Genomic DNA, 144,179 nt, shown 5'->3' on the forward strand with positions numbered 1-144,179 from the left:
GAAATTGAAAGACTGAAGGCACGATTAAGTGCAGAGTTTGAGTTAAAGGATTTGGGAGATGCGAAGAAATTTTTGGAATGAAGATTTACCGAGATAGAAAATCAGGCACGCTGTTTCTTTTAGAAAAATAAGTACATTGAAATGATACTTGAACGTTTTGACATGTAAGATGCGAAGCATGTGGAAACTCCATTAGCAGCTAACTCTCAGCAGCATTGTCACCCAACATAAAGGAAGATGTGGAGCAAATATCTCGTGTCCCTTATGCAAATGCAGTTGGGAGCCTCATGTATGACATGGTATGTACTCGACTAGATACTTCTCAAGCTATCGATGTTGTAAGCAGAACATTGCAAACCCTGCAAAAGTACAGTGGTAGGCAGTCAAATGTATTCTGTGATACATAAGAGGAACTGTTGATGTCGGATTGATTTGTGGAAATTCTAAGAATAATGATGGAAGCATTGTTGGATTTGTCGACTCAAATTTTGTTGGAGATGTTGATAGAAGAAGATTGTTAACTGGGTATGTATTCATACTCGACGGATGCACTATAAGTTGCAAAGCAACCTTGCAGACTATTGTTACTTTGTCAACCACAAGGCAGAGTACATCAAAGCAACAAAATATGTGAAAGAGACTATATGGCTTTAAGGACTAGTAGGTGAGCTTTGTACACCATTAGTTAAGACAATACTCTATTGTGACATTCGGAGTGCAATTCATTTGACGAAATACCGTGTGTATCATGAAATGACAAAACATATCGATATCAGAATTCATTTCATAAAATATTTGGTTTCTTAAGGAACAATCACAATCACATGAGATAATTCAGCAGACATGATAACAAAGTCACTTCTAGCCACCAACACATCTTGGACTTGGTTGAAGTTTGCAAAAGATGAAAAACATGAATGAGAGCATCAAATCAAACACTATGGATATTATTAATCTATGCCAAGGTAGAGATATTTTGACTAAGTTGGCATTAATTAATAATGGTGATTGGGTTAGGTGAAATGAAATTCATGAATTTGAGTTGGTGAAACCAAATGCAATTGAAATTCATTTGTTTGGTGAAATGAAATGCAAATGTGGTACTTGAGGAGGCTAATAATAGAGTCATTTGCTCCATTGAAGATCATCCCAAAGTGAGAAACTTAAGAAGCAATTGAGAAAGCTTCTTGTGAGAAATTGAGAGTTTCATTGTATAGAATTGGAATATGAAAATTTTGAGCAAGTGAAAAGTTCTCTTGTAATATTTTCTCAATCATATAAATATTGTTGTTATATTTTCCTTGGACGTAGGAAAATTATCGAATAACATAGATTTCTTTTGTCTCATTTCTTTTATTATTTGCTCACATATATAATTTTTTACAAGATGCATCACACAAAATTTAACAATCTCTTTATGAAAGTTGCCTAAGGTAAAGGGACTGAGTTCCCAAAGATGGATTCTAATAGCATCTCCTGCAAACACTCAAACAAAGAACTCTTGAATGAGATGTTTGAAGAGTTTTTCGGTGTTACTCCGACGCTCAAGTCACCATTGTGTTCACGAAGAGAGAAAACTCACAATATATAAATACACACAATGCGATATGAAATGAATGCCTGAATGAATGAATGAGTGAACCTGAGTATCTATAGAGAAGAAGTAATGATGACCTAGGTCGAAGAACCTTGAATTCTCGTATGACCCGACATCCGCCTGTGCTTGCATTAAATACTACGTTACATGTTCCGTTAAATGTTTCTTTAAATGCTGCATTAAAGACCGATATTTTGTACTACGACCTAGGTAGGCCTTGTCACTAGTCTTGCCACGTCAAACTCATGCTACTCGTGCGCCGCCTAAAACTCTCATTATTTCTAAGTATGTCGACTCCTACTCTGCGGTGTCAACTAATCCCCTGATAGCTTGGGTAAGGTCGTTGCCCTCGAGATAACGACCTTTTCCTAGAGTTAGTTCCCGCCTCTTGGGCTTTAGCTCCAACGCAATCTTCCATTTTATGACCTCGACCTCGACCATTCCACTAAATACTTATTTTCCAACTCCCCATCCCGGGATATCCTACCTGCCCTTCAGTATCATATTTGTCAAGCCCATCTTATCCACCTGGGCTATGGGTTACCTTGGCCAATAGTTCTCGGCCCTTCATCATTTTGGTCAACAATACCCAAGTCTAGGTCATGGTGAGGCCCGGTAAATACCCGGGGCATCAGGATCTAAAAGTGAAAAGAGGAAAAAAAATCTCAAATTGAATGACGTGATTCTCATCGAAGACGTCTACCTCCTCTGTCAAATTCACATAAACCACCCAAGCGTGGACTTGCACAGACCTATGGGTTATGAAGCTCTCACAAATCTTGTCCACGGACCATGCAAGGGCTGATTAAAGCCTCCTTTGATTTCGACTGCTCTTTTGCATCTCTTTCGACACACTTTTCTTCCGGTTTTCTCTTTTGTGTCATCAATCTTATCGACGACACTCATCAAGTTATTTCACTCATTTTTCAAGGTTTTGATCAACAATACAAAAGAATAAAGCACAATTATTAACCATAAAAATCATTTGGATATTAAACGGGAGAATAACATTTTAGCTACATAACTTGCATGTTTTTTTCATTTTCGATAATGTTATCAGTATATTTACGATTTTAGTCCACTAAAAACATTTATTTTTTCAGTTTCAGTCTTTTTTTCATCAGAGTGTTAACGTGACATCAGACACGTGAACAATATACTACGCCACACCAACAATATCTAGTGTCACATCAATATTATCCAGTGTCATATCAGCTTTCCGTCAAAAAAATACTTAAATTGTGAAAAAAAACACAAGTGAGTATATTAAGAATATAATTTAACCATTAACATAATCAAAAATAAAAAAAATGTGAGACAAAAATTTTATTGTCCTTATACTAAACACATAATTTAAAATTAATCTTTATACTATAATAAAATTTTAGATTATTTTATTCTAATCGGTCACCTATCTCATCCATATTAATTAAATAGTGTATGTATATGCGTGTATAATATATGTCAATCCGAGGAATGAATTACAAAGTAAATGTTTCCACCAAACATTTTCTCGCGCTCCTACTATCCGTCTATTCTACCAAACTTTTGCTGTATTTGTGCAAGTTCTCAACTACTTGTAAAGATATATGTACTGTTGTATATCTTTGGAAACTTCCATTAATTATATTGTTTCAGTTTATTAGCTGCCCACGCGCATACAAGTAAATTATTTTAAAACTAGACCATTTAACCGATTTTTCTAAAGACAAAAACTGAATTTGTGAATTAATTGGTCGGTTATTCTGGTTTAATCGAAATTTTGCTTATTTAGGAATTTCGACAACCAAATTGTAACCTCTGATCGACCAATACATGTGCCACTTACTAACTTAGGTAGGTTAGTGGTATTAAAATAACCATTACACTATATAAATATATATTTTTGTTAGACTACTCACCAACAGTATCAACCGTTGTGTCATCAATGAGATGACACTATACATATTTCATCGCATTCAATAAATGAGTGACACTCATTGGGGGACAAAATCTCACAAATATACATATATAAACATATTTAGAAAGTATTTGGGAAGTATATATATATATAGTAGGTCTATTGTGAGACGGTCTCAGGAATCTTTATTTCTAAGACGGGTCAACCATATTCATATTTATAATAAAAAAATAATATTTTTGACATTAAAAATAATGTTTTTTTTATTTGTGACTCAAATAAAATATATGTCTCACAAAATTGACACGTGAGACCGTGTTAAAAGAGTTTTTGTGATATATATAAGAGTAGGTCTCTTGTGAGACGGTCTCACGAATATTTATATGTGGGACGAGTCAACTCTACCGATATTCACAATAAAAAGTAATAATCTTAGCATAAAAAATAATATTTTTTCATGGATGACCCAAATAAGAGATCCGTCTCACAAAATACGACCCGTGAGACCGTCTCGCACAAGTTTTTGTCTATATATAAACATCTTTAGAAAAGTATTGGGTCTAGAAAGTAGTTGGGTACCACGCTGGTACACTCTATGTAACATGCTCGTTCAAGAAAACGATGATAAAAGAATCGAAATTTTGATCATTGGTTAAGTGCACACGTAGTCTACTAACTCGGACTCCATTAGAGACACTAAATTATTTTTCTGATCTATAGACCACAAAACAAATCCATTTAGGAATGTTAGGAAATGTATTTAAATCAATTACTAAAAAATAACAAATTGTTTATGTAAGAGGCCGTGGAAATTGGAATTGTCCACATTAATGTTTACTTAATAAATACAGTTGCATCAACTCGCACACCAGCTATTCTAACTCAAAGGTCCGAAACAGGATTCAACTCTTAAAAAAAAAACAATAATAATTCTACTACGATCAATGTTAAATTATAAACTGAAAAGACGTATCATTTAGGAATTTCAACAACCAAATTGTAACCTCCAATCAACCCGTCCATAAAGTGACAAATTATTGGATATATAGTCTCATCTTATCTAATAAGAATATGACACTTTATTAATGTTTATTTATGTGAACATTTAAAAAAAATGTATAACATAACCAGGGGGCCCCCCGAAATTTAAAAAAAAAATTATTACTATATAATATATATTATATTATTTAGTATATATATTATTTGATCATAAAAAAATAAAGTATCTATAAACGGGCCCCCTCGAAATTTTTAAAAAAATTATTACTATATAATATATATTTTATTATTTAGTATATGTATTATTTGACCATAAAAAATTAAAATATCTATAATTAGTTTAATGGTTATAGACTTTCAAGGTTTACACATGTGGTCCGCGTTCCATTCTCTGCAATTTTTTTCGAAAAACTATATAACGGGCCTTAACAAAGGGTCAAATGCCCAACTTAAAACTTTCATAGTTGGTGGTGAGCCGGCCCCCCAAACTTAAAATCTTGGATCCGCACCTGACCATAACAAAATTATATATATATATATATATGTATATATATATATATTGTCAAGTGGTGTACAACATATTTATTTATTAATAGATTTTGGTGGAAGAATATAATATTAATTTATTTAAAATTATTCATTTTGATAAGTGTTTTCATTTTTATGAGGACAGACCTGCTGTCGCTGCGATGCGATCATGCGACCCTTTTATTATTGATTCACGAGTATTTTTTGGGTTAATCTATCTTATATCGGGATTATTTTTATCATTATTTCTATATCGTTATATTATTTGAGTTTTTTTAATATTTTTATAAAAATTGACATTTATGCTTCAATACTATATTATTAAGTCTGAGACTTTTAGAATAACTAACTTTTGATGTCATTGTCTGTTTTAATAATCATATATATTAATAAAATGGTAAACTTTAATATAAGTGAGGTGTAGTTTATTGGATAGAACTTTGATTTCCTAAATTACAAGTTGTATGTTCAATTTTTACTTTTATCTTTTTTTTTTATTTATTTTTTAATTCATATATCAAAATTATAGTATATTTTTAATTATTTTTTATTATTATATTTTGTTTCTCGTTGAAATATATGGACGAAAAATACTGTGTACTGCAGAATAATCTGTTTTCCTCGATCCCAGTTTAATAAAAAAAATTATGATATGATTTTTAGAACATGGTGTGTCGGATAGATATGCTTACTTTATCAATAAATAAATAAATAAAAATTATTATTAAAAACATCAATTATTTGAGTACGCGAGACTCTGCATTGGACGCTACCATTATATATATATATATATATATTAGTCTCACTCAGCGAAAGATAAGTAAGTTGGTTCTGAATTTGGTAAGTCTTATCAAATAATGGCGGGAACCATTGTCCTTTATGCTACGCCGGAGCACCTGAATTCCATGCTAACACTTGCAAAATTCATCGTCAAACACCACCAAGAAGTTGACGTCACCATCCTCAGCACTGCCTCCACCTCCGCCGCCGCCTCATTCGCAGCCATGCCCTCGATAAGCTACCACCGCCTCTCCGGAGCCGCTACTCCCCTTCCAAATCATGTCACCAATCCCGTGGAACTCTACTTCGAAATCCCACGTCTCCACAACCCTATACTACTCGAAGCCCTCGAAGAAATATCCAAGAAATCAAGAATCAGAGCTTTTGTCATTGATTTCTTTTGTAATTCAGCGTCTGAAGTTTCTAAAAGCTTGAATATACCCACTTACTTCTATGTCAGCAGCGGCGGATATGGCCTTTGCGTGTTTCTTTACTTTCCTACTATTCACGAAACCATTTGTGGAGACATAGGAGTATTCAACGATTTTCTTGAGATTCCTGGGTGTCCACGAATTCTCTCATCAGATTTTCCCTGTGGAATGCATTTTCGAGAGAGCAACGTCTACAAACATTTTCTGAACACTGCAATTAACATGGGAAGATCGGATGGGATCCTCGTGAACTCGTTTGATGCGCTCGAGCTTGAAGCTAAAGTCGCACTGGTTAAGGATTTGTGTACACCAAAATCTAAAACTCCTCCAGTTTACTTTCTTGGCCCGTTAATTCCTGAAATTAACAGCAACAACGGTGCTACTGAGCACGAATGCTTGAAATGGCTGGATTTACAGCCAGCAAGAAGCGTGATATTTCTTTGTTTTGGCAGAAGGGGTATGTTTTCGGCGGATCAGTTGAAGGAAATGGCTGTTGGTTTAGAAAACAGTGGGCATAGGTTTCTCTGGGCTGTGCGCAGTCCGCCGGGAATCCCTAGATCACCGTCGCAGGAGGAGCCAGACTTGGACGCGATTCTTCCGAAGGGGTTCTTGGAGAGAACTAAAGATAGAGGATTTGTTTTGAAGTCATGGGCTCCCCAGAAGGAGGTTCTGAGCCACGAATCCGTCGCGGGATTCGTTACACATTGCGGGCGGAGCTCGACTTTGGAATCGCTGTCGTTCGGCGTGCCGATGATCTGTTGGCCTCTGTACGCTGAGCAGAAGATGCAACGGGAATTCCTGGTGGAGGGAATGAAGGTGGCACTGCGGCTGGAGATGACGTACGATGGGTTTGTTACGGCCGCAGAGATTGAGAAGCAGGTGAGGGAGTTGGTGGAGTCGGAGAAGGGGAATCAGATCCGGCTACGTGTGGCGGAGATGAAAAATTTCGCTAAAGCAGCGGCGGAGAATGGCGGGTCTTCGGTGGTGGATTTGGAGAAGTTTGTTAGATGTCTTAATTAAGAAAAGAAAAAATATATAATAATAATATTATTATTATTAAATAAGTAGCTAAGTGAAAAATAATTATAATGTAATAATCACTCGTTACATCATTGTATTTCAATTATGGTTTTATCAATTTATCTATTACTATATAATACATGGAGTAAGCATTTACTAATTCTTAAGTTTATTTTTAAGAAAAAACTTGTGTGAGACGATTTTACGGGTCGTATTTTGTGAGACAGATCTGTTATTTGGGTCATCCATGAAAAAATAATATTTTTTATGCTAAAAATATTAATTTTTATTGTGAATATCGATATGATTGACATGTCTAACAGATAAAGATTCGTGACACCGTCTCACAGAAAATCATTTTCATAGTAACGTGATTTCAAACTAAATACCTAGTTTGAGCAGGGTAAAATTATCATGTCTCTATTATCTCGGAAGAATACCTACGAAAACGAAATTTCAAAGGTCAAAGAAAATTTATTAGCTAAGATTTGAAAATGTCAAAGGTATGTTATTCCTATTTATTGATTCAAATACAGAAAAAATAAAATAAAATTAACGAGTGGACTGTTGTTTTTAAAAACATCTGTATCTAGAAAAATAATTTAACACAAAAATAGAGTTACATCTGCTTTAACTATTATGATTTGAAGCTTCAAAGCTTCTCTTACCATTTAAAGAAGTTTAATGGGTTGTAATTGGATTTATAAATTTATATTAATATAAAATTTGCAACTTTAGTTATTAAATATTTAACTTACTACTAGTGGTTCAGTTTTGATGTCCTGCACTCACAAATGAATAAAAAATTGATATTCATAATTATTTGGGTCCAGATGAGATTAATCCTTTTAAAACCTAAACTTAGATCAACTTCGCTGACTTTGCATAACCTCTGTTTTCCTTGGGCATTGGAACAATCACAAATGTAGGAAGGAACTGGTTGCTTAAACTTTCCTTGGTTGAAGGTCATTTTCCATTAGTTGTGTTCCAAATAGGTTTTGAATGAGTATATGTGTCATATGTTTTGTGTGCAGTGGATATCACATGTTATTATTTTTTCCAACTTCATTGATCAGCATATATTGTTTTTGAACAAATTTGCAATTAAAATAATTTTTTGTTTCACTTTCATTGAGTTATGCTTGGATGAACTAGTTTGAAAAGATTTCCTTTTAGATTTAGCATATGATCTCACAGGGAAGTAATCAATACCCAATTTTTTTTATTTTTGTTCATGTACCGAATATTTTTTTCGATTTGATGAATAAGTTCTTGAGGTTCATACACCATTTTGGATCTTATAAAGTGAATACATTTCTCTTTGCAAACGTTCAATTTTTGTTGAGCACTGGTTCAACAAGTTTCAGAGATGCTTTCCTTGTTGATGAAACTGAGACCAATTTTGTCTCCAACATGTTTTTGCAACTATTGCATTTCAGTTAACGTAACTGAGGACTTGTTCCAAGATGAAACTAATTCGGTTAGCTTAAAATTTTCAATTTTGAAACTCTGGTTCTCATCATGTAACTTTGCATTCTCAATTTCCAGTTTAGAAATCTCTTTTCTTAGACTCAACATTTCACTACAATGTTCCCAGTCAGTTTCAATTATGTCTTCGGGTGGATCATTTTGCTTAACTTTAATTTCCTCGAATGATTGAGAAAGTCTTTGGTACTAATTGATCATGTCATAAAGTGTATTGACAATGTCCTTTCGTCAAAAATCAGTTGAGTTAAAATCAAATACATGTTCATTGGTATATTCGAACTCAGCATCTTTTGCCATTAAACACTTTGCCTTCTCATTATCATTGGAGCTGCTTGAGTCTTCTGATTCAGATGATTTAAAATCTGAATAAGTCCATTTTGATTTGTTTTCTTTGGCCATCATTGCATTTTGATAATGTAATTTCTTAGGAAACTTTTTTGCATCCTTGGATCTCTTTTTATCAAAAGTTCTCTTGCCCTTTTCAGATGGTCTTCTATCATCTTTTTTTGGTTTAGGGCAGTCTGCTATGAAGTGACCAGTTTTGCCCCATATGAGACAGGCAGTGGAGTCATCAGTTGACTTCCTCTTTTGATAAGATCTTCGATTGGAGTTTCGAAAGTTACCTTGATTTTTTATTAGAAATTTTCGTAACTTCTTTACGAATAGTGACATAACATCACTACTTAATTGTTCGACTGACTTTTCATTTGAAACAGATGGTTCTAGTTTCACCGCAGTTAAAGCTTTAGTCAGCTGAGTAGCAGGTTGATCATATTCCCTTATTTGCAATTCAAATTCATAGGCTTTTTAAGTCTGCAAATAAGTCATGTAGGTCCATATTTTTTCGATCTTTTGATTCATGCATAGCTACTGTCTTGATGTCCCATTTTTTTGGTAGCCCTCTCATTACTTTAAGAATCACTTCTCGGTTGTTGTAAACCTTTCCAAGTGCACTGAGTTCTATTGTAATCTTGCTGACTCTTTCATCAATATCAGAAATAGATTCTCCAGGCTTCATCTTGATGTTGTCAAATTTTTATATGGCAACAGAGAGCTTATTTTCTTTGGTTTGCTCATTTCCTTCACATAGATGGATCAATTTTTATAGATTCTTTGGGCGTCTTGCACATTTGATCTTACTGGATGTGTTTTTGTCGAGTGTTTTACATTAAATGTCTTGGCCATGTTGTCGAGATTTAATTTATTCTTATAATTGTTTTTCCATTCATTTCTTGGTTTATCACTTTTTCTAGTATTTGAGGAGCACCCTCACTGATGCCTACAACTGTATCTGCCTTTATTATCTTCATTGTTCCATCTGTGACGACGAACCACATATCATCGTCATGTGCAGCTAAGTGAGCATGCATTCTGTTCTTCCAATAATCAAAATCTTCTTTGAAAAACATTGGAATCTTACTGAATGATGTCATGATGAATTTTTTTTGGTTCAGGGACAAGAATGACCTACTCAATTACTACTTGTCAAGATCGATATATGAAATTTAGAGGAAAAAAATTTTTCCAATCATTTCGATTGTGTTAACAATGATGAAACTTTCTTCTTGTTAATATAGTTTTCAACAAACCTATCAGTATCAATTGTGCGGAATAAGACTTAATGAAACTGATTTGAAAAAAGTCATATTCATTTGGGTAATTAATATAAGCTAAACTGAATGATAAATTTACGCAAAAATGTTTACGAATGTTCGGAGAATTCAACACTCCTATGTCACCCCTTTTTCTTCGAGGAATGTTTGTACTAAAAAACTTTGGTAGTTAAATCTAATTTGGAATTACCTACTTCAGTTAGGACTTGACACTGTCTAACTGAAACTCTTAGTGAAACTGAAACTGAAAAATTAGAGTACTAGAAGTTTTTGCTCACAATTTATCTGGTTTACACATAAGAATGTTTGCACCAATATGATCCTTGAGATGACCAGAAAGAGAATCAATAAGTTGTGTGCTTCTTTTTTTTATCTGATTGTGATATATCTGATAAAGATTTTTTAGCTTCTTTCGTTTTACGTTGGCCAAAACTGCTTGTTGTTGTTCAACTGATCCCATATATAGTCTCAATATACAACGGCAACTTGTACGAAGAAATATCTATTCATGACTACAGATGTACTTGTTGGCGATTCATCGTCTTTTCTGGTGTTAGTTGGTTTCTGAAAGAGCATGTCACTCTGATCGTTAACATTATTTGGTACAATCAAAAGATGTATGAATACAGGTTCGATCCTTAAACACCGATTGAAAAATGTCTCTGAATCTATCTTGTAACAAGTGATACCCTGTTGATTTGATTTAACTGATAGATCTCTTAATCAGTTTGGGCTAGCGACCACTTAGGCTACCTGATTTCAATTTCGGCTTGGCTAATAATCAGTTAGGTTATCATTTATCTATAAAACACCATAATTATATGTTCCAACAAATAGTAAGATATTTTTGGTGATGAATTAAAAGTAAATATGAAAACTTACTGTGAAGTTGACCACTGATGTAAATGTCGTGAGTATAAATTCACTTGCGTGTAATTTAGGAGATATGGTTTGATAATATATATAGAGTTAGTCAATTACTTATTCATAGTAAGGTGGCCGAATTTTATGTAGGCATGTACAAAAATAATTATCAGAGTACGCAGCGAAAACATATTAGAGCCATCTCCATTGGCTGCAAAGTCAGTAAATTTTGTGTCGAAACAATTGAGTTTATCCAGATTTATTCAGTAAGTCAAATTTCGAGGACTAGACCACATGATAACTGTTTTATTATTTAAAATAATTTACTTATTGAATAAATTTTAGAGTAAAGATTTTAATGTTTTATTTGTGATAGAGTTTTGATGATATCCAGGAGATGACTTCGAGGCGAATTATGTAAGAGGATACTTCAGAACGGTAAAAGTTTGATTTACAAATTTTATGAAGAAATTTTAAGGAAAGATCGGTCCTTTGATTTTAAATAAATGAATATATTAAAGTTGTTTATTGGTAAGTTAGAATTTTCAAACACTCTATTTATTATTTAAACTCACATTTATTAACTTTTTATCATCTAGTTATTATTTATAATACACTTTTAATAAGTTGTAGCACTTTTAATTGTGGTTAGCACTTTTAATTTCTTAATATATATATATATTTTTTGAAGAAAAAATTACACGATGTTGTTTGTTTATTTTTTAAAAAAATATTTTTTTGAATAGAGGTAAGTGGACTGGACGGACAAAAATAATTTGGATATAAAATTTGAGGTGTATGTGTTAGGATATAGTTAGAGTTTAGAGGAGATGAATAAATTCTTATAAAATATCCTCCAAAAGATTAAATAATGTGATCGGTCTTGATAATGTTACCTATACAAGACCTGATTTTCTCAATACTTAAGAAACAGTCGAACCACAGATTGTGTGAAAAATGGTTTGATGGTTCTTATGAAGATTATGTACTCAAATATAGCATGCAAACAATATATGTAATGTTGTAAAGGAAATGACACAATAATTTTATGGATGTTCAGAGACTAAAGTTCATGTGTTACCCTTCTTCCACTTAGAAAGAATTTCACAAGAAGACTTTGGTTTTATAATATTTTGTAACAACCCGCTTCAATTTTAATTGTTCAATGTCTAAGTCGAAACTCCTTGTTAAACTCAAATGGTTGAGACGCGCAATCTAACAATCAATAGAACAACAATGAAGTAAAGTAATGAATCCTCATAACTGTCAAAAAAAATCTTCAAACGATCTTGATAAGAAACGGTCGAGTTGTAAAATCCAAGATTTCGGTTGTATCTTGATAGTATTTGTAATTTTGGAAGGGATAATCCTATCGTGTGCAATATTTTGAACTCAAGAGTTAAGATAATATCGTGTGTTATTTTCGAACTCATGAGCAGATAAAAGACATAAGATTCGAGATAATATTGAGATAACGGGATAAAGGTCAAGCAGGATAATAAAATCCCAAAAATTCGAATATCCATAGTGTATATATTATACAAATTTCGAAATTACTTGGATGAAAGATTTGGAATTCGGTTATCACCCAAAATCATGGATAGATCACGATTCGAGATAAAAGATTTGATTCAGAATTCAAACGCGATATCACTCAATCACGATAGCAGTCAACCCCTATAAATAGGAGGGCCCTATAGCTCGAAAATTACACCTCCCAACTCACCAAATTTTCGAGTTCTCCCTCTCTAGTTGCCGTAGGATTTTCGAGAGCAGCGAAGCGCTGCCGCAGTCCAGCCGCCCAAGAAGGAAATTCGAAATTCCAGTGCAAGAAAACCCCTTCCTTTCACGTTTTTCCAGCAAGATCTATGGTAAGTGGGCTGTTTTAAATGTTTAAATTTCGGTTTCATGCATATGAATTTCCGGTTTTTTTTTTTTTTTGCATGTTCCGTTTTTAAAAAATTCGGTCGAGCTCCGTCTCCCGTCTATACGTTTTTACGAAAGTTGTTACGTGTATGTGTTGACACTGTGAGTATTCCCTGAAAATGGGTCGAATTCCAACATATGGCCCTTAATGGTGGGATAGAACCGTTTTATGACCTCGCTCCCTTAAAAGATTAAAACTTAGGAATTGACGTCACTAAACCGTTAAATTTTCTTTAAAAAAAATTCATTATGGAGCAATGTGTCTTACATGTGCTTGCACGTGCCAGAAAACGACGTGAAGGAGGGGACACGATGTTGGCCCACCCTACATGCCTATCTTTTATTTTCTTTTTGAATTTTTGTTTTTTATTTTAATTTTTTGATGATTTATATTTAAAAGTTAATAATATTTTATTAAAAAACAATTTGATCAGTTGAAATTTTTTTTTTAAAAAAATAAACGTTATATTTATGGCTAGTTAACGACTATTTTAATAAAAATAAACGTTGACGAAAATAATCGATACCGAGGAAAAATATTTTAAAATTTATACAAGTGTGATTTTTTTACATGTTGTATTCCTTTATTTCAAATTCATAATAATAATTTAATTTTAAATAAACGACTCTCGTAAAATAACATAAAATAATTTTAAATAATAAATATATTTAAAAATAATAATATTATTAATAATCATTTATATTGTGTAAATAAAATTATAAATATATGGAAAAAACTTATGTAAAACGGTCTCACGGGTCGTATTTTGTGAGACGAATATCTTATTTGAGTCATCCATGAAAAAATATTACTTTTTATGCTAAGAGTATTATTTTTTATTGTGAATATCGATAGGGTTGACCCGTCTCACAGATAAAGACTCGTGAAACCGTCTCACAAAATACCTACTCAAAATAAATTTATTTAACGTAAAATAAAAATAAAGATGAATGAGTGGACAATAAAACTCACAAATAACAAGGTTATAAATTTGGAAAATATAAGTGTTATTATAATATATATATATATATATATATATAGTATGTGGACCTCACGTTTTTTTATTGAAACGATACGATGTCATAACTATATTCAATGTGAATAATCTAAGGCTACGTTTGGTTGGAAGATAAAATTATGAAATGATTAAGAGAGAAATGATAAAAAGAATGATTGAAGTAGAAATATAATATATAATGATATAATAATATTATGTTTGGTATGATTGTTAAGAATGAGATAATTATGAATCTTTTGATGAATTGACAAAATTGCCCATCCACTTCGGCGGCGGCGGCGGTGTGGTTGCCGGCGGCCGGCGGTAAGTCGGTCGACCGGCGACGACGGCGCCGTTTGTCAGCCGGCAGTCGGCGGCAGCGACTGTGGTCGGTCTGCAACGGTGGCAGTCAACTGGTGTTCGGCTGTCGGACGACGGCGGCGGCCTGCAGTTGGCGGTTGTCGACCGGCAGCAGCGGCGATGGTGGTCGGTCGGCGACGGCGTTGGTTGGTGGCGGGAAGTGGTGGTGAGTTTGGATATAGGAGAAGGGTAAAATTGAAAAAATAGGATGAATTAAGAGTTGGATAAATAATCTATGGGGTGATGAGTGATTATTTTATCCCAGTTAATATAACCTAATCATTTAGGTATAGTTTGGTACACATGATAGGATAAACATGTGATACACAATATAAAGATAAGTTAAGGATAAATAAGATGTAGGATATTATATTTAATGCTTGGTATGATTTTAATAAGAGTGATTAAATTTATATATTATATTATAATGACAAAATTAACCTTATCATAATAAATTTTATAATTTCAAAGTTGTTGCTTGAGTTCATATTTCTTATCTGTTTATGAGTCGACAGTGCTTGCATGATTTATTTATTTTTACCTAATTTGTTAGGGATCGATATAGAGTTTAGAGGGGGGTTGAATAAACTCGTTCTTTTCACGGTCGTTTTTGCAAAGGGTGCTAGAATCCTGGTAGAGATTATAGCTAATCTTGTTCAAGAGTAAGTCCAGCAGATCACAATAAAAAGTGCGGAAACGATCCGATGGAGTACGGTGAAACACAATAAAACAGTAGACAGTAGACAATGGTTGTTTATGGAAGTTCGAAGATAAAATCTTCTACGTCTCCCCTTCTTCTGTTTCCAGAAGGTATCACTAAAAGACTTTGATTTTTACAGTACAACACTTGTATCACACCCACTTCAGCAGGACTTATCCTTTACTTACTGAAACTCTTAGTTTCTTAACACAATAAGACGAATACAACAAATATCTGGAAAAGACTATTTTTCAGATTACAAACTTTTCTCTAAGATATAGTAATGTGAATATGATTGTAGAGAGAGTAAGAAACAGTCAGCACAATATGATCTCAAAAAGATCATATAACTAATGTGAAGCGTGCGCTACTTTTCTGTATATTGAGCTTTGAAGATGATAAGTAAGTCTGAGTGCTCAAATCGACGTTTGTATATAAGAGAATGTAAACGTTGTTTCGGTAACCTATAAACGTCGTTGATCTTGTGTATTTATAGAAGTCTTGTATCCAACGTCTATAAACAAAACGGCTTCTTTGACTTCTGATACAACAGCTTTATTACCTAAAAAAGTTCCTGCAAAAAAGTTTCAGAACAATCAGTCTTGTTTCATACCATATTTGGTAAAACGTATTAAATGACTTTGTTCACCATTAATGATGCATTTAATACTCGTACTTGGTAGAGTAACGATAACATTTAATATAAGATCGATAGGTTCTGATTCAGTAAAAGTCAAGTTCTGCTTCTGTTTATCTAAGCTGATAAATACTCAAAGAGTACTACTTTGTTAAGGCGATACGAGAACTTCTGCTTTTATACTATCTTCTGGTTTTACTAACGCGATCTACTGGTTTTGACTATCATCACCACAATTAAATTAAGTCTATCATAATTTTATATATTATATAATATGATAATTGAGCCCTTGATTTTGTGAGTCAAGTCAAATATTAATTTTTAAGGTTAATCGAGTGATACTTATAATTTTATTGAGATTTATAAAAATCATTTACATAATTAATACGAGTTTATTTATATAATTATCATATTATATAATATATAAAAATAAATAAAAATATTTATTTGATTTTAATTTCTACCTATTAATAGAGATTTATAAAAATCATTTATATAATTATCATCTTGTGATACTAATTTAGAACTTGATCATATACAGGGTTTATGATTTTTATATATTGAGGGCAATTAATCATTTGTGGTGTTTTTTATCATTAAATTAAAATTATCACATATCATAAAAGGGATATTTTATTCTTGTATAAAATTATTTATCAATATCATGGGCTTTCTAAAAGAGTACCAAATGTGGGATAATGAGAATTATTTATCAATCACTCTCTTATCCAATGTACCAAACTATACCTTATAGGAGAGATTGACTTGGTTAAAATAAAAATCCTACCAAACATGGGATTAGGTGGGCTAAAAAACTATAAACTCACATAATTCCTCGCAGCAAACGTAGCCTAATAATTAGTTCAAATTTATATCTGATAATGATTTTACAATCATGTTAATAACATCATCAGATAAAAATAAAATCATAATTGACATCCACATAAATGCAGCACAAGCCCCAAAAAAATATGGATTAAATTTCTACTATACATAAAGTTTCCATGTTATTATTAAAATAAAAATTTTGAGTGGATAAATTTCGATATTTTTATATCTTTGAATTTAATTTCAATATCAACTTTTTGTCAGTTTAAAATCTGAATGAAACCAATAAATATATGACTTGTATTAATATGCTTCTAAATTATACCAAAATGCCATCTCCAAGAGTTCCATTTTATTCAATTTTATTTGATTTTTGAATTTAGAAATATAAAATATTTGAACCATTTTATAACGGTTTAATTTGATGTGTCAAAACAGTTTGATCTATCGGTAATTTGGAGAAAAATACAACTGTCAATGATTTATTTAAGATTCAGTACCCATCAGTTTTTTTTTTTTGTATTTTAATACCTGACAAAAGATCAACTTAGTTTTTACTACATGTTTCATGTATTTTTACCCTTTTACCCTTTTTAATTAATAAAAAATTATATAAATCTCTAATTTTTGTTGGTCATCTTCTGTTTTCACTCATCATTCTTGATGCATTTGGATGACATGTACATTGAATTAAAATATTTTTTTATTTTAAAAAAAAAAATTCCCAACTAAGCATCGAACTTTTTGAAATATTTAATTTTACTTGCGAAATACCTAATTTAAGTTTTAAAATACTTGATTTGGTAAATGAGATACTGAGAATGAGTATTAAAATACTGGATATTCGAATATGCAACGCAAGTTCACCAAATGCTCGTATTTCCATCCAAGATCTATTTGGATGACTTGTTCATTTCATTTAATTATTTTTTTATTTTAAAAAAAACAAATTCGCAACTAAGCATTGAACTTTTTCAAGTACTTAGTTTTACTTGCGAAATACCTAATTTCAGTTTTAAAATACTTGATTTGGTAAATGAGATACTCAGAATGAGTATTAAAATACTAGATATTCGAATATGCAACGCAAGTTCACCAAGTGCTCGTATTTTCATCCAAGATCCATTTGGATGAATTGTTCATTTCATTTAATTACTTTTTTATTTTTAAAAAAACAAATTCGCAGTTAAGCATTAAATTTTTTCAAATACTTAGTTTTACTTGCGAAATACCTAATTTAGTTTTAAAATACTTGATTTGGTAATTGAGATACTCATAAAAGTTAATAAAATACTGGATATTCTAGTAGGCAATGTAAGTTCACAAGTGCTCGCATTTCCATCCAAGATGCATTTGGATGACATGTACATTTCATTTAAATATTTTTTATTTTTAAAAGAAAAACAAATTCACAAGTAAGCATTGAACTTTTTGAAGTACTTAGTTTTACTTGCGAAATACCTAATTTCAATTTTAAAATACTTGATTTGGTAAATTAAATACTCAGAATGAGTATTAAAATACTGCATATTAGAATATGCAACGTAAGTTCACCAAATGTTCGCATTTCTATCCAAGATGCATTTGGATGACATGTTCATTTCATTTAATTATTTTTTTTATTGTTAAAAAAAACAAATTCGTAACTAAGCATTGAACATTTTCAAGTACTTAGTTTTACTTGCGAAACACCTAATTTCAATTTTAAAATACTTGATTTGGTAATGAGATACTCAGAATGGGTATTAAAATACTGGATATTCGAATATGCAACGTAAGTTCACCAAGTGTTGGTCTTTCCTTGGAAGATGCATTTGGACGACATATTTTTCTCATATGATATCTATTTCGTAAAAAAATCAAATTTCCAGCTAAGCATGAAACTTTTAAAGTACTTAGTTTATTTGATAAGTACCTAAGTTCACTTTCAAAATACTTGATTTCATAAATGAGATATTCAGAATAGGTAATAAAATACTGAATATTTCTAATATGAATTATGATGCAATTTCAATGCAATTGAAATTTTAACAAATACATTGTTCATCACTCCTCATGAAATAAAAATAACAATTTATTTCGGTATACAAAGAAAGAACTTACTTTTACTTCGGAACAAGTATGATACTATATTTTTGTTAAAAGTAAAACCTTATTTTGATCTACAAAGAACTTACTCTTACTCCACGATCAGTAATGAACTGTGTTCATTTCTTTAAATGACATGAATAAGTATTCTAATGAATCTTAGTTAGAAAAACCAACCATGACTGAATTTACGTTGCATATTCGAATATCCAGTATTCTATCACATATTGTGAGTATCTCATTTACCAAATCAAGTATTTTAAATTAAAATTAGGTATTTCGCAAGTAAAAGTAAGTACTTCAAAATGTTCCATGCTTAGTGATCGAGCAAAACTTTCATTGTAAAATTCTTAGTAAAAATTAATAATATTCAAGTTCAAAATAATCGCAAGTGCACGATGTCAAGGAATAATACAGTGTACAAGAGTACGAGTATCGTTCCTCTAAGGACTGGACTGTATTTCTCAATTATTATTCTCAGTTATTTAATTTTTAGCAACGATACTTCATATGATTGTTTATTACTACGATTATTAAATAAAAACTCAATGAAATGGTTCAAGAATTAAATGATGAAATAAATAAGCTAGAATGATTGATTAAAGTTCAATGAGAAATGAATTTGTTGAGAATCTCGGTTCACCTACTGTAAGGCCCGAGATTATATCATTTTAATCCGAGATTATTTAATTTACGAATTTTTGAATTATAAATTAGATTCCACAGTTTTTGTAATTAATTAGGATTGAAATTGAATTAAAAAGAGTTGTGGGACCAAATTGCAAATAGTGAAGATTTCAGGGGCTAAAGTGCAATTAGCACTTGAGTGGACACTTGTCACACCATGCATGAGATATATATATAAATTGGTAAATTTCATTCAGCATCCCAGCAAAGAAAACGAGACAAGGTTCAGGGGAAAGCTTTAAATTTCATTTGATATTAGCTTCGTGAATTTGTGCGATTCGGCGATCCGATTTTAAATCCGGACATAGTGCAGTGACCCTCTCATCGACAGCTACAACTGGACGTAAGTTTTATTAGGTTCTGTTATTATTTGAAATTATGATGTTGGAAGAATTATTATTTGATCATTATTATGTGTTCTGGAAATATTAGACATCGTAGAATCGAAGTCAGATCAAATAACAGATTGATTATGGAATTGTTATAATTTTCTGATTATATTGATTGGAAATTGGACAGATTTGGATTGTTAACTGATTTCAGATGGTATTGGACATGAGTTATGATTTGTAATTAATATCTGTTGAGATTGTATTGACGGGGATATTCAGATTTATCCGTTATGCCGTTGATTTTGAATTAAATTCAGATTGATCAGATTCAGTGTTGAATTGGGAATAGAATGTGATATTATTATTCTCGATATGTCATTTCAGATTGATAGAGACAGTCTTGAATTCAGAACTCCCAATTCGTCAGACCGAGACTACAAAAGAAAGGTATAAGTCAATGTGGTACCGGGAGAACGACTCGAGTATGATATACTTGAGTTTCCCTAAATCACATACTTATTGTTATTATATGCATTGATTTGATTTGATATGCTTGTTCTATTGATTTATAGAAAGCACGTATTAGATGAGTATTAGACGAGTGATCTTGTGACAGAAGTGCCTGATAGTGGTGGAATCGTCACTGGCACATTGCACGATATCACAGGATAGTGAATTGGCGATAGTGCCAAAGTCTGCGACGGATAGGTCAAGATACTGGATGTTTGGTTATATCGACGTGGATAGAATTGGAGTTTCTTCTATTACTGTTGGTCGATATAAGAATGCCAACATCTGGAAACCAGGATCCATATACTACGATTGAGTCTAGTCTGAGTCGTGGAGTCACGAGTATGATTGACAGTTTTATATCGATTATGTTTCAGATTTTGATACATGTTGTTGTTATCTGTCCATGCTTTTATATTTATCATATGATTGCATGTGTAAGGACCGTGTATCGTGTTATCGTAAATCCTATGTGATTATCGATAATTCATGAAATTGATATGTGATTATGTATTTGATGTATATTATGACAAGGAAATTGAGAAAATGAATATTGAATATGAATTGACGTTGTAAGAGCTCGATTGGAGAGGCCGGACGCCAATTTAGTACAAACATAAATAATTGCACAGAACGAGTGGCGCCCGGACGGTAGAAAATGACCGCCCGAGTGCCAAGGTAGAAATTTTGAGTGTTCGGGCAGAACACTTCGCGCCCGAGCGGTAGTTTGTGACCGCCCGAGCGCAGAGCAAGTGGCATTTGGACAGAACATGCCGCGCCCGAGCGGTAATTTTTGACCGCCCGAGCGCGGTGCATTTGAAACTCGGGGGCAGAACCTCTCGCGCTCGGGCGCGAGAATTCTACTGCCTGAGCGCCGAAGCGGTGAGTTGATAAGAACAATTCTTTCATTCATTTTCTTCATTTCATTTAAGAGACTTCGAGAGAATACGAGGGAATTTAAATTTCTTTCGTCCAAATCGACTTCAAAACGCTGTCGAAACGCAAAACAAATTATATATTTGTGATCGTCGCGTCGAGGGCTTCTGACTGAGGTAATTTTCTACTAGTTCCAGCAGCTCGAAATATCAAAGTGCTGGAATAGCATGTATTTGAAGTTGAATTTCTGATATGTAGTAGAATAACCGACAAGAAACTTGTATTCAAAGTCGGAATTGAATTATGATTATAAATTTGATTTGATATGAATTTTTTAAGTTTCAAATGATATTTGAAACTCATATTAATGATTTTGGAGTATGTTATTGATTGGAATGAGTATGTTATTGATGTAGATAAAGTGTAATATCAATATCTTCAGGCTACATCAACTGGAAATGAAGAATTGAGGTATGTTGCGACCGGGTAACATAAGACATGTATCTGTATTATATGATATATGTCGGATTGATTGGAATGAGATTATGTGTCTATATGCCTTATTTGTTGATTTATGTGGCATACATGACATTGAGATTGAGATATCGATGTATAAAATAAATGTTTTGTTAACACACATCATTTTATGCATACATCGATACATGACATGCACGTTGAGCTATGATCCTTGGATACCCTGATATGATTTGATTGGCTTCCGGGGTTTGTGAACACAATCGCTATGCCGGTATTATATGACCCGTAAAGCATAGACAATTGTGGCCCCATATGATTGGATATGAGATTTGGGACTTGATGGCGCTTTGCCGACTGCTATCATACGAGTATCCCATATTGGCCGGTGTGCCAGCTCGAGCATTGATTTGATAGCGATTCGATTGATTCTGACATGTGCTCAGTGGATGGGCATTTGACCCGATACCTCCACGACATACATGCATTGCATACCATATATCATTGCTTAGATATATGTGGTATATATGATTGGTTGTTCCATACGGAGCTTTGCTCACCCCCAAGGGGGGCTGTTGTTGTCTTTGTGTGTGGACAATGGCAGGTACTCCAGGATATCAAGAGACCGGAGAGGGTACTTCTGGAGGGAGCCACAGCTTGGGCTGAGGTTTTATGTTTTGTCTTGTTCCCAGTATATATGTATATGTATCTATATACCGGGACATATCCCGAGAATGTGAGTTGTTTGTGTATGATAGATTTTGATTTCGTGTGGGCATGTTTATGACGTGAGATTAAATACTATTTTTAGTATTCAAATAAAATGATTGGGCTCATTATAAAGAAAATTTAAACTCGTTTTCCGCTGTAATTAATTAACCCTAATCAGATTGCATTGTAATAACGATTAGGAGCTAAGAGCCCCACACAGAGTGGTATCAGAGCATAGCTGGGAATGCTCGATTGAGTTTTGTGTACACTTGAATAAGCACAAATGAATTGTGCGCTTGTGTTCGAATTATTTGTATTACTTGCTCCTACTTGATTTGATTCGAGTAAGTATTTTATGAGATTGATGATATGAGATGATGAGATTATGAAATTGTGATATTCATCTTTTGATTTGTAGATGGATCCCACAAATGAAACTGCGAGTAACAGTACTGAGAGGATTGTTGGGCAATTTGAAGGATTGTCCATGGATGTAGTGATGGCTCGATTCCAGGATCTGAAACCACCGAGGTTCTTTGGCACTGAGAGTGCTGAAAGAGCTGAGGCCTGGCTAAAGGATATCGAGCACCTGTTTATTATTGTTGAGTATTCTAAGGCTCGGAGACTGAAACTTGCTTTGTATCAGCTGAAAGACCGAGCTAAATCTTGGTGTGAAGCCGCTGAGATTGGACTGAAGGAAGCTGGGATTGAAGTCACATGGGATGTCTTCAAGGCCCAGTTTTTGGAGCAGTATTCTCCTCCATCTTATTATACTGCACAGGAGAATGAATTTAATAATCTGCAGCAGGGAACGATGTCTGTTGCAGAGTATGCTTCGAAGTTTTCTACTTTACTGAAGTATGCACCTCACGTAGCTGGGAATGCGAGGGCAAAATATAACAGGTTTGTAAATGGATTACATCCTGCTTTATATACTTATGTTGTTTCTAGATTGCCTACCAGCTACGCAGAGGCAGTTGAACGAGCCAAGGCAGCCGAGGCTGGACTTAGGAGAGGAGGTCCACAGTATACTCCTCCACCTCCGGTGTCAGCTCAGCAGCCTGCCCTGCGTCCCAGAAGCAGGAAAGATTATTTTGTCTGAGCAAGTTGTGCATAATTGTGTATTGATATATGAGGATAATGTGGTATTTCTGAATTTGATTGTCCTCCCAATGCACGACTTTGATTGTACTGTTGGTATGGATATCTTGATGACGAATCGAGCTACTGTTGATTGTTGTCATGGAGTGGTTCGATTTCGACCGATTGATGGACCCAAGTGGAATTTTTATGGCAAGGGTTCCCAAGCCAAAATTCCATTGGTATCTTCCTTGGAAATGTCCCGATTGTTGACTAGCGGAGATGAAGGTTATCTTATCTACGCTATTGATATTTCGAAGAAGGAGTCTTCTTTATTTGAGATTCATGTCGCGAAAGAATTCCCAGATGTATTTCCCGATGAGATTCCTGATTTTCCTCCTCATCGAGAAGTTGAGTTTAGTATTGATCTTGTGCCGGGGATTGCGCCTATTTCGAAAGCTCCTTATCGCATGGCACCATTGGAATTGAAAGAATTGAAAGAACAATTACAGGATCTTCTCGATAAGGGATATATTCGACCGAGTGTATCACCTTGGGGAGCTCCAGTTTTATTTGTTCGAAAGAAAGATGGTACGATGCGAATGTGTATTGATTATAGGCAATTGAATCGGGCTACTGTGAAAAACAAGTACCCACTTCCTCGTATTGATGATTTGTTTGATCAGCTTCAAGGTACTTCTGTATACTCGAAGATTGATCTTCGTTCTGGGTATCATCAAGTATGAGTTCGAGACGAAGATGTGCCCAAAACTGCTTTTCGTACGAGGTATGGCCACTATGAATTTCTGGTTATGCCTTTCGGTCTTACAAATGCTCCTGCTATTTTTATGGACTTAATGAATCGTGTCTTCCGAGATTATCTGGACCGATTCGTTATTGTATTTATCGATGATATTCTTGTATATTCGAAATCGAAAAAGGAGCATGCTGAACATTTGAGACTGGTACTTCAAACTCTTCGTACTAGTCATTTATATGCCAAATTGTCAAAATGTGAATTTTGGATGGACAAAGTGGTATTTTTGGGCCACGTCATTTCAAGACATGGCATATCTGTTGATCCTGCTAAGGTCGAAGCTGTATTGAATTGGCCGAGACCTACGAATGTTCCTGAGATCCGTAGCTTCATGGGTTTGGCTGGATATTATCGTCGTTTTATTGAAGGATTTTCGAAAATAGCTAAACCTATTACTCAACTGACACAGAAGAATCAGCGATTCATTTGGTCAGATGAATGTGAAGCTAGTTTTCTTGAATTGAAGACGAGATTGACCACATCACCTGTGCTTACTATTCCCTCAGGTACCGGAGGATTTGTGGTATGTACAAATGCGTCTGGTAAAGGTTTGGGCTGTGTTTTGACGCAACATGGAAAAGTGGTTGCTTATGCATCTCGTCAATTGAAATCTCATGAAACACGTTATCCTGTTCATGATCTCGAATTGACCGCCATTGTGTTTGCTCTGAAAATTTGGCGCCATTATTTGTACGGAGAAAAGTTTGTTATATATTCGGACCATAAGAGTCTGAAATATCTCTTTTCTCAATCTGATTTGAATATGAGGCAACGCAGGTGGATGGATCTCTTGAAGGACTTAGATTGTGAGATTCAATATCACCCTGGATCGGTGAATGTTACTGCGGATGCCCTTAGTCGGAAAGTTTATGATTCTGTTTTAACTTCTGTTTGTGTCGCCAAGGTACATGAGGATATTTGTACTTCTGGCTGGACTTTTCACTCGAATTGAAATTCTGTTACTGTCTCAGCATTGCAAATTGAGCCGAATTTGATATCGAAGATACGAAAGGCCCAACGAAGCGATGCTCAGATCCAAAAGTCGAAAGAACTGGTATCGGCAGGACATCAATCTGGATTCCAGATTTCTTCTGATGGTTCTTTACGACTTAATGGTCGGCTGGTAGTCCCTAATGATTCTGATTTGAAATCTGCTCTTCTTCGTGAAGCACATTGTAGCAAATACAGTATTCACCCTGGAGGTCGGAAGATGTATTTGACATTGAGACCTCAATTCTGGTGGAAACGTATGAAGAAGGACATTGCTGAGTTTATTTCGAAATGTCTTGTCTGCCAGCAAGTAAAAGCCGAGAGAATGAAACCGGGAGGATTGCTCCATAGTCTTGAAATCCCGAAATGGAATTGGGAACATATCGCTATGGATTTTGTGACTTATTTACCTCGTTCGCCCAAGGGCTGTGATGCTATTTGGGTGATTATTGATCGGCTTTCGAAATCTGCGCATTTTATTCCGTATGAACGGACTTATCCTTATAAGAGAATGGCCCGTTTATACATTGAGAATGTTGTGAGACTGCACGGTGTGCCAGTCTCGATTGTATCTGATCGTGATCCCAGATTTGCTTCTAAATTCTGGGGTAGTTTTCAGGAAGCGATGGGTACGCGTTTGGCTATGAGTACTGCTTATCATCCTCAAACTGATGGCCAGACCGAGCGTACGATTCAGACTCTAGAGGATATGTTGCGTGCGATTGTGATGGACTTCAGAATGGGATGGCAAGATGCCTTACCATTGGTTGAATTTTCTTATAATAATAGCTTTCAGACGAGTATCGGTATGGCACCGTTTGAAGCTCTATATGGGAGACGATGTAGATCACCATTATTCTGGGATGAGATTGGTGAGAGACAATTCACTGGACCTGAAATGATACAGGAAATGAACGATAAGGTTCAGTTGATTCGGCAGCGGATGAAAGCTGCTCAAGATCGTCAAACGAGTTATGCGAATAAACGAAGACGACCCTTGGAATTTCAGAAAGATGACAGAGTATTTTTGAAAATATCTCCCTTTAGAGGCACTGTTCGATTTGGCATGCGAGGGAAATTATCTCCTCGTTATGTTGGTCCATACGAGATTCTGGATCGAGTTGGTGATCTTGCGTATCGATTGGCATTGCCACCAGCTCTATCTACTATTCATGATGTGTTTCATGTTTCTATGCTGAGGAAATATGAACCCGATCCATCACATGTACTTGCACCTGACGAGGTTGAACTGGATCCTTCTCTTTCCTATGTCGAACAACCTGTTCGTATTATGGATTGAAAGGAAAAGATATTGAGAAATAAATCGATTCCCCTAGTACGAGTGCAATGGACACGACATGGTGTTGAAGAGTCGACGTGGGAATTGGAGAGCAAAATGTGAGATTCATATCCGCATTTATTTGATGCTAATCCATCTGTTCCATTGTATTCAATGTATTCTGATCTTTTTACTGATTTTAGCTTTGATATGTACTATAACTGGTGACATATGTATGGCTGCCAATGTTATGTATATAGAGATGTTTGAGATTTCGAGGACGAAATCTTTTAAGAGGGGGAGAAATGTAAGGACCGTGTATCGTGTTATCGTAAATCCTGTGTGATTATCGATAATTCATGAAATTGATATGTGATTATGTATTTGATGTATATTATGACAAGGAAATTGAGAAAATGAATATTGAATATGAATTGACGTTGTAAGAGCTCGATTGGAGAGGCCGGACGCCAATTTAGTACAAACATAAATAATTGCACAGAACGAGTGGCGCCCGGGCGGTAGAAAATGACCGCCCGAGCACCAAGGTAGAAATTTTGAGTGTTCGGGCAGAACACTTCGCGCCCGAGCGGTAGTTTGTGACCGCCCGAGCGCAGAGCAAGTGGGATTTGGACAGAACATGCCGCGCCCGAGCGGTAATTTTTGACCGCCCGAGCGCGGTGCATTTGAAACTCGGGGGCAGAACCTCTCGCGCTCGAGCGCGAGAATTCTACCGCCCGAGCGCCGAAGCGGTGAGTTGATAAGAACAATTCTTTCATTCATTTTCTTCATTTCATTTCAGAGACTTCGAGAGAATACGAGGGAATTTAAATTTCTTTCGTCAAAATCGACTTCAAAACGCTGTCTAAACACGAAACAAATTATATATTTGTGATCGTCGCGTCGAGAGCTTCTGACTGAGGTAATTTTCTACTAGTTCCAGCAGCTCGAAATATCAAAGTGCTGGAATAGCATGTATTTGAAGTTGAATTTCTGATATGTAGTAGAATAACCGACAAGAAACTTGTATTCAAAGTCGGAATTGAATTATGATATAAATTTGATTTGATATGAATTTTTTAAGTTTCAAACGATATTTGAAACTCATATTAATGATTTTGGAGTATGTTATTGATTGGAATGAGTATGTTATTGATGTAGATAAAGTGTAATATCAATATCTTCAGGCTACATCAACTGGAAACGAAGAATTGAGGTATGTTGCGACCGGGTAACATACGACATGTATCTGTATTATATGATATATGTCGGATTGATTGGAATGAGATTATGTGTCTATATGCCTTATTTGTTGATTTATGTGGCATACATGACATTGAGATTGAGATATCGATGTATAAAATAAATGTTTTGTTAACACACATCATTTTATGCATACATCGATACATGACATGCACGTTGAGCTATGATCCTTGGATACCCTGATATGATTTGATTGGCTTCCGGGGTTTGTGAACTCAATCGCTATGCCGGTATTATATGACCCGTAAAGCATAGACAATTGTGGCCCCATATGATTGGATATGAGATTTGGGACTTGATGGCGCTTTGCCGACGCTATCATACGAGTATCCCATATTGGCCGGTGTGCCAGCTCGAGCATTGATTTGATAGCGATTCGATTGATTTTGACATGTGCTCAGTGGATGGGCATTTGACCCGATACCTCCACGACATACATGCATTGCATACCATATATCATTGCTTAGATATATGTGGTATATATGATTGGTTGTTCCATACGGAGCTTTGCTCACCCCCAAGGGGGGCTGTTGTTGTCTTTGTGTGTGGACAATGGCAGGTACTCCAGGATATCAGGAGACCGGAGAGGGTACTTCTGGAGGGAGCCACAGCTTGGGCTGAGGTTTTATGTTTTGTCTTGTTCCCAGTATATATGTATATGTATCTATATACCAGGGCATATCCCGAGAATGTGAGTTGTTTGTATATGATAGATTTTGATTTCGTGTGGGCATGTTTATGACGTGAGATTAAATACTGTTTTTAGTATTCAAATAAAATGATTTGGGCTCATTGTAAAGAAATTTTAAATTCGTTTTCCGCTGTAATTAATTAACCCTAATCAGATTGCATTGTAATAACGATTATGAGCTAAGGGCCCCACAGCATGTTTCGTTGATTTATACTGGGATGTATTTCTCACCGGAGTTATCCGGCTGTTAGTCGTGTTTGTATGTGTACATGGCAACAGGTGGGACAGGTTCAGGGTCGAGGAGATGAAGAGAGATCGTGATTAGAGTGGAGACTATGGACCTTGATTTGAGATAGGGTTTGGACACTTGATATGTAGCTGTTAAACTTTAGTGAATGAATGTATGCTGTACAGGACTTGTACTTTATTTTATACTGATATGTATAATAGATGAATTCCATTACGTTCCGCAATTCTTTTAAAAAAAAAATTTAGACCCTGTTTATTATAATTGATTAAATAGTCTCAATGATAATTAAGAACATGATTAGCATCCGGGTCCCCACAACAGGTGGTATCAGAGCTGATAGATCCTTTAGACTGAGATAGAAGCTAGTGAGCGGGGTAGAATGAATTTTCTTTCCTTGCATGTGATTACTAGCATGATTTATTGCTTGTTGATACATGTTACTTGATTTATCTGATTTGATATAGTAATATGCATTATTGAGGTTGAATCAGAATTGATTTTTGATCAGCGGTAAGATGATCAGAGGAAGACTGAAACTTGAAACAAGTTGTGGTATCTGGTTACTAACCCTTGTGATAATTAGATTAGCTCCTCGAAGAATCCCAGCACAGGGAAGTATATTGATTGATCAGATGGATGTATCAGAAACTCCGATGCAAGTACAGTTGAGGAGGTTTCAGTCATTCCAACCGCTGATTTTGAAGGGCACTGAGACGACTGTTGATTGTGAGAATTGGCTGGATGATATAGAGATACTGTTTGATTCACTTGAGTACCCAGATGAACGTAGACTCAAACTGATTGGACATCACTTACAGGAAGTCGCAAGAAGTTGGTGGATTGCAACCAAAGAAGCCTTGGAACAGAGTGGTACAGTGATTACTTGGAAAATCTTCAAAGTTGAGTTCTATAAAAGGTTTTTCTCAAGTTCGTACCAAGAAGATAAGAGGGCAGAATTTGAAAATCTGAGACAGGGTCAGCTAAGCATTGAAGAATATGTTGCTCAATTTTCTACTTTGCTACGTTTTGCACCTCACGTGGCCGGGAATGATGTAGCTTGTGACTGATCAGTTTGTTAAGGGATTGAATCCTGAAATACTGACCTTGGTGAACACAGGCCGACCCTATACTTTTGTTGATGTTCTGGGTAGAGCCAAGAGAGCCGAAGCCTAGTCTGATGAGACAGAAAGGAGCTTCGTTTGCGCCTCTAGCATCGAGACTCGGACTTGAGACTGGTAGTAGCAGTGGTGGGAAGAAAGACGATTTGAAAGCTCGAAAGAAGCAGTTTAAGAAGTTAGGCAGCAGTCTTTCTAGCTCCAGTAGTTCGAGTCAGAGTTATACTGGGGGTTATTGCAGAATCTGCGGAGGAAGACATCCCACTGAGCAATGCCAAGGAGTATTTGGTAGTTGCCATATCTGCAAACGATCCGGACATTTTGCGAGAGTATATCCACAGAGAGGTTCCCAAAGATTTCAGGGAGCAGAAGCATCTGGTGGTAGTGACAGAGGAACAGATCCTTGATGCACTTGACGATATAGTAGCAGGTACTTGTTCTTTTATGATTATTACGCGTGTATTGAGAGACATTCATATATCCTACCCCTGATTTCTGAAAGAATTGCATTGATGTATGCTTTATCTGTTGAGTCATTGTCTGCAGTCGTTGTTATCTCTTACCTTTTAGGAAGAGTTTTGATATCAGTGAATTCTGTGAAATATTGTATGCTGCAGTAAGATAAGAATGAGATTGAGTTAGGCTGTGTTGTACTTGTGTTGTCTGATTCTGACCGCATCATTGATATGATATGTTGACCAAGTACAGAGCTACTACAGACCGATCCTAGAAGATGGTAAGATTCGGACCTGACATGGCCGAAGAGTGAACATTGTACGGTAAGGAATCTAGATTTAGAATTCTTTTGACATCCGTATTATTTCTGACTCGATGATTGTCGAAAGGAGCGGAGGGACTCCTTATGTACTCAGTTGATTTACTGAAATCGAGTCTATTCTTGGCTGATTTACCAATGGCATGAGTGTTGCTATTGTTTCCAGATGATATTCCGGGTTTGCCTTCAGTCAGGGAGATTGATGTCCGCCTTGACTTGATACCAGGTACAGTTTTTTTTCTTTAGAACTTTGTACAGAATGGCACCGATAGAACTGAAAGAATTGAAAAATCAGGTTTGAATATTACTGGCCAAGAGTTACCTCTGTTTGAGTGTTTATCATTGGGATGTATCAGCTATGTTTATGAGTTGATTAACTCTGTATTCAGAAATATTTTGATGATTCTATGCTTGTGTTAGCTGTGATATTCTGATATATTGGAAGAATATGATTGATTTTGTTGAATATTCTGAGAACTGAGATGTGATATACAGAAACTGCTGAGATGTGAATCTGGAATGAGACAGATTGTATTCAGAGTATGTGACATCGGAAGACGATATATCTGTTGATTTGAGTACAGTGAGGCCGTGATCAGTTGGCCGAGATTAACGACAGTGTCAGATATTTGCAGTTGCATGAGTTTGCAGGCTATTGTATATGACTGTTGTGTTGAATATGATTGAGAATTGTTATTTTTCTGAATCGGTATTTGAGACAGATTGTAAACAGTTGAGACTCGATATTGTGCAAGCCGAATCAGAACTGATTTTGAGAATTAAAGCCGTTCAGGAAGTTGATCAGAATGTACAGAACTCGATACCGATAGTCAGAGCAAGGCATCGATCAGAATATCAGGTATGTGATACTGAATTGTATATGAACAACTGATTTATTGTGCCATATGTTTCGGATTTGAAACAACAGGTAGTGTCAGATATGTACAGTAATTGATTTAGCATTTATCCTGATGGTAGGAAAATGTATGATAAATTGAAAAGATCAATTTTGGTAGAAACAGATGAGCTCAGATATGACAGAGTTTGTATTGAAATGTCTGAATTGCCAACAGGTGAAGGCTGAAAGAAAGAAACCAGGAGGATTGTTGCAGAGTTTATCGATTCCTGAATAGAAATTGGATCACATTTCCATGGACTTCGTGACGCAATTACCATGTTCCTTCAGAGGTTGTGATGCAATTTGAGTCGTGATTGACTGATTGACCAAATCAGCATACTTCATTCCGTATCAGATGACGTACAGATATGACCAAATGGCAGAAATCTATGTCAGAGGAGTTGTCAGATTTGGCAAGAAAGGGAAACTGTCTCCACGATACGTTGGTCCTTATGAGATTCTCGAGAAGATAGGAGATCGTGCCTATCGACTCGCATTACCGACTTCTCTATCTGGAATACATGATGTCTTTCATGTATCTATGTTGCGAAAGTATCTCCCCGATGATTCTCATGTTATTCAGCTAGACGAGGCCGAGCTTGATGAGACACTTAGCTATGTTGAGAAACCAGTTCAGATTATTGATCGTAAAGAAAAACAGCTCAGAACGAAAACTATTCCTCTTGTGAAAGTGCAGTGGACTCGTCATGGCATTGAAGAAGCTACCTAGGAGACTGAATCAGATATGAGACAGAAATTCCCAGAGTTATTTAACTGATGTGAGTCTTTTATTTTAGCTTCTGTTATATCTTCTTATCTTACGTGATTTGATTGCCTGCGATTTCGAGTACGAAATCATGTCTCAGAGGGGGAGAATTGCAAGGCCCGAGATTATATCATTTTAATCCGAGATTATTTAATTTACGAATTTTTGAATGATAAATTAGATTCCACGGTTTTTGTAATTAATTAGGATTGAAATGGAATTAAAAAGAGTTGTGGGGATCAAATTACAAATAGTGAAGATTTCAGGGGCTAAAGTGCAATTAGCACTTGAGTGGACACTTGTCACACCATGCATGAGATATATATATAAATTGGTAAATTTCATTCAGCATCCCAGCAAAGAAAACGAGACAAGGTTCAGGGGAAAGCTTTAAATTTCATTTGATATTAGCTTCGTGAATTTGTGCGATTCGGCGATCCGATTTTAAATCCGGACGTAGTGCTGTGACCCTCTCATCGACAGCTACAACTGGACGTAAGTTTTATTAGGTTCTGTTATCATTTGAAATTATGATGTTGGAAGAATTATTATTTGATCATTATTATGTGTTCTGGAAATATTAGACATCGTAGAATCGAAGTCAGATCAAATAACAGATTGATTATGGAAATGTTATAATTTTCTGATTATATTGATTGGAAATTGGACAGATTTGGATTGTTAACTGATTTCAGATGGTATTGGACATGAGTTATGATTTGTAATTAATATCTGTTGAGATTGTATTGACGGGGATATTCAGATTGTTCCGTTATGCCGTTGATTTTGAATTAAATTCAGATTGATCAGATTCAGTGTTGAATTAGGAATAGAATGTGATATTATTATTCTCGATATGTCATTTCAGATTGATAGAGACAGTCTTGAATTCAGAACTCCCAATTCGTCAGACCGAGACTACGAAAGAAAGGTATAAGTCAATGTGGTACCGGGAGAACGACTCGAGTATGATATACTTGAGTTTCCCTAAATCACATACTTATTGTTATTATATGCATTGATTTGATTTGATATGCTTGTTCTATTGATTTATAGAAAGCACGTATTAGATGAGTATTAGACGAGTGATCTTGTGACAGAAGTGCCTGATAGTGGTGGAATCGTCACTGGCACATTGCACGATGTCACAGGATAGTGAATTGGCGATAGTGCCAAAGTCTGTGACGGATAGGTCAAGACACTGGATGTTTGGTTATATCGACGTGGATAGAATTGGAGTTTCTTCTATTACTGTTGGTCGATATAGGAATGCCAACATCTGGAAACCAGGATCCATATACTACGACTGAGTCTAGTCTGAGTCGTGGAGTCACGAGTATGATTGACAGTTTTATATTGATTATGTTTCAGATTTTGATACATGTTGCTGTTATCTGTCCATGCTTTTATATTTATCATATGATTGCATGTTTCGTTGATTTATACTGGGATGTATTTCTCACCGGAGTTATCCGGCTGTTGTCGTGTTTGTATGTGTGCATGGCAACAGGTGGGACAGGTTCAGGGTCGAGGAGATGAAGAGAGATCGTGATTAGAGTGGAGACTATGGACCTTGATTTGAGATAGGGTTTGGACACTTGATATGTAGCTGTTAAACCTTAGTTGAATGAATGTATGTTGTACATGGCTTTGTACTTTATTTTATACTGATATGTATAATAGATGAATTCCATTACGTTCCGCAATTTTTTTTAAAAATATTTAGACCCTGTTTATTATAATTGATTAAATAGTCTCAATGATGATTAAGAACATGATTAGCGTCCGGGTCCCCACACCTACCCCTCGCTAATCTACTTAATTCGTTCGACAATGATCTATACTTTCGACGAGATTTCATATCCAATTGAATATGTCCTCTCAAGCTATATCAAACTAATTCAACTCAGTGAAGTAATTAAATCTCTTTAATTATTTATCAAGGGTGAATTGCATGTAGTTTTATTAAATCCCATAGCTTTCGACCTACTGACTATCGACATGTATCGACTTCATATTTCTATGTAAATTGTAAATCCACGGATTATGCTACTCGTTCCTATCACGGGCTATTCACTCGAAGAACATTGTCAGGAAATCTCAAATCTTCGCTCCAAGCATTTTTTCTCTTTCAAAGCTTTGTGGCTGCTAAAAAGTCATTGAACATGTCATCCAAATGCATCTTGGATGGAAACGCGAGCACTTGGTGAACTTACGTTGCATATTCGAATATCCAGTATTTTAATACTCATTAAGAGTATCTCATTTACCAAATCAAGTATTTTAAAACAGAAATTATGTATTTCGCAAGTAAAATTAAGTACTTGAAAAAGTTACATGCTTAGTTACGAATTTATTTTTTTTAACAATAAAAAAGCAATTAAGTGAAATGAACATGTCATCCAAATGTATCTTGGATAGAAATACGAGCACTTGGTGAACTTACGTTGCATATTCGAATATCCAATATTTTAATACCCATTCTGAGTATCTCATTTATCAAATCAAGTATTTTAAAATTGAAATTAGGTATTTCGCAAATAAAAGTAAGTAATTCAAAATTTTCTATGCTTAGTTGCGAATTTGTTTTTTTTTTTAATTAAAGAAAATAATTAAATGAAATAAACATGTCATCCAAATGCATCTTGGATGGAAATGCGAGCACTTGGTGAACTTACATTGTATATTCGAATATCCAATATTTTAATACTCATTCTGAGTATTTCATTTACCAAATCAAGTATTTTAAAATTGAAATTAGGTATTTCGCAAATAAAATTAAGTACTTGAAAAAGTTCAATGCTTAGTAACGAATTTTTTTTTTTAACAATAAAAAAATAATCAAATGAAATGAACATGTCATCCAAATGCATCTTGGATCGAAATGCGAGCATTTGGTGAACTTACATTGCATATTCTAATATCCAGTATTTTAATTCTCATTCTGAGTATCTCATTTACCAAATCAAGTATTTTAAAACTGAAATTAGGTATTTCGCAAAGTACTTGAAAAAGTTCAATGCTTAGTTGCGAATTTGTTTTTTTAAAAATAAAAAAATAATTAAATGAACTGAACAAGTCATCCAAATGGATCTTGGATGGAAATACGAGCACTTGGTGAATTTGCGTTGCATATTCGATAATCAGTAATTTAATACTCATTCTGAGTATTTCATTTATCAAATCAAGTATTTTAAAATTGAAATTAGGTATTTCGCAAGTAAACTTAAGTATTTCAAAAAGTCCAATGCTTAGTTGTGAATTTGTTTTTTTTTAAATAAAAAATATTTTAATTCAATGTACATGTCATCTAAATGCATCCGGAATGATTAGTGGAAAGAGAAGATGACAAACAAAAATAGGGATTTATATAATTTTTTATTAATTAAAAAAGGTAAAAAGGTAAAAATGCATAAAACATGTAGTGAAAATTAAGTTGATCTTTGGTCAGGTATTAAAATACAAAAAAAATAATTTGATGGGTACTGAATCTTAAAAAAATTATTGACAGATGTATTTTTCTTCACATTACCCTTGATCTATTCGGTTTGGAAAATTATTTAAAATAATAGTTAACATATATTTATGAAATCATTTTATTTAATTTTTTCTATAAAAAATTTTAAATCTAAAATCTAAAAAATTTTAAACAAATAATAATCAATTAAAAATTAGCAAAAATATACGTAATTCATTAAAATTGTTTTTTAATATATAATGTAATAAAAAATAAAATATTAATTTAATTTAACTTTAATTTTTTCTGTCGTAATATTTTCATATATCATTCAAAACCAATCATATAAACTTCGATTTAACATTTGCATTCAAAATAGAAAATTGTATTCAAAATAGGAAAAAAAAATCAATTTTGATTTCCATTTTAGTTACCTATTTTTCGGGTTAAAACAAAATTTTAAAACACTTGTCCGAGAGATGTATGCTAAAAGGAAAAAGGATTTTTTATTTTGAGCTGGGGATTTTTCGTAAAATTTCATAGAATATGAATCAAATTGATTCTTGATTTTGGGATATTTCAAGATTTCTGGTTTATAATGCTAACTTTTCCAATATGTTTACTTTGATTCCACAACTCGACGTGCCAAACTTCTTCACTTTTCCTCCAATTTCTTGCTAAATCAATGGCGGACAAGAATCAACGGTGGTTTCCAGTATCCTTCAACAATGGCGGCACCCAAATCGACGAAGAACAACGCAAGCGGAGGCGCAAGAAATGCCTACTCTACGCGTTCCTATTGGGAGTCCTCAAAGCTGGAATCACGCTATTATTCCTCCTAACCATCCTCAGATTCCGAACCCCCAAATTCCGCATTCGGTCCGCCGCCTTCGAGACTTTCGATTTCTCCGCCGCTGCCGGCACTCCATCGTTCAACGCCCGGATGCGGGCCGAACTCACGCTTAAGAACTCGAATTTCATCAAGTACAAGTTCCCGAGCTCGGACATCGCGTTCTATTACAACGGCGAGCGCGTGGGTTCGACGATCGTCCCCGATTCGCGGGTCAGGGCGCGATCTACGAAGGAGTGGGATGTGGTGGTAGAGCTGTCGGCGGTCGAATTGATCGGACGCGAGCAGCTAGGGAGTGATCTGAGATCGGGGGTTCTGATGCTGAATGGACGGTCGAGATTGAGTGGGAAGGTGGAGCTACTGAAGCTGCTGAAGAAGAAGAAATCCACGGAGATGGATTGCATCCTAACCGTCAATTTGAGTAAGAGAATGGTCAGAGATTTGAGATGTGAATAAATTTTTATTTCTGCTGAAATTGTAGGAAAAAGTAAAGTAAATTTCTTAATAGTAATGGTGTCATTGCTGTGTAATAAATTTTTGTTTTGGGTACTGTTAGAAAAGTGATGTGTAATGAAAATGATCTCACGAATCTTTATTTGTGAGATGAGTCAGATATAGTTTTTTTTATTAACTCCAAGTTTGAACTAAGAGTTTGGATCCTTAAGAGTTTGGATCCTAAGGAGTTTTTGGAATGAGAAAGAAGTTTAGGGGTGTATCTATCAACGTAGCAAAAAGTTTAGGGACGAATATATCGAAACAACAAAATTTTCGGGAGAGAACCCGTGATATTAGAGATTTTTCGGGGTGCTGATGCAAATTACCCGATAATTTATTTTATGACAATATGACAAATAGGGATGTAATCGAGTCGAGCCGAGCCGAGCCGAACTCTTGAATGTTTGAGCTTGGTTTGTTTATAATCGAGCCGAGCTCGAGCTTTATTTAACGAATATATGCATGGCTCACGAGCTTATTCAAGTCTTTATCGAGCCTAAACAAGCTTAATAAATATGAATTATAAATTTAAATTTTCATTAAATTAATTAAAAAGTAAATTATATATTTAAAGAAAAATATATTATTCTTATAAAATTTGTAAATTTGTTATAATAAATAAACTTACTAGATTTTTCTATATATTTTATAAATAATATGCAAAATCAATAATCAAATATCAAAACTATTATTTTTCATCTAAAAGATTACTCATGAACTTACCAACGAACATGTTCACGAGCTAACGAACCGAATACTGTAAAGCTTGAGTTTGGTTTGTTTATCTTAACGAGCCTCATCAAACGAGCTCAAATGAGCTTTTATCGAATCGAGCTTCGAATAGCTCACAAACGATTTGGTTCGTTTACATCCCTAATGAGAAATGCTTGCAACCATCGTTAGGCTTTATGATTCCATTAACCTTGTGCCCATCTACAAGTTAGAATATATGCACCCAGAACAATTCCAAAGCTCAGTTGAAACTCCACCTAAAAAAGGAACACAAGCCCCCACTTGTCAAAATATGATTGGGCCTAACCAAGACTTCTCGGAATTGTGATATTTCACCAATTTATGAATTTAAATAAAATAGAAGCTTCTTCCAAGAAATCGAAGACCGTTGCTCTTTTGATTGGGTCACGAGTGGACCCGATCAAGTTCGAAGATCATTTGAAGTCCTTGCAAATCATTGATTCAATATCTAGCAAAATTTTTACACCAAAAAAAGAATTACATAGAATAGTAATATAAAAATATTTATAAATTAAATCAACTAAAAAATATTTATGCTTACTCCTCATAAGAATAATCTAGTCGATTCTCTGATAAAATAAATTAATATTTAAAATGATAATGAGATAGTAATATTAAGGGTGTACTTGCACACAAAAAAATTTATGATTTTGTAAAAGCGATTATATTTGTAGATCATGAAAATTAGGAAAAACAAAAGTGGACGATGTTTAAATTTTTTTATGATAGAGTATTTGATAAATAAACGATTCGCATATTAGTTTTTTTAGTTATTTTTATTATCGTTAACATCTCTCTTCATTTATTTGAATGTGAGTGCTAATTTTGTATTAGATTTTATTTATTTATCAAAAAAATATCATAATCACTTTTGAAGAATCGGAATCAAAATCAAATTGAAACTAGCTTTAAGATTTTAATTAAATTGATCAGACACATAAACAAAATCCGAAGTTAAGAAACATCAAACTAATTTTTTTTAAGTTTGAAGATTCGGAATCAGAATCAGGCTTTAAGATTTTAATTAAATTGATCAGACGCAGAAACAAAATCTGAAGTTAAGAAATATCAAACTGATTATTTTAAATGGAAAGTGTAAAAATATATTTTTTTTATTGATTTCAAGCAATCCCTAAATTAATTTGATATTCAATATTTTAAAATTTATTTAGAAAATAAAAATTAATCAAGTGAAACTTTGTTGTATGAAACCTAGTATGATATGTTTGAATAAATGCCGAGTGGGAAAAAGTGTGCCATCCATAGAAGCAAAAGTCTACAAATTGAGTGGACATTCGTAGAAAAGGAAAGCCACCGGAAAGAATGCAAGAAACGTGTGACAACATACTAATGTAAGACTACATAATTAGGCTAAATTAAATTTTTTTTATTGAGATAAAAGTAATATTTATTTACTTCATAACAACTCTACAATTTTAGTTTTGTATGTATATTTTAGTTGAGTAACAGTTTCCAACCCGAAACTTTATCATAAATTTAAGACCTTGATGTAAGACGAATATAAGTTGGGTAATTATTTATGTTTGGACATCTATTATCCAACCAATGATGTATTAAAATATATTATTTATTTAACTCACAAGTTGTATAGTAAGAACAAACAATTTTTTAGTTATTTTTTTTTATAAGTTATGTCAAAGAGAAGTCAATTTGTTCCCCTATATATAAGGAGTAGCCAGCCCACACAATCTTTCCATGTTTAAACACCATCTCTTACTCTTTCAAAGCAGCAAATTCTAATGGCTTCAAAGGAACAAGAGCTTCCAAACATCCCTCCCGTTACCGCCAACGGCAACGAACGCGGAGACGGCCTCCGCAGCTTCCCATGATGCTAGGCAGAAACGAAGAAAGAAACACCAAAAATGCCTACTCTACGTAGTGTTGTTCATCATCTTCCAATTCGCGGTCATCGCGGTATTCTCGCTGACCATAATGAAAATCAGAACACCGAAGTTAAGCGTGCGCTCCGCAACGTTCAACAACTTCAACATCGACAACTCGACAGCAAAACGTCGAGCTGCGGCTCAAGAACTCTAACTTCGGTCGTTATAAGTACACAAACACAACCATTTACTTCTCTTATCGGGACACGTCCATTGGGGGGGCATTGGTTAGCAATTCCTACGCTAAATGGAAATCGACGAAGAGATTTGTTGTGGCTGCGGATTTAGACTTCGCGGGTGCCCAATCAGATCCACGGCTCGCTAGTGACCTAAATGCCGGAGTCGTACCCATTTCGAGCCAAGCTGAGCTAAGGGGAAAGGTGGAGCTTTTGTTTGTGATGAAGAAGAAAAAATCCACTGATATGAAATGTTCTATGGAAATTTTGACTGGCTCGCAACAGTTGGGGAATATCGTTTGCAGTTGATGACTTCTTTACTTGTAGTGTGATTTCGGGGTGTGGGTGTAATATATAATTTTGAAAATATTGTTGTATTTATTATAGACAAATTTTGGCTTTATAAATTATTTTTCCCTCTTTTAATTTTCAGTTTTTTTTGTAATAATACTTCTTGGTTTGTAATATATTTATCTTATATTAATTCTGTCATTAATTAAATTGTATATGATAATTTATATAAAAATTATAATATCCCTAAATTTGAATTCTTGTTCTAGTCATAATAATCCATTTAGGTTGCTTATAACAAAAATTATTAAAGCCTTTCGTTTACAAAGAACGTTTTGGACACGTTTATGCATTAAAATTAACAATAAATTCTTTAAATTATAAAGTCTTTTTGAAATAAACAAAGGTCAACATACAACGTTGGGTGTCGAAAATTAACGTAGGAAGTCAAACATGCCAAACTTATAAAAGCTTGTAAGTCCCTTGTGGCAAACAGTTCCAAGTTCGAGTGGAAATTATTGACTTAGATTTTTTCTTTCTTTAAATTCATATATATATATATATATAGTCGTTGGATTCAGGTTATCTATATATATGGATCAAACCCATTTAGAAAACAACGCTGATCATTTTATCAATAAACATATTATCTATCCAACGTTACTTTGAGCAACCGCGAACGGATCGTTATCTTCCAAGCTCAATTTGCAAAAAAGCAGTACACGCTTCATATCTTACATATGATCTTTGGAGATCATTTTGTACTGCTGTTTCTTCACCTCTTCAAGAAAAACACTTTACGATAATTTTCGAATAAGAGTTTGTAATCTGAAAAAGAGTCTTTTTCAGAACCTTGTTGTATTGAATTATATTGTGTTGAGTTACTAAGAGTTTCAGTAGGCAAAAGATAAGTCCTGCTGAAGTAGGTGTGTACAAGTGTGCACTGTAAAATCCAAAGTCTTTTAGTGATACCTTCTGGAAACAGAAGAAGGGGACACGTAGAAGATTTTATCTTCGAACTTTCAGAAACAACTACTATTTTACTGTCTACTGTTATTACTGTTTTTCACCTTACTCCATCGGATCGTTTCCGCACTTATGTTTGTGATCTGCAGGATTTACGCTTGAACAAGAACAGCTACAATCTCTAACCGGATTCTAACGCCCTTTACAAAAACTATCGTCAAAGGAAAGAGTTTATTCACTCCCCTCTAAACTCTACATCGATCCCCAACATGTTAGTTGATTGTTTTATTTTAAAAATGGTGTCAAGGTATTTTAAAGTATATATATATGTATATTTCGAATTATCAAGATTAAAGAGGAAAAAAAATTTCTAGTACTTTTTAAGAAAACAAGTAGTGGACGTTTCAGAGGAGATGGAGGCTTTTCGAAAATTTGTGTCATATAGAGGCTAGATTTTTTGTCACCTATTTAAACCAAGCCTTCATGACTTAATTACCATAATATTATCATTGGGCCCCTTAATTAACATTAATGGGCTTGATTAATTAATTTGACTAGTCCAACTAGTTTAATCAATTAATCAAGGTCCATTAAGAACTTTAATTTGGCGAGGCGGTTGTGCCTCGAGGGAGTGCCAAGTCCCGGTCGACTAGGAAATTCGAGGTAACGGTCGATTTGTCATCGACGAACGTGCCCTCGGAGGTGATCTCGAGCCAGTTCAGGTCTCGTCCTATAATTCCATGGACTAGTCGATTGACCGTGAGGGGAAAGGTGGAGATCATGAAATTGATAAAAAAGAACAAGTCCTCTAATATGAACTGCACAATGGACATCAATATATCTTCTAAGAATATTGAAAATCTCACCTGCCGATGATTTTCTATATTATTCTGATTTATTTTGATATTTTTATAAAAAAAAATCATTAAATTTTGTTGTTTAATTATATGCTTGTTTCAAATTATTTCATTATTTTTGGGTATTGTTGTTAGAATGATGTAAGTCTGAAAATAAACTCGGATTGATTGTTCAGTTTTAAACTCGACGATTCTAATTCCTATAAAAAAATATTAGGAACCTTTAGTTTTATAGAGAGAAATAGAAGCAACTTATATAAAATAGGTAGTTTAATTTTTTTTATTTGAATGGGGAAAGAGGAATGTTACTATAGTTGTTTAAATGGACCAAGTCTTGTTAGAATGGCCCGTTGGCCAAATAGACGGATTAGATTATAATTTCGTGATATATCGAATTGGCAGGCTTTTGTCACAACCCGTCAAATATAACTAAAAATTGACATATTAGCACGTGTCGCCCAGCCAAATAGGCGGGTTGGATTGGCTATCCCAACGTGTCCAAATGGTGTATTGTAGCTCTACTGGGCTGTTATGACAACTCTAAATGTTATAATTGAGTCTCAAACTTAGATCTCGTCCAAACTTAAAACATCAATGTCAGATGAATTGCAAATTATCAATAACATTTTTATTTATATAATCAATTTATCTATAAAATTTCGAGAATCTTAAAACTTAGATTAATTTATGGTACTTATTACAGTCCCCCACAATTCTCGTTTCTGTTCTTTATTTCAAATTTTTTTCTATAAGAACACGAGGAATCATTTTTTTTTTCCTCGAGTTTCTATTTTGCCAAAACTAAAAACTAGTTTTAGCCCTCTATTTACATACAACGATTCCAATTTCTATTGGATATAAAAGAGAAATGTGGTTGGATCAAATTAATTGGGAAGGGAAAATGAGCATCAATTTAAATTCGTAAAAGATACACACGCGTCATATGTGTTATTATTATTTTTAGTTTGATCAAATAATATTAAACAATTAACACGAAATTATTTTCAATTTAGAAGAGTTGTTAGATTTAAAAATAAAGTTTGTTCATATTTTTTACTATGTAAAATATGGAGTGACTTGTGGATGTTTTTAGTAAGATAAGAAGATTAATTATGGAATTAAATATTTTGGTGTACTCTCAGAAAGTTAATATAAGGATTTCACACTTAATAATATAGTATAGATTACGTTAAATACAAAAATTTCTCTCAGATTATTCGTGCAAAACTCGAATACTTGAATATCCAATTAAAAAATTAAAAAGGCAAATTTAAATTTATACTTAAATGTATAATTACTCTAAATATTTGGATAAGTATGTTTCAAAAATTATGGCGGGGACATAAGATATTGATAATTTAGTTACATGGTTTTGATGAAAATGACTTGAGCAAGCAAGTCACAAAAGGCTTGTTTAGTGTGATTTATCTGGTTGACATTATTTGCATATTCAGTGCGCACTTACGGATAGTGGACGTGGTTTTCTTGTTTTAAAAAAGGGACGAAAGTACAACTTGAATATAAGAAATTATCATGAAATTTAGAATTTACTACTAATTGGAACTAAAATGCATCATAACCACTTGGCAATATGTCTTTGTGTTTGATATATATAAAGAGAGACATAGAGAGCCCATTAGTTTGATTACCCAAATTTTTTTAAGATTTATGAGGCTTTTGAGTGCAAATAGGGAGAAATTCATTGGTTGCAAAAGAGCATAAAGACCATAAGTTTTATTCACCCTTTGCTCTTTTCCGGACTCATATGCACTAACAACCTAACTCGATGACATCGAGATAGGTGCAACCCCTCATTGTCCATATTAATATTAATGCACATTGCATATCCATATTTTGATGACTTTGATCTATAATTGGACGACCAATTAAACCATTTTTAAAAATATTGTACATCAATATTGGCCAAATATTAATATTTTATTTATGAAAAAGATAGTCATGCATGAGTGAAATTTGGATGTAAGAGACGGATGTATTCTAGGGTTGTACTAGGCTGTAGCCCAGCCCACTTTTTTAATAATTTAGCGACGGTTTTAGTAAAACCGTCGTCGATGTGGATAGGCGACGGTTTTAATTACACCGTCGCTACTAGTGACGGTTTATTCAAACAGTCGCTAATAACAGTCGCTATTAATAGCTGACTGTTTTTTGAAAAATCGTTGCTAATAGCGACGGTTGTTTCAAAAACCGTCGTACATCAATGTCTTAGTCCAATCAAGTCCCGTCCATTTACAAGGATGAGACCAAATTCATCCCATAACCTCTGATCCGCCCCACCTCAATTCTACAAAATTTCTCTCCCAAGTCCCAAACCCTTTAGCGACAGAATAGAATTGCGGACTCCCGAAGAAATCGAATTGCTCATCGGCAAGGCAACAATCCAGGTAAGAATCGGCTATACATTTTTTATTTTGTTTTTTATAGCTTCTCTGTGTGTGATTTGTGGTTTCTTGATTGTTTGTTGTTGGGTTGTTGATTGACTATTACTTGTTTATTTGTTTAATAATTATTTTATTCTTGTTTAGGATTATAAATTGAACTATTTCAAAATGGAATATCAATCTGCTGCAAAGAAAGGAAAAACATTGATATCCTCTTTCTTTAAGAAGAGAGATCGTCAAGCTAGTGAAGATACTTCAATTACTTCGGTCCTTACAATGCAACTTCAATCCAGTGAAAGTCTTCTATTTCCCAATATCCAAATTCCTTCATGTTCCTCTCCTAGAGACGATCATCAGTCTTCGTCTACTTTTATTGAACGAGATCCGGGAAAAAGAAAACAGATATGTGAATATTATGTTAATGTACGAGATGAGATAAGACGTTCATATCTAAATATGGGGCCTTATCAACCAGATATGTTGGAGTATCCAGGTACAAAATTTGGAAGCCAGAATCGTCGTTTTCAGAAAAAATGGTTTCAGAAATTTTATTGGTTGGAGTATTCGCCTTCAACAAATAAGGCATATTGTTTCTATTGTTTTCTTTTCCTGAATGATGTTAATTCATCTAATATCTCGGCATTGGTCAATGAAGGATTTGACAATTGGAAAAGAGTAAACCAAGGAAAAACATGTGCTTTTCTTGCCCATATTGGTTCTGCAGCTTCTTCACCTCATACTATGTGTGAGAGAAGGGCTGAAAATTTGATGAGGCTCTCACAACATATTGATAAAGTGATGCATGCACAATCTAAAGAGGAAAAAGAGAAAAATCGTCTGCGTTTGAGCACCTCAATTGTAGCTGTTCGTTGGCTAGCACTTCAAGGTTGTGCTTTTAGAGGTAACGATGAATCTCTATCTTCATCTAATCGTGGAAATTTTCTTGAATTGGTGAAGGTTTTTGCAAAAATGAATATAGAAATTGATGAAGTTGTGCTTGAGAATGCTCCAAAAAATGCCCAATATATCGCTCCAGAAATTCAGAAAGAGATTTTACATATTATGGCTAATAGAGTACGACAGATGGTTCGTGAAGAAGTTCGAGATAAATACTTCTGTATTCTTGTTGATGAATCCCGAGATATATCTAAACGAGAGCAAATGGCCATTATATTGAGGTTTGTGAACAATCATGGGATTTTGACAGAAAGATTTTTTGCCATCAAAAGTGTTAGTGACACTACCTCAATGAATTTGAAAAATGAGATATCAAATGTTCTTGTTCATCATGATCTCCATGTTAAGAAAATCAGAGGCCAAGGATATGATGGTGCTAGCAATATGCGTGGAGCGTGGAATGGACTTCAAGCATTATTTCTCAAAGATTGTCCCTCTGCATACTATGTCCACTGTTTTGCACATCGTTTACAACTGACATTGGTTTCTGCAGCTAAGGATGTTAGTGTTATTTAGGAATTCTTTTCTCATTTGGACAATATTGTTAATATTTTCACTTCTTCTACTAAGCGCATTGCTGAATTACAAACTGCACAAAGAAATAAAATTGAGTATATGTTGTCAATTGGAGAACGTGATTCTGGAAGTGGTGCAAACCAAATTGGTAATTTGCAACTGAGCAGGAGCTACTCGTTGGAGTTCTCACTATGATTCGGTAAAAAGCTTGATAGGTATGTACACTGCAACTTGCAAAGTTTTTGAAGTTCTCAGTGATTATTCTCCAAATGGAAGAGTTAGGGCTGAAGTTCGGGGGATTTACAGAAACATGGCAAGCTTTGAATTTGTGTTTATTTTGCACTTAATGCATAAAATTATGAGAACAACAGATACTCTTTGTCAAATTATTCAAAGAAAATCTCAAGACATTTTGACTGCTATCACATTTGTCGCTACTACCAAAACTTGCCTTCAAGAGTTTAGATAATGTGGGTGGAATGAATTTCTTCAGGAAGTTAAAGTTTTTTGCTCAAGAAATGAAATTGATGTACCTGACCTTGATTGTCTATATAAGATTGGACGTTCCTGTCGGCAAACTACAATAGAACATCATTACCACTTTGATGTTTTTAATGCAACAATAGATTTCATTTTGATGGAGTTAAATACTCGGTTCAATGAGTCATCGGTGGAACTTCTTTCTCTTAGTACAGCTTTAGATCCTAAAAATTCATTTGACTCATTTAACAGTGATGATATTTGCAAGCTTGCGAAGAAGTTTTATCTTGGAGATTTCACAGATCAAGAAATTGTTGCTTTGGAGTATGAATTGATACATTATAAACTTGATGTGATGCAGAATTTCAAGGTTTCTACACTTGTTGAGTTGTGTCAGCAATTGATCGAGAGTGGACGGTCAAGTGTTTATGTTATGTTGACTAGATTGATTCATCTTGTTTTGACATTACCTGTGTCTACTGCCACTACTGAGCGGGCTTTTTCAGCAATGAAGCATGTGAAGACGGCACTTCGCAATAAAATGGAGGATGACTTTCTTGCCGATTGTTTGACACTCTATATTGAACGAGATTTAGCTAAACATATTGATGTAAATTCTATTATTGATGAATTTTATGTTTTAAAATCTCGTAGGGCACAACTTCGTTGAACGATATAATGTAAATTTTTTTTTAATAATACTATAACTTATCATATTGACTTCAAGCCCCCCAACTTTTATTCCTGGATCCGTCCCTCCCTTCCATGCAAGAAATTCGACTAACTTGTAATTGCACGTTCCATATGTTTTGGTGGATGTATAATTGTCGCATTTCCGTTCCATTTGCAATCAATTTTATCGTTGATTTATATGCTGGTAAAGTGGTGCACGCTCCAAATGGGTCAAAATAAAAGAGGAAATGTGAAAAAAAAAGTTATAAATACTTCTTTTAAGATGTAAAATTGAACGTTTGAAAATGTATGATTATCGTTCATATATAGTGTAGCTCGAATCTTTTAACCTGTAAAACAATTCAAACATCACGTTTCGATCATTGTATCAGTGACAACATGCACTTATCAATCACGGTCAATCCATCCCCTAATACTCATAAAAAGATGTAATTTGAAGCATTAAACACGTGTTCTTACTAGTTCCTTATACCGATTGCAAAAACCGACATTTTCCATTTTTACCAAAATTCATCTTCGGTACATTTAAAAATTCTAAGTGTATGTACGAAGATAGTAATTTCTCTAGAACATCTCTTGTTGAGCGCTTCTATTCTTACAATACTATCATGTCAAAAACAATCTCGATAATAAAATTTTCTTGTTTCAAACATAATAATAACTAATAGATCATGACATATGTGACAAGTTCGTTCGATCGAAAAATCAAAGAATCAAGTTTATTATATTATTTATATTATATATCATTCATCAACTCACCCGCACAACGACGATAAGATATGATACATGGAGTTGGGCTATATTTTTAAGGCAATATTTAAAAAATTATTTTAAAATAGAGATTGCGCTCTAGGTCGACAGAAAAGGACAATGTATGTATTAAAACGTAAGCATCTTAAATGTGACAAATGTTTGCACAGAAAAAGCTCTAATTTTTTTAGCAAATTTATTTCCCCCTTTACAGTCTTTCAAACTTTATTTCCTTTTCCCTTTTGTTTTACACGTGGTTTTGCTCGAGAGCTTTTCTCTAAAAAAAAAAAAGAAGAGAAAAAAAAAATTATCTCATAGATAAAGAAACATTTGATCAAAATATATTTTAAAAAATTAAATTTAGAATTTTAAATATATATTGTACAATTTTAAAAAAAAAAATTTAAAGAAGGGCCATAATGAATCCTCATTATTTTCTATATTGGATGAAGAAACCAAGTCAAACCTTTAAATAAAGGTGCGACTCATTCTGCCCTTTTGCTAAAGCCCACACCCCAAAGTCTGACCCCTCTGATTTTTTATTATTATTTTATTTATTAGGGAAAAACTGGTAAAAAGCAAAGCTTGAAAGTTGAAAGCACAAACACTTCATACATTTTTTCTTTGTTCTTTTATTATTTTATTTTTCTTTTTGGCTCTTTTTTTTCACTTTCTTTTTGGAACTATCTCATCATTGCACCATTGTGTAATTTCATATGTATTTTCCAAAAATTTATGTATAAAATTAGATTTTTAAAAAAATTATAAGATGACACCCCTCCGCGTACATTATAATTATCAAATATGGACTTTTGTTTTTGAATATCATTCTACAATCAAGATTATATGTTATTCAATTCAAACATGAGTAGGTAGGTCTCTAGTGAGACGGTCTCACGAATTTTTTATATGTGAGACGAGTCAACATACCGATATTCACAATAAAAAATAATATTCTTATCATAAAAAGTAATACTTTTTCATGGATGACCCAAATAAACCGATATTCACAATGAAAAGTAATACTCTTAGCATAAAAAGTAATATTTTTTTATTAATGACCCAAATAAAAGATCTGTCTCACAAAATACGACCTGTGAGACTGTCTCAAACAAGTTTTTGCCTTCAAACATTGTCATGCACTTAGTACTACGCTTTTTTTTTTTTTATCAACGAGAAGAATTCGATGATCATGAATTCAAAAAATAATAATGAAACACTTGTTTGTCATTTGTTTGTATAATCTCCGAGTAGAGAATATTATAAATTTAGTCGCAGATATATAATCATCTAAAAATAATTTAATTTATTTGGTTAGATCATTTTTTTAAATTGAATGAACCAAAAAAAAAACACTTCCTTAACCAAAGCCATTTTCAAGAATATTGTGGAAATGGGTAAATATACGGTATTCTGGATGATGGTGAGAGAGAATTCTTTGGAAGCATCGTCGTCATCCCCTTAAATGGACCTAAAATTCAAAAGCCTGAGCTTCTGACCTATACAGTGTTTGGCATCATATTTTTTATCCACTTTTTCCCTTTATTCCTATGTCTCGCATGTTCTTCCTTTTTATCTTCATCCATACACGACATTGGCTACTTCCATAGGTAACTTACTTGAATATATATATATATACACACACACACACACACGTTTAGTAGATAATACTTCTTAGCACACATGTTATTTTAATATAAATTATAATTTATAAATAATATTTTTTTGTATACAATATAACACATTCAAGTATTTTTTTTAATTTTCTAAGGGTCTGATTACCATTGAATCGAATTTTTTTTAAAAAAATAATGAATCAGAATAATCATAAGAGAATTTATTTAAATTAAAAATAAGTAAACTATGCAAAATACAAAATCAAAATAAATGAATTCCATTACATCTAATTTTAATTTCACAAAATAAATTTATTTATTCGGAATTAATAAATTTGTCCAATTTTAGGACACAAACCATAATATAACACAACGAGATGTCAGAGTTGATAAAATAGATAAATATTTGACTAATAATCATTAATTTAATTTTTTTAATATTTTTTCGAACGAATTTATCGCGTATTATTTACCTGATATAAATTTAGTGATTAACATTATGCGTATTACTGCGTAATAATCAAATTCAATAAAGTAAAAAGGGAACTAGGAGTATATGTAATACTTGGCTTTTCTTGAAGGTGGCTTTCACTCTCTTTTCATTAGCTTTTCTCCGGCCATATTCAACTAGCTCTCGATTTCTATCTCTTCATGGAAGCTCTAGGAATTCTCAAATTCTGGCGAAATTCCTCCGCCGGAGATGAAGTGCATGGGGCGGCTTTCGTCACCGACGAAGAAGAAACTGATGAAGATGACTCGTTTTTCGATTTGGTTTTCAAATCGCCTTCCAGCTACGGAGGAGGAAATGAAGCTTCGAAGAAGGATTTTGAGTTCATAGAATCACCGAGAGATGTTTTTCTGAGCAAAAACGAGTTCATGATTCCTAAGCCTCTGTCTCCGGTGGTTACTCTCGTGCGATCGACACCGAAGTTCAAAGTCTTCATGTTAGGTTTCAAAAGGACGACGAAATGCGAGAAGGTTGATCGGTCCTGTGGCGAATCGAAGGCGAGTCCGTCGAATCAATCCTCGAAGTCTTCGAGACTTGAGCGGGGAAATCGTTTTTCCGTGAAGTGCGCGCTGGAAGAAACGCCGATTGCGTCGGTTTTAGGTAGAGAGAACAGTTTGAGAAGCAGGCTGTTAAGAGACAATGACGATGACGAAACAAACTTTTCCGGCGGCGCTTCGTCGGTGAAATCCGTTCCAAAGTATCTGAAACTTATTCGAACTTTCCAAATGAAGGCGTCGAAGAAGGTGAAGGTCGCAAATTCCATTACGCCGTCACACTCTCCGGTGACAGCGCCGGTCAATCTGTCTCCGAGAAAATCCTCCGTGGGAAGCAGATCAGTCAGAAGTTTCAAGATCGTGGCGAGGAATTTGGTAAAGAGCCGATCAGCTTCAGCGACAGCGTCGGCAATGTCTCTAGCGCCGTTGTCTGCCCGTCGTAGAGACGACTCGCTGCTGGAACAGCATGATGGCATCCAAGGCGCCATACTTCATTGCAAAAAATCCTATAATTCTTCATCCAAAGGTACATACCCGTGCAATTGAATCTCTAATTCAATCATTAAATAATTTAAAATTTTATTCCATCTCTAGATTCATCAAATAAATAATTTCCTAATATTAATATTTTTTACAAAAATTTCAGAATTTTCAAAATTATTTCGGCCCCCAAACGAAGAATAAAAAAGATGCAGCATTTAAACGGAGCTTTGAATGACCATAGAGGAAAAGCAGCACAGCGGGAACACCAAGAACCCTTACGAAGAGATGACGTCATATTTCAGAGAGCTATAATTATATTAATATCGTCTTTTTTTGTAAAAAACTGAAATGGCCGGTGGGAAATATTGAATGTTCAGTGAGCAGAGGTAGGATTTGTTGTAAAAAGAAAAAATAAGCAAAGTGATGGCATTAAATTGAAGATATTCATTGTGGACTTTGATTTGTGATTACACTCAAAATCTAGATATTCGATTTTTATTTATAAAATTTTTTATATATCATCTTCCTAATTATTTCTAGGCAAAAACTCGTGTGAGACGGTCTCACGGGTCGTATTTTGTGAGACGGATTTCTTATTTGGGACATCCATGAAAATGTATTATTTTATTGTGAATATCGATAGGGTTGACCCGTCTCACGGATAAAGATTTGTGAGACCGTTTCACAAGAGACCTACTTTTATTTCTAAATGTTGTTCTACACTGAATGTTATTTGTTTCCTAAAAGTGAGAAGATTAAGGATCATTTTGATATATTCAAAAGAGTAGGTACTTTTGTGAGACGGTTTCACGAGTATTCATCTGTGAGACGGTCAACCATACCGATATTCATAATAAAAAGTAATACTTTTAGCATAAAAAGTAACATTTTTCATGGATGACCCAAATAAAAAATTCGTCTCACAAAATACGACCCGTGAGACCTTCTCACACAAGCTTTTGTCTATTCAAAAATCGTGCATGTTTCTCTTATTTGATGTGTGTACAGTGTAGTGACTTTTACTATTTCCAACATTCCCATTCTTATTTCCAACATTCCCATCAAGATGGAGCATGGATGTTGATTGATCCCATCTTGGATAACAAAAGCTGGAAGTAAATTGGCAACATAGGCTTAGTAAGTCAGCCAGCCAGTTGTAAAGCAGATGACACATGCAGAACCTCGATGATCTTGGCCTGAAGTGTTTTGCGGGCCAGATGACAATCAATTTCAATATATTAGTTCTCTAATGGAAAACATGATTAGAAGCAATCTGTATTGCTGATTGGTAGTCACTAGTCACAGAACAAGGTGGCTGGTTGATTTTGAGTAACACGAAGGTCCTTTAAAAGGGAAAGAATCCACACTACTTCACAAGTGACACTGGCCATTGTTCGATATTCCGCTCCTCAATGGATGATCTAGAGATGGTTTGTTGTTTAAAATCTTTAAATTTCTTATTATAGTTAAACTCAACGAATTCTTCTAAGATATTTATATTTTATGATATTATTAATATATTAACATTCATAATTATTGATATAAATTCTCCTAAATAATTTGTTAAACTCTTCGTTTCTTAGTTAAAAATCATAAAGTATGTTAGTATTAAACTTCATATTATTAAATTATTATATAGTTATCATGTTATTCTACTATTGCATATATAATTATTTTTTCATATATCTTATTGTGATACTGTAATTTATTATTAATTAGAAATTTCAATAAAACTATAATTACAAAATTGTATTATATTCATAAAATAATATGTAGAGAGAAAATTAAAAAGATAAAACATTTAAAAGTAGTATAAAGATGGACTATTTGATAAAATTAATATAGGAGTACATTTTATTCTTGAAGTGATATAAATTACTACAATTAATATATATTGTAGTGATAATTCGTTAGTCTTTGTTAGACATTAATTATATATAGGTGAAATAATTAGGCTACTAATTAATTATATATTAGGTGGAATAAATATAAAATATTGATATTTCATTTTTGTCCTTACAATAATTCGAAATTTGCATATATATCCTTATTGAGATTTTAGATTTGTATTGATAAAGAGTGATTTTTATCTTTTGATAATTGAAAAAATGACTCATGATTCATATTTTTATAGGTATATATATATATAGAAAAAATATGTTTTTATTATCAAACATATTTTCATTTTTAATGTATCAGTGTTATTAGATTTTCAAAAAATTGTGTAGAAAATTTTCATGCAATTAATCTAATAATACACAATTTAAAGGGATAATAAAAAATTTACAACGAAAAACTTTGTCATTCTTTTTATATTTTTATAAGGTTAGATAAATATTTATTTTTTAAATGCTTTTTTCTTTTAATATTTTTATGAAATATATATTTTTTTATTCAAAAATATATTCTTTTAATATATATATTTTAATAATTATGTATCAAGAAAATGTTATTTCTCTAACTTATTTTTATAATTAAATATTTATTCAATTTTTACGTAACATTATTTTCAAATTTTCTTATGTTTCAGTTTTCTATTAAAAAATAAAAAAACACTACAATGATCATCATATGTTTAATGAGTTCAAAAAATAAATGCATCAATTAAATGAATATGAAATACATTGATTTTACAAATTCAATATCCTAAATTTGGCCCTAAATTTTTTATATTTTTTCCACCAATGCTCATGCAATTGATAAAAACAATACATGGTTTTTGGGTAATATAATAAAATCATATTGCAAAAATTTTTCTCATCGTCAACATTTTTATAGGCATATAAATTGAATGTGATAAGTGTCCTATGTATGGATCGTTATCTCTTCTCTTGCGCAATGAGTGAGAAAGTCTTCCCAATAACAGGACTAAAATCCATCATTAGAATTTGTGTGTGAATTTGAGCATAAGATTCATTCAAACCCATGAAGTATTGCATGACACACATCTGATTTTGAAAAGACACTCAATCCTTCATTGAACCACAATTACACGAAGAAAATTCTTCAACTAGTCCCACAAGATCCTCAATATCCTATCAAGATTTTATCGGATGAACATATCGCACATGATTTGCTTTGTGCGATTTATCTTATAATTTGTGATTTGTCCGATATTGTGTATATTTGATGGAAAGCAGAAAAATCTTGAAACCCAATGGATCAATAGGAAAACGGGAGTGTAGAGACCGTAGTTGAAACGGTAAATTAAGTAGTGGCGTCCTCGCCTTTGGAGTCAAGTCTTAAGGCACTGTGCATTTGGTTGGAAATGCGTTTTTTGATTGGACTATTTTTTGTGGAATCAGTCAAAGGCGATTAATTAATTTTAGTTGAAAATTTGGTTGGATTGCGAACTCCTGGAAATTATTGGCCGTCTTTTTCGTGAATTTCACATAGTTTTGTTGGATTGAGGACTTTCCGGCCAAAATTCAAGAAAAAATGGAATGAAACCTTGAATCATTTAATACACTACTCTATGCAAACAAGTCATTTCTATATATTTATTAGTTTTTAAAAGTCAAATAATTAACGGTAGATTTGGAAAAATCTATCAACTTATGTTTCAATTAGGATGTAGTCTCTATGTAGCAAAAAACTTGTGTGAGACGGTCTCACATGTCGCATTTGTGAGACAGATCTCTTATTTGGTCATCCATAAAGAAAATATTACTTTTTAAGCTAAGAGTATTACTTTTTATGATGAATATCGGTAGGGTTAACCCGTCTCACAGATAAAGATCCGTAAGACCGTCTCACAAGAATCTACTCCTATATGTATTATTATTTTTGTGAATTGGTACCTAACAATGTCTAAATTTTAGTTTCAACTCTCTGCTGACCACATTTTACTTTTTACTCTTATATTATATAAATACAGATATTAAATATAAACATCATCACCCAAATAATAAATTTTTTTGTTAATTTATATAAATAATAAAACTTTAATAAAATTTAAATTTTTATTGAATTAGTTAAATTTTTTAGTACTGATATTATTTAATTATTTATGATTAATATTATATTATTAATTTATCTCATATCATTTATTGATATTATTGTTGTTTTCAAAAGTAGTTATTAATTATATATTTGAGGCAAAAATAATCGAAATAACGATTTTAGATTATTTACTTAATAATTTTTTTATAATTATTTATATTACCTATTAGGAACGGGAAAGAATTTAGAGTGGATGGTGAATAAACTCTTTAAAATAGTTGTTTTTAAAATTTGTTTTCAATCGTATTTAGACGATTGAAATGATAGTCTATAAAAGAAGAGTTGAAGAATAAAGAAAGAACATCGATCAATTAACATAATACAAGCTTTTCAACCGCGCAATTGGCACATCACTAAGCTTGCATACTTCAAGATTTTAAGTGCATCTAAAGTTCATATACTTCATCGCTCATCAACATACACTCAGTAGAAAGATATCTGAATGATCAACTTCGTGCTACTCAAAACATATTGTTTCTTTACATCAGTAACCTTTTGTTATTTTATTTATTATGTTGTCTGGTGAACCGATGATTCTTAAATATCTAGAAGTGTAAAGTGATCACTAAGAGTTCCAAAACAGGCAGTGTGATAAGTACTGATTGAAGTGGGCTATTGTAATAGTTTGTAAAGCCAAAGTCTTTTAGTAATCTTTTCTACAGAGGAAGAAGGGATGACATAGGAGTTTTATCTCCGAACATCCATAAAATCATGTGTCTTTACTTTCTGCAAGCAATTACATTTTAAACTGTTTCTTGTTAACAACCCAGCCAATCGGTTGCAGCTATCATTAGAAATTTTGAATCATTCTCCGCACTTTTAAAATGGTTCACATTTCTAACCGTTCGAGAAAAACTTTCAACCAGCTTAAAAACGATTGAAAACAAATTTTAAAAACAACTAATTTTATAAAGTTTATTCATCCTCCTCTAAATTTTTTCCTGATCCTAACAATATCATCTAATTTTCTATACTTCTTCATATTTTTTATTTAATTAATATTATCATTATAATTATCGAACAAATATTTATTTTTATCGTAAAATAGTTATTTTAACTAATTCTTCTTATTAATAAAATTATAATTATTTTTATCAGTCAAGTTAATATCACATTATTATTATTATTATTAAAAGAAATAATGTATAAAAAAATAAAATTATTTTAAATATTTTGAAATGTTTTTTAAAAATTTTCGTAAATTATATTAATTCATTGACATGAAAAAAATGGAAAGAAGATATATATTAGCATGATTTAACTACAAAATTATATATTATCTAATAAATAGACTATCAACATAGGTTAGAATAAATAATTTTTTTATTTCCCTTAATTACATTTGAAGACTGAGATTTTAAGATTATTTATTTTTTAAAATAAAAATGTTACGTACTCATCATAGAATACGATTACATACTTATTTGAACTAAAACATACCTAATTTGAATTAACATACACTTGATTTTTCCATGTTGATATTCACATTTTGTGAGAAAATACTCGATATTTAAGTTATCACCATAAACGAATTCAATTTTAGTGTTGTCATGGAAGATGCAATATGATGAATTATTATTATTTATTTAAAAAATAAACATGTTACATAGTTATGGAATACATTTAAATTAATCATTTTCTTGTATTTTCATGAATAACAATGAATATTATCAATGAATATTATCAAGTATAATACGATATTATTTTCTAACAAAAAGAACATCGGATGGGCAAAATCAGGTATCTTATATCCTAATTTAGGTACTGTTAAATTAAATTTAATATTCACTCGTACTTACACTACTGCCCACCAAAAGAAATGGAGATAGAGAGTTGTAGCTTGATTCTTTACTCATTCCATACCGTATAGTAACGGGATATTAGGGTCGAGCATCTTTTCGCTATGCTATGCTAGCTTGCTTTCTCCATATCTATTGTTATTTGGGGACGTCGCCTGCTTGTTGAAAGCAAAAATGGAATGGTGTTTTTGTGTTGAAAACTCCACGATTACTTCGTTTATAGTGACCATTCGAATATCAAATGAATTTTCAAACCATATGTGGTATCAAATAGGCCAAATCAGGTATCTGACATCTCAATTTAGAAAATTTGTATGTTATATTAAGTACTTACTTGTGTTAGATAGTTAGTGGGGACTATGTTCCTTTTTTTTTTTCTTCGTAAAATGACATGAACACTTCATAGTAATGCATCAAACTTGAAGAAGATTTCATATATGCTGACGAATCCAATATAAAATGTATTTTAAAATAAACATAGGTATCAAATATGCCAAATCATGTATATAATATCTTAATTTAAGTACTTTACAGGTTAATTTAAGTACATACTCGTATTCAATGGTTAGTGGAGAATGTGTGTTTTTTTGTATTAAATCACACAAAAACCTAATTCTAATGCATTTTCGATGGAAACTCTAGGAAGACTTTGTTTATAGTGACCACCAAATATCAAACTAAGTACTTTTTAGGAGGAGTCAACAATGTATAAATCAGATATATGTTAAAACAAGTTAATTACTTTTTAGGCCGAATTATGTTTTTAACTGTATTGAATGATAACTATTCAAAATATTTATTTAAATCTATAAATATAATTAATAAGGCATCCTAATGCACCTTCCATGACAACACTAACACAAATTTCATTTATAGTGGCCACTCGAATATCGATTATTTCTCATCAAATTTGAGTATTGACATGGATGAATCATATATCGGCTATATCAAATTAAATAATTTTTAGGTCATTAAATATTTGACCATATTCTATGATAACTACATAACGTGTGTATTTTTTTTTAAAAAAATAACATTAACAAGTCATTCTAATATACACATCTTATTTCAGTTTTCTCATCTCAATAAATTGGAGAATTTACTCAAATTAAAATCACATTCCAAAATAATTAAAACAAATTTATCTTGTTACACATAAATTTTTAAATAATAAAAATAATAATGCGATATTAATACAACTAATAAAAATAAATTATGATTTTTTAATAATAATAATTAGATCAAATAAATATTTTTATGATAAAAATAGATATCGGATTCTACGATAACTATGCAACATGTTTATTTCTAAAAAATAAATAACATTAATAAGTCATCTTAATAGACACATCTTATTTTTCGTTTTTCCATTTCAATAAATTAGAATTACAATCCAAAATAATAAAACAAATTTATCTTTTTTAAATATCATTTTTAAATAATAATATTGTGATATTAATACAAATAAAGAATATATTATAATTTTATTAATAATAAAAATTAGTTAAAATAATTATTTTTATTATAAAAATATATATCGATAATTATAATAATACTAATATTATTATTATTATTATTAATTATAAAAATATTAATTGAATTGAATGAAGAAATATAAAAAATTAGATTATAATATAATTAATTATAAGAAAAAAATTATTAGTAATAAATAATCCAAAACCTTTATTTCCAATATTTTTGTTCTCAAATATATCATTAAACAATTAATAAAAAGATATTGGAAAAAAATAATAACAATAAATTATAAGAGATAAACTAATAATATAATAATAATCATAGAATAATAAAGAATACAATATTAATAGTAAAAAAAAATTAACTAATTCAATAAAAATTTTAATTTTATTAAAATGTTATTATTAATATAAATTAACAAATAAAAAATATTTGAATATAAAAACAAATGCAAAATTTAAATAATAGAAAAAATGGGTAAATATGTCAATTAGGAAGTGAAAATAAATTTTTTGGGGTATCAGAGAGCGTAATAAATTTTATTGATATAAAGACTGAACTTGAAGTTTAATGTATGATTAGAAAATTTTTATTGATATAAAGACTGAACTTGAAGTTTAACGACGGTCTCACAAATCTTTATGAAACGGTTCAACCTTATCGATATTCATAATAAAAAGTAATGCTCTTAGCATAAAAAGTAATATTTTTCATGGATGACCCGAATAAGAGATCTGTCTCACAAAATACGATTCGTGAGGCCGTCTCACACAAGTTTTTGCTATAATTAATAGGTAGCCATTATATATTTTCGATCCAGTAAGTATCATGCAAATTTTCAGCCCAATTCTGGTGACCCAAAGATATTGGGCCAGTAATGAGGGTAAGACTCTTTCAAGTTAGAGACGCGTCCGTCGTATAATACATTTCACAACTTGCATTTCTATTATTTTTTCTCTTTGACTTAAGACAAATTATATAGTAGTGTTCGAATTGTTGTACGGTAAAAAAAAATTGAGTTTAATAATTATTATAAATTATAATTTTTGGTAAAAAGGCAAGCGCGTGGTCCTAGAATTGATATAAGAGCCAAGATCAAAAGTTCATTTCTCATTGATTGCAATAAGTGCAATTATTGAGTGGAAAATTGTCGGATGTAATAATTATCTCTGCTGAGAGAGTGATCGAACTGCGATACTTGAGTTGTTGTACTGTTTAAAAGATTTGAATTGCACAATTACCATCCGCTATAGCTTTTGATAAAGCGACAAGCGTTCGCTCCTACAGTGTATCCATCTTGATTAGTAGATGGAATATTAAGTTTCTTGTGAGATTCGTGAAACTCGGTACATATCGATAATGAAAAATAATATTTTTATGACTAAAAGTAATACTTTTTCATAGATCATATTGGATAGAAGATTAATTTTCCAAAATTGACTTGTAAGACGGTCTTATATTAGGGAAAAAATTACAATTGTCGAGGTTTAAAATGACGGACTTTTAAAAGGATATAGGTATCAGCTACTATCAAAAGTTTCACTTGACATTCAGATAATTCGACAATGGTTTTAGGGCATCATCCTAATATCAAATCGATGGTTGTCAAACTTTCAAGAACCAATAAACTATGTAATCATCATCGTCATGAAATAATAATAAAAAAAATTGGAGTACCGAAGGCAAGCAAGCAAACAAATTTGAGGAAAACATAAGGATAAGAATTTTCAGCATGTCCTATTGTAGGGCCAACATAAAATAATTTTTTTAAAAATGATAATTTTTAGAAATTGGGGAATAAATGGATGAAATTGGCTAATAACTAATATTCCAAATTTATTTACATGTTATTATTAAAATTATAATGAAATGATGATTGGTTGACTAGTCAAAATATATCATATTGGAAAATGGGAAAAAGAAAATTATAAAAGTGTAATATTTTTACAGCATGCGCAAGATTTAAATTGCTTTAAAGAATTTAGAAGGAATGCCTGCAGCTTTGTGGCAACAGGCTTTAATTTCTTGTGTAACGTTTGTAATGGCTATAATGATGGAGAAATATACAGGGGTTGACCCATTGATATCCATTTGATATATATATATATATATATATATATATATATATATAATTCAGTGGGAAATAATATGCAGTATTGAGCAAAAAGAAAATTATATATATATATATATTATATAATAGATATTACATGATATTATATTTATGACAAAAACTTGTGTGAGACGATCTCACGGGTCGTATTTTGTGAGACAAGTCTCTTATTTGGTTCATCCATGAAAAAAATATTACTTTTTATGTGAATATCGGTATGATTGATCCGTCTCATAGATAAAGATTCGTGAAACCGTCTCACAAGATACTTATTCTATATTTATTGGTCAATATAGATAAATTGTATGTGTTAGAGAATTTAAAATGAATCATTACAAAGTGCAAGAAATTAGCAATATATATACACACACAATATTTCATGGATTTGATGAAAGTCTCAAATCTGTATATTTTTAAATATTGTTTATCCTCTACAAACAAAATAAATCTGAAACGTATTTGATTACTTTTAAGATTATCCTTTGACAAAAACTTGTGTGAGACGGTCTCACGGGTCGTATTTTGTGAGACGGATCTCTTATTTGTGTCCATAAAAAAATATTACTTTTTATGCTAAGAGTATTACTTTTTATTGTGAATATCGATATGCTTGACCCGTTTCACAGATAAAGATTCGCGTGAATTTTGAAACCATGTATTTGGATAAACAATGTATAGAGATATTTTCTTGGATAAACTTGATTTTTGGCCTTATTTTGAATGAAGTAATATTTCCATGAAAAATGTGGAAGCTCGATACTAATAAAATATTTTTTTGTGAAGATATATTGATAATAAAAAATATTAATTATGGTAACTTTGTTACTAAAGAATCTACATGCATATATAATTGAATTTTATAGTAATAAAGTAATAAAAATTTATGATTCATGATAATCGGATATAAATAAATACTTCACAAGAAGAAACACTTCAATCTTCATAAAATTCAAATGGGAGTTCGAATAAGTTCAGGCTGCAGATTTCTATGGCTGACAATTTCCAAACCCAAAAAATAAAAAATAAACACATTCTTTCCTCCCATAATTTCATGAACAAACAAGAAAAATGAATGACTGCTTCAGAATCCAATCATGGGCTTGTTTATTCTCTTGAAATAACCAAATCTGCCAAACAAAAGAGAAGAAAGGAAATAACATTAGCATAAAATTTTCAAAAAATATATCATATAGTACATTGATCCAAGAATTTAGTTAATCTATGATAGATTTTTAGGAGAAAACTATATAAAATCTGACTTTCATTAATTACCACGAGTTCTTTTACAATGGAGAACTGCTTCATATATGGAGCTCTCAGAATCACAAGATCTGCGCCAATTATCATCTGCAGAATACGTTACACTGCTACTTCTAGGAGATGTTGCGGCCGAAAATCCCGGCCATTTCTTGTTCATGTTTCCGAACTTGCTAACCAATCTCCTTTTACAAAAGAAAGGCCTAAACAAGAACTTCAAATACTTGTGAAACCAGCGTTTCGACAATCTTCGACACCTCCTCGACGATACACAAACAACCCTACTCGACGAGTGCAGCGTGTTTTGGGCCGATAAGGGTCCGGACGTTGTTGTAACGTGACCATCTTCGGTGCCAAGTCGATCCTTTTTCGAGTCCTTAACAAAAATAGGCACTAAAATGCCGTTAGATATGACTTCATCAGCATGGACTAGGGATAACGGAGATTCGGACACGGGGAAATCGAATCCAAAGTCCGATGAAACTCTGATGAATCTTTTGGAAGGTGGCAATCTTGGATCCATTTCTATAAAGGGAGATTCATCATGATAGTAGGAAGCATCGTTCGATGCTAGATACAAGTCGGGGTCGAACGATGTAGCGTTTAAGTTAGCTAGCCAACTATATGAGAAGCTTTCGATGGAAGGGGATTGAAGGGTGGCGTCCATCGAAGGTTCTTGTTGTGAAGATAAATGGGAGAACAAGACCAAGTGTTGTTTAGAGTTTTAAGGTAATATATTGTACATGCTAGGTTGTAAAGGAGTGTTTTTTTTTTTTTTGGCCCTACCATATGTACATATGATACATATATTGAGTAAATATATGATATATTTTTAATCAGACATATTGTGTTTTTCTTATTATATGTGCTGACAATAAAATTTGTGGTGCTCAAACTTCAGACAAAGTGTAATTAATAATTGACAAGAAAAGAATGGAGCTTCTTGTTTTTATATTCTTTTCTCTTCTTTCTTTGGCCCTCCAATACAAGAGGATTAAGGATCAACTCGGGACTAATATTTTAAGCCAGATCATAAATATAAGGTGTGCTTACCAACATGTATCACTAGCTTCTTGCTTCATAAATTGATGGAAATTACCATGGTAATTGTTACAAGCAAGGTTCTAAAAAGCGTGAAGCGCCCCGAAGCGTGGATGTCGAGCTCCAAGCTTTTCAAGCTTAAGCGAGATTAGCACAGACTTAAGCGTGAAAAAACGTTTTTTATTTTTAGTGTAATTGTAATTATCTCAAACCAATAAATAAATTAAATAATACATAAATATAATAAATTTAGGTCTGATGTATTAATTCTCATATTTATAAAAGCATAAAAATCTCAAAATTGTAATCTTTATTTGTTTTTGCAACTATACCACATCAAAAAATGCTAAATATTTGTCAAATCATTATCAGACATACTCAATCATAATTAAAATTAAAAAATAAACATCAAAATTATAAACCTGAATTTATTATTTTAAAATAAAAAAGACATATCTTCAAAATAAAAAATATAAAAACAAATAGATGCGATTAATTATGCTTAAGCACACTTAATTAAACACTTTAATTACGTTTAATTCGAGTCAAACTATAGTTTAACCGCTTTTTTCCGCTTTCTCTAAAGCGGAGCGTTTTTGTCGAGTTTCAAGCTTAAGCGAACTTTTTAGAACACTGGTTACAAATATAATTGTATTCACCACATTGAAATTTATTTTAGGACCAGATATTAGTCAATTGATGCTAGCAAATGAAATAAGACTAGTCCATAGCTTTGATTGATATATTACGAGAGATTTGATGTGGAATTATATTTGAAAGATGAATTTCAAATGACATTCTCGTATTTGATAGCTATAATTATTATTGAAATTATATATCTTGATTTGAAGTTTACTTCAATATGTCCGTATAAAAAAATCAAGGAATTTGAAATTTATTCATCCAAACACAACCTCAACATTCAAGAGCATAATATAACCAAAATATTCGTTTTTTAGAATAAATAATTTTGCAAAAATTATTTAGAAAATATATTCTCCACTCTCTTTCCTTCTTTCTTTTCAACAATAAAATTATATATATATAATGATTATGAACATGTACAACAAAGATTGAGGCAAATATAATTGACGACTGAAGATCAAACATCATCTCACACTTATCAAAGATTTTTGTTCTTCCAAACCGACTCAAACCGCTATATTTTGACAGTGGTTGAATCAAGTTCAGCAGACAAATCAAGAACCCTCAATTAGGAAATATCAAGAAATTTTCTTGGTAATGGAAATTCAAGCTTTAATATCCACCACAACCCGGGTGGTGGTGATTTCAAATTCCTCAAAGTTATAGATGCTTTCTTTTACTTTAAAATCCAGCCTCTATTATAACACTTGCAAACAACCTAGACAAACAAAAATACCAGACAGAGGTCCCCTTGTTTGTCTGATAAAAAGGTAGACATCAAAGTAACTATTAGGCAGCAAAAAACAGAATCTGGAATTGACTTGAAACCAGTTGGTCCCCCTTCATGTTCCCTTTCAAAAACAGACTGCTTTTTCTTTTATCAGAAATTATTGATATATTATCATCTGAAAGAAAGTTTCAAGATTAATAAAAGAAAAACACTGAGGATAACTGCAAATAGTGTAGTGTTTCCCAACTAAACCAGAGGCGTTGTGCACATAGTTTTGCTGGTTTTCAAAACACCCTGGTTTTCTAAGTGAAACCGATAGACTACATCGACTCATTCTAGGTTAAGACAAGCCAGTTTCTGATAAATGAAGCTGAGGTAGGCTGACTGAACGGAACTGAACGACAAGGTGCGTAGCATACATAGGAAACATGATTGTGTTCATACCAAATCCGCAGAAACCTGTGTGTTGAATTGTGAGAGAGAAAGGCTATATTTTTATTGCTTGCATAAAAATAGTATCATGAACACTTGGAAAAAATACTTGACAAGTGATGAGCGGACCCAGAGATTCTGATGAATGAGGTTTCTAAGTGGATATGGACGAGCAGAACATGTATTTTAAAAACAAATTACAGGTAAGACATGAAAAAATTTTGTTCGAAAAAAGACTTCACTGGGTTCGCTCTTAGATCATAACTCATATGCACGTTGATATGTATACAGGAAAAATTAGATCACTCATGAGTGGTAAAATCTTGGCGATATGAAATCAAACTCAAGTTATATTTTATACCACATTAATCAAATATTAAAATGAGACCTGTCCCAGGAGAGAAAAGGACCTATTCCAGAAGTATTTTGTTGCAGTTTTTTTCCTTAAATTACAAATTGGGATAACGAGAACTACCTTAATCATCATCCTCAGAATCAATTACCATCCGTGCCCGTCTTCTTACTACATTGTATTTTGGCATGCCAATGGAATCTGTGTTCTTATCAAAATCCACCAACTCATCAACAAGCCCATCATCGAAGAGTGGATCCTGTGAAGTGTCAGGGTTTTCGAAAGTCTTGATCTCTGATGCATTTAGACTACCCAGCCTCATTGTTTCGGACTCTGAATCACTTGAATAGTTCATATTTGCTGTGTTAATATTTGTGGCATCCACCTCATCCCTAGAAAACAACGTTAGGAAAAATATCGCCGATCAAGAACACCATAATAAAAGTTTTCAAATAATTCTTACTTAATTACCAGCAATTAAAGAACACCATAATAAAAGTGATCACAATTCCAAGCAAAATGTATCCTGATTTTTAGTTACCTACTTGGAATAAATCAATAAAACTCGTCATTGTTCCAAAATTCAGTAGAACAAATTAAAATACCAAACTTGTGTAGCGGTTAGGAGTTATAAATAGTGAAAACGGCAACGATTAACTTAATTTCTCCAAAATCACCCAAGACATTGAAAACTGTAAAGCTACTTGCAGCAATCAGCATTCAACCAAATGAAAAGTCGAAGAAACAGCAATGAAGTACCTTTCTGAAACCTGAATATCCCTGAATTGGATGTCATTTCCATCAGCATTCTTCTTCGTTGTGTCGGCCATAAACTCCTCTTCTTCACTCTCTTGATATACTTTCTTCTTTTTCTTCCTTTTTCTGCAACAACGCCAAAGTATTTGATAACATCATAAAAGAAGATGCATTTTTCTTACGACGAGGTTTTCTAACATTCATCCATGAGTTGTAATTTTATTCGACATCAACGCATCCCAAAGAAATGAGTAGGCAATGGAAAAAGATGGAAAATTTCCAAAGATGATACATGAAATATTCAAAATTCTGAAGAAGTTCATGCGTTCAACATAGAAATGTGGAAAAAAATACATGAATCTGACACCACAAATGACACAGTAACAGCTTATCATAAGACTTCATCTGCGCAAGACGGGCAACTCCTAAGGAAGAATACTTGTGTCTCAATTTATATTTTATTATTAGAAATATAAGACCGTTTTAGAAGTATATTTGTCGGCCACAAACTTGTATAAAATTATTTACACTGCAAAACACCAAGGAATAATGCAGTACTAATTTCCAGAATGAGTTCTTTATGATCTTCAATCGACATTAATAGTTGGCATCTATTTGTCCAGATCATGCTGTAAGAAAAAGTTATGCTAGTGAATGCCTAAATAGATGTTCCATTGACTTTTGATGGGGAATGCGCTAAGCTAAAATGGAATTTTTTAATTTTTGTTGAGCACCCGGTACGTGTTTTGCTCGATAAAAAGCTACTTAAATGGAGTAACATCAAAATCTATAGTGAAAGGGTGGAAAGGACAGAGACATACATGAAAATAGAGCTCAGTGATTCATCATCATCCATCAAGCCTTCAGATGATTTTCGTGCAATCTTCTGTTTTTTTCTTTCATTATGGTTTCCATTAGGCTCGTGTTTGCTCCTTGAAAGACAAAAAGAGGTCCCGTTATTTTGATCAGCATCTACTGAATTTAATAATCCACTTTCATTTGGGAAAATTATAAATGATAAATGAAGCATGTGACCAATAATTGGGTCTCTGATACTTATATTGCTGTTTTTACTGAAAAATGAGTTTCTGCCTTCTGGCACTTAATTTAACTAGGAAATGAACTTATTTTGCTTCAAAGTTGGCTTGTAATGCCAAAAGACCAGGTACAAGTGTTTTGGAAAGGATGAGAACAAAACAAATTTTACATTAACACTTATTTTATAATTTGACATTACCTGTTTCGCAGAGATAACAATGTTTCATCATCAGACTCTCCTGCACCTTTTGAAGACATGTCATTAGAACCTTCATCCCTCGAATGAAAGTTAAGATCGCTCCTCTTCGGTTTGTGCAGAACAAGGCCAAGTTGCTTTAGTTTGCGAGAGACCTGAGCTGCAGAAATGTTGCCCATGCCATCTAGTTCATTAGCAATCATGTAGCTGCACCTCCTGTGATCTTTAAACCTTCCAGAAAACATTCTCCTTCAGATTAAAATCAGATAATTGCAAAACACACTAATGAAATTAAGGCATCCATTTAAAAATGCACTCACTGTTCAAATAACTCTTTAACCTTCTGCTCCTGATCCATGCTAAATGCTTGCACTCTTTTTCTGGAGTGGCTGAAAAAGAAAAGCGATAATCTATCAACCTATAGAAATTGAGGCCTTCAAAATTCCATTAACAGCATTGCAGCAGACATCATAACATATACTCACACAGCCACACAGGCACATAATATATACATATATATATGAGAGATAGAGAGTTTAAATGCTTGAAACAGACACATACATAGGTTTTCTCGATGAAGAACTTTTGTTGATGATAGATAAATTTGGTTGCATGGCATTCCTCGGAAGATCTCCACTACTGCCATGCTTAAGTTTACTAAGGGCACCAGAATTTTGCATCTTTTTCTTGGCTGGAACTTTAAATCCAAGCTGTTTAAGCATCTTGGAAATTCGCATTGCTGAAATATTTCCAGTTGGGTCCAGCTCTCCGGCAATGAGCTGACAGCAATCTGAGTTATCTTTAAACCTAGCACAGCCAGATAGTAAGTAAAACAGTTTCAATTTGTACTTTTAAACCATCAATCACAATGTGAAAAGCACACGAAGTTGGTAAAATAATTGCTACAGCATAAAATAAAGAGAGTATGTTACTGTTTTTCCCACAACTCAGAAGCAAGTAAAATCAACAATAAATTGAACAAGGGATCAAGCAATTTTAGCGAACATAATAATTGAAAGTAAATTGATTCGATAAGTAAATTGATTCGATAAGAAAAATCTAAACAGTAATACTAGCCAAGGAAATCATCTTTGTTACAGGAGAGAAGATAATCAATTCTCTTGCCACAGCATAAGCAAGCAATAACAGACAATACCCAGTTTATTTGGGCCCATAACAGAATCATATTCCAGATTAGCATTATAAGTAGGGGTTATACTAGAGCACTTGGGTGCTCTAATGTGAACCACTAAAACCATGTCAAATTTTGTGGGCTTTTTACTGATTCCACAAGGTTTTACAAGAATGATTCTATACATAGAAAATGAGTAAGGAGACTAACTTCTCATAGAGATCACAGAGTTTGCCTTGGAGTTCATCATCAAGAACAGGGTAGCCTCCATTTGGCTTTCCGCCAAGCTTTTCTTCACCAAAATGCTCCTCCCTAAGACGGAGAACAAAGGATAAGTCAAGCGTGTTTATATATAGAGAAAATCAATAATATTGAAGGAGACCATACCTATCAGAAAATGCGCCTGCATGAATCCCATTCTTTAGAATTGAGTTGCTGCTGTTCTTTAATTCCCCAGAACTTTGCCTGATCAACTGAAATTTGGGTTTAGAAGGATAATTTTCCCTGCAAGTTATTCATGATATTCAATGCCTAATGAAAAGCCTTCAACCTTCTAATGCCATTAACTCATCCCAATCATCATAGCTATGCATTTTAAATGAAAAAGGAAATCAATGTTGAGATTTGAGAAATTAAACGTTCCAATAATAAATTATATCAGCCCCAACGACCATGCTTGGGTAGTTTATTCATTCTAATTTGTAATTTTTAAAAGCCCACAACACGTGCAACTAGGCTCAAATCTCTGCCTCAATAAGAAAGACCGAGTCTTAGAGCTCTTTATAGGCTCAAAGAACCTTTTAAGCACAACTTAGATGTAGAGGTTGTAAATTAAGATAAAATGCAAGATAAAAGTAATTCTTTTTGCTTATATATACAAGGGAACCATCCTTTATGTTGCTTCACTTTAATAAATTACAAACTTTCCTTGGGCATCGTGCTTAGGTTCTACAACACTATGAGCCTTAGACCTTAGTGCACCTTGTGCTTCCAATAAATAAGTTTTTATTTGAAAAATAAAATGCTAAAGCATGTCTTGATTGGTTCGCTTTTACGCTAAAAAATGTAAACTACCATTTAGTGTTTAAAATCTTACTCTTGGAATTCATCACGCATCTCTTCAAAATCGTCATCACCCAGGGCATCGGCTATGTTCCTGCGAACCCATTTTTGCCCTTCAACAAAGTAATTACCACCATCCATGGTGCCACTTCCGCCTTCCACATTATTATTTTTCATACTCTTGAGCTCTTTAAGCATAGATCCACAACTGATGTAGTGGCATTCCTTCCGTGTCTTCCAAAAAAGAACTTCTACTAAAAGAAGGGGATAATTCTTTATTTTCCGTAGCATTCTCCTAATGAAGCTTGTGAGAAAGGTAACAATGTTCTCATATTCTTTGCATGGCTTTAACTTTTGCTCTTCCAGGATTTCGTAAAATATTGTTAGGAGTGATAACTGTCCATTTATTTAACACAACATCAATTCCAGATATTTCTCTGTATCAACACTATAGTTTCCAAAATTACGGCAGCTAAAATTGGTCGTAGCAGTGTTTACCTGGTATAGCATTGGGGAAAGCTCCAAGTCATAACATATTCTCTGAAATATGCTTAAAACAAAATGATTTGTGCTAATGGGATTGCTCCGATAAAATTTCAGCAACCAACACAACTTCCAAACTATGGTGTGGTTAGCAAGCGCAGAAACCAAAGAAGATACTTTAAAGTCAACTTCATCGGTTAATACTAGCTGTTCATCATCTGAAGAATCATCAGTTCCAAGATAAAGATCATCATTATTATCACCTACAACTGTGTCTTCTGTCTCTAATTGGGTGCTTCCCAACTTAGTAGGCTTCGATGCAGGCTCATTAACCTTATCAGAATCTACACTTTCATCTGGCCTTTTGACGAAGTCCGGAGTGGTTTCAGTTTCCTTTTCCAACAAGTTGACACTGTCAGATGGTTCACAGGTAGAGGTACCAACCTTGTTCTGGGCGGCAGCATGATCAATACTTGGTTCACAAACAGTTTCCATCTTGGTCATTGTCTTCTTTGTCTTTTTCTTCCTTGCCTTTTTAGAGACCTTCATAAAATAACAGTTCCAATAATTGAATAATGCATAGATAAATAGTATTTAAGAATTGTTTGAAACAGAAAATGAAATATTAAAAATGTCCATCATTTCATTGTTCTTCCTTTCTGTTACTAAAATGCTAAGTTCTTTTCTGTCACCACAGATAATTTGACTTCAAATACAAATTCATAGCAATTTAGGCAACTATCATAGGCAATTCTTCTTAGATGTACCTGAACTTTTAGCATTAGGAAAACTGTGACGTGATAAGCTTGGACCAGACATGAGGTATTCATCATTGAGGAAACTTGAGTTGTATTTATATCACCTAAAAATTTCTATACTTTAACTTGATACATTATCTCTGGTTGCATGTATTGGCGAGATAATTGAGAGTCTGAGACTAAACTAATACTGCAATTTATGTCTTGAAAATATTACAGAAAGCCTATTATAAGCATAACTGAAATCACTGCAATGAGATAAGGATCAGCATTCCATATTTAATGATACAACAATTTAAAATTAGGAATAAGCGGCTACTTAGATTTGGTGAACAAACCTAGACATCTCAGTACCCACACAAGTGTCCTATAGAAACACATTCTAAAAGCCTGTGCATATGAACTAACCAGAATCAGTCCACTTTCTAGAGATAATGATAGTATGAATGTTTCAAAGTTACTGATTTTATTTTATTAAGCAATTTGCCAAGAAAAGTATATTATAAGATGAAATTTCGAAAAGAAGTCGTTATACATGGAATTCATCCATCTTATCCTCCTATTCTATTTAATTTTTTTAAGAAAAGTATGTTATAAGATGAAATCTGGAAAAGAAGTCGCTATTTTATGAATAGGCAACATGGAACTCATCCATCTTATCCTATTATTTATTTTTTTCAGCATGAAAGTTCTCATTGCATCTCTTAAATAATAACTTCCTAGAAATATGTTAATTTGAAAAACATACAAAAGCCAAAATGTAACTCAAATTTCTGTATTTTAATATCCTGGAACCTTTTCAATGAAAACTCGAACAGAATGAAATGTAATTTTCTAGAAAAATGTTTGCTTGACTTAAGAAGGCCACAAGTCATCTACAATTTTGAAGAGACTCTTATCTTGTTCTGGTGAACTTTTGCACTTTGAATTATGGCCTATCAATCCGGACTCCACTTCTTGTTTTCTATCACGCAGGAGAAACTCCTATCCTGTTTCTTATCCAACCAAGTATAATTGAAAGATAGTAGTGGTTTGAAACAAGATGGAGAGTGTTCATAAGCACAAAAAAGGGCATCCGATAAAATCAGAAGGTTGGTTTTAAATCGCCCACACCTACTAAAATTCAACCCGTAATAGGAGAGATTCTTGAAACCAACTCTACCAGAAAACTTTTTGGAAATTCTTTTAAAAAATGAAATCCAGCTAATTTCTTAGGAACTTTAACTCAGCTTGATGAACAAAACACTGGGAACTCCATCGACAAATGTGCAAAGTAACAGCTATAGATTAAAACAGATGTACCCTTATAGACCCACGTGCTTGAAGGTTCTCCATGAGTCGTATAATTACATGCATGGTTTCCACCAAGTTGGATAGATCCCTAGAAACATTAAAATAGCAGGACTAAGAATTATAAAGCACGTGAGTTTAGTTTAACTTGAAGATAGGAAAAAAAAGAAATTACTTGAATTTTATAAACTGTCTCCTAACTTCTATTTTTGCATGCATTTTGCTGTAGTTTTCAACAGTGACTTTAGTTGCTTAAGCCATTCTAAGGCACTCAGAAAGAGGCCAGGGATGATTTTCGCATTTTATTTTAGAGCTGGATATTTTGGAAGATAAAATCAATTATCAAGAATAAGAACACATGTTACAGAAAAAAGGAAATAAGATGGATCAAAACCCAATTGATTAAGTGTGATAGGTTTAAGGATTGCTTGATCTATTTGAACACTGTCAAAATGCTAAAATGCTATTATTATACATTATTAAAGGCAAACAGTATTTGTTTAGCATGGGAGATGAATGTCGTAAACAACGTTTTGACTACTAAGTTCATGCCACTAAAATATGTAAAGAGCTTAAGAGAATAAGTTGCCATGATAGGAGAAGTGATCACTTTGTTAGTGCGAAACATAAATTACAAATTAAATAACATAGTTCTGTGCAAACAATTATTTCAAGAAAATTTCGTCTGAAAGTGTTAGATGTCATGTCAAAGGATCAACTTTACTCGAAAGCCGTTTCATCCTCAGAAAATCATTTGCATTATTTTGCAGGCTATATCTATAAACAAGTAGATTATCACAATCCCGTTAATTGAATTAGAAATAATATACTTCATACAGTTATCCCATACTACAAACTAGAAGTGCAAAAAATGTACATAGAGCAATGATGCTACAAGCACTCCCATTCATTTTTAGGCAGTAGATAATTTTTATCACTAAAAATTATAATTAGAGCACTAGAGCCTTATTTTTTTACTGTGGGAATTATAACTAGAGCATGTAGAATAGGCATCCGCACGCATGAGTGTACTTGAAAGCATGCTGCAACAGATAATGAGGGAAAAAGCTGATTGTAAGAAGTCCTATAGTTTGAATAGGAAGTCATGAGGTAGAGATCGACCACTGCTTCCATTATTGTCAAACAAAAATTCAATGACATGGTGTAAGAACAAAAACCTTTTTGACTGTTTACGAGTATCAAATGATTTAATCAGGTTCAAAAGAAAGTGAGTCATCCCTTCCTCCGTTTGATCATAGAACAACTTGTATAGAAGGGCGCGAGCAGTTCGGGGTTCATCAGAATCTTTTGTGGACTCTTTGAGCACCAAATCTAGCATACGTATCTGGATGAGAACTTTTATATCAGTAAAAAAAGGTAATATAAAGCAGGAAACACATTGCTGAGATCATATGAAAAAAATACCGCAGCAAATGTCTTAAATAGTTTCAATTTTAGTTAGAGGGATGCATATACATACCATAGTTTTCACCAATGATCCAGCTGCAGAAAGAAGCTTATAGTCATTTGTTTGTTTCAAGCCTTCAAATGCACAGCGCCACTTCGAGATCACCATTAAGAACATTGACTCATTCAGTGTTTTAGAAACTGGTCCGCATACACAACCGTCGAACAAAGTGACATCATCATGGGTAGTCACTTGTACTTCCTTGTCAGCAACATTACTAGACTGTCAAAGTAGAGAGCCCGAGATATCAGCTGTGGCACTAAGACTAGAAGCCTAAAACAAGAGATAACATATGATAACACTATGTAACACATGATATATCAAACCAAACTGGTTAAGTAATATGAGAACCGTGGTTTGAGAGAAAACGAATATTTCGGAATGAAGTTAAATCTTATTCATAATAAAAGAGTACACTGCATATTTATACATGACAAATCAATTGATTAGAAATTTAATCTAATCTAACCTTAAACTTTAAACAATAGATAGAAAGTTATCTAATAAACTAAAGACCCTATCTTTATTTTAAATTCAAATATCCAACAATCCCTTTCAAGTTGGGTGATATATGTCGATCATGCCCAACTTGAACATCAAGTCTTCAAATGTGGGTCGAAATAGAGTCTTTGTTAGGACATCTACAACTTGTGACTTGCTAAGGACGTAGTTCACTTTCAAGATTCCCATCTCAATTTTTTCACTAATGAAATGACGATCGATCTCAATATGCTTGGTACGGTCATGATGAACTGGATTCTTGACAATGCTTATAGTTGCTAGGTTGTCACAATATAGTTCGATTGTCTGATGTCCTTCCAATTTCAACTCAGACAACAATCTTTGGAGCCATATTCCTTCTCAAATCCCATTGGCCAATGACCGAAATTCTGCTTCTACACTGCTTCTTGCCACCACTGTTTACTTCTTGCCACGCCATGTTACTAGGTTACCTCAAGCAAATGAGCAATACCCAGATGTAATCGTCTATCAGTAGAGGATCCTGCCCAGCATGCATCGATGTATACTTGTATATCTCTTGGGGTGGTTCTGCGGAAACACAATCCCTTGCCAGGACCACTTAAGGTACTTCAATATCCGAAGAACAGCCTCCATGTGTTCCTCTGTTGGATTTCTCATGAACTGACTTACAAAGCTGACAACAAATCCAATATCTGGTCTTGTATGAGAGAGATATATCAACTTGCCTACTAATCATTGATATCTTCTTTTATCGACAGGAGGATTGTCACTCTTTTGACCGATTCTTACATTTGGGTCCAGTAGTGTATCAACAAGCTCGCACCCCAACATCCTTGTTTCCTTTAAGAGATCCAAGAAATTTTCCTTGGGAAATAACAACTCCGTGCTTTGATCTGGCCACTTCCATTCCCAAGAATATTTTAAGGGTTCAAGATCTGAATTCCTTTGAAAACAGTCGCTTAATCTGAGTGATTTCCTCTTCATGATTTCCAATTATCACAATATCATCAACATAGACAATGATAATAAGAGATTCTATCTGTGTTGGGAGTGTTTGACAAACATAGTGTGGTCTGATTGGCACTGAAGATACCCATTGTCTTTCAGTACTTTGGTTAACCTGTGAAACCAAGCCCTAGGAGATTGTTTTAGGCCATTGAGAGATTTCTTCAGCCTACATACCTTGTTTACAGTGTCTTCTGACTCAAATCCCGGGGGTATATTCATGTAGATTTCCTTGTCCAGGTCCCCATTTAAGAAAGCATTCTTAACATCAAGCTGGTATACAGGCCAACCTAAATTTGTGGCAATGGCGTGAAAGTTTCTTGATAATCAATCTCATATGTCTGGGTATACTTTTTTGTTACCAAGCTTGCTTTAAACCGCTCGATGATTCCATCAGCTTTGTGCTTAACTATAAAGAGCCATTTGCAACCAACTATACGTTTTCCTGGGGAAAGGTCTGTGATCTGCCAGGTATTGTTCTTTTCAAAGGCTCGGATTTCATCAACGACAGCTGTTCTCCAATGTGGATTTTGGAGAGCTTCATTGATGTTTGATGATACTAGTACTTGATCTAAATTCACAACAACGAGTACGAAATGCTGTGGATAAACGATCAAATGTGACAAAGTTACTTATCGGATGTTGGGTGCATGTTCTGACCCTTTTTCTCAATGCAATAGGTAAATCATCAATTTCATCTGTGTTTTGTGGGTTAGAGCTCGGCGTACCTTGAGTGTGATTCAGAGAATCTGGCATCAAGGAAATATTCTTGGTTGGCTGATTATGGGTCTTCTTGAGAATTCCCAAGATGAATTAGTGTTATTCTCCGAGAGTAAACATGTTCAAACGGTGGGATAAGATTTTTAAGATTAGTCTGAGGTTTATCTGGTACAATTAAGGGAATTAGGTCATTTGAGAGTTCGTTCGGAATGGCGATGAGTTCCAAATCCGGATGTTCGTTCCTAACACTCTCTCCCTAAATCGAGGAAGTTGTAAAGAAGCGTCTTCATGAAAAGTGACATCCATGGATGAATAAAATTTTCTGGTGAAAGGGGAATAACACTGATATCCTTTCTGATTAGGGGAATACCCAAGAAATATACACCTCAGAGAAAGAGGAACGAGCTTGCCCCGATGTTGCGAATGAACATGTATGAAAGTCGTGCAACCAAAAATGCGCATGGGAATGTGATGTAGTATGTGGGAAACGGGGTAAGACTCGAGAAATGTTGAATAGGTGTTTTGAAGGTAAGGACACGTGAAGGCATCCTGTTTATAAGGTAAGTGGCAGTGAGGATGGCGTCACCCAAGTAATGATGAGGGACATGACGAGAGAACAATAGGGACCGAGCAACCTCAAGGAGATGACCATTTTTTGGTTCGGCACCATTTTGATGAGGTGTGTCAATGCAAGAACTTTGATGAACAACCACTTATTAGGAAATCACCTAAGACGGAGTTAAAGAAATCACAAGCTTTGTCAGAGCGGAGGATCTGAATATTGGTTGAGAATTGTGTTTGGATCATGGCATGGAATGATTTAAATATCGAGGAAGTTTCACTCTTCTCCTTCTTGAGAAACGCCCACGACAAACGCGTATGATCATCTACAAATAATAGAAACCGCTCCTGTTATATTTTTTGACACGCGAAGAGTCCCAAATATAGCTATGAATTAAAGCAAACGGTTTGGATTAAATATATGATTGTTGTTTGAAAGTGTGACGCACATGTTTGAATAGCTGACAGCCTGACACACATCACAATGAGGAAAAAAATGAACTTTTATTAACAAATAAATGTGGGAATACTTTTTGAAGGTACATAAAGTTCGGATGTCCTAGTCGAAAGTGTGACAACAAAAGTTCACTATTCTTATTGGATTGAAAAGCAGCAACAGGAACACTAGAGTTGAAGGCTTCGAGACAAGTTTCATTTTGAGAAAGTACAAGCCCGCACAATAATCAGCACTCTCAATCATCCTCCCCGAAGCTAGTTCTTGAAAAAAACAAGCAGTAGATGAAAAAATAGTGGGGCAAGTCATATCTCGATTCAACATGCTAACCGATAACAGATTGCAATAAAGAGCAAGAAAAAACATGACATTATTCAAGTGCAAAGCAGATGATAAACATATGGATCCCGACCCGAGCACCTTTGTGCAAGAACCATCTGCTACCCGAATCGATCGAAGGACAGAAAAATAGCCGTATGATGTAAACAAATCCAACTGACCAGTCATATGATCCGAAGCCCCTGAATCAACGATCCAAGATTGTGAAGGAACATGGTGGGAGAGAAATGCAAGGGAATTATCACCTTGGACAACAGTACTTCCTCATCCAATGTCACAAGTTGCTGGCACCTGGGCCTGCTGGCGGAACAGCTTTTGGAGGACATCCAATTGGGTGCTGGTGGATGGCATTGACTTAGTAGAAGAAAGATCAGCAACTGAGATAGTAGCATTAGCCCGACGTTCTGACCCAGGCTTCCAATCCACGGGCTTGCCATGAACTTTGCCCTTGAATCTGCCATGCGTGTGCCTCTTGTAGACATGTACATTCGGATTCCCTTGCTGGCCCTGGCCTGATTTGGAGGTCGTGACAGTTTCTTGCATTTTTCACACCAAAGTCGTCCTGGAATAGATCATCCTTTCGTGGATTTAAACCAATATCCATCCCGTGTAGCAAAATGCGTAGGGTCAAGTGTAAATGACGGGGCTTGGCATTGTAGAGTGAGGGCAGAACCATCAGAGGCTGCGGAGATGTGCCGTGAAGAACCCAGAATCAACGTACGACGGCTTTCTTCTTGTCTGACCACCGAGAGAGCAGCGGCGGAGGCTTGGATATGGCTTTGTGCTCAGAACCCAGCCACGGACATCATCGAGATCTCGATTTAAGCCCATCACGAATTTGAATACACGCTTACTTTCAACAATTGAGTGATAGAGTTTCTTGTCCTTGGTGCATGTCCAATGAAATTATTCGATGAGATCAATTATCTGCCATTGTCGAGTCAAGGAAGAGAGTAGTCGCAACCGAGCTTTCATCCTAGGCGGAGATCATGCACAGTTGATTCAATGGCAAAGAGCTCGGCCATGTAATCTTTGCACGAATATGTGTCTCTGACCGCATCCCAAATGTCTTTTGCAGTCAATTAGTGGAGAAAATTTTAGCCAATTTCAGGCGTCATTGAATTAATCAACCAAGACATGACTAGGTTGTTTTCTGCATTCCAAGTTTTGAACGTGACATCGCCCGAGTCAGGTTGTGTCGCTAAGCCCAAGAGGTGATCTTCCTTGCCACGTCCACAAATGTACATAGGATAGATTGTGACCAAGGCAAATAATTCCGGCCTGTAAGTTTGTGGCACGTGATGGAGAGAGGAGAAGCATCGCCCATGATTTGGGTCGTGCTCACTGCTCACCTGCGTTGATGAACTGGCGGTCACCGACGTTGATGAACTGGCGGTGGTATAGGCCGTACCGTACTTCGCCATTGGTCAGACCCACGCTCTGATACCATGTGGTTTGAGATAAATGAATAATTCGGAATGAATAGAAAGTTATCCCACAAACTAAAGACTCTATCCTTATTTTAAATTCAAATATCCAACAAGAACACATTAATCTTAGCAATTGTATACAATTTTAGTGTGTCAAACAAATAATATACGAGTTTGACCGAGACAACATAGAACAAATCAACAGAAGCAACATACAATGCAATTGTCATTGCTATCATCAGCAATGGTTGCATCACCTTATTCACTGCATGAGTAACTCATTCTTCCAACCTATCCCTAACCACATTCGCAGAAAATGCTAGAGCTACACATTTGCTAGACAAGGCCAAGAACACAATTCCGAGTTCTAAAAAGGTTTTGCCAAACATTCACATATCTGATGATTTTTGGATGCAATAATTTTTTCTCATCATGCGATAATGAGTAAAAGTGAATCCTGCCACAGGTCCCCTATAATGAATTAACCTTAACACCGAAATCTTCAAATAGTAACCAGGTTGATGGGACACCACACAATGAATATGAGTGCACTTCGAAGAACTTCTTTTCAATCCTTACATCTTAAAATCACACTTAATGGGTGCAACAAAACATAATTTGCAATTGAATTAAACAATGGAAGTACAAATCCTGACAAGAATGCGGTGCAAAACTTAGTTGCATAATACCAAGACGGCAAACATAACCTCAAGATTCAAATATCTTTCAGTGTTGTAGAGGGAGAGAGGGGAAGAGAGAAGAATGTTGTGACTCAGTACCAAAACAAATTTCTAAGCATCTTTGATTGGTACAAAAAAAAGAGAGCTGTATATTGCTTTCTAACTACAACAAAGTTCTAGTCAAAATTATATTTGTTAGGACTTGGCCTTCGTACCTTTGAAGTTAAGGACTTGTAATATTGGAATGAGGTGACAAATTGAGCAACGTGAAAGAAAACTACAACATCAGTGCTTTGGATTTCCTGATGTTCTTTCTCAATATCTTCTAGAATCGACTGCATCAATACTGATCAACATGAAATGCACAATGAGATTTTGTACCAGACAAAAAGTATGAGAAAGAGCGATGATTTGGTAGAGCAAGAATAATTGGAGCAGTTGAAAAATTACTACCATTGTATCCCCCTGATAGAAATTGGTTTATAAATTCATAAAGAAATTCCAGGATTTGATATCTTGTAGATGGTAGCTGTCCATGGTCCCAGATTGTTCTTCTTGACGGACCTCGGTGACTTTTTTGGGCTTTTCGCAGAACATCACTGGAAACAGAACAAGGATTTCCTTTGAAAGGCGCTTTAGAACCATCCTGTTTTCAAGTATGCAAAAGCATAGATCTCTCAACGGTAAAAAAAACTCATTTGAAAATCGAAGATACGAATAAAGCTCATACCAGAGTGACCCGGGTATATGTTCCAGTAAACTGCGAATAGCAACTCAGATTACGTAATCTAGCCAACTTTCTTTTCTCTTGTTCCTCTTTCATTATTGAATGGAGGCTGGTCATTGAATTTTCATCACCTTCTTCCACCTAATGAAAATTTTACCACCAAGATTTATATTTCCATTAGTGTCCTATGGTGAGCAAATAAAAAACACAAGCACACACTTGTCCTCACATGTGAATTTGCATGTATGGAGGGAGGGGAGTGCAATAAATAGAAAGCCTGGAACAAGCAAAAATTTATAGAAAAATAAGTAAGTAATAAAAATGATGACAGCTTATCCATGATTGAAAGCCCGACAAGATCAACATATAACCCAGTGCTCCAGCTAACCCTTGGCTTTCTTGTTCAATGGAAATGCCTTTATGAGCTTGAAAATCAATATCATCTTTGCCCCCAGAAAATATTTTCCTCAATTTTTTGTCACACATCCGAGAAGTCCAATTTTATCTTGGAGGAATAAGCACTTGATGATATAAACTATGCTCATGCCCTTTTGTTAGGTTATATGAAATATATTTTAGCCCCCACTAACTAATTTTTTGTCATTAGTACCAGAGAAGAAGTCAGTTGTTGAAAACTGAAATAAAGAAACACAACCCATGTGGCAATTTCTTCTTAAATGGTTATCCGGATAGAAAAAATGCAAGAAAATGAGAAATAATAGAACATAGAAGTAGATTAGCAGTGGTTGAGAGAGCTGCTTTAAGTTTCATCATGATGGTTACATCATAGCATGTTTTGGCATTAGCCACAAAAAATGCAACTTCATTTGCATTTGAATGATAAGGCAAGTAGTTAAACTTTCAAAACAATTAGGGATCAGCCTTTCTGAAAATCCTGATTAATGGGCAATTCTACGTAGAGGTAAAGAAGGTTTTAAGCCAGACGCATTCAACTTAAGAGAAGGAAAAATTATCAAAATATAACTAATGTACGAGCAAGGAGAAAAAAATGTCGCCAACATAGAACCAATTTTTAAGATAATTTAGATCTTTTCAGTAATGTTCCATACATTCTTTAGATGATTCAAATATAGAGACTACCGTCCAAATTAATTTCATTATGGCTTGTTTTGAAAATAATATATGCATAACTTAGATTAACAAGAAACAAACCTTTGACCCTTTGCAATGTATCTTAGCAATTGATTCTGGCTCTTGACCATTTAATGTATAATAGAAAATTTCAAGTAAAAGCAAGTTGTCTTGGCGTAGGTTGCCATGAGGACCACCAGTGTGCTGCGACAATGCTATTATTATGTCCGTGACATTCTCCTTGAACAACAGTTCTAGGAACTTTTCTCGAAGGGATAAGAATTGAGATGCAGAACCCACAGCTCTCTGCTGTGTTGATATGTCTTGAATAGCTAGAATATTTCGAAATAACGTAAGGACCAGCTGGACCAATTTCCAGTCATCATCTGTGAAAGATTCACTATTTATTGGTGGAGTCAGTTACCAGCTCAGACAGATGCTTCTTTCAAATAAAAAATTAATATGTAGACAAGTAAAATCGAGAATGCAACAATGACATTAAACTTGGAAATTAAAGTCAAGCATGCTAGAGTATATTCAACATAAAAGAATCTATTAGTCGAATTATTAATGAGACCACAGCAGGAAACAAGTGACTTTTGCCCTTCCCAATCCTAAGAAGACTAACATTTGCTTAACTATTTCTTGAAGTAGGCCCAAAATAAAAGGGTATTTAAACAATAAAGCTCTAAACAATATTGAAGCCAAATATTGAGGATTTCAAATAGAAGAAAAACTCGAAGGCCTCAAAAAATAAATGAAAACTAGAACGCATAATTTTTTTTTACTTCTAGCTTTGTGTCTTTATCTAAATACTATCCATCACTCCCCACATTTAGTTATTTTCCCGAGAGTAAATTTTGGAGTTCAGTGATGTAATTTTTGGTACCGGACCCAACAAACAGTACCACACCCAAATTCCTTACAAAAATCATAAATGAATGTCAATATATCAATCTTACGCAATTTTCCAAAGAATCAGTTCCCATGCCCAAATATGAAGAAGAAAAACAAGTAACATTCGGAAACACCACTTACTTCTCCAAGTTTTCCAAGGGACTTTCCAGCAGAGAAACCACCACTGGAACTATATCGCTATAGGTAATAGCCGACTTCAGTCCCCATAGATACTCTATCTGCTGTGGTATATCAGTGGAAGTAGGCTCAACAGGCATAGTTAGAAACACCAAGATTTTCACTGCCAAAAAAAATAAAAATTGAAACAAACAAATAAGATTACAAGTAAAAGTACTCATTTTACACTTTCAATCAAGAAACCACAGTGTTGCAAAATTGTAAGCTAATTACCAGCATTTAGCATCAAATTTGGATCGTCCTGGCAATATTCAATAATCGGTATCAAATCTTTCCCCACAATATTCCATTTGCAAACTTGCTTGAACACATCTCGCTTCTCGGGTTCATCCCGCCTTAAGAACCTCAATAAATCCTTCAAGTTATCTGCCAAACCCAAATAAATAAAAGGCTATTTAAATTAAATCCTCTAAAGAACAAACAAAAATACTTATAGGCATCCATGAAAACAAAACGATGGTAAAAACAGCACCTGAGCAATACTCCCCCTTCTCGTAACCGATGCGATTCCCGTTTTCGTCTTCTTCCAGTGTTCCAATACCAGCGCAAATGCTCGATAATCCATCCATGGAAGCTGAATCAACAGACCCCCGTATTCAAAAATTAAATGATAAATGAAAGGTAGAAGATTTGGAGGAATTGGGTTTTGAGGGAAGATGGGAACTTGGTCGCTGACTGCTTCATTAGCTTTTCCTGAGGGGCGCGAAACTGAAAGGACAAGCAATTCTCATTCCCGCTCTGTGACGCATACACACACCCATATATATATATATATATATATATATATATATATATATATATTATGAGATTTTTGACATGCGATAACACATAATTAAAATTTAAATTTTAATTGTAGATTTACGTGAAAGAAAATTTTCTTTATCTAAATTTTTATTTTAGTTTTTAATTTATTGTTCGAAATTGGTAGAAATAAGGTTAGAGTTGTGATTTTAATTTATGAGCTTACCAAATTACGAGTTATTATGACGATCTCGTGCTTAATAAAATAATAGTAAAACATACATACGCATTGCATGTGTTTTATTATTTTTAATTTGATCAAATAATATTAAACAATTAACATGAAATTATTTTCAATTTAAAAGAGTTGTTCGATTTAAAAGAAAAATTTTATTTAGAATTTTTTCTATGTAAAATATTGAGTGATGAGGAGGTTTTTAGTAGAGTAAGAAGGATAATTATGAAATTAAATATTTTGATGTCCTCAAAGTAGTTATTCTAAGAGTCTCACACTTAATAATATAGTATAGATAGTACAAATAAAATAAAAATAATAACACAATTAATAAATAATTAGACAAATAATCTTTTTTTAAAAAAGTCAGATATATATAAAAATAATAATAATAAGTGGTTCGATGCTTTTATATATTACGACAAAACAACAAAAACGAATAGATTTGATCGACATTTAAATCATACACTTCTTTTATGATTCTTTTCTAGAAAAAAAATTCAAACATCAAATCTCTGCAATTGTTTTTTCCTTAAAAAATAGATCTAATTCCATCTGATTAAATTTTTTTCCAAAAAGCATCGAGGAGACGAGTAGAACCATGTCTTTTATGTATTTTTTTTACAATATTTTTGGCCAACATCAAATAATTAACTTCGTTATATCTAAAATAAGCATAACCAAGATTAATTCATTAATATAATATTCAGATTTGTTATCACTGAGTCTCGAACCTGATGACATTCCAAATTTAAAGTCTATGGCGAAAATGTAATTTAACAACTAAGAAATGGAATTAAACTCACTAGGCAAGAGACTTAGAGTTGAGATTTGGCCCAAAAACTTCTCAAGCTTCCTTTAACTCATAGTTTTAGTACTTTATTTATCATAGTCACTTTCATCAGCCAATTAAAAACTTACTAATAGCCAGTTGGGGCTGGGAATTTGCATATATTCAAGAATATTGTTTTTTTGTAGTTTGTTTTTAGCTGATCAGAAAATCAGAATGTCTATCAAATAAATCAAATACAATGAAAATGCAGATATCACTAACAAATAATATACAGGAAGAACATTATATGTACAACTTACCATGATTCTTTAATAGAATACACAGGCAACTGCACAATTCACTCTCACACTTCAAATGACCTTTTCTTCATAACTTACACCCTTTGACATGAGAACCCTCGAGCATGTCTATGCTAAAAGACACAGAAATAGATCAGAATGTCGGATTCACCATGATCAGACCCGGTGTAGTCAAATTCGACGAAGTCAGCATCAGGAGCTAGAAGAAGATGGGTATATATTACAATAGGGTAAGCAAGGGGAAGGACCTTTACTCACACCCAGATATGAGACATATCACGAGGTTTTATTGGCTCCAGTAGGTCATCCCCTTCTTGACTACTATTATTTGTTTTAAACATTGTGGCACCTCTAAGCGTAACCATTAGGCTACCTCTATGAACCCTCCCTTCCGGAAGAGAGAGCTGGTCCCAGAAACAATCCTGTGGCACAGTTGGTGGGGATATCGAGCGAGAAGACATGCTACTATATGGGTGTCCTGAAATTCTGCACCATGGGAAGAACATGGACTGGATTTGTTTCTAGCAAATTTATCACAAGGAATGGTATATTAACTACCGAGCCCTGAATCCAACCGTCCCCACGACTCACGAGCATCGTTTTCCTCCACCGCGTGCCTTGCAAAAATCGGTGCTTCCTTGTGCACTCTTTGGGCATCCTTCGAACTTGCACCTTTTGCCTCCACAATGTCGAACACAATAATTCGTTCTCCCCCTCACACTTTTTGTACATTCTGGAACGGAACATCTCTTGCCCCCACCATGGCTAACGCAAAATATAGTTCCCCCATGAACGCTTTTTGTACATCCTTCAGATGTGCATCTTTTACCACCCCCATGACCTTTGCAAAGAGTTGTGCTCCATTCTGCACTTTTCTGGCACCCCAAAAACGTGCACCTTCTGCCACCACCATGGGCTTTACAAAACAACGTGCTCCCTTGAGCGCCTTTTTGAACATTGGGGGTACGGGCAGCGACGACCGCCTCCATGGGATATGCAAAAACCAGCAATTCCTTCAGCACTCCTCTGGCAATTTTCAATCTTGCACCTTTTGCCACCTCCATGACGAATGCAAAGGCCAGACTTACCTCTTGCAGCATGTGTGCAGCCCTCATGACTGCACCGCCTTCCACCACCATGAAGTATGACATAGTCAGTGTGACCTTCGGCACGTTTTGTACACCCAAGATGCTGGCAGCGCCTTACAAAAAACAGTCTTACCTTCGGCTCCTTTCTTACAGCCAGCTCTCTGACATCTCCTTCCACCTCCGTGAGCAATACAAAGACTAGTAGCCCCTCTTGCACCTTTAGTGCATCCTTCAAATGAGCATGCTTTCAGCTTAGTTTTACGTAGTGGTTGATGATTAACAATATCATAAGAACTTCTAACTAAGCTTGGTGTTTGATTGGTTTTCTAAAGCAATGTTCTTGGTCGAAAGGAATGGAAATCTCAACATTCTGGAATGGGGGGATAACAGGGCTGGTTTTCCACCGAGATGATGTTGACCCTTCATTCTCTTGTTTAAGGATAGACATCAAAGCTGGTGATTCAGAATAAATCTGGTTCACAAATTACCCTTGCCTTGCTGTGGTTACATCAGAATCAGCAGGTCCTGTAGATAGACTTAATTGAAGGTCCAAAATAGGCTCCTTTGTCTTGGATGCGTTGGATGTCTCGACAGAAGCCTTATTTGAACTGTATGATCTGTTATCCCCAACTTTAAGGTCGATACTAAGGCCAAGATCAAAAGAAGACTCCTCTTCAATTTCATGTTCCAAGAACATCCTAGTACAGGCACCAGATGAATGCCCTAACCCGAGAACCCGAGATGACCCATATTTCAAGTTAATGGGCTGGTCAGTAGTGCTAATTTTTTTCTTTTGCTCCCCTTGGAAAATCAAGGGTTCGACACACCATGTGAACTAAATTCTAGAGTAGAAACACCTGGGTGATCAGAAACTTCGCTCTGATCTTTGGAGATTGATGCCAAATTATTAGCATAGCCAAGGATAACGTCCATGCAATGAGATAGTGGGCTAAGCAAACCGTACTAAAAATGGTCAATAAAAATAAAAAAAGAAACAGATTGTGGTATCCCTATGGTCTAAAAGGGAGAAGAAAGGGTGTCAAAAAAGATCTAATAACTACAGATTAAAACCAAAGCTTTCTAAGTCGAGGCAACCACCGCTTACAAAACCTGATGTGTCTTGACGATCCATCATATGAATTATGGGTGCAAAATTTGAAAAAGGATCACAAGATGCAGGACAGTACCATTTGGGAAGTATTATCATCCATTGCAGAATTATTCTCTAGCAAAAGTGATCCTGTTTGCAGAAATTAAAAATCTGTTATAAACTCAGAATTTTCCATGTACAAAATTCAGATTATATGAATTTTGAATGAAAATTCACAATGACACATAAGTTTTCAAACAGAAACAGATAAACTTAAGTCTAAATAAAATCTAGAATCATCAAACCAACATTTCATAATTTAACTTCAAGAAATATCATTATTCACACGATTTCCATTAGTCACATGCTAAACCAAACACGTGCCTAATTTTGCAACTGACCCGACGCACGTGCATGAACTAAAAGAACTATGTTCCAACCAAATGACACATGAACCTCAGCCAATCACCAAAGACCCCATCGTATCTACGATTTGCAGAATTGGCAGAATGACGATAAAAAATAAATCAAATTTTAAATATAAGAGCGATAAAAACATGAGCGTCTTCCACAGAATGAATTTTGCACAACCCTCAACTTAATATTTTAGATGCCACTGTTTTAACTAAAATAGAGCGCATAGAAGCACCATACGACATTCAAGCATAAAAAGACGTCTACTTGTCTACATGGGCAAAGCATTTGGAGGATAGCGTGAGGGAAGTCGGGGGATAAGATAGGGAGAAAGGCCATCCGCCCAGAAGCCTGAATTCATGGGACAAAAAAATGCCATCTTTCAACATAAATCCTCCACCACAAAAGCATAAAAAAAGAACGCAAAATTCGTACTTGAAGAAACGCCCCTTTTGACAGACAAATCATTTCATAAAACAAATTATAATATTGATTCCAAGGTCATATTCTAAGTAAAAAGAATTCAAAACATTCAAGAACCAAAGTTTGAACTATCTCCACAATCTTAGAGTTCGAAGCGCAACTCAGACCGAATGCGCCGCGCGGAGATTACAAGGGTTTGGTGGTGCTGGGAAACCCGAGAGCACGTAGGAAAGACCGACCGGGATCGAGAGGAAGGACAAAAAGATTAGTGGAGAAAATAAGAGTCAGCAAGAACTCCACTAACTGTGGAATTTCAAGAAATCGGTGGGGGCACTGTCAATCCTCCACGTGCGGCCTCACGTGTCTTCCCATGCACCCTTATGTGATTTGCCCATTTAATTACAATTAATCAATGACTTTATCATAATTAATAATTGAGGTGAAGAAATAAATTAATGACTTTACCCCGTTTAATTACAATGTTTGAAAAAAACAATTTTGATAAAAAAAAATTGAGTTGAAGAAATAAATAAATTATTAATTGAATGCTGGACCAAAATAAATCTATACGATGTCGTATTAGTTGTAACTAGTTGGTACCCCATCTTCATTTTTTCTGATTTTCTATCGGTATTACGTGGAATCTTGAACTGAATTTGGCCAAGGAGAATGACTTAAAGACTATGATGATCTTTACATCTGTTTATATATATATATATATATATATATATATATATAATAATAAGAACAACAACAACAACAACATCACAATTTGACACAATCCACAATTGAACTTGGTTGTTTCCGTACAACAAAACATCTTACAATTACATTATAGCAAGTTTCATTGATGTGTCTGTAAATATTATATTGGGGTTGAATTTGTTAACGTTTGAGTCGTATTTTTCATATTTGAGACGATGCTTTAATATTTTGGTCGAATTTACATTTTTGGTGGAGCTTGGGGGTGGAGTTTTATGTTTGACCCGAGTTTGACGTAAAACTTTTATCTTTATTTTTATTTTTATTATTATTAATTTAGGTTGCTATTTTTATATCTAGGCAGAGTTTTTTTTGAGAAGAAGTTTTTGCTGAACTTTTGGATCAAGATCCTATATATGCAGTGGATGAGAAAAATTACCAATACAAAAAGAAAAAATAGGTTTTCAAAAGAATATAAAAAAACCAACAAGATTATTATTTTTGTTACGAATATATAATTAATAAAATTTTAACTTCTAAATAAAAAATTAACAAGATGAAAAAAAAAAGAAAATAGTTTTTTTAAAAGAACTATAATATTAAAAAAATTTAAATGTAACGTCGTTTTTTCTTGTTCGTTCGAAATCACATGTATTTGTAACAAAAAAATTAAATTTTAGTTACAATTTTTTTTTAAAATAAAAAAGTTGCAAAAATTATAAAAGAAAAAATAACAAAAGAGACGTTATTTTACATCTACAATATATATTTGTAACGAAAAATAAAATTTTAACTTTAAATTAGATTATTAATCACATATTTTAATATAAAAATATAATTTTTATTTTGAAATAATTAAAATATAAAAATACCAATTTAAAAAAAAATAAAAAACTTTTTTAAGTAAAAGCACCAACCAGATGATCTTGATCCTGAATTTTTACGTAGTTGAGTTGAGTTGATATCAGAGCTTTTATTTTAATTATTTTAGATTTTTATTGTGATGGCAATAATTAAAAAATTAGGACGACTCGTCGTCCCCTCATTTTCCTGGTTTCTCCCTATCCCTCCCACCTTCATTCCCATCTTCGCCAAATCAGAAGAAAAATAGAATTTCAATTCTCAGAGACCTTAAGATTTTCAACGAAGGGGGAAAATCAGAGCAATGGCCGCTGTTTCTATGTTCAGATTTTCAGTTCTTTCACCACCACCGCTACCATCATCCGTTCCAAGAATAATTTCCCACAGTAGCCCTTCGATTTCAACGCGATTTTTGAATTCCCCTCGTGATTTCTACTCTTTTTCAGCATCAAGAAAGACCTTTTTCCGCTCCAAGTTATCTGAAGCTTCGGGAGAAGAAGATGAGTGGCTTCAGAAATTACCTGATAGGAAGAAACCATTGTACTCCCATAGCTTGCCTTGTGTCGAAGCATGGCTGAAAAGTCTAGGATTTCATCAGAGTAAAGATGATAGAGCTGTTTGGTTTGTGGAGAATCCTGATTGGCATGCACAGCTCAATCTTGATGTCACCGATTTGTGCACAAGGTTTGGGATTTTTTTTAAAAATTGTTTCGGTTTTGTTGTTTTCTTGATAATTGAGATATATACATGTATAGTTTTTTTTGGTTCAACACGTTTGCTCTTCTGAGACGTTCTGTGCACTCTGAAGAATCGATGTAAGGATTTTGTTGTTCAAGATCTTTTCTTTTTTTCACTTTTTTGAGTTTTCGGTGCTTGAAGTTGGTGATTCACATGTATTTGCCACGTTTCTTTTGTTTATTATTGGAATTATTCAGCTTTCGTTGGTTAGGATATACAAGATGCATTAGCTTGGATCTTTCCCGACTGTTTATTAACTTGGCTTGATATTCATATATTAAACCGTGGTGTGTTCTTGCCTTCTGTCGCATTGGAGACATTATATGCTCCTTAATACTTTTTCTGTAAGGATCATGTTTTGGTTGAATTGTTCTTGATGTTTTCAACGTAAATGGGACTGCTAAATGCAGGTATCTGAAGAATGGACCAGGAAATCTTGAGAAAGACATCGAAAGAAGATTCAGTTACGCTCTGAGTAGAGAAGATATTGAGAATGCGATACTTGGAGGGCCATGATCCTTGGAATACATTATCGTCACAAATTTTCCCAGATAATCAACCTCAAAAACGATCATTTCTCGGTCAAATTGTAAGCATGGCGGTTTTACATATCCAAGAGAAATAGTCATGTTGAAATCTTCCTTTTCTATATTATGTGTTTTTGTTGGTGGGTAACTACAAATTTTTTTTCCTACATTTTCTACTCTCCCAAAACATGATTATCATTCATACTCGTGTTTAAATGAATATGAGGATTAAGTATGGGGATGAAAACTATCTTAGTTGGAAGCGGCATATAGAGAACACAACCAAAGATCTGAATCAGTATTTTAAAATTATCGAGGGTATATTTTGCCTCGCCTCAATGAGTTATCTAACATGAAATTGACCTAGCTGACTTGCTGTTATAGGCCCAAAGCAGGCATTAAACTTGAGGCTTAAATTTTTTTTAATAATAATTAAAATGCAGCACACACCACTTATTACACGAAAATATGGTTAAAGACATTACTTTTTCAGAAGATTTTTTTTCGTGCTTACTTGTTCATAAGATTAAGGTTTAAAAAATTTGCTAAATATTTCCTGTGTTACAATGGAACCTCATATGATCATTGATAACCCTCTAGCTTTCACTCCTATTCTGCAGAGTCGTGGTGAGACCAATATTCCTGAACGAGCTGTCCAAACAGTGTATCTTCTCTTTTCATTAGATTCATTGGTTCATCATATTCAACCAGTTTTCCTGTATTACATGGATACAAGTTAAATTTACTTCTAAAAAATTTTATGTGGCAAGTAGGAAATTAAGGTTGAACCGCAGATGCACACCTTCACTGATGGCAAGAACCATATTACAATACATTACAGTTGGTATTCTATGGGCCACAGTAATAACAGTACAGTCTGCGAATTCGGTCCTGATAATCTTTTGCAAGATCATGTCGGTAGCATTGTCAATAGACGCAGTTGCTTCATCGAGTACCAAGATCTTGCTTCTTCTTAGTAAAGCACGCCCCAAACAGAACAATTGACGTTGCCCCATACTCCAGTTTGATCCATCTTCCACCACTATAGCCGTGTGTTTCAGTGTGTTTTTTAATGTCGTATAAACACAACATTACATTGTTACTATCAGGAACAACTTTTAATATAGCATTAGTTACTAGATTTTATAAATGGTATCAAAGCAATGTCAAGCATTTGAGTCCCATAAGTTGCAGGAGCAATTGTTGGTAAGACGGTTGCCCTGTTATTCTATATAACACGTTGATCGATTGTCATATGACCGAAAAGATTTGAATTCTAATTGTTATCATCAGTTATGTCATAGTAATAGATCTTTGGTCTTATAACATACCCTGTGAGTCTAATCCATTCTTCTTCTCCCCGATTGCTTCTTTGAGCTGACACTTTCCAAGAACCTTTAGTTTCAATCACTCAAAGAGAGGAAAAAAGCAGACAACAAGAAAAGGCGGCATTATTATATATTTTTATCACAAGAACAACTTAGAAACAAGCCGAAAATGTTTAAATATGGTGAAATTTCTGGAATTAGATGATATAAAAATCAACAATTATTTACCTCCAAGAGTTCTTGTTCTGTATGTTCACCCAAGGGATCCAGATTGTACCTAACAGTTCCGTTAAAAAGTGTAGGGTCTTGAGGTATAATCCCCAGACGAGATCTCAGATCATGAAGCCCGATTCGGGATATATCAACTCCGTCCACCAAAATCTTTCCTCCCGCAGGCTCTACTAGTCGAAACAAGGCACTGATAAGAGTAGTCTTCCCACTGCCAGTTCGGCCAACGATGCCAACTTTGTGTCCTCCTTCGAATACGCAACTGATACCGCGTAATACAAGTGGCGAATTGGATCTATATCTGATCTGTTTTCCAACCAAAATAACTATCTAGCATGTGATATTGGGATTATAATTGACTAATGCATCGTTACCTTTAAATCTTGAATCTCTACTTTACCATGAGTTGGCCAATCAATAGGGGGGTGATTCTCTTCTATCACTTCGAGTGCCTCGCTCGGTATTCGCATATATTGATCAAGCCTTTCTACAGAAACAATATAGTTTGATAACAAGCACTGGGTGTTAATGGAAAATGTGACAATCGAGTTTAACGCGAGACCATAGGACAAAGACATCCCAATAAATCCTGCAACAGAAGATGGAAAAGAGGAAATCTTAATCCGAGATTTGAGTATTCGAAACGAGACAGATATCGCATACCAGATCTCAAAGTTCCGGTCGGAAGTAAAACCATGCACAATGCTGCAAACGAAAGAACAGTTGCACAAAGTATTTCCAGGCGTTGGATCAACCACTCGTTTGCCGAAAAATAGTGGAAATATGGGCTTCCATTGGTGTCTATAAGTTGAAGATATTTGGCGAAAAAACGATCTTCCTCTTCGAAAGCTCTTATTGTGATGACTCCAGCCATAGATTCAGCAAGATGATTTGCAACCAAAGATTTTGTAGTTCCATTAATCCGCATCAACTCTCTGGCTGAGGAAAAGTAGTACCTCTGTACACGAGAAAAATTCAAATCAGATATTGTATTTGGAATTGGATAAAGAATATGAGGAGTGACACATCTAAATAAGATATTAAAGACATTCTCCAGGGCAGATTTTGGTTCGTGAGATGAGATGATACTAGTGCTGTCAAGACGATATATTTGTAGAACTTGAACCAAATGTCGGTGAAACAAGAATGTGTGATAATTTACTGTCCTCTCCTTCACACCAAGCAGTGCAGGGGAGAGATTAGGCAATATGCACGTGGTCAAACTCTCAGTTTGAAAAATAGGCATCTGCAGTGTAAAACATTATACCTGCAACCGCATGACGATAAAGATCATCGGTATCGTGACCAACAATACTTGCCACGTGATAACAGCCAACACCACCATGTAGGAATAACAATTTGAGGTCATCGCGGTTGCGGACAACAAGCTGAAAGGAACATCGAGATCGACTACACTCAAATCAGAAGAAACCTGTGTGAACAACAGTTACTCAAGAAGAACGTAGATTTTGAGTTACGTACATTCATGCAACAAAAAGAGTGTGAGTAAAATCTACAAAATCTTTACCCGGCTCAGTATCCTTCCCAAAGGCGTAGAGTCGTAAAAAGACATCGGAGCACGAAATAGAGCCATCAGCAGCTGCGAAAATAACGCTCTAGACATCTTCATGTTCAAAACAACCGTGGATATACTTCTACAAATTATTAATAGTGCTGAAACGAGTCCTATCAGCAAGTAAACGACGATCAATCTCAATGTGGTGACGTTCCGATCATCAACATTTGCAGCCATCCATGTATTTTGCATTATCTGGCCTACAAGAGATATAAGATGACTCAGAGCAGCCACAGAAAATAAGAAAAATCCTCTGTCGTGGTTCAAGTACAGAATATATGGCTTCAGTCCAGAGTCCCCCACTTCTCTTTCTTCTTTTTTTATCAACTGACTGTCATTTTCAGACGTTTTAACTTCCATTTCTGCATATTTTTTTCGAATTTCTCCGGAAGAAGATCCACAGTTCCGGGAAGAAGTAACCTCTGAAAGCATCTCGGAACCAGCAGTTTCTTTGTGTGCATTTACAAGGTCTCGAAATTCTTGGCTTGTGGCTAGCAACTGAGGATAAGGAGCAGCATGCAAGATTTTCCCATCTGACATAAACTGTTCAAATAGCAAAAAGTATATTTTTCTGAGCAATAATTTCGAATTATTGTCAAATTTGAGATGGATTTCACATATTTATGCAAAAGAATTTTAGAATGGAACAACCACACTAATCAATAGCTAAATAGAATCAATGAAATAAAATTTTATATATAATAAATACATGAAATAAGAGTGGGTCTTATGTGAGATCGTCTCACGGATCCTAATCTGTGAGACGGGTCAACCCTACCCATATTCACAATAAAAAATAACACTCTTACCATAAAAAATAATACTTTTTCATGGATAACCCAAATAAAAGATTCGTATCACAAATATGACCCGTGATACCGTCTCATACAAGTTTTTGCCATGAAATAATAGGGTGGGTCACAAAACTCTTGAATTTGTTCTTATTCATCATTCTACAACTTCTCCACAACAAGATTTATTAATTTAATTTTTTTATATCAGTAACTTTTTTATATCAGTATATCATTTAAAAAAAAATATTGGTAGGAATATACTACCTAAGACAAACTCACCAGGATATAATCAAACGTACGAAGAAAATCAACTTGATGAGTCACTAGCACGACTGTCTTAGTTGAGAGAGCTCTCAAAACATATTCCTGCCAAGATTAAAATGACTTTTAGCATACCACATCTTAAACTCGTACAACAAACTATAGTTGACGATAACATTGCAATTCAAATACTTTAATCTTAAGATAATATGTTCCGATCACTATGTCTTGTATGACGAGAGTATACTAACGTTAAACAAGCTTAAGGCTGTGTGTGCATCGACGGCACTAAAAGGATCGTCCAAGAGATATATATCGGCATCCTTGTACATAGCGCGAGCAAGTTGAATCCGCTGCTTTTGGCCGCCGCTAAGGGTAACTCCTCTCTCTCCTATCTCGGTGAGATCACCGTATGGTAGCAGCTCGAGATCTTTAAGTAGTGAGCACTTATTTAGTGTGTCTTGATATTTGTTGTTATCGAAGGTAGACCCGAAGAGAATGTTTTCTCGGATGCTTCCTGTCTGAATCCAAGCTGATTGAGAGACATAGGCTATTGTTCCATGCACTTGAACCTGAAAAACATGTTACAGAAAAATCGATTAGATTTAGGCTAAGGGAGATATTTTTTTACAAGATCGTCACCCAAATGTCACCTTACTTTCTGCCCTATAAATTGAAAAATTTTCTTTATTACAAACGGTGATGTTACACGGTTTAGATTTGTGGCATGCGTATTTATGCTCGTATAAAATTATGAAAAGAAAGGAAAGTACTCACAGTTCCTGCGGTTATCGGAACCTCTCCAAGAATAGCAGCAAGAAGAGTGGACTTCCCCGAACCCACCTCTCCACAAACGGCAATCTTGTCACCATGTTTAAGACCCAAACTGATGTTTCGAAGAGTTAACCTCAACGGATTCTCATCCCACGACAGATCAGCCGACTGAAACGAAACTCTTGTATCGCTTAGGCTAGACTTAACTCTAACACTAGCTGTTTCCAGTTCAGGCTCTCCCAAGAACTTCACAATCCTCGAAAACGCAACTTTTGCCTGAATAAACACTGCGATAACATCGGGAATAAGTCTAACCGGCTCCTGGACCAGCTGCAAAGTCGCTACGAAGGTGAAAACGTTCGTGGAAGATAACGGAACACCAAGAAAATAGCATGTGGCAAATGTAGCAGAAGAAACTAAAAATGAAGATGACCAGAAAATGACACTGTAGTTCGCTTGACACAGCTGAACTGCACATAGGCATTTTTCTTCAATGGCCCTCAATTTTTCTACCACTTCCCGAAAATGAGTTTCCCACGCAGATAACTTCAATACCTTCATGTTTAAGATAGCCTCGGACATCTTCTTCAGCCTCTCGTCCTGAGCCTCCGTAAGTTTAGATTGAAACTTGTGTTGCAACTTCCCGATAGGCGAATTGCAAAGAATGATGAGAATTATCATAGCCATGGATGCGATCGTGGCGAGTCCTACGGCTTGGAATAGGATGACGATTGCAAGACAGAGTTGCAGACTTGTAGTCCATATCTGGTGGAGCCAGAATGGGAATTCTCCGATTCGATAGGAATCAACTGTAACATAGTTCATTATCTGGCCACTCGACTGGTTCAGCTTAGCCGAATTCGATAATCTTAGCTGCTTTTGGTAAATGACTGCCGTGAGTAGGGATCTAACTCTAAGACCAACTAGTTTAGACCTGAAATACCACTGTCTTTGAGATATCGATTCGACGATCTTCGCCAAGAAAAGGGTTGCGACCAATATGTAAGGCGCATATCCGAAACTTTCGTTTCCTTCAGCAACTTTTATGAAGGCTTTGAGCAGTAAAGGCCCAGCGGAGACAGAAATCACTTTCAGTAGTGCAAAGAATCCTGATATGACTATTTCTCTCCAATTACGCAATTCAATGGTCATCAAGACTTCGGATTCAGCTAATCTATCTGATTGTTTTCTTCTATCCAATATCTCCAAATACGATAAGTAGCACGACTCGGCTCGATCAGACACATGTAAACTAGGCATATCTTCATCCGAAAGAGTTTTCTCAGTGCCCCTTTTCAATAATGGATTCAACCACCAAAACGTCAATTTACTCCAAAAACTAGCTTCGGTGAATGGATTCAAACCGCTGCTCGAATAAGTTTTACAATCATCACTGGACGAACTAAGTAATGGATCGCGAATATCATTGTCGTCACACCCTTGATGCCTATTACCTTTGTAAGTGCATAGTAGCAATAAACAAGATCCTATGAAAGACAGAACATCCAAAAAATTCTTAATCCGCATCTCTTTTCCAAGGATAGCAATATAAAGCGAAAACCCGCAAGTGACACCAGAGAAGAGGAATGCAAGAAACGTTAGCAGCCTCAGTGAGGCTCTTCGAAGACGTGTTCCTTGCACACTAACTGTTAATCCGATTAACAACCAAATCAATCCATGAAACACGAACGTTGTCCACGAATGAAGAGGTGCAATATCTCGAGTTTTTCTCAACTTTTCTTCCAAAATCCAGACACCAAAACATAAATAGACCAATCCAAGAGAACCATTCAAAATGGCTGATACTATCTGCAAACTCGATAGGCGGCACGTAGCAGCAGTCACATTCGAGGATTTCAATGATTTCTTGAAAACTATAGTGAACAAGTTCACGATCAAGAGCAGGATATCAAAACAAAGAATCAACACATGATCGGCACAAGAAGAAGGGCGTGTTAGGATAATCAAATCAGCTACACGAGGGATGTTGGATTCCCCACAAAACACAGTCCATAGATTCCCCATCTCTTTGCTTACAGGCCTTTCGAAGCCTGAACTTAATACAAATCCACCACCAATTCACACGAGCTAAAAAAAAAGATAAATAATTTAATTTTATAGGATAAGAAATAAAAAAATAATAATCAAGCAGTGAACCGAATGTGTGTTTCATATCATCATAAAAAACAGAAAAGAGAGAAAAAACACCAAAACACAAACCTGTATCCACAAGTGCAGTTCAAATATGATGATCTGCTTGTTTATGATGAAAGTAATGCGAAAAGAACCAAATATTAATACCTAAAAGGCCAACATTGCATGAAAAGTAAGCATCTATAAATTCGACTCCGACACATCAAGTATAGTTCACCATTTTTTATGGAGACAAAAATTATATTTTTGGTACCCTAATTTGGATATATTTCATTTTTGGTTATGTTTGTTGGTCAATTCATGATCTTGGTTCACTAATTTGCATTTTCTTCAATTTTATTCATTCTTTCTATGAGAGTAAAAATTAGTGCAACACCGAAAAATGACGTGAAAAGACGAAAACCAAAAGAAAAGCGTAAACTAATGGTCTAAAATTGTGAATTGATCAACAAACGTGACAAAAAAGAAATATATGAAATTTATATGAAAAAAATGTAATTTTCCCTTATGTTCGATCACAATCTAAGTCTAGTTAGGACAACCCACAGAGTCAAATGTCATGTATATATATATTTGGAATAGTTTGGAGCTAGCATGCCGAAATAAAATGTTTGGACTGGCATGCCATGCATCATCGAATCGAAGGCTATCTTATCTGTAAAAACGAATTTGAATGATAGGCCTATAATCATGGAAGATTTTAATCAGTGACATGCCGTACACTTGACAACACAGCGAGTGGAGTATGATAAGTCCAAATCTTATAAAGATTTTAGGGATTTTATTTTATAATATTTGTCTATCTAGACCTATTATCACTAATTTTGTGCTTATCTTAATTAATTTTATAATGATTGTAGATTTGAATAGAAGGGGAAAAAATGTCTAAATTGAGAGGTAAGATGATTTTATAAGATTTCAAAGGAAACGAAATATCAAAAGAAAGAAAATAAAATATTTTCATTCCTTGATGATAGTGAAAATTTAAAAAAATCTATGTAAATCTTGATAAATATATTATCTACATTTTTTATACTTGATATGAGCTTAAAATATTTGAAAGATGAGGCCCATTGAGAAGAATAAAAAGGAGAAGAGTCAGAGACGTGAAAGGGAGGCGCACTAAAGAGAAAAAATCAGCGCGGAAGAGAGAGAAAGAGAAGCAAGGAGGAAGAGAGAGAAAGCGTACAGAGGCGGTAACAGAGAAGAGAGAGGCAGAAGTGCAGAACAAAGGAAAAAAGCGTAGAATAGAAGGCTACTGTGAAGTAACACCAGCGTGGAAGAAAGAAAAAAGGGAAGAAGACATAAGACAAAAGCTGGAGGAATTTCTTACACACGCCTAAATCACAGAGAATTCCTCTTATTTCCTTCTTTCTTTTGTTTTCTTTTATGAACTTAAATATGACTTTTCACTTCTATTTTGAATTCATGGAGTAATTTTATTTAGGCTAAGACCACAATAGGGCCAAACAATATTTTTTTTTTGATATTTGGTTTATTTTCATTATATTATTTTTCTAGATTTTAATCATTGATTGATGTTAGTTTAATATTTCTTATTAATAGCCTGATCAACTATTTACATATATGTTGATTAATCACGAATCGGAAGATGATTGATTAAATATAGCAACAAAGACGTCATCAACACATGGTTAAGCTGACTAGAAATAGTATTCGATTTCAGTGTGCGGTTTTAGGTGAAAACTGAAATTCCACGAAGATTTAATGCATTTAGATCTAATTAAATTCAATTAGAAATAATTGGACTGTTAGATTTAAATATGTTTATTAACTCGAGGAATCGTTTAATAAATAAATTTGGGGATTTCACTGTGATTGTCAAGAATTAAATAATTAATTGAATTTAAACACGTGTCAACATAGTAGAGTTTGGTACCGTTGTGTGTCTTAGTTATTTATTTGAATTTGAATCCCTCCTTGATATCTAAATCCGTCGTTTTAATTGATATTATTTTATTTAATATTTTAGATTAATAATCCACGTATCATCTTTTTATTTATTTTGTCTAGCTTAAGTTAAGTGATATAAATTCTAGTAATTAAATATTAGTCTATGTGGGATCGATACTTGGACTCATCATCCATTTACTATAACTTGACCTAGTCCGCTTGCTAGATTTATTCCCAACCGAAATCATCGGTCAAAGTACGTCTCTTGCTCGGAGTGAAAAATAAAATTTTTGAAATAAAAATTAATATTTTTTCATAGATTGGATTAGATAAGAGATTTGTCTTACAAAATTGACTTATAAAATAGTCTTATAAGAGTTTTTATGTAGCGAGTGTGAGAATGACCATTAATTGGGAGGCCAACAGTCAGAATTTTGCCTATAAATAACACCCTCAAATCTCTGAATTGGTGTTACACAAACCTTGAGTTATCACTTCAAATTCGAGCTAAGAGAGTGTATTTTCGAGCAGAAATAATCCAGTAGCGAGAACAAGCAGATTCCAAACTTCAACCGAAATTTTATAGCAAATACGGTAAGTGAGCTTATGTATAAATATCTTGAAATCAGTTTGATGATTTCTGTTTTTTAAGCAAAGTATACATATTTATATATTTTTGATCTCTGATTTTTTACGCACTGAAACCTAGTGAACTAATGGTAGGAATATATATTCTGAACATTACTGAATTCTAATGACTGATTACTGGCCTCGCCCCTTAGAGGAGAGACATATAGGGGACTGATATCAGTTTAGCCATGAAATTCACAAACGTGCTCAGTGCTTACTTACTTCTTAAATTCTGATTTTTGTTCTGAATATTGATTCCTGAATACTGATTCCTGTTCTGAAAATAAGAGTTTTTGTATATTATTTGTATTACTGTTACTGTTGAAAATGACTTTGAAAACTGGGAGTTATTCCCGTCCCCGCTTACTGAGTGACAACCATATCACTCCTCCACCAAACCCATCTCAGATAAGAACGAGGAAGAATTGTTAGAAGAAGAAGAGCAGCATCAGCTTTGGGACTGATGAAGAAGACTGTTGTTGTTAAATTCTAAGTTATGTTTCCGCTGTATCTGTTAAGACATTGTCATGTCTGGTTTTACATTTCCGATGTAAAACATTAGTATTTGAGTTTGTATCAGACAATGAATCATTTAATATTATGAATAAAAAGACTGGTTTCTGAATTTCGTACTTCTGAGGCTTGTTGTTTTCGAATGTAAATTTGAGAGCAACACCGGTGTCGACTAACCCCGTTCCTTGGGCGTGGCATTGAAGTTGTATCAGAGCAAAACCAGATTTCATAATCTGGGGAGGAGGAAGTAGAAAAAATGAGTTGTGATAGACTTCTGAAAACAAGTTTTGATAAACTACTGTAGATCGAAATGCAACAGATTGGTTTTAACAATGCTGGAAAGCAGCAGACTTGATTGCAGTAGCATCAGAATTGCAGTAGGAAGTGAATTCCAGCAAGCGCATGCAGTAGGCCTTGCAAAATTGTATGGAAGTTGAGGTGCTTTTCGCACAAATTTCAAACAGCCATAACTTTTGATCCAGGAAGAATTTTGACTATTAAAAGATACGGTTGGAAAGCTCTCGACGAGAAGAACTTAACCTAGAACAAAGCTTTTGTTCTTGAACCGCCGACGAACCCCAAAATCCTTTGTTTAGATAGTGATATCATCATTTCCGCAAAATTTTTCAAATTTTTGAAACTTTGAGGAATTTTCATTTCTAAACGGCTCAGTATTTTTGCACCAAATTTGATACACTTCATGATCTTGATATGAAGAATTTTTAGTAAAATTTTCACGAGATTCTGAGTCCGAAAAATTTTGAGAAATTTTCTTCTATTGAATGTTATAGGCTGTACTGATTCTATTCGTTCCAGTAATTGTCTATAACTCGACTTGTACTCTTAAGATCATTTCTGAACCTTCACTCTCATGTTTTGGATGTAGGATATGGCTGACCAGAGTAGCTACATTAAGAGCTTAGAGAAGAAGCTAGAGAAACTAAAGGAACATAACTACTGCTTAGAGCTGGACAAAGATGAATTACAACGTCAAGCAGAACACTTAAGAGGTGATGTTCAATGATTTGCTCACTATCTGCATGAGGCAGAAGAGAGGAATATGAGAGCTCAAGAAGAGTTCGAAACCTCCCAAGAGACTGTTGCAGAGTTAATCGAGTTACGTGATACCTTAGTTGAGAAGATCCAAATGCTTAAGGATCATAATCACCAACTCGTGCACCAACATAATCAGTATGGTGAGCAGACTGATGCTCAGATTCATGAGTTGCAGAGCACTGTTGAAGTTCTTAGCGACCAGAATGCAGTTTTGTATGGTCATATTGAACATCTATAAGCAGTAATAGCCAACCATGAAGACGAACCCGAGGAGGATCTCGAAGAAGAAGCAAAAGTTGATGAGGATCCTATGGAGTGGGGATTAGGAGAAGTGATAGATTAGACATTCAGTAGTAGTATTTGTAATAAAACTTGTTCCATTTGCATTTCTGTTAGCATTTCCGAAATTTAGTTGTAATTGCACTTTTGTGAGAAATCAATAAAATTTATTTCTACCAATTGGTTTCATATATAATTCTTGAGCAATTACTAAACCATTTTATTTCCTTTGTTTAGTCCATATTCCGACAAAAACCTCAGAGCTTTCATATTTGTAGGAAATGGACGGGAGACCTGTGAGAAACAACCGCAACCCTCGTTATGGAAACCGCAACAACCGCAACGATGAGGCTGGACAACAACCACCACCAGCAGTTGGCCTCAGCCAGGCGGATCTGATGGTTATAGCCACGATTGTGGCAACCACGCTACGAGGGTTTGTCAACCCTAATGCTAATCAGCAACCGCTACCACCTCCAGCTCAGAATGGGACTAAGCAGCATTATGAGTCCCTCCGAAGAGCAAGAGTCCCGAACTTCGATGGAAGCTCCGATTCTGAGGTCGGACAAAATTGGATGAAGGAGGTGGAGAATAATCTTCGACTAGTTGAGGTTCCACAAGGAATCAAGGTAGATGTGATTACACCTTTTCTTGTGGATAAAGCAGCCAAATGGTGGGAAGGAGTCTCACTGTGAGGCCCGAGGCCGAAGAGGGCGGGGGGTGATCGCCTGTACCATGAGTTTGCACGGACAATGAGCGGCTCCTGGCAGGCTTCTAGGTGGAGGAAACATGAATGAACCGATCCTACACCGGAATGAGAGGGATTCCGAGACTGTTCAATGTAATGGACTGTACAGTTGAAGAGGGCTTAAAAAGATTTGATATGCACTACTCATATCACGAAGGTGCATCTCCTTTTCGGTAGCTCATCACATAAGAACTCCAAAGTTAAGCGTGCTTGACTTGGGGCAATTTTGGGATGGGTGACCTCTGGGAAGTTTTCCAGGGTGCGTGTGAGTGAGGACATAAGTACGCTGGAAAGACCCGTCTTGATACAGTGAGGACAGTCGTCGAATTTGGGACGTTACAGTTGGTATTAGAGCCGACCTCTCTTAGTACGGTGTGGTTCGGGGACGAACCAAGCGGAAGCTGATGGGCGTGTGAGGCCCGGGGCCGAAGAGGGCGGGGGGTGATCGCCGGTGCCATGAGTTTGCACGGACAATGAGCGGCTCCTGGTAGGCTTCTAGGTGGAGGAAACATGAATGAACCGATCCCACACCGGAATGAGAGAGGGATTCCGAGACTGTTTAATGTAATGGACTGTACAGTTGAAGAGGGCTTAAAAAGATTTGATATGAACTGCTCATATCACGAATGTGCATATTCTTTTCGGTAGCTCATCACATAAGAACTTCAAAGTTAAGCGTGCTTGACTTGGGACAATTTTGGGATGGGTGACCTCCTGGGAAGTTTCCCAGGGTGCGTGTGAGTGAGGACATAAGCACGCTGGAAAGACCCGTCTTGATACAATGAGGACAGTCGTCGAATTTGGGATGTTACACTCACCAGCTATGTTAGGGGCGGGACCTATCAATTGGCAAAGGTTCCGAGAGGCATTTCTGAAGCAGTACTTTCCGACGTCAGTTCGAGTGCAGAAGCTGTCAGAATTTGAAAGCTTGGTTCAAGAACCAAACATGACAGTGGTTTCACTCATTGGGAACTTACTCCCCAACCATCATGAGAGACGAAGCCTTAAAGATACATCGTTTCAAGAAAAGATTGAATAGCCGTATTCAATCTGCCCTTACTGTTATCGAGCCCAACAGCTTTGATGAATTGATGGGAGCCGCCATCAGGGCTGAAAACGACATCAAGAGGCGTGAAGGTGAGAACAAACTCAAACGTCCTCAGTCAAGCCAGTACCAACCGGGCCAACAATTCAAGAAGCCTAGGTTCTCAAGCAATCAGTTTACCAGTGCTCCAGCCAAAGGAACAACTTCTTTTCAATCAAGCAGAGAGAAAGTCAAGTGCCAAACTTGTGGATTCACTCACACTGGTGAATGCCGTAGGAATTCTGGAGCTTGTTTTCGTTGTGAAAAGATGGGCCATCGCATTGCTCAATGCCCTTTTCCAGATCCAAGGAATGGTCTAGCAGGAGGAACAACTCGAAACAAACCTAAGGAGAACAAGCTAAATGCTCGAGTCTATGATATCACTCAGGAATAGGCTGACAACTCAAATGATGTCGTAGCTGGTACCACTCTAATCAATAATATACCTGCTTATGTGTTATTTGATTGTGGTGCTACGCATTCTGTGGGGCCCTTAGCTCCGAATCGTTATTACAATGCAATCTGATTAGGGTTAATTAATTACAGCGGAAAACGAGTTTAAATTTTCTTTACAATGAGCCCAAATCATTTTATTTGAATACTAAAAATAGTATTTAATCTCACATCATAAACATGCCCACACGAAATCAAAATCTATCATATACAAACAACTCACATTCTCAAGACATGCCCCGATATATAGATACATATACATATATACTGGGAACAAGACAAAACATAAAACCTCAGCCCAAGCTGTGGCTCCCTCCAGAAGTACCCTCTCCAGTCTCCTGATATCCTGGAGTACCTGCCATTGTCCACACACAAAGACAACAACAGCCCCCCTTGGGGGTGAGCAAAGCTCCGTATGGAACAACCAATCATATATACCACAGATATCTAAGCAACGATATATGGTATGCAATGCATGTATGTCGTGGAGGTATCGGGTCAAATGCCCATCCACTGAGCACATGTCAGAATCAATCGAATCGCTATCAAATCAATGGTCGAGCTGGCACACCGGCCAATATGGGATACTCGTATGATAGCGTCGGTAAAGCGCCATCAAGTCCCAAATCTCATATCCAATCATATGGGGCCACAATTGTCTATGCTTTACGGGTCATATAATACCGGCATAGCGATTGTGTTCACAAACCCCGGAATCCAATCCAATCATATCAGGGTATCCAAGGATCATAGTTCAACGTGCATGTCATGTATCGATGTATGCATAAAATGATGTGTGTTAACAAAACATTTATTTTATACATCGATATCTCAATTTCAATGTCATGTATGCCACATAAACCAACAAATAAGGCATATAGACACATAATCTCATTCCAATCAATCAAATCAATCCGACATATATCATATAATACAGATACATGTCGTATGTTACCCGGTCGCAACATACCTCAATTCTTCGTTTCCAGTTGATGTAGTCTGAAGATATTGATATTACACTTTATCTACATCAATAACATACTCATTCCAATCAATAACATATTCCAAAATCATTAATATGAGTTTCAAATATCATTTGAAACTTCAAAAATTCATATCAAATCAAATTCATATCATAATTCAATTCCGACTTTGAATACAAGTTTCTTGTCGGTTATTCTACTACATATCAGAAATTCAACTTCAAATACATGCTATTCCAGCACTTTGATATTTCGAGCTGCTGGAACTAGAAGAAAATTACCTCAGTCAGAAGCCCTCAACGCGACGATCACAAATATATAATTTGTTTCGCGTTTAGACAGCGTCTCGAAGTCGATTTGGAAGAAAGAAAATCGAAATCTCTCGAATTCCCTCGAAGTTATCGTATAAGAAATAAAGAAATAAAGAGAAGAAAAGTTGCTCTTATCTTCACCGCTTCGGCGCTCGGGCGGTAGAATTCTCGCGCCCGAGCGCGAGACATTCTGCCCCCGGCTATCACTAGTACCGCGCTCGGGCGGTCACAAACTACCGCTCGGGCGCGAAGTGTTCTGCCCGCATACTCATTTTACATATCCTGGCGCTCGGGCGGTCATTTTCTACCGCCCGGGCGCCACACGTTCTGTACAAATATTTGATTTTCGTACTTATTGGCGTCCGGCCTCTCCCCTCGAGCTCTTACAACGTCAATTCATATTCAATATTCATTTCTGAATTTCATGAATTATCGATAATCACACAGGATTTACGATAACACGATACACGGTCCTTACATTTCTCCCCCTCTTAAAAGATTTCGTCCTCGAAATCTGAAACATCTCTATATACATAACATTGTCAAACATACATATGTCACCAGTTATAGTACATATCAAAGCTAAAATCAGTAAAAGGATCAGAATACATCGAATACAATGGAACAGATGGATTAGCATCAAATAAATGCGGATATGAATCTCGCATTTTGCTCTCCAATTCCCACGTCGACTCTTCAACACCATGTCGTGTCCATTGCACTCGTACTAGGGGAAGCGATTTATTTCTCAATATCTTTTCCTTTCGATCCATAATACGAACAGGTTGTTCGACATAGGAAAGAGAAGGATCCAGTTCAACCTCGTCAGGTGCAAGTACATGTGATGGATCGGGTTCATATTTCCTCAGCATAGAAACATGAAACACATCATGAATAGTAGATAGAGCTGGTGGCAATGCCAATCGATACGCAAGATCACCAACTCGATCCAGAATCTCGTATGGACCAACATAACGAGGAGATAATTTCCCTCGCATGCCAAATCGAACAGTGCCTCTAAAGGGAGATATTTTCAAAAATACTCTGTCACCTTTCTGGAATTCCAAGGGTCGTCTTCGTTTATTCGCATAACTCGTTTGACGATCCTGAGCAGCTTCATCCGCTGACTAATTAACTGAACCTTATCGTTCATTTCATGTATCATTTCAGGTCCAGTCAATTGTCTCTCACCAATCTCATCCCAGAATAATGGTGATCTACATCGTCTCCCAAATAGAGCTTCAAACGGTGCCATACCGATACTCGTCTGAAAACTATTATTATAAGAAAATTCGACCAATGGTAAGGCATCTTGCCATCCCATTCTGAAGTCCATCACAATCGCACGCAACATATCCTCTAGAGTCTGAATCGTACGCTCGGTCTGGCCATCAGTTTGAGGATGATAAGCAGTATTCATAGCCAAACGCGTACCCATCGCTTCCTGAAAACTACCCCAGAATTTAGAAGCAAATCTGGGATCACGATCAGATACAATCGAGACTGACACATCGTGCAGTCTCACAACATTCTCAATGTATAAACGGGCCATTCTCTTATAAGGATAAGTCCGTTCATACGGAATAAAATGCGCAGATTTCGAAAGCCGATCAATAATCACCCAAATAGCATCACAGCCCTTGGGCGAACGAGGTAAATAAGTCACAAAATCCATAGCGATATGTTCCCAATTCCATTTCGGGATTTCAAGACTATGGAGCAATCCTCCCGGTTTCATTCTCTCGGCTTTTACTTGCTGGCAGACAAGACATTTCGAAATAAAATCAGCAATGTCCTTCTTCATACGTTTCCACCAGAATTGAGGTCTCAATGTCAAATACATCTTCCGACCTCCAGGGTGAATACTGTATTTGCTACAATGTGCTTCACGAAGAAGAGCAGATTTCAAATCAGAATCATTAGGGACTACCAGCCGACCATTAAGTCGTAAAGAACCATCAGAAGAAATCTGGAATCCAGATTGATGTCCTGCCGATACCAGTTCTTTCGACTTTTGGATCTGAGCATCGCTTCGTTGGGCCTTTCGTATCTTCGATATCAAATTCGGCTCAATTTGCAATGCTGAGACAGTAACAGAATTTCAATTCGAGTGAAAAGTCCAGACAGAAGTACAAATATCCTCATGTACCTTGGCGACACAAACAGAAGTTAAAACAGAATCATAAACTTTCCGACTAAGGGCATCCGCAGTAACATTCACCGATCCAGGGTGATATTGAATCTCACAATCAAAGTCCTTCAAGAGATCCATCCACCTGCTTTGCCTCATATTCAAATCAGATTGAGAAAAGAGATATTTCAGACTCTTATGGTCCGAATATATAACAAACTTTTCTCCGTACAAATAATGGCGCCAAATTTTCAGAGCAAACACAATGGCGGTCAATTCGAGATCATGAACAGGATAACGTGTTTCATGAGATTTCAATTGACGAGATGCATAAGCAACCACTTTTCCATGTTGGGTCAAAACACAGCCCAAACCTTTACCAGACGCATTTGTACATACCACAAATCCTCCGGTACCTGAGGGAATAGTAAGCACAGGTGATGTGGTCAATCTCGTCTTCAATTCAAGAAAACTAGCTTCACATTCATCTGACCAAATGAATCGCTGATTCTTCTGTGTCAGTTGAGTAATAGGTTTAGCTATTTTCGAAAATCCTTCAATAAAACGACGATAATATCCAGCCAAACCCATGAAGCTACGGATCTCAGGAACATTCGTAGGTCTCGGCCAATTCAATACAGCTTCGACCTTAGCAGGATCAACAGATATGCCATGTCTTGAAATGACGTGGCCCAAAAATACCACTTTGTCCATCCAAAATTCACATTTTGACAATTTGGCATATAAATGACTAGTACGAAGAGTTTGAAGTACCAGTCTCAAATGTTCAGCATGCTCCTTTTTCGATTTCGAATATACAAGAATATCATCGATAAATACAATAACGAATCGGTCCAGATAATCTCGGAAGACACGATTCATTAAGTCCATAAAAATAGCAGGAGCATTTGTAAGACCGAAAGGCATAACCAGAAATTCATAGTGGCCATACCTCGTACGAAAAGCAGTTTTGGGCACATCTTCGTCTCGAACTCGTACTTGATGATACCCAGAACGAAGATCAATCTTCGAGTATACAGAAGTACCTTGAAGCTGATCAAACAAATCATCAATACGAGGAAGTGGGTACTTGTTTTTCACAGTAGCCCGATTCAATTGCCTATAATCAATACACATTCGCATCGTACCATCTTTCTTTCGAACAAATAAAACTGGAGCTCCCCAAGGTGATACACTCGGTCGAATATATCCCTTATCGAGAAGATCCTGTAATTGTTCTTTCAATTCTTTCAATTCTTTCAATTCCAATGGTACCATGCGATAAGGAGCTTTCGAAATAGGCGCAATCCCCGGCACAAGATCAATACTAAACTCAACTTCTCGATGAGGAGGAAAATCAGGAATCTCATCGGGAAATACATCTGGGAATTCTTTCGCAACAGGAATCTCAGATAAAGAAGACTCCTTCTTCGAAATATCAATAGCGTAGATAAGATAACCTTCATCTCCGCTAGTCAACAATCGGGACATTTCCAAGGAAGATACCAATGGAATTTTGGCTTGGGAACCCTTGCCATAAAAATTCCACTTGGGTCCATCAATCAGTCGAAATCGAACCACTCCATGACAACAATCAACAGTAGCTCGATTCGTCATCAAGATATCCATGCCAACAATACAATCAAAGTCGTGCATTGGGAGGACAATCAAATTCAAGAACATCACATTATCCTCATATATTAATACACAATTATGCACAACTTTTTCAGACAAAATAATCTTCCCTGCTGGCGTGGCTATCGACAAAGTGTCATACAACGGGGTACACTCAATATCGTGAGATGCAACAAATGCATGAGATATGAATGAATGAGATGCTCCTGTATCAAATAAAACACGTGCAGGATAATCGCAAAGCGTGCAAATACCTGCAATCACGCCTCCAGGAGCTTCTCTCGCCTGATCCTCAGTCATGGCATACACTCTCACTTGAGGAGGAACTTGGGTACTCTGACCACCCGGTCCTCGATATCGTGGGACACTCGACTGCTGAAATGATGGAACAGGAACAGTAGGTCTCGTCATACCAGGGCCACCTCTAAATCCTGGCTGGGGTTGAGCAGAAGTCGTACCCCTGTTCGGACATACTCGAGAGAAATGGCCTTCCTGCCCAAATTGATAACAAGTACCAAACATACCTCGACACTGCTCGATAGTATGTTTACCCCCACAATGGCTACAATAGGGTGCAATCACAGGACTCCCTCGCTGTGATCCACTAGAGCTCGAAGAAGACGAAGAAACAGAACCAGTCTTCTTAAACTTCTTACCTCTCGGCCTCAAAGTAGGCTGCTGAGCTGACACCGGAGGTGGAGGAGTATACTGTGGACCTCCTCTCCTAAGTCCAGCCTCGGCTGCCTTGGCTCGTTCAACTGGCTCTGCGTAGCTGGTAGGCAATCCAGAAACAACATAAGTATATAAAGCAGGATGTAATCCATTTACAAACCTGTTATATTTTGCCCTCGCATTCCCAGCTACGTGAGGTGCATACTTCAGTAAAGTAGAAAACTTCGAAGCATACTCTGCAACAGACATCGTTCCCTGCTGCAGATTATTAAATTCATTCTCCTGTGCAGTATAATAAGATGGAGGAGAATACTGCTCCAAAAACTGGGCCTTGAAGACATCCCATGTGACTTCGATCCCGGCTTCCTTCAGTCCAATCTCAGCGGCTTCCCACCAAGATTTAGCTCGGTCTTTCAGCTGATACAAAGCAAGTTTCAGTCTCCGAGCCTTAGAATACTCAACAATATTAAACAGGTGCTCGATATCCTTTAGCCAGGCCTCAGCTCTTTCAGCACTCTCAGTGCCAAAGAACCTCGGTGGTTTCAGATCCTGGAATCGAGCCATCACTACATCCATGGACAATCCTTCAAATTGCCCAACAATCCTCTCAGTACTGTTACTCGCAGTTTCATTTGTGGGATCCATCTACAAATCAAAAGATGAATATCACAATATCATATCAATTTCATAATCTCATCATCTCATATCATCAATCTCATCAGATACTTACTCAAATCAAATCAAGTAGGAGCAAGTAATACAGATAATTCAAACACAAGCGCACAATTCATTTGTGCCTATTCAAGTGTACACAAGACTCAATCGAGCATTTCCAGCTATGCTCTGATACCACTCTGTGTGGGGCCCTTAGCTCCTAATCGTTATTACAATGCAATCTGATTAGGGTTAATTAATTACAGCGGAAAACGAGTTTAAATTTTCTTTACAATGAGCCCAAATCATTTTATTTGAATACTAAAAATAGTATTTAATCTCACATCATAAACATGCACACACGAAATCAAAATCTATCATATACAAACAACTCACACTCTCGGGACATGCCCCGGTATATAGATACATATATATATATACTGGGAACAAGACAAAACATAAAACCTCAGCCCAAGTTGTGGCTCCCTCCAGAAGTACCCTCTCCGGTCTCCTGATATCCTGGAGTACCTGCCATTGTCCACACACAAAGACAACAACAGACCCCCTTGGGGGTGAGCAAAGCTCCGTATGGAACAACCAATCATATATACCACAGATATCTAAGCAACGATATATGGTATGCAATGCATGTATGTCGTGGAGGTATCGGGTCAAATGCCCATCCACTGAGCACATGTCAGAATCAATCGAATCGCTATCAAATCAATGCTCGAGCTGGCACACCGGCCAATATGGGATACTCGTATGATAGCGTCGGCAAAGCGCCATCAAGTCCCAAATCTCATATCCAATCATATGGGGCCACAATTGTCTATGCTTTACGGGTCATATAATACCGGCATAGCGATTGTGTTCACAAACCCCGGAATCCAATCCAATCATATCAGGGTATCCAAGGATCATAGTTCAACGTGCATGTCATGTATCGATGTATGCATAAAATGATGTGTGTTAACAAAACATTTATTTTATACATCGATATCTCAATCTCAATGTCATGTATGTCACATAAACCAACAAATAAGGCATATAGACACATAATCTCATTCCAATCAATCAAATCAATCCGACATATATCATATAATACAGATACATGTCGTATGTTACCCGGTCGCAACATACCTCAATTCTTCGTTTCCAGTTGATGTAGTCTGAAGATATTGATATTACACTTCATCTACATCAATAACATACTCATTCCAATCATAACATATTCCAAAATCATTAATATGAGTTTCAAATATCATTTGAAACTTCAAAAATTCATATCAAATCAAATTCATATCATAATTCAATTTCGACTTTGAATACAAGTTTCTTGTCGGTTATTCTACTACATATCAGAAATTCAACTTCAAATACATGCTATTCCAGCACTTTGATATTTCGAGCTGCTGGAACTAGAAGAAAATTACCTCAGTCAGAAGCCCTCAACGCGACGATCACAAATATATAATTTGTTTCGCGTTTAGACAGCGTCTCGAAGTCGATTTGGAAGAAAGAAAATCGAAATCTCTTGAATTCCCTCGAAGTTATCGTATAAGAAATGAAGAAAGAAAGAGAAGAAAAGTTGCTCTTATCTTCACCGCTTCGGCGCTCGGGCGGTAGAATTCTCACGCCCGAGCGCGAGACATTCTGCCCCCGGCTATCACTAGTACCGCGCTCGGGCGGTCACAAACTACCGCTCGGGCGCGGCATGTTCTGTCCGAGAACATTATTTACATCGCGCTCGGGCGGTCACAAACTACCGCTCGGGCGCGAAGTGTTCTGCCCGCATACTCATTTTACATATCCTGGCGCTCGGGCGGTCATTTTCTACCGCCCGGGCGCCACACGTTCTGTACAAATATTTGATTTTCGTACTTATTGGCGTCCGGCCTCTCCCCTCGAGCTCTTACAACGTCAATTCATATTCAATATTCATTTCTCAATTTCATGAATTATCGATAATCACACAGGATTTACGATAACACGATACACGGTCCTTACACATTCATTCATGTCTAAGAGATTTGCCAAGAAGTTAGGAGCTAAGCCTGATAACTTAGAATAACCATATAGAGTAGCAACTCCTGCAAATCGAATTTTAGAAACTCGCACTCTATATCGGGATATTAGTGTCCTCATAGAAAATCAGAGTTTCAAGGCAAAACTTATAGATACTTTGCATGATTGTTTCAAAATTATTGAATCATCTTCTTCACGCAATATTTGTGACGAGAAATTCATTCCAAATTTTTTCAGAAACCTTTTAACCGAGAACTTCAAAGTGCAATCGAGAAAAAAACTTTCCGAAAAAAATTTTCATGTAAATTTCTTAATTTATGATATCCAAACTTTCATTTTTACGTAAACTTTCAGAAATCAATTTTTTAAAGTTCATGATATTCGATCTTCAAGCTTCTTACGCAAATTTCAGAAAGAAATTTTTCAAAATTTCATGATATCGGATTTTCAAAAAAAGAAAACAAATTTTCAAGACAGATGTATCATAGCTCTGATAGCAAATGTCAGATTTTTTTTCTCAAAAATCATGTTTCAACTTATTTATAAACATGATAAATAATATGCGGAAGTAGATCGAGCATTACCTCTGGCCTCTTTTAAGCACTCCAACACTCTCAATCACCGCTATTTATAGGCGTTTCTCATACCATCGATGAGTTTATCGGGAGCCCAAGAGTCAAAAGAAGAGGCGTATGCGTGCCTCAATTTTCTAAAGTTGAGACAGTGCATGTACCTTTTTTCAAAATTGTAAGCTATGACCGTCGCCATTTCCTACACATTTTTTTTCTTTCTGGTATGTGTCATTTTTCTTACATATATACCTTGCAAGTTATTTCAAGTTATTTATTGGCTGATGGCAAATCTTCATAAAAGAGGATTCGAGGAATTTGCTATGAAAAGATGAGATTTGGTGTCTAAGGTTGAGTATCGTCCACAAAAATCGAGAAGAGGTGGACCAACAAAAGGTTCAATGGAGTAGCTATTAACTTCGAGAATATTAGCGTACATTAACTTGCATGAAGGTGGATGGCGAGAGGGAAACAACCACTTCTCCGGAACACTGGAGCTTTCCGCGAATTCGTCATTTGCGACTTGATGTAGATGCGAGTTACAACGAGGACTCAAAATCGTATAGTGTTAGTAGAATGGTGCGGAGTTATGATGACAACATGCTACTAGCCTTTGGGAAGAATATATCTAAGCCTATGTCAGTTTTTCATGGGGAGCTAATTGCGATACGTGAAGGGTTGACTCTAGTTTGTGAGAAATGATTCTAGGATGTTCATGTTACTACTTACTCTCTTTTGGAGGTGCAAGCAATGATCAGCTCACGCGAAGGATCTAGGCTACTCGGGCATGTGTATCTCAAATATTAAGGAATTAATTTTGACTTCAAATTCTCTCAGGCTCAGTCATTTTTGGAGAATATCAAATCGAATTGTTCATTCTTTAGCTGTTTTTGCTTTTTCTTCTCATTCATCATTGTATTAGGTGAATGAGAATTTTCCTGTTTGGCTTGTGAACCTTGCAATGACAGACATTTCATATTAAAATATTTACAAGTTGCCTGTCAAAAAAATAGCCACTGCAGACCATTTAAAACTGTTGTAACTGAGGGTGTTGTTGAAAATACGTTCAGCGACAACAGTTTTAAAGAAAAACCGTCGCTAATTAGCGACGGTTTATGATATGATTTCCATCACTAATTAGCGACGGTTTAAGAAATACGGTTTTTGACTAAGTCGTCGCTAATTAGCGACGGTTTTTGACTAAATCTGTCGCTATTTTTTTAAGTAAAATAAAAAAATTACTTTTATTATTTAATAAATCTACCAAAAAAACTTACAATCTGACTAAGCTAATGATATTCATGATCTTAACTAAAATTTACCAAGAATTGAAGCGAAAAAATTTATCATATTTCGAAATTAAAATCATCTAAGAGAGAAAAAATTTTCGTGTGAAGGAAATGGACTGAGGACGCGGATATTTATAGATAATTTGCGATGATTTTTTGTTAAAACGTCGCTATTAGCGACAGTTATGCTAAAGTCGTCGTTACTAGCGACAATTTTTTAATAAAACCATCACAATTTTTAAATTAGCGACGGTTTTAAACCGTTGTCTTTGACCCAAAAAAACGCTAAAAGACAACGGTTTTCTGAAAACCGTTGTCGTAGACACATAAAAGACAATGATTTTTAAAAAAATGTTGTCTATGAGCAGAGTTTTTTAGGCTACGACAACGGTTTTTGATGAAACCGTTGTTAAAAGAAAAAACGCAACGGTTTTAATAAAAAACAATTGTCTTTGATGTGTTGATGAATGTCTATTTTCTTGTAGTGAGTATATATGTAATAATTGAATATTTTAGTTTTATATTATGTAAATCAATTAATATTAAAGTCAACTACATTATACAGTTTGATTTAAAAATCTATACTGTATTATTAAGTGTGAGAACCTTAGAGTAACTATCTTTGAGGACACCAAAATATTTAATTCCATAATTATCCTACTAAAAACCTCCCCAAGTCACTCCATATTTTAGATAGAAAAAAATTCAAAACAAAACTTCGCTTTTAAATCGAACAACTATTTTAAATTGAAAATAATTTCGTGTTAATTGTTTAGTATTATTTAATCATATTAAAAATAATAATAACACATACAATGCCCATGCATCTTTTACTAGTAGTATATAATCCCGCAATCAACAATAATACCTTCTTAGGACCGAGTTCACATTAAAAAAAAGTTTAAATGATTGATAATCATATTCAATAGTCTAAAACTTTTTTGTTTAAATATAAACAAAACGAATTGCTTTCTAGATGATCCTTCTAGAAGAAGGTCATTTTAACAATCTTTCTAGTTACTTCGTTCTTTATTTCTATTTGAGAGGATCCTCAGGAAAAGGGTTTTGTTTCCAACGAGCTAAAACAATATGTCGATGTCTCTAGTAAACCAAAGTCATCGTTGAATAGCTATTTTGCTTCAATTTATTTCTTTAGAAATTGAAAAGAAAATCGAAGGAAGGTTTAGTTACGATTAGAAATTGACTTTCTATCTTCACCCATGGATCCTTTACTCATACTTATTCATTTGGAAGTCTTGATCCAATTCAAATTCTGTTTCGCAATTTCATAATCCAACTTTGAAATTTATAAGTGACTCGGGGATAGAAATCACGAGAAGACTATTGAATATGATTGACAAAATAGGAAAATTTCATTTTTTTTAATATTAAAAGACTATTGAATATGATTGACAAATAGGAAAATTTCATTTTTTAAAAAAAAAAGAGAGTTGAATAGATGTAAGATTTTTTAGGTGGATGCAATCTTTAAATTTTATTTAATTAATAAAATTGAGCTAAATGAAAATCGATTCAATAATTAAATATTAAAAAAATTAAGTAGCGTGCACATACTATATCACGAGGCACACGTTAAAATAATTCCTCTCACAATTTAGTACTAATATATATATATATATATATATATATATATATATATATATATATAATAATTAATCGGATAAATTATTTAACTATGTTATTTTTTTCCGATTAATTATTGAAGTAGTACTGTTGTTCATGTATATATATAGTTATCATAACTTGTATATCATTACGGTCTTGGAAAAGAATAGAATGATCATAAATTTATCATGGAGAAGAATCTATAAATATATATACACACAGATTTTTGCAATATTTAAAAAGTTCTTGCAAAAAATAATTTGTCATAAAAAATATTTATTAATATTAATACATTTACCTATCAGATTAAATATTTAAAAACAAATAGAAAATACATATGTAACTAAATATGAATTCTTTTCCATTTTTCTTGATTTTGATATCTCTTGAAAAGTAAATTATATATAAGTATTTTGTATCTTTTAAATTATTTTAATTTCGATTATAATTTTAAATTTTGTATTACTTTCATATATTTAATTTTCATTACTCTCTATAATAATAAATAAAATATAATTTTTTTATTTTATATTACCTTTTTCAACTTTTTAAAAGATAAACTCATGAATTTTTGTATATTGATTGTCCGTAAATTATTATTGTTATTATTATTATTAATCTTAATTAGAATCTTAATATAAATATTTTTTATTATGTCTTAAAAAATAATTAAAATTTTTAATCAAATTACACATTTAATATAAGACAAATTTTTGAAAACTTTGATTTTTATTGTTTAAAATTTTGATAAACAAAATAATATATGATTTATTAAATATTTTATTTTAACTTTTTTTTATCATTAACAGTTTCATTCAACCAAATAAGAAATAAATTTAATGACAAAATTTGTTATTATCATTTGAGCGTTATCTCACATGATATAAACATTTTTATATAATAATTTCTTATAATAATATCTAAAATCTAAATATATTCATTATATTATATCGATAATTTTAAATATTTATAAACACAATAATAATTACTAATTTTTATAATTAATTGCATAAAATAACAATTCGCACATCGCATGGGTGAAATACTAGTACTAATAATATTGAAGTATTTGGATTCAGAAAACGATTTCTTTCCATTTTTCAATCAGTTTCGGATCAATTTCGGATCATCGAAATGTTATCGCCGTTGAAAAATATTAGTAATCCAACTTCCTAATTGAATTTGGCATGAAGCTCTTCCTTACTTGTGATCTGGAGAGTCATCCAGAGGTGTTCCTTGAGGTTTCAATGGCTTGGAGAGTAGACAAAAATGTTGTCAATAAAGACTACTAACTCTTGATTGAGTTCTGATGATGTCATTTTATGTGGTTCTTCTAAGTTATTAGGCTAAACTCCTAATTTCTTAGCAAAACTCGTAGCTATAAATGATGTGTAACACCAACAATAAAATAGTACATAAACATGTTTTGCTTTGATTTAGAATGGTGCCTGCTAGCATTTCGTTTGGGTTTTCAGATTCTTCATGCGCCAAAGCGTAGACCCGAGCATTTGGTTTATTCTCATTTGGCTTGTTGGGAGCAGCATTATTGTTTGACTTGGTCCTATTCTCAAATGGTTTGGGACAATTTTCAATCCGACGTCCCATTTTTCCACAATTGAAACAAGCACCGGAGTTCTTTTGGCATTCTCCAGTGTATCGGAAATTTCAAGAAGAACACATCCTTAAGCTTGGAGAGGTCGAAATTGGAGTGGCTTTGAATGGTTCACTTGACTGGTTTGGTCGCTTGAATGGTTGTTTACCTTGGAAAGATTGCCAAAAGAAGGATCGATTGTTCTTGTTTTCATTTTCTTGGCGCTTGATGTTTGTCTCAGCTCTAATGGCTACTTCCATCAAATCAACAAAACTCGTGGGTTGGTAAACTGCCAGCTGACTGAATTATGCTGGTCAAACTCTCTTGAAATGATACATCTTCATGGTGTGGTCCATCATGATTGTCTGAGCATAAGTTCCAAGATCGTTGAACTTGGAAGTGTAATCCAATACAATCATGTATGAAGTTTGAACGAAGTTTTCAAACTTGCTTAGCTTTTGTAGTCAAAATTTGGCCAGGTAGTACTGCTGCACGAATGCTTATCGAAATTGTGGCCAAGTGATTGGTCCAGCTGCTGTCATGGTTGGTGAAATAGTCTTCCACTATTTGGTTGCTTTATAAAACCCAAGTGGGGTAACGGAGGTCCATCTCCACTTTTGTCATTGTTGATGCCGTTACCATTAGCATAATGCGGGTTATGTTTGTTACAAGGTGGTCTCTCAGTCATATCCTATGGGCAAGAAATTTTATAAGATGTTTGAACAAGTATGTCCAAATAAATAAACAGTAATGGCTCAATGAAATCAATAAGTTATTATCAAACAATCAGTAATTGACAATGTTATGACCATTGACAAAATGCGAGAGTCAAACAAAAATTTTCTCAAAAATTCTCAAAAGTTGAAACTCTGAAGATCTTGGATTGAAAGTACAAGTCACGGGGATTACAAAACAGTTGGATTTCAAGTTTTCTACGTAAGGTTACGAGTCGGAACAGAGCTTTCGTATCAAAGCGAGGACTAAGCGTGGGTTGGATATGAATAACTTGCTAAATTTGATTTTATATAGAAATTTCTCAGCTGGATTATGAACACGACAGCTCTGATATCACTTAAATATCAAACCCTAGGACCAGGGTCAGGAGACATTCGACGTTGTTTTACAATCACACATTCTCAAAACAACAATCCTCGTAGTAATTCAAATAACCAAAACTAGACTATTTTATAAAATAGGTAATCGTTTTTACAAATGATCAAAACCAACAAAGGTACAAAAGCGTACAACGATAAACAAAAAATAACATAAAGAAATGTTCTTCTTCTTCGAATGGGGTTGCATCGCCATCCTAAGAATTATTCTTGTTTTTTTTTCTTCAACTTGTTGCTCTCTCAAATCTGGGTGGGAGTGTAAGGGGTGAGTATTTTGTGAAATACTCAGCAAGTGAGAGCCGATCTAACATGGAACAACAAGATATCACCTATATACAATTCTTCTTCTTCAAATGGAACAAGATTAACATGAAAATTAATCGTTTGAGCATCTTGGAAAATTAATATAAAATTAAATAAGAAAGAAATATTTATTCTTAAAAAATAATGGCCCAAATACAAAAAATATAAATTTTTCATTAAGTTTAAATGAGCACAAAATTAAAAACTATATTTAATTAATTTTCAAATAAATGGGGGTGAGGTGGATGGAAGAGCTGGAGCATCTATCCATGTTTACAAAGCACGGATTAGGATAATTTTGCACAAAAAAAAAAAACTATTTTAAATTATTTTTGAAATATTTTTTAATTTTAAATTAATTATTAAAAAAAGCCCTTGTTTGAAGATATATTCCATCAAAACTAAACTTTTGAAGATGTATTTGACTCATTATGTTAATCGGATGGCTGAGATTACTTATAGCCAAAGGGTGTTCATCCAACGGCTGTGACTAATATCTTTGAGGCCAACGGATTTAGAGGGAATGAGGTGGTTAAAGGGTTGTTAACCGAGATAACAACCAAGCTTCTTCTTCTTCATGATATAGAAACTCTCTGAACACAGTGCACTTGATTCACCATAACTTCCTTCCTTCGTTATATAATTCTTGAGTCCAGGGTTGCTGTATTAACGGGGAAGATCGATCACTATATACAAGCCTGTTATTCATAGATATAGGATTGTATTGAGAACTCAGTTGTGGTGTGGCTCTAAGAGAGTTGTAATCGTTCATATCTCGTTCATTTTAGTGGATTAAATTGGGGTGTTCCCAGAACCTTGGATGTAGGATTGATCTCAATCTGAACCAAGTAAATGCGTGTTGTTTTTGTGCTCTAATTTTCTTCCACTGGTCTTGCTTGATAGTTTCTTCTAATCTCAACAAACTGGTATCAGAGCCAGGTTGATTCGTTAGTGAAGGATCTTGTCTGAGTTGATAAGAATCTGGTTGATCGTGAACTCCTGATCGAAGCCTGAGTTGTTTTCTTGTGGGTAGTCTACTGGCCAGGGGCAAACCCTCAATATGTCGACATCAAGATTCGAGGTGGAGAAATTCGATGGCCGAAATGACTTCAATCTGTGGAGGGAGAAGATGATTGCACACCTGGGAAACTTAGGGCTGGACGATGCTCTAAATGGTAGATCAAAAATGCCTGACTCAATCCAGAACAAAAGTGAGATTCTCAAGAAAGCGAGAAATACAATTGTCCTGAGTTTAAGTGATCAAATTCTCAGAAAAGTGGTGAAAGAGAAATCTGCTTGTGAAATGTGGACAAAACTCGAGCAACTATATATGACGAAGTCTATGGATACAAGATGGACGAGAATAAATCCATAGATGAAAACATTGATGAATTCACCAAGTTACTCTCTGATCTAGAGAATATAGAAGTAAAAATTGATGAAGAAGATCAGGCCATCTTCTTGCTGAACTCCTTGCCAAAGCAGTATGATCAATTGAGAGACACCTTGAAGTATGGGAGAGAATCTCTCACCCTTGAAGAAATCACAGGTGCTGCCTATTCAAAGGAGTTGGATCTCAGGGCTGCAGGAAAACAATACAGATTAGTAGGTGAAGGCTTAAATGTAAGAGGCAGATCAGTAGAAAAGAAGAGTTATGGGAACAAACAAAGACCTCAAACCAGATCGAGGTCAAGAACTAAAAGGACTTGTTGGACCTGTAAGAAAGAAGGTCATTTCAGAAGAAATTGTCCTCAAAGAAAGGCAAATTAGAGGACTGATCTGAGTCCAGGAACAGAATCAATAAATGTACTCCAGGGATATGAAGAAGCTGAGGTTCTAACCATATTAACTGATGATCCAAAAGAACAATGGATCATGGATTCAGGATGCACTTACCACATGTCTCCTAGAAGAGATTGGTTCTTTGACTTCTTGGAACAAGATTCAGGACAAGTGCTAATGGGAAACAATCAATCTTGCAGAATACATGGTGTTGGCTCAGTGAAGCTGAAAATGTGGGATGGATCAGTGAAAGTGATCACTGAAGTTAGATTCATTCTTGACCTAAAAAGGAACCTAATCTCTTTAGGTACACTGGATAAAAGAGGCTTCAGTTATAAGGCACAAGATGGTGTCCTGAAGGTCACACGAGGATCCCTGGTAATCATGAAAGGAAATCTGAAGTAGAGGCTGTATATTCTACAAGCGAGCACCAGCATTTCAGAGATAAATGTTATTGTACCTGCTAAGGATAAAACATCGTTGTGGCACAAGAGGCTTGGGCATATGAGTATTAAAGGACTTTATGAACTAAGCAAGCAAGGTCTTCTGGATCCTAAACAGATTAGCAATCTGGAATTTTGTGAAAACTGTGCGTTGGGAAAGGCTCATAGGCTGAAGTTTAACACATCAACTCATAATAAAAATCAACTCTTGACTACATCCATTCTGATTTATGGGGCTCACCTAAGGTACCTCTGTCACTCTCTGAATCTCAATATTTCATTTCTTTGATTGATGATTATTCTAGGAAAGTGTGGATTTATTTTCTGAAAACAAAGGCCGAGGCATTTAACAAATTCATTGAATGAAAAACCTTGATTGAAAATCAAACAGGGAAAAAATTAAAGAGACTAAGGACAGATAATGGGCTAGAATTCTGTAATCAACAATTTGACAATCTTTGTGCAAAATCTGGAATTGTAAGACATAGAACATGCACATACACACCACAACAAAATGGTGTGGCAGAACGCATGAATAGAACCATTATGGACAAAGTTAGATGCATGTTAAGTGAAAGTGGTTTGCCAAATAAGTTTTGGGCCAAAGTTGCCTCAACAGCTTGTTACTTAATAAATAGATCTCCATCCTCTGCAATAGAGTTTCTTGTTCTCGAATTGAAATGGTCTACTATAAAACCTGATTATGATCACATTAGAATATTTGGTTGTGTGGTTTATGTTCATGTTAGCCAAGGTAAACTTAATCCTATAGCAAAGAAAGTAATATTTCTTGGATACCCTAGTGGAGTAAAAGGTTACAAAGTATGGCTATTAGATGATCTTAAGTGTGTGATAAATAGAGATGTAATTTTTAATGAAAATGAGTTTTATAAAACTAACATGAGTTTTCCAGAAGTTGCCAGCTCTAAACAAGCTGAGCAGGACTTTCAAAATCAGGTGAATCCTCAAAACTTGGATGAAAACTCCCAAGCAGAAAATGCAGGAGACCACAATTCTGGTGGAGGTACTCATTCTCAGCCTGAAAACACCTATGACATATGTCAAGATGAGGCTCAAATAGATCCTCACAACAAATATGAAGAAATCCAGGGAGATGAGGGACCTCATACTGATAATGAAAATACTCAACAGCTAGATGGCTATGTCCTGTCAAGAGATCGCATTAGAAGACAGATAAGATTGCCACCAAGATTTGCAAATGCAGATTACATTGCATTTGCTTTGAATGTGGCTGATTTAATTGAGCTTGAGGAATCATCTAGCTATAATGAAGCCAAAATGAGCAAGGACTGGCCAAAATGGAAGAAAGCCATGAATGAAGAACTCGATTCATTGGATAAAAATCATACTTGGACCCTTGTCAATAGACCTAAAGGCAAAAGGGTCAATGGTTGTAAGTGGGTATTCAAAAGAAAACTAGGGATTCCAGGGGTAGAAGCAGCTAGATTTAAGGCCAGACTAGTGGCAAAAGGATTCTCCCAAGTCGAAGGCGTGGACTACCATGGAGTTTACTCCTCGGTAGTTAAGCACACTTCAATTAGAATTTTATTGTCTATCACTGCTGAGTTTAACCTGGAATTAGAACAATTGGATGTCAAGACTGCCTTCTTACATGGCAACTTAGATGAAGAGATTCTAATGACACAACCCGAGGGTTTTGAACAACAAGATGAGGCTGGAAAGGTCTGCTTACTACAGAAGTCACTTTATGGACTCAAGCAATCTCCTTGGCAATGGTACAAGAGGTTCGATGACTTTATGCAGAACCAAGGGTTCCATAGATCAAAATTTGATAGCTGTGTTTACTTCTCCACGTTACCAGATAAGTCATACATATATCTACTAATCTACGTTGATGATATGCTCATTGCCTGTAAAGACTTGAATGAAATACAAAGATTGAAGGACCTCCTCAATTCTGAATTCGAAATGAAGGATCTTGGGCCAGCCAAGTGCATCTTAGGCATGGATATTATCAGAAACAGGCCTTTAAGATCCTTGAGCATGTCCCAAGAAAGATACATATGTAAACTGTTGAACATCTTCGGTATGAAAGATGCTAGGAGTGTAAACACTCTCATTGGTGCACACTTCAAGCTAGAGTCTGTTAAGGAGGAAGATGCTGAAGTAGAACATGCTTACATGAAGGCTGTGTGATCGAGCAAAACTTGCACAGTGAATAATCCCAAAATTTATTTTATAAATGAAAGCTCGATTTAAATATCGCAAGTGCACGATAGTCAAGTTATAATAAATGTAAGTAAATACGAGTATCGTTCCACAAGGACTGCGTTACACTATTTTTATTTTCAATTAAAATTTCTTTAGCAACGATAAATTGAGTTGATGATTAAACTAATGTAAAGTAAACAATTAAAATAATTAAAATGCAAAGAAAACGTGTTCAAGAACGCAATGATTAATTTGGATTAAATCAAATGAGAAATGAATTTGTTGGGAATTATCAGTTCACCTACCGCTCGTGTTTAACTAATTACACTCGACTTTTACTCGTGCGTTCGACGGAATTCCCTAGACTAATTAATATACTCTGTCGAGATATATTAATACTAATCAAAAACATGCAGTACTCAAGTGTCCTCAAATATTTAACAGTTCAAGATTGCATTACATTCTATGGAATCCACTAGCTTTCATTCGGCTGAACTATCACTATCGACACGTACCCAATTCCGTATATCTACTAAAATTGTAAATCCGTGGTTTATACTATTTGATCGTATTGTTAACTATTCTATCGAACTCATCAACAACATGAAATAATCAAAGGAAGTTAGCTAGGCTTCGATTGAAACACGAAAGAACAATAGCATAAACAAATCACTAATAAAAACGTCGAGAAATAATGTTCAACACCGAGTGCGGGGTAGGATCCCCTCAAATCCCAACAAATCTAGAGTTTAGCTACTGAAATTCATGATAAAAACCAACAATCAATGTAAGAAATAAAATACTGAATAATGAAAATACTAAAGATGACGATGGATGACGGCCACGACGCGTGGAAATCTCGAGGTCTTCGAAATCTCCTTTGCTCCTAGCCTCCTCTCCAAGAAAAATTAATGAAAAGTCTGATAAAGTGTGTCCAAAAATGGCTGATCTCGTGTGTTAGGTTATAGTGTAGGATAGAGTCCCTAGAAATTTGGAAACAAATCTTTCTCAATCTCGCTTCTCGCTAGGGCGGTATATTTTGACCGCCCTAGCGAGAGGTCCTCAAATAAGCTTCCTCGAGCTTGTCCCTGTTTTCGCTGGGGCGGTCACTTTTGACCGCCCTAGCGAGACACTTGCGCAAAATAATCCTCAGCCAGACCACAATGATCGCTGGGGCGGTCACTTTTGACCGCCCTAGCGAGACCTCTTCGATATTATGCCAAAGTTTCTCCCACTTTTTGGTTCAATTCCTACAAAATAACCACAGAATACACGAGATTAGTCAAATGCTCAATAATGCTAAAAAATTGCAAAATTCAACTAAAACAAACTAATATGATGCATGAACGCGACTCAAAAACAACACTAAAAACACGTAAAAACGAGTCCTATCACTGTGCCATACTCAAATGCTGTAGGAAGCATCATGTACACTATGGTATCGACAAGACCTGACATTGCATATGGACTTGGCTTAATTAGCAGGTTCATAAGCAAGCCAAGTAGAGAACATTGGCAGGCTGTGAAGTGGCTGCTAAAATACTTAAAGGAGACTAAGAAGTTGAAATTAGTTTACTCTAAATCTCAACAATCAACCTGTGAAGTCATAGGATATTGTGATTCAGATTATGCTGCTGATCTTGATAAAAGAAGGTCGCTGTCCGGGTATGTTTTTACGGTTGGAGGAAATGTTGTAAGCTGGAAATCAAGTTTACAGCATGTAATAGCATTTCAACAATCGAAGCTGAATATATATCTCTTACGGAAGCTATAAAGGAAGCCTTGTGGATTAAGGGCTTTGTTACTGAATTGGGATATGAACAGAAATGTGCTACAATCTATTGTGATTCACAAAGTGCAATCCAACCTTCAAAGAATGCTGTATCTCATGAAAGAACGAAGCACATCGATGTGAGATTACACTTTGTGAGGGAAATCATCTCTAGGGAACTAGTGAGTGTCAAGAAGATTGACACAAAGGTTAATCCTGCAGAAATGTTAACAAAAGTTATCACAGTCAACAAACTCAAGGGTGCACTGGGCCTACTCAACATGGAAGAATGACTGTCAGTTCTTGAATCTGGGAACATGATTTTGGAACCACTGAAATGAGCCAAATAGGTGGAGAATTGTGAATATGTATTTGACTCATTATGTTAATTGGATGGCTGAGATTACTTATAGCCAAAAGGTGTTCATCCAACGGCTGTGACAAATATCTTTGAGGTCAACGGATTTAGAGGGAATGAGGTGGTTAAAGGGTTGTTAACCGAGATAACAGCCAAGCTTCTTCTTCTTCATGATATAGAAACTCTCTGAACATAGTGCACTTGATTCACCATAACTTCCTTCCTTCGTTATATAATTCTTGAGTCCAGAGTTGCTGTATTAACGGGGAAGACCGATCACTATATACAAGCCTGCTATTCATAGATATAGGATTGTATTGAGAACTCAGTTGTGGTGTGGCTCTGAGAGAGTTGTAATCGTTCATATCTCGTTCATTTTAGTGGATTAAATTGGGGTGTTTTCAGAACCTTGGATGTAGGATTAATCTCAATCCGAACCAAGTAAATTCTTCCACTGATTATATATATATATATATATATATATATATATATAAAATAAACACCTTAAAACATAATTTTTTTTATCCATCAAAACTAAACTATTTATTACAGCATAAATAATCATTCTACAGATCAAGTATTCATACTTATCATCGACAAAGATACTCGTGATTGAACAATAAATGTGTACTATGTTATTTCAAAAATTAATGTTAAGCAAATATATCAGATTTCTAATATGTAAAATGATAAATATAATAATATTTACAAAGAAAATAAACCTTATTAGAGACACCAAAATGCAAGGCAAAATTATCACTTCTGAGACTTGTGTTAGATGATGTGAATAGAGGCAAATACAGGTTACATATGAAGAACTCGGGGTACAAACTGTTTGCAACATTCCACATAAGTAGTTCTTGCACTAGATGCTTCACTCTCGTTCCGCGGAGTCGTGGTGAGACCAATATTCCTTAATTAGATGGCCAAACAATGAATCCTCTCTTTTCATTAGCTTCACCGGCTCATCGTACTCAGCTAGTTTTCCTATATGATGCCGATACGGTTAAATTTATTTATAAAAATGTTGTGTCAACAAGTTGGAAATTATGAATTATATATAAATACAGACCTTCACTTATGGCAAGAACCATATCACAATCCATCACAGTTGGTATTCTATGAGCCACAGTAATAACTGTACAGTCTGCGAATTCTTTCCTAATAACCTTCTGCAAGATCATGTCGGTAGCATTGTCGATAGATGCAGTTGCTTCATCGAGTACCAAGATCTGGCTTCTCCTCAATAAAGCACGCCCCAAGCATAACAATTGACGTTGACCAACACTCCAGTTTGAACCATCTTCTGAGACTGAAATCTTATGTTATTTTTTCGAAATGTCACTCAAACAAAAGATGATTGTATAACTATTACCATATATATTTTTTTATACAAAGGAATCAATTGTTGAAAACAAGTAACAACGATTACTCCCACGATCTAGTATGGTTATCAATATGGCACAACAATTGAAAAGTGACGCTTGCCCTATTATATGGTTTTGGTAAAAGATGATCGATCCTATCACTTACCAAAAAAGTCTAATCCATTCTCCTTCTCATGAACTGTGTCTTTGAGCTGACACTTTTCAAGAACCTTTAGTTTCAATGAAACAAGAAAAAGGAAGACATTGTTATGTTGTATTTTTATCACAAGGCCATACTTAAAAACTGAAGGCAAGATTATGGATTTAACAGAAGTTTTCTTTAAATCTACAAAAATATTGGAAGTCAAATCAATACAAAATTACCTCCCAGAGTTCCTGCTCTGTATGCTGGTGAAATGGATCCAGATTGTACCTCACAGTTCCATTGAAAAGAGTAGGGTCTTGAGGTATGATCCCAAAACGAGACCTCAAATCATGAAGTCCGAGTGCTGATATATCAAGCCCATCTACCAAAATCTTTCCTCCTGCAGGCTCTACTAGGCGAAACAAGGCGCTAATAAGTGTGGTCTTCCCACTTCCAGTCCTACCAACGATGCCAATTTTGTGACCTCCTTTGAATGTGCAACTAATCCCGTGTAAAACAAGTGGTGTATCGTGTCTATATTTGATCTGTTTCCAATCAAAATCAGTATTTAGGGAGAATGTCATACTTTTTTAGATTAGAACTAACTCAAGAAATGTTTACCTTTAGATCTTGAATCTCTACTTTACCCTCCATTGGCCAGTTGACAGGGGGACGATTCTCTTCTATCACTTCAGGGGCCTCACTTGGTATGTGCATATACTGATCAAGCCTTTCTACTGAAACAATATAGTTCGATAAATTGCACTGGCTGCTAATGGAAAACACGAGAGATACATTTAATGAAAGACCATAGGACAACGCCATTCCAATAAATCCTGCAACAACATATGAAGATAAACAAAATCTTAATCCATGAAAGTAATACCATTTGAGCAATAAAAGAGGACGCCTTTCTATGTTTGTAGTATTACATTATGTATAGGGGTGTAAAATTAAGTCGTGTTAGAATCAAGTTTGTGAAATTTCAGACTCAGGCACAAGTTCAACAAAAGAATTGAGCTCAATTGCTCGAACTTTGACTAATCGAGTTCAAAATAAAAGAAACTACATCTCAAGCTCAAATGCAGCTTAGCCTAACAAGTTTTATTTGAAGAACATATCCGAGAACTCAGATAATGAGTTTGGCTCGTCTGCTAGGATCTATGAATGTCATCACTGATAATATGTTAATAAAGCAATAGTATTGCATGAATAAATATATGCAAAGAACAATATTTTGGTTTTAGTTTCTATATTGTGAAAATTGATAAAAATAGTCATAAGATGAGCTGACGTTAGCTATCAATAAACTCAAAGCTCGAGTTGGTAAAAATTCGAGCTCGACATGAGCTCATGTGGAACAAACCAGCTTGCTCATGAGCAGGCCGACCCATCTTTTTACATTTCACCTACCGGGGCTAAAAGTTCCAGATGGAAGTGAAACCATGCAAAAGCCTGCAAATGAGAGAACAACTGCACTAAGTGTTTCCAGCCGTTGGATCAACCACTCATTAGCCGAAAAATAGTGGAAATATGGGCTTCCATTGGTGTCTATCAGCTCAAGATTCTTGGAGAAAAAACGATCTTCTTCTTCAAAAGCTCTTATTGTAATGACTCCTGCCACAGACTCAGCAACATGATTTGCTACAGAAGATTTTGTTGTTCCATTAATCCGCATGAACTCTCTGGCTGAGGAAAAATAGTACTTCTGAAGATGTGCAATTCAAATCAGACTTAGTATTTGCCATTCAAAAAGGAAAATCATTGAACAAAATGTTCTAATCTTGCCACCAAAATTTAAAACTTATTGTTGGAAATTAGTTTGAGGTCTAAAATCAAAATTTTTCTATGAAGTGCAAAAACTTTGAACAATTTACTTCTTAAATTTCTCATTGTTGTTTCATCATATGCTTTAATATGCAAGCATATCCGGATAATTAATTTCAACTTATTCTTATTAAATTTCCTACAATGAGAAGTTAAGCGAGAAGATCTGAACATTTGAGTTGAAGTATGTCTGTACTGATGATAGTTACCTGCAAGCGAATGGCGAAAAATATCATTGGTATTGAGACAAGCAGTACTTGCCATGTGACAACAGCCAACACCACCATGTTTGCATAACTATTCATGGTCGATACCGATGTGAAAATCAAGCTGAAAGGAACATCTAGATCAACTATGCTCAAATCCGCGGAGACCTGTGATATATCAATTACACAAGACAAACATCAGTATCATAGGACTCATGTCCCAGGGTCTAACCACACTCAAGAAAGACTGTAGGCAATAGACTCCTCTTGGATATATTTAACACTATAACGAGAAACAACGACTTAAAATCAATGGAATCTTTACCCGGCTAAGTATTCTTCCCGAAGGTGTAGAGTCATAAAACGACATTGGCGCACAAAACAGAGAAATCAGTAGTCTTGAAAATAATGCTCTTGACGACCTAATGTTCAAAACAACTGCGAATACAATTCGGCAGAGTAAAAATAGTGATATGGCGAGTCCAATCAACAAGTAAACTACGATCAATCTCAATTCGGTGACATTTGGAGCATCAACATTTTCAGCCATCCAAATGTTCTGCATAATCTGGCCTAGCATGTAAACCAGTTGGCACAGAACAATCACAGAGTAGAAAAGAAATCCTTTATTTTGCTTCAAGTACGTAATATACGGTTTGAATCCAGTGTCCCCGGCTTCTCGTTCTTCTTTCTTAATCAACTGGACATTTTCAGATATTTTAACTTTCATTTCTGCATTATTTTTTCGAATTTCTCTAGAAGAAGATCCAAGATGTTGGGAAGAACTGATGTCTGAAAGCCTCCTGGAACCAGCGGTTTCTTTGTGTGCATTAACAAGGTCTTGAAATTCTTTGCTTGAGGTCAGCAACTGAGAATAAGGAGCAGCATGCGAGATTTCCCCATCTAACATGAACTGTTCAAAAGAAAGGGGTACTATAATCAGCAACCATTCTTTATTGTTTTCAACACACATTATGCATCGCCAATCTTGTCATTTTATGATGAAATTCTGAATGCAGAAACAAGAATTAATAATCAAAATAATATCTTCAGGAATCAAATTTGATAAAGATGATTTTCTTATGATTTAGTTTTAGAAAAGATTTCCTTCAATGTTCATTCTGAACTATTTTCACCTGTTCGAGGATGGAGTTTGTGTTCTGAAGTAGAAGTGGATAAGAAGTTTCAGACAAATAAAATTCCCTAAAGAAAAACTCACCAAGATAAAATCAAATGCAGGAAGAAAATCAACTTGATGAGTCACGAGCAAAACTGTCTTTGTTGAGAGGGCTTCAATTACATATTCCTGCCAAGATTCAACAGAGTTTTTAGCATACAACGCGTAAAACTAAATTCTACTTGCAACGGGAATATACTAACGTTAAACAAACTCAGGGCAGTGTGTGCATCAACAGCACTAAACGGATCATCCAAGAGATATATATCAGCATCCTTATAAAGAGCACGAGCAAGCTGAATCCGTTGTTTTTGGCCACCACTAAGGTTTATTCCTCTTTCTCCTATCTCAGTGAGATCACCATAAGGTAGCAGCTCGAGATCTTTAAGTAGTGAACACCTATCTAGTGTATCTTGATATTTGTTGTTATCGAAGGTAGACCCGAAGAGAATGTTTTCTCGAATGCTTCCTGATTGAATCCAAGCCGATTGAGAGACATAAGCAATTGTCCCATGTACTTGTACCTAAAATATGTTAGAGAAAAACAGATTACATTGTTATAGTATATTTTTAAGATTTGTAAAAGGTGAATCACTTGTGTACTTCCATGCTAATAAGCTCAATCATTGCCACAAAGTGAGACTTCAGATCTGATTTTCCTCGCCTGTCACACTCCCCATTTTTGTAAACTGTGTTTTTGCCCCTTACAATATCGCCAAAACTTGTGTGATACGGTCTCACGGGTCGTATTTTATGAGACATATCTTTTATTTGAGACATTCATGAAAAAGTATTACTTTTTATGCTGAGAGTATTACTTTTTATTGTGAATATCGAGGGTTGACTCGTCTCATATATAAAGATTCTATATACCTATAAAAAAAATGTAGATAAAGGACATTGTTTTTCAATTGTGCAATGACAAAATTAACTTTCTATACTATAATGTAACTACTATATTAATTTTATCAAATAACTCATCTTTATACTACATTTAAATGTTTAATCTTTTTAATTTTCTCTCTACATTTTTTTCCAATGATTTCATTGTAAATTATATTTTTAGTGTAATTTCTAATTAAGTAATAAATTATAAGTATCACAAAAAGATACATGAAAAATTTATAACTATACATGTAATAGTAGAATAACTAACATATTTTATGGGTTTTTTAACAAAGAATTGAAAGTAAATAGTTTAATTTTGATTTTAAAAGATAGTACGATTTCAAAAAAAATATGAAAAAAATCATCTATAACGAATATATATGTTATAGGCATAATTATTTTATTAAATTGTATAACTAAAAAATTACATGTATTGCTTGTAAAATCAATTATCAATCAAAACTTTGAATATGTAGTTCATGAAAAGAGATTTAATGAGCAATAAAAAGACTCTAAGTTATTTTCTACTTGTAAAAACAATATGATATAATCCTTATAATAAATATAATTATAATGATAATTGATTAGCATTTGTCAAAGTATCAGAATTTTTACATATGATATTTAATATCTTTATTTAATTATTTTGAAATCAAACTAATTAATTCAATAGATACAAAAATAACATTTTTTTATGAAATTTTATTTCTTTTGTTGTATTTCAAATTTTAATGGTGAAAATCATACAAATAGTTTAAAATCTATATTTAATAATTATTATATGAGTTTATTTGATATTTATCATATAATCTTATTTGAATGTGCATTTCTTTACATATGTTGATTTATTTATTATTTTAAAACTTATTTAACAAGAAATTAATTGTCATCAATGTTAGTCTATGAAAGATTGATATATAGAATTTATTATCCATGATATAGAATTGTAAAAATAAAAAGTAAAAAAATTCTTTAGGAGGTTAAATTAAATATTATGAGTTATATTTTACTATCGATATTACTATTTCATTTGTTTTAATATTGTTTTTATGAGTTAGTCACGGTGATTTTAAATTGATAATTATTTATCTTTAGTATGCTTCGCTTTTGTAGATTATGATTTATAGATTGATAAAATCCATAATTTGATTGATTTTTAGATTATTACGTTTTAAACGTGGTGTTTGAATATATCTTTTTAAAAAATTTGTTTCAGTTCATTTTGTTTTATATATTATGTTCATTACAATTTATTATATAATTTAAAATCATCTGCTTGAATTTTTTTTTTAATTTGGGAAACAATTTTGAGAGTAAGTTATATAAGTTCTTATAAATCATCTAATATGATAATAAATTTCCAGATAAATAACAAAATGATTCATGTTGTTTTTTAGAAAATCAATTTTTTTAATTTTTATAATATAATTAATATTACGTGTAATGCAGGTGCATCGTGCTAGTCGAGGAAAAGAAGGGAATTTACTCACAGTGCCAGCAGTTATCGGAACCTCTCCAAGAATTGCAGCAAGAAGAGTGGACTTCCCTGAACCCACCTCTCCACAAATCGCAATCTTGTCACCAGGTTTAACACCCAAACTGATGCTTCCAAGAGTTGGCCGGGATGGATTCTCGTCCCACGATAGATTAGCCGATTGAAACAAAATACTTGTATCGCTCACGCACGACTTAACTCTAACACTCGCGGTTTCCAGTTCAGGAGCTTCCAGAAACTTTGCAATCCTGGAAAACGCAACTTTCGCCTGAATAAACACTCCAATAACATCAGGAATACTTTTAACCGGATCTTGGACCAGCCATAAAGTTGCTATAAAGGTGAAGACGCTTGCAGAAGATAGAGGAACACCAAGAAAATAGCAGGTAGCAAATGTAGCAGAAGAGACTAATAAAGGGGACAACCAGAAAATGAAGATGTTGCACGCTTTAGACTGCTGAACTGCCAATAGACATTTTTCTTCAATGGCCCTCAAATTTTCTATCGCTTCCCGAAAATGAGTTTCCCACGCATATAATTTCAATACCTTCATGTTTAAGATAGCCTCAGACATCTTCTTCAACCTCTCATCCTGCGCTACCATAAGCTTAGACTGAAACTTATGTTGCAACTTCCCAAGCGGCGAATTGCAAAGAACGGTGAGAATTATGACAGTCATAGATGCAATCGTGGCGAGTCCTACAGCTTGGAAGAGGATAAGGATTGCAAGACAGAGTTGCAGGATTGTAGTCCATATTTGGTGGAACCAAAATGGGAATTCCCCGATGCGATAAGAATCAACTGTAACATAGTTCATTATCTTGCCGCTCGAGTGGTTCAATTTAGCCAGATTTGATAATCTCAATTGTTTTTGGTAAATGACTGCAGTGAGTAGGGATCTAACTTTAAGACCAACTAGTCTAGACCTGAAATACCACTGTCTTTGAGATATCGATTCAAGGATCTTTGTCAAAAAAAGCACTGCGACCAATATGTATCGCTCATATTTGGAACTTTCTTTTCCTTCAGCAACTTTTATGAAGGCTTTGAGCAGTAAAGGCCCTGCAGAGACAGTCATCACTTTCAATAGTGCAAAGAATCCGGATATGACTATTTCTCTCCAATGGCATAACAGAATGGTCTTCAAGATTTCGGATTCAGTTAGTCTATCCGATTGTTTCCTTCTATTCAATACCTCCATATATAACAAGTAGCACGACTCTGCTCGATCATCCACGCGTAAACTAGGTATATCTTCATCCGCAAGAGTTTTCTCTCTTCCCATTTTCATTAATGGATTCAACCACCAAAATGTAAATTTACTGCAAAAACGGGCTTTTGCAAATGGACTCAAACCACTACCTGAATAAGTTTTATAATCATTACTGGCTGAACTGAGTAATGGACCGTGGATATCGTCGTCGTCATGCCCTTCATGTCTGTAACCTTTGTAGGTGCATAATAGTAATAAACAAGATCCTATGAAGCAAATAACATCCAGAAAATTCTGAAATGTCACCTCTTTCCTAAAAATAGCTAGAAAAAGTGAAAACCCGCAAATTATACCAGAGAAGAGGGATGCAAGAATTGATAGAAGCCTCAACAAGGCTCTTCGAAAACGTGTTCCTTGCAAACTAGCTATTAATCCAGTTAACAACCAAATTAATCCATGAAGCATGAACGTTGTCCATGAAAGAAGAGGTGCAATATCTTGAGTTTTTCTCAATTTTTCTTCCAAAATCCAGATACCATAAGATAGATAGACCAATCCAAGAAAACCATTAAAAATGGCTGATACTAACTGCAAACTCGATATGCGGCACGTGGAAGCTCTCACATTTGAGGATTTCAGTGATTTCTTGAAAACTATAGTGAATAAGATCATGACGAAGAGCAGGATATCGAAACAAAGACTTAACACACTATCGGTGCAAGAAGAAGAGCGTGTTCGAAAAATCAAATCAGCACCACAAGGGATCTTGTTGCTGTCTGAACAGTTGGATTCCCCACAAAACAGGGTCCATAGATTCTCCATCTCTACCCTCACAACTTGTTAGGCCTTCGCAAGTCTGAATTCGATACAAAACCAACAATTCACATGAGCTAGTTATAAAATTGATACATTTCAAGCCTAGCAATTCAGGGAAATCATCAGACACAAAAGAAAGAAAAAACACAAAAACCAAAAAGTAGATCCACAAGTGCAGCTGAAACACGATCTTCTGCCTATTTATGATGAAAGTAATACAAAAAAAACCAAGTTTTTAAGTACCTAAAAACTTTTTAGGTATTAAAAACTTGGTTTAAAATTTAATGGAAATTAAGTATCTATAAATTCGACTCTGACAACATATCGATGACAGTTCAGCAGTTCTTTATTGAACCATATTCAAATTTCATGTATATTTTTCTTAGAATATTCAAGTTTGAAGCATTGCTTATCATAGATGTAAAAATGCATTTGAATGGAAAACCTGTCATCATGCAAAATCTAAACTAATGAAAGGTACACTTTGAACAACACAGCAAGTAGGGGGGGAATGGATCAAGAATGGCAATAATGCAACAAGAAGTGGAAATATTTTGTGTAACAGAGCTTTGTGGGCCTTCAGTCTTTACATACAGGAAACAAGATCAACACCTTCCAAAAACCATTCTGAGACAACCAGGGAAACAATCTAAGAAAGATAATCGTAAAAAAATGGTTCTTTTACTGTAAAAACAGAACTCAATCAATGCTAAAATGAGCCAAGAAATCTTGCTCCTCTCATTCAAATAGAGCAACTCTTCTTTTCCTCTTCACACGGATGAAAAAATTCAAGAACCCAAGAACTTGTCCATCTTTGATGTTCAAGATTTTGCTATCCACAAGCTTGTTGAAATTCGAGGTAAAAAAAAAAAACCCATTACAGGAACGATGCCATACGTGTAATTTCTCGGGGTTATATGATTTTTTTTTTTTAAAAAAAAACACTGATTAACACGCACTATATAGAGTTCTAAGGTAACGATAATGGGTATCCAAATGCAACATGTGTGTGTATGGCGTAGAACAAAGATGTATCACTATATCTTGCCTGTGTTTAATTTCAGATTTTGGTTATTTGCCTAACTCTCATGCATGCTTAATTCTCATTGGATGGAATGCTTTGGATGTGATTTAAGACTTTGATAGATAAATAAAAAATCTCAATTTTGTGAGAACTTAAAATCCAATTTATTGATACATAAAAAAACTTTTAAATGGTAAAGGAATTTGAAGTTCGTAGAACTTAAAGAATAGGTCCTGTGAGACGATCTCATGAATTTTTATTTGTGAGACGGGTCAATCCTACCGATATTCACAATAAAAAGTAATACTCTTAGCATAAAAAGTAATATTTTTTCATGGATGACCCAAATAAGATATTCTTCTCACAAAATATGACATGTGAGACCGTCTCACACAAGTTTTTGCCGAATTTAAAAGTGTTCAAATTCTTCCATTCTAATACAAACTTAAACTTGTAGTGAATAATGAGGTTGAAAGGACAAATAATGCAATTTTAAAAAAAAAAACCAAAATAGTTAAATAAATTTAAGATGTGGATGACATCTTTAAATTTTAAATAATTAATAAACGTGATCTGTTCAAATGATATTCAATTCAATAATTATAGATTAAAAATTTTGATAGCGTGCACATACTGTTTCGTGTGGCGCACGTTAAAAATCTTCCCGATCACAAATTTGTACTATGAAAACTATCTTGGGAATATTTTTTAAAAGTAAATTTGTAAGCTAAATATTTTATTCGAGTCATTTATTAAAAAATATTATTTTTTATGTCAAAAATATTGTTTATTATTGTAAATATGAACATGTTTGGCTCGCTTCATGAATAAAAATCCGTAAAATCGTATCAGAAGTTACCTATTATTGATACTATATCTTAATTTATATTATGTACATATAATTGAGGCAGTTTGCATATATTTAAATGTTCAAATTTGCTATGTTAAAATTAGGCACTATTATATAGTGAAGAACTTTATGATAATTCTTTCAAGTTTTTTTTATAATTAATTGGAATAATTCTTTCAGTACGGTAATTTTTATTTAAACAAATAATATATACACACACGCAGTTTATTATATATATATTTTTTTGCTTGGGAAGCTATTATTTGTATTAGTTGAATATCATATATGTGATATATTTTCAATAACATATATTATAAATTTTCAAGGAAAAGTTTTCAAAATTGTTATCAAAGTTCGCCTATTATTATATACTTTAAATTATATAATACTTAAAAATAAAAAATAAAATTTAAAAAAAAAACTTTTTTGATTCACTAACTTTGTCTATTTTGAGTTTTACTCAATTAATTTATAAAAATTTGGTTTTGATGTAATTTTGAATCTTTTTAGCTTTCAGTCTAATTTTTCGGAATACTCACGTGACATCAGAAATTTTTGAAGTATTATCGGAAATTGTTGACTTGTTTCAACAATTGAATCAAAATAATCAAAAATTAAAAGTTAATATAACAAACCAAAATTTGAAAATTCAAAACCCAAAATTAGACAATGAGTAGACCAAAAAATCATTTTCCTTAAAAAAAATTGATATTCGTCCTAATTACACATCCGACCGACGTCATCATTCCATCAGGACTTAAAGCTAAAAAATAATAAAAAAAAAAAAAAGAATAAAAATCAAATTTTAACTACTTAAAGTATAAATCGAAGACAAATTTATGTATTTTCCTTATTTTCATTTTGTTTTAAAGAAACACGATAGTCATTTCAAGAGGGTCTATTTCCTCTTTCCGTAAGCACGTTATTTTCCCCTTCACATGATCAATAATATGTCGATCATCTTGAGACATAGTTGCGTGCACTATCATAGCTTTAATTAGAAGGTGGGTGTCCTTTTTCACCTTTTATATTTTTCAAGTGTTTGTATATAAAAAAAATTATATTTTTCCCTATTTAAATTACAATGTCATATTCCGTAAATACATGAAAACTCTCGTGAGACGGTCTCACGGATCAAATTTGTGAGACAAATATTTTATTTGAATCATCCATAAAAAACTACGAGCAGAGTTAACTCATCTAAAAAATAAAAATCCGAAAGACAGTCTCACAAAAGACATACTCAAATAAATAAGATTATATCGATCAAAAGTGAGCATGGCAATTTTATCGAGTATACCCATGAAGGTATACTATTCGTATTTTAAGAAATTAGTTCCATATATTAAAATTTCAGTAATATTTTATTATTATTCTGTTATGATCGCTAGCTTGTATTTACAAGGATTTTAGGACGATTATTATTTTATTAATTTATTGAAACTGTTTAATTTATTATTTTTAACTTAAGTTGATATCCATAAGAATTATCATATATAAAAGTGAATATTCATTCATTAGATATATAGGTAACATATTGACATGTGTAGTATTTGGCGCAAATATACCAATTACATGATTCAGCATTCGTCGTTTTACTAAAAATTATAGTTGATAATAACAGTGCAACTCGAATATTTTAAATTGAATAACAGTTTAAATATATGTTTTAATTGCTCTGTGCCGTATGTACGACAATCTAATAGACTAGTCCGGGAATCAAAACGCACATTAATTAATGGGACACGTTTCAAACGCACATTAATTTTTGCCAATCAAAACTAAACTATTAATCGCTTCATAAATAATCATTCTATTATTCCAACAATTCAAAAGAGCAAAATAGAGTAGTTATATTATATCTGTAATGCCCGAGATTTTATTACTGTAATCTGAAGCTAATCTGAAATGAGTTAGTGATTAATTGAGGTAAATATAGATAGAATGGATTAGGCCGGTAAGACGCGAAAATATGTGCGAGGGAGGTGCTATTCGCGCATATGCGCGACCTAGTGCGCACACATGCGCGATTCGGGCAGAAGACCCCGCGCATATGCGCGGCGTGAGAGCGCGCATATGCGCGAGGTGTCCAGTAGCCAAGGAGCTATAACAGAATATTGTGCGCACATGCGCGACGTGAGCCGCGCACATGCGTGAGGTAGGCAGAGAGTTGGGCGCACATGCGCGGGGTGAAGTCGCGCATATGCGCGAGTGGTAGAATGCACGAGACAGTAGGTCTCGCGCATATGCGCTACTTATGTGCGCGCATATGCGCGAGCAGTCCAGTAGCTGATTTCCGGATAGAGCTTCCGGCGCATATGCGCGGGGCTTAGACGCGCATATGCGCGCGACATGCAGAAGGAAAATAAGCCACTTGGTCTTGGAATGCGCGAAGATGTATATATCATGAATTCGTTTCAGAATTCAAAAGAAACGAAGAAAAGAAAATTGGGAAAGCTTCTGAAATCCTTACGCCTTTTTATTTCAATCCGTCCGTCAGATTTTGAATCCGACTTCAGTACTGGGTTCCTAGCGACGACAGCTACAACTGGACGTAAGTGTTGTTAAATTTAGATATGATTTGAAATTATGATATTGTCAGAATTGAATATGAATCATATATGGTGTTTCTGATACAGTGGACATCGTATATTTGAAGTCAGATCGAAGAACAGACTGTGTATGTATTTGTTATGATTTTCGGAGTCGATTTGATTGAGATTTGATATCAGATTTGTATTATTATCAAGTATGAGTTACAGGAATTGATATCTGTTGATTTATATTGCGTGGTATATTTATATGGTACCGTTATGCCGTTGAAACCGAATTCGATTAGGTTCTGATTTTATCTGATATTGATTATGAGCCGTATTATTATATCTGTGATGTTGAAATTGACGGGGTTATCGAGGTTGTATTATCATGCCGTCGAAACATCAGTGAATTGACATTGATCAGATTCAGTATTGATTGAGATTTTATTATGGTGTCGTGATATCGATCAGATTAAGTATTGAATTGAGTTATACATTGATACAGTATATTCGATATTGTTATTACCAGATTGATATCGACAGACAGTGAGTACCAAAGCTTCGACAGAGTCAGACTGAAGATGGACAGAGTTGAGTTTGAGACTTCGTCTTCGTCAGACCGAGAAGAGAAAGGTATAAGTCAATGTTGTACCGGGAGATCGACTCGAGTATAGTATGATATACTTGAGTTTCCCTAAATCACATACTTCTTATTATTATGTTCATTGATTTGACTGGATATGCTTGTTCTATGAATGTATAGAAAGCAGGTATTAGTCGAGTGATCTTGTGACAGAAGTACCTGATAGTGGCGGGATCGCCACGGGCACATTGCACGATGTCACAAGATAGTAAATTGGCGAAAGTGCCAATGTCTATCACGTATAGGTCACTGGACGATTGGCAATCGATGTGGATAGAATTGGAGTTTCTTCTATTACTGGTGATCGATACCATATCAATGTGGATAGAATTGGAGTTTCTTCTATTACTGGTGATTGATATGGAATGCCAATGTTTGGAAATCGGGATCCCTAGACTAGGATTGAGTCTAGTCTGAGTTTAAGAGTTACGGATATTGATTCATTGATTGATGTTGATTTATGTTCCTGATTATGGTACATGTTTAGAGTAAGGGTTATTGTCGATATTAATTCATGTTTCGGATTATGATACATGCTACGAATATTTGATTCATGCTCTGATTTTGATACATGTTATGAATATCTGTTATATGCTTTTATATTGTTTATATGATTGTATGTATACATGATTTATACTGGGAATGTAATTCTCACTGGAGTTATCCGGCTGTTGTCTTGTTTGTATGTTTGCATGACAACAGGTGGGACAGGATTAGGGTCAAGAAGAGAATGAGGCTGGACTAGATAGCGTGGAGATCCGGGCTCAGAAATAAATTAGGAGTCAGCACCGATATGTAGTTGAACCTAGTTGGATTATTGTAGACAATACAGGACTTGTATGTTTATATTTAATATGTAATTCAGATTGACTTACATAACGTTTCCGCTTTGTACTTAAAAAAAAAAAATTTAGACCCTGTTTATTATAATTGATTGATTAATTCTAAGAACGATTAAAAACTTAAATAACGTCCGGGTCCCCACAATATCTCTTTTATTCATTCATTAAATATTATGGAAAAATTAAAGATATTTATATTTCAACAACAAATGCGTATTATGTTTTTCAATTAAATCAAATATGTCATATTTCGACGTATCTAAAGACAATTACCGTAAACGATTTAATTTATTCAAAAAAATTATTCAAAAGGGAAAAAAATCAAAAAAGTAAGTCTAATTACGCTTTAATCTTTTATGTTAAAAGCACAACATGTTGGTTGTAATAATTACATCAGCTTATGAGAACAATTGAAATGTAGTGTTTGAGTTGTTGTATGGTTTAATAAATTATAGTTAAACTGTTACTATTAACTATAACTTTATGTATGACAAACTCTCGGTCTTTTAAATGATAACAGAGCAACGTCATGAGTTGGAATCTCACAAGAAACATATTTATATATTTATTGAGGGATTATCGGGTTAAGTGTGCAACAGTATGAGAAAGTACTAAGATGGATGACCACCTAAGAAATGCTCATGCACATCATGATGCTGACGTTGATTTGGTTGACAAGGTGGGTCTTAAAAAAAGAATGCTAGATCTCAATGGGTAAAATTGTGTCTATTGGGGACAACACTTGTCGAGAATGATCTCGAGAGACTAAGGCACGAACCCAAAACCTCTCTCGGATTCACGAGTCTAACAACCCAACCCATCGGCACCCACATTGATGCAACCCCTCATATCCACATGTTGCTTAGTATGGGGTTCTGCGCTGCTACAAATATAAGAAAATAAAGTTGTGTCTTGACTAACAACTATGATTTTTGATCTAAAAGTAAGTGCTTTTTTTAAAAAAAAACTCTTTGAGATAAGATACAAAATATATTAAAATTAAGATTAAAATAAGATTTATTTACTATCTTTGATTTTTTTTCAAAAAGCATTTAAAAGAGGATAATTACAATGATATGAAGATATTATTTGAACTTTATTCATTTCATATAGATTCACACTGAGACAAGAACAATCAGTTAAAAGGACAACATTGTAAAGTAAAATGAGAAGCACTTTTTTTTTTTGTGTGTAGTAATGCATCCACTACTTCCATCTTTGCTGAATTTTCTTGAAAATTTCTGTATTGTGTAAATTAGAATTTGTTGTCGTGATATTTGTCAAATTAATAACGATAACATCAGAAATCGTAAATCAAAATTCCAAATATATCATCATATATTTTAATTTTTAATAGGTCTCTTATGAGACGGTTATCCGTGAGACGGGTCAACCCTACCCATATGTACAATAATAAGTAATATTTTTGACATAAAAAGTAATTTTTTTTAATGGATGACCCAAATAAGATATTCATATCACAAAATTAACTCGTTAAACCGTCTGTAAGAAATTTTTGTGTTTAATTTTTTTATATAGGATGATCAACATTATTTTTTGCACTTCATATGATGTAAAATTCTCAAGACACTAAATTAAAGAACAATATTTGAACGTTGAATCGTAATTGAACTTTTATGATGAATATATAGCAATCATCTAAAATATATTAAGATTTAATTTTCTGTCGAAGCTGAACTCGAATTTGGGATCAGTACAATTAATTAGTTGTCTCCAATTTAATTGCTAATCTCAGCCTAGAAGACACGGAAAGAAGCTACACCAATTATTCTTACATTAATGGTATAATTGCATTCACTATCCTGTTGAATTTTGAGATTGCTGAAAGCTAATCATGAGAAAAAAATTATCTATCAACTCCATATGTTTGTGTAAAACCCTCGAATTCTAAATTCGGGATATTATTTTGTAATTGAAAGTTGTATTAGGTTATCCCAGATTTTTTTTATTTTATTTAAGAATATCAAGATCATCTAAAGTTGTATAGGATAATTAAATCGTGTGTAAAATATTTATGGAGCTCGAAATTTAAGATGATATTGAGCATTTATTTTGATTTTGGGATAAAGAAATAGCCAAGTTTCAAGAAATTAAATAAAGAGATATTGGATATAAACATATGTATTTTTAAAAAATTTGTGAAACATAATTTTGAAATTTGGGAAGAAAATACAAGATAAAGGTATAAGATTTGAGATAATATTTATACACATGAATCTAGATAAAAAGGGAGATCAAGCAAGAGGATAATCCAATTTGAGAATTCGAATTTTTCATGTATTTATATATATAATTTTTGAAAATAGTAGATAGAGGAAAGTCTACACGATAAGGAAATGCATGCATGTGGAATTCAAAAGTTTGTCTACCAAGATTTCAAGAAAATTAGGAATCCTTTTTTTTTTTTTTTGGATAGATTATCAACAAAATTCGAAATTAAATAGGAAAAAAAGTTGAAATTTAAAGACAAAGATTAAATTGTACTGCAAAATAAGTTATCTATAAGATGCTAGAATTAGACATGAAATTCAAAATTCCAGGCTTAGCCAAGAGATTATTTTTGAAATTATCCAAGAAGATGGATAATTAAGGATAAATTATTCTACATTCAAAGTTTGGTTCAAAATTGTAAAAGAGAAGATAATGCACGATCAAGAACAGTTAGGCCTTATAAATAGAAGGATTCTCCCTTCGAAAATCATACCTGAAAATTACTCCAAATTTTCGAATGTTTCTCCCTAGTGCTCTCAAGAATTTCGAGATTTGCTCTCCCAGTTCTGCCGAGTGTCGAAGCTCTGCTGCAGTCCGGATCTAAGGAGGATTCGAAAATCCTAGCAACAAAAATTCATCCTTCACGTTTTTAGCATCCAGATCTAAGATAAATGAGCTTGTTTTAAATGTATAATTTTTGTTATACATTTTTCATTTTCGAAAATTACGGTTGAGTACAATTTTTCTTCTACCCCTTCTTGATTCAGCCCTTGCACAGTGGGATCATAACCATTATATGGTCTTTCTCCTTTAGAGGAGTAAAAATTAGAGATTGATATCAGTAAAATATGGAAAATAGATTAATTTCAGTGCTTAGGCTAAAATATGCTTATGTTGATGCTGATAATATGTTATGCGGATTATGTTATGCATGATATGATATATTGTTTTCGAAAATCATGTGTATTTGTTATGTATGTGCTCGACCGACTCTCACTTGCTGAGTGACGACTATATCACTCACTCATTACTCTCTCTTCCCAGATAAGCCCGAAGAAAAGATAGAGGAATAGGAACATGACCAGTTTTGGGGCTGGTAATGGACGAACATTAGAGTCATTTTGATTATGTCCGTCTTTAAATTTTATTTGAGTCGTTGAAAACACTTCCACCTAATTTTGTTGTTACGTTGTAAATACAATTTAATGATTTATTGTGAGTAATAAACTAGTTTTGGTTTATAATATACTACGAGGCTTGTTGTTTGGTGATTATGTGATTATTGAACAACGTCGAATGTCGACTAACTCCAGTCTCATGACGTGAAATTTTCAAATCTTTAACATACGTTCCCCTGAAAACAAGTACGGACAAGTGTGCATGTTTTCAATTATTGAAAACATGGGGAGTTAATATACCATTTTTCATGGGGTTTTAAAAATCTTAGGATTTCACAAAGGTAGTGTATGTAATTAACCTTATATTGTTTATAAAAACAATTATCATGACAAAAGAATTATAAGCAATACTTACTAGTTTTGAAAACGACTCCCAAAACGAGCTTTGCTCAGTTCGAACTCTCACGTATACAAAGTCTTCAATAGTTTTCAACAATTTGAAGAATGCAAATCTTGTTGAATTTCTTAGTAGCATTATCCCAAATATCCCCCAAAATCCAATGACAAAACCAAATTCACGCAGATATAAAATCTTTTAGTGATGAACTTGTCATCTTCATGTTCTCAATATATTGTTAATTGCATTGTTATCGTTATTGAAGTTTGGATCTTGGTTATTGATTTGATTTTGTCTGGGGCAAGATTTATTGAGTATAGGACGTCCACAAAGCCCAGAATTTCTCGCATAGGAAGATTCATCAAACCTTATAAAATGAGGCGGAATGCTACACGACAAGTTGTTGTAAGTCAAGTCCAAGGGGAGTGTATTCATTCTATACTTTTAAAGACTTTTTTTTAAATGATGAACTTTTGTGGAGTTGGTGGATTTTTATTGACTTTTATAAAATCTCATATAACTGTAAAACAAATTTCATATACTCTTATAGAGTTTTTTCAATATTTTTGTAGACTTTTGTAAACTTTTTCATAGAATTATTTGAATTTTATAATTTATATTTGAGATATTTTTTATTAATTTTTTTAAATCATTATTGGACATAGATAACTCTTGAATTTTAAATTATTTTTTATTTATGAATATAAATGAATTTT

The 144,179-nt window shown here is 34.5% G+C and overlaps 10 protein-coding genes, 1 long non-coding RNA gene and 1 pseudogene across 20 annotated transcripts; 7 read left to right on the forward strand and 5 right to left on the reverse strand.

The window, feature by feature from the left end:
• Positions 1-5,806: 5,806 nt before the first annotated feature.
• LOC142531547 (baicalein 7-O-glucuronosyltransferase-like) lies at positions 5,807-7,411 on the forward strand. The gene has a single exon (XM_075637721.1). It carries the CDS (start codon positions 5,882-5,884, stop codon positions 7,253-7,255), a length of 1,374 nt encoding a protein of 457 aa, XP_075493836.1. The 5' UTR covers positions 5,807-5,881; the 3' UTR covers positions 7,256-7,411.
• Positions 7,412-36,413: 29,002 nt separating this feature from the next.
• On the forward strand, positions 36,414-37,034 carry LOC142530492 (late embryogenesis abundant protein At1g64065-like). Its single transcript, XM_075636325.1, has one exon. It carries the CDS (start codon positions 36,414-36,416, stop codon positions 37,032-37,034), a length of 621 nt encoding a protein of 206 aa, XP_075492440.1.
• Positions 37,035-39,587: 2,553 nt separating this feature from the next.
• On the forward strand, positions 39,588-42,140 carry LOC142530493 (late embryogenesis abundant protein At1g64065-like; annotated as a pseudogene).
• A 2,738-nt stretch (positions 42,141-44,878) lies between these two features.
• LOC142530494 (uncharacterized) lies at positions 44,879-45,895 on the forward strand. The gene is made up of 2 exons (XM_075636326.1): positions 44,879-44,915; positions 45,078-45,895. The coding sequence occupies exons 1-2, from the start codon at positions 44,879-44,881 to the stop codon at positions 45,893-45,895; spliced, it is 855 nt and encodes a 284-aa protein (XP_075492441.1).
• A 637-nt stretch (positions 45,896-46,532) lies between these two features.
• On the forward strand, positions 46,533-48,000 carry LOC142530495 (uncharacterized). Its single transcript, XM_075636327.1, has 2 exons — positions 46,533-46,985; positions 47,989-48,000. Exons 1-2 carry the CDS (start codon positions 46,533-46,535, stop codon positions 47,998-48,000), a joined length of 465 nt encoding a protein of 154 aa, XP_075492442.1.
• Positions 48,001-49,966: 1,966 nt separating this feature from the next.
• On the forward strand, positions 49,967-51,339 carry LOC142531134 (membrane-associated kinase regulator 5-like). The gene is made up of 2 exons (XM_075637190.1): positions 49,967-50,962; positions 51,083-51,339. Exons 1-2 carry the CDS (start codon positions 50,086-50,088, stop codon positions 51,118-51,120), a joined length of 915 nt encoding a protein of 304 aa, XP_075493305.1. The 5' UTR covers positions 49,967-50,085; the 3' UTR covers positions 51,121-51,339.
• Positions 51,340-61,227: 9,888 nt separating this feature from the next.
• On the reverse strand, positions 61,228-62,327 carry LOC142531129 (putative membrane-associated kinase regulator 6). Its single transcript, XM_075637185.1, has 2 exons — positions 61,579-62,327; positions 61,228-61,433 (listed from the first exon to the last, which is right to left on the reverse strand). The coding sequence occupies exons 1-2, from the start codon at positions 62,228-62,230 to the stop codon at positions 61,411-61,413; spliced, it is 675 nt and encodes a 224-aa protein (XP_075493300.1). The 5' UTR covers positions 62,231-62,327; the 3' UTR covers positions 61,228-61,410.
• A 2,397-nt stretch (positions 62,328-64,724) lies between these two features.
• Positions 64,725-82,282, reverse strand: LOC142531168 (uncharacterized). 3 transcript variants are annotated; one of them, XM_075637233.1, is made up of 20 exons: positions 82,005-82,282; positions 81,746-81,898; positions 81,476-81,635; positions 80,519-80,837; positions 79,349-79,486; positions 79,072-79,264; positions 78,834-78,964; positions 72,959-73,168; positions 72,657-72,823; positions 71,491-71,569; positions 69,446-69,973; positions 68,982-69,343; positions 68,273-68,350; positions 68,096-68,197; positions 67,315-67,560; positions 67,074-67,142; positions 66,757-66,984; positions 66,341-66,451; positions 65,523-65,645; positions 64,725-65,155 (listed from the first exon to the last, which is right to left on the reverse strand). In XM_075637233.1, the coding sequence occupies exons 1-20, from the start codon at positions 82,099-82,101 to the stop codon at positions 64,888-64,890; spliced, it is 3,762 nt and encodes a 1,253-aa protein (XP_075493348.1). In that variant the 5' UTR covers positions 82,102-82,282; the 3' UTR covers positions 64,725-64,887. The 3 variants fall into 3 exon arrangements, with proteins under 3 accessions (XP_075493348.1, XP_075493349.1, XP_075493346.1); XM_075637231.1 differs by having other exon boundaries at positions 64,726-65,155; positions 68,273-68,389; XM_075637234.1 differs by lacking the exon at positions 66,341-66,451 and having other exon boundaries at positions 68,273-68,389.
• Positions 82,283-84,107: 1,825 nt separating this feature from the next.
• LOC142531821 (uncharacterized) lies at positions 84,108-86,934 on the reverse strand. Its single transcript, XR_012816376.1, has 2 exons — positions 86,460-86,934; positions 84,108-85,928 (listed from the first exon to the last, which is right to left on the reverse strand). It is a non-coding gene; the product is annotated as an uncharacterized LOC142531821 (long non-coding RNA).
• Positions 86,935-88,334: 1,400 nt separating this feature from the next.
• On the forward strand, positions 88,335-89,598 carry LOC142531417 (uncharacterized). Its single transcript, XM_075637529.1, has 2 exons — positions 88,335-88,862; positions 89,327-89,598. Exons 1-2 carry the CDS (start codon positions 88,483-88,485, stop codon positions 89,430-89,432), a joined length of 486 nt encoding a protein of 161 aa, XP_075493644.1. The 5' UTR covers positions 88,335-88,482; the 3' UTR covers positions 89,433-89,598.
• A 227-nt stretch (positions 89,599-89,825) lies between these two features.
• On the reverse strand, positions 89,826-96,818 carry LOC142531416 (ABC transporter C family member 10-like). 8 transcript variants are annotated; one of them, XM_075637525.1, is made up of 12 exons: positions 96,706-96,818; positions 94,408-96,492; positions 93,882-94,202; positions 93,649-93,735; positions 92,528-93,118; positions 92,267-92,431; positions 91,663-91,957; positions 91,374-91,588; positions 91,000-91,305; positions 90,775-90,838; positions 90,246-90,485; positions 89,826-90,159 (listed from the first exon to the last, which is right to left on the reverse strand). In XM_075637525.1, the coding sequence occupies exons 2-12, from the start codon at positions 96,427-96,429 to the stop codon at positions 90,053-90,055; spliced, it is 4,413 nt and encodes a 1,470-aa protein (XP_075493640.1). In that variant the 5' UTR covers positions 96,430-96,492; positions 96,706-96,818; the 3' UTR covers positions 89,826-90,052. The 8 variants fall into 8 exon arrangements, 6 of the variants coding, with proteins under 6 accessions (XP_075493640.1, XP_075493641.1, XP_075493638.1 ...); XM_075637526.1 differs by having other exon boundaries at positions 91,000-91,325; positions 91,400-91,588; positions 96,625-96,778; XM_075637523.1 differs by having other exon boundaries at positions 96,625-96,778.
• A 28,521-nt stretch (positions 96,819-125,339) lies between these two features.
• On the reverse strand, positions 125,340-134,070 carry LOC142530363 (ABC transporter C family member 10-like). Its single transcript, XM_075636167.1, has 11 exons — positions 131,787-134,070; positions 129,612-129,932; positions 129,451-129,537; positions 128,557-129,144; positions 128,235-128,399; positions 127,612-127,906; positions 126,820-127,034; positions 126,438-126,743; positions 126,220-126,283; positions 125,759-125,998; positions 125,340-125,673 (listed from the first exon to the last, which is right to left on the reverse strand). Exons 1-11 carry the CDS (start codon positions 133,824-133,826, stop codon positions 125,561-125,563), a joined length of 4,434 nt encoding a protein of 1,477 aa, XP_075492282.1. The 5' UTR covers positions 133,827-134,070; the 3' UTR covers positions 125,340-125,560.
• Between the last annotated feature and the right edge of the window lie 10,109 nt (positions 134,071-144,179).

This window comes from Primulina tabacum, chromosome 17 (assembly GCF_025594145.1).
Source record: "Primulina tabacum isolate GXHZ01 chromosome 17, ASM2559414v2, whole genome shotgun sequence".
NCBI lineage: Eukaryota > Viridiplantae > Streptophyta > Magnoliopsida > Lamiales > Gesneriaceae > Primulina > Primulina tabacum.

Coding starts and splice junctions, on each gene's coding strand:
- LOC142530492 (XM_075636325.1), top strand. CDS start 36,414: ATGGCGGACAAGAATCAACGGTGGTTTCCAGTATCCTTCAACAATGGC.
- LOC142531134 (XM_075637190.1), top strand. CDS start 50,086: ATGGAAGCTCTAGGAATTCTCAAATTCTGGCGAAATTCCTCCGCCGGA. Junction 50,963..51,082: donor CTATAATTCTTCATCCAAAG/GTACATACCCGT, acceptor CAAAAATTTCAG/AATTTTCAAAATTATTTCGG.
- LOC142531168 (XM_075637231.1), bottom strand. CDS start 82,101: ATGGATGGATTATCGAGCATTTGCGCTGGTATTGGAACACTGGAAGAA. Junction 80,838..81,475: donor CCCTTGGAAAACTTGGAGAA/GTAAGTGGTGTT, acceptor ACCAATAAATAG/TGAATCTTTCACAGATGATG. Junction 68,390..68,981: donor ATGCGTGATGAATTCCAAGA/GTAAGATTTTAA, acceptor AATAACTTGCAG/GGAAAATTATCCTTCTAAAC.
- LOC142530494 (XM_075636326.1), top strand. CDS start 44,879: ATGGGGCCTTATCAACCAGATATGTTGGAGTATCCAG. Junction 44,916..45,077: donor AGATATGTTGGAGTATCCAG/GTACAAAATTTG, acceptor TGGTCAATGAAG/GATTTGACAATTGGAAAAGA.
- LOC142531547 (XM_075637721.1), top strand. CDS start 5,882: ATGGCGGGAACCATTGTCCTTTATGCTACGCCGGAGCACCTGAATTCC.
- LOC142531417 (XM_075637529.1), top strand. CDS start 88,483: ATGGCCGCTGTTTCTATGTTCAGATTTTCAGTTCTTTCACCACCACCG. Junction 88,863..89,326: donor GTCACCGATTTGTGCACAAG/GTTTGGGATTTT, acceptor TGCTAAATGCAG/GTATCTGAAGAATGGACCAG.
- LOC142531416 (XM_075637525.1), bottom strand. CDS start 96,429: ATGGGGAATCTATGGACTGTGTTTTGTGGGGAATCCAACATCCCTCGT. Junction 93,736..93,881: donor CAGCCTTAAGCTTGTTTAAC/GTTAGTATACTC, acceptor TAATCTTGGCAG/GAATATGTTTTGAGAGCTCT. Junction 90,839..90,999: donor CAGAACAAGAACTCTTGGAG/GTAAATAATTGT, acceptor TTGAAACTAAAG/GTTCTTGGAAAGTGTCAGCT.
- LOC142530495 (XM_075636327.1), top strand. CDS start 46,533: ATGGAGTTAAATACTCGGTTCAATGAGTCATCGGTGGAACTTCTTTCT.
- LOC142531129 (XM_075637185.1), bottom strand. CDS start 62,230: ATGGACGCCACCCTTCAATCCCCTTCCATCGAAAGCTTCTCATATAGT. Junction 61,434..61,578: donor CCATTGTAAAAGAACTCGTG/GTAATTAATGAA, acceptor TTTGTTTGGCAG/ATTTGGTTATTTCAAGAGAA.
- LOC142530363 (XM_075636167.1), bottom strand. CDS start 133,826: ATGGAGAATCTATGGACCCTGTTTTGTGGGGAATCCAACTGTTCAGAC. Junction 126,744..126,819: donor TAGAGATTCAAGATCTAAAG/GTAAACATTTCT, acceptor GATTGGAAACAG/ATCAAATATAGACACGATAC. Junction 125,674..125,758: donor GGTTCTTGCCATAAGTGAAG/GTCTGTATTTAT, acceptor GGCATCATATAG/GAAAACTAGCTGAGTACGAT.